The sequence below is a fragment of the Canis lupus genome, chromosome 13 (assembly GCF_048164855.1).
Source record: "Canis lupus baileyi chromosome 13, mCanLup2.hap1, whole genome shotgun sequence".
NCBI lineage: Eukaryota > Metazoa > Chordata > Mammalia > Carnivora > Canidae > Canis > Canis lupus.
The window spans coordinates 54,581,321-54,722,920 of record NC_132850.1 but is presented as its reverse complement, the minus strand read 5'-3'; the positions used below and the strand labels follow the sequence as shown (position 1 = coordinate 54,722,920).

Genomic DNA, 141,600 nt, shown 5'->3' with positions numbered 1-141,600 from the left:
CAATGCTCTTGGAATTGTACAAATCAGTGCCCCACAACCTGCCCCTGAGGAGGATCTGAGTTAGTGGGTCCTATAGGAGTTTGCAATTTGGCACATGGTAGGAGCTCTTGGCTCCAGGGCTGGAGATCTGGCTGCTGCCATTGTTTTTCCTTTCACCCTCAAGAGAGGAGAGGCCTCCAGAAAACAAAAGACCTCACAAGGCAAACAGCTTACAATGAGCCTGGCCAAAGAGGGGAGGCAGCATCTCTGCCCAGGCAGAGACACCTGAGAATCAGCACAGCAGGCCCCTCCCCTCAAAAGAACTGCTGGAAGAAGAGGGAAACAGCAAGTTTACTGACCAAACAGACTGGAAAGCTCCAGGACTGAGAGAAAATAGTATATAGAACTCAAGGTTTTTTCCTTACGATTCCTTTATCTTTAAGATTAAAATTTTCCAATATTCTTTCTTTTTTTCCTAACTATAGTATTTATCAACTCACTGTTTTTAGTTTTTTTTTCTTTTTTGACCTTCATATTTTATAATTATATGTTATAGATATATTCTTCATTTTTGGCTTCCTTTCACTGTATTCAATTAATTTTTGTATATATATAATTTTTGTTGTTGTAGTTTGATAACTTAGTTTTGGAATTTAGTACTTTCTAACATACAGACCGAAATACACTCAGAACCAACTGGATCACTGCTTTGGTCCACTCTGTGAAATTATATTCTCTTTCCCCTACCATTTACCTCCCCCAACTTTTTAATTTGTTTTTCATTTTTGTTTTCTTTTTTTCTTTTATTTTCTGGTCACTGACCTCTTCGTAATTATCTAGTGTGTATTTTGCTTGTGTTGTGATTGATATTTTTGAATCTCCTCACTCATACAGCCTTTTTACTTGGACAAAGTTACTTGAAGGAAGAATTCACCACAAAAGAAAGAACGAGAGGTAATACTCTCTGCCACAGATCTAATGAATATGGATTTAAGTAAGATGTCAGAGATAGAATTCAGGATTATTATAAAATTACTAGTGGGACCTGAAAAAAGCATAAAAGACTCTAGAGGTTCTCTTACTGGACAATGAGATCTAATTAGTCTGAACTTAAAAAAGACACTAACTGGAATGCAGTCTAAACTGGATGCTCTAACAGCTCTGGTAAATGAGGCAGAAAACAGTAAATGACATAGAAGACAAGTTGATGGAAAGGAAGGAAAATGAGGAAAAGAGATAAAAACAACTAAGAGATCACAAGGAGAGACTCCAATAATTAAGTGACAGTTTGAAAAAGAATAACATCTGTATTATTGAGATTCCAGAAGATGTGGAGAGAGAAGATCAGAAGGTACATTTGAAAAAATCATAGCTGAGAACTTCCCATTTCTTGGGAAGGAAACAGGCATTCATATCCAAAAAACAGAGAAGGCCCTCCTCCCCAAATCAACAAAAGCTGATCAACACCCTGACATATAACAGAGAAACTTGCAAATTTCAGAAATAAAGAGAAAATCCTAAGAGCAGCTCAAGACAAGAGATTCCTAACATATATGAGGAGAAATATCAGATAAACAGCAGACCAACCCACAGAGACCTGGCAGGTCAGAAAGGGCTGGCATGATGTATCAGGGTACTAAATGAGAAAAACGTACAGTCAAGAATACTTTATCCAGCAAGGTTGTCATTCAGAAAAGAAGGAAATAAAAGAGCTTCCAAGATAGACAGAAACTGAAAGAATATGTGACCATCAAACCAGCCCTGCAAGAAATATTAAGGGGGATCCTGTATGCAAAGAGGGAGCCCAAAGAAGCAATCTGCAGAAACAAGGACTATACAGGTATTAGTATGACACCAAATTCATGTATTTCAATAGTTACTCTGAATGTGAATGGGCTAAATGATTCAATCAAAAGACATAGGGTATCAAACTGGATAAAACAGCGAGACCCATCTGTATGTTGTCTACAAGAGACTCTTTTAAGACCTAAGGACACCTTCAGACTGAAAATGAGGGTGTGGAGAACTATTTGCCATGCAAATGGACCTCAAAAGAAAGCTGGGGTAGCAATCCTTAAATCAGATAAATTCGATTTTAAATCAAAGACTGTACTAAGAGATGAAGAGGGACACTATATCATATATAAAGGGTCTATCCAACAAGAAGATCTAACAATTATGAATATTTATGTCCCTAATGTGGGAGCAGCCAATTAAATCAACCAATCAATAGCCAAAGTAAAGAAACACATAGATAATAATTCATTTATAGTAGGAAACTTCAACACAGCACTCTCAGCAAAGGACAGATCACCAAAGAAATAAGGGCTTTGAATGCCACACTGGATCGAATGAATTTCACAAATATATACAGAACATTCCATCCTAATGCAACAGAACACATTCTTCTCAAGTGCACATGGAATTTTCTCTGAATAGACCACATATTGGGTCACAAATCAGGTCTCAACCAATACCAAAAGATTGGGATTATTCCCTGCATATTTTCAGACCCCAATGCTTTATTTTTTTTAAAGATTTCGTTTATTTATTCATGAGAGAGGCAGAGACACAGGCAGAGGGAGAAGCAGGCTGCCCCCACAATGTTTTAAAACTAGAATTCAATCACAAAAAGAAATCTGGAAGGAACTCAAACAATTGGAGGGTAAAGAGCATCCAACTAAAAAATGAATCAGTCAACTAGGAAATTAGAGAATTAAAAAGATTCATGCAAACTAACAAACATGAAAGTACAACTGTTCAAAATCTTTGGGATACAGTAAAGGTGGTCCTAAGAGAGAAGTACATTTCAATACAAGCCTCTACTCAGCCATTAGAAACGACAAATACCCACCATTTGCTTCAACCTGGATGGAACTGGAGGGTATTATGCTGAATGAAATAAGTCAATCAGAGAAGGACAAACATTATATGTTCTCATTCATTTGGGGAATATAAATAATAGTGAAAGGGAATAGAAGGGAAGGGAGAAGAAATGGGTAGGAAATATCAGAAAGGGAGACAGAACGTAAAGACTGCTAACTCTGGGAAACGAACTAGGGGTGGTAGAAGGGGAGGAGGGCGGGGGGTGGGGGTGAATGGGTGACGGGCACTGAGAGGGGCACTTGACGGGATGAGCACTGGGTGTTATTCTATATGTTGGCAAATTGAACACCAATAAAAAATAAATTTATTATTAAAAAAATTGGAAAAATCTCAAATACACAAGCTGACCTTACACCTAAAGGAACTAGAGAGAACAAACAGCAAATAAAGCCTAAATGAAGCAGGAGAAGACAAATAATAAAGATTAGGGCAGAACTCAATGAAATAGAGACCAGAACAGATCAACAAAACCAGGAGCTGGTTCTTTGAAAGAATTAATAAGATAGATAAACCTCTAGCCTGACTTATTAAAAAGAAAAAAGACATTAATAAAATCATGAATGAAAGAAGGGAGATCACAACCAATACCAAGGAAATACAAATGATTTTAAGAGTGTATTATGAACAACTATATGCCAAAAATTAGGCAACCTGGAAGAAATAGATGCATTCCTGGAAGCCTACAAATTACCAAAAACTGAAACTGAAAGAAATAGAAAACCTGAACAGACCAATAAGCAAGGAAATTGAAGCAGCCATCAAAAATCTCCCATGAAACAAAAGTCCAGGGCCAGATGGCTTTCAGAGGAATTCTACCAACATTTAAAGAAGAAATAATACCTATTCTACTAAAGCTGTTTCAAAGGATAGAAATGGAAAGAAAACTTCCAAACTTCTTCTATGAGGCCAGCTTCCCTGGATCCCAAAACCAGACAAAGACCCCACCAACAAGGAGAATTACAGAGCAATATCCCTGATGAATGTGGAGGCAAAAATTCACATCAAGATACTAGCCAATAGGGCCCAACAGCACATTAAAAGGATTATTCACCACAACCAAGTGGGATTTATCTCTGCAATGCAACAACATTCATAAATCAACCAGAATAATAGATCATATTAATAAAAGAAAAGAACCATATGATCCTCTCAATAGATGCAGAGAAAGCATTTGGCAAAATACAGCCATCCTTTCCTGATTAAAACTCTTCAAAGTGTAGGGATATCTTAATATCATAAAAGCCATCAATGGAAAGCCCACAACAAATATCATTCTCAATGGGAAAAAACGAATAGCTTTTCCCCTAAGATCAGGAACATGTCCACTGTCATCACTGTTAATCAGTATAGTACTAGAAATCCCAGGCTCAGCAATCAGACGACAAAAAAGAAATAAAAGGCATTCAAATTGGCAAAGAACTCAAAATGTCACTTTTCACAGACGACGTGATACTGAATATAGAAAACCAAAATCCTCCACCCCAAAATTGCTAGAACTCATATAGCAGTTGTGCAATGTGGCAGGATACAAAAATCAATGTATAGAAATCGGTTGCAGTTCTATACATTAAAAAAGAGACTGATGAAAGAGAAATTAAGGAATTGATCCCATTTACAATTGCATCAAAAACCATAAGATACCTAGGAATAAACCTAAGAGAAGAGATAAAGGATCTGTACTCTAAAAACTACAGAACACATATGAAAGAAATTGAGGAAGATGCAAAGAAATGGAAAAACATTCCATGTTCATTGATTGAAAGAATAAATTTTGTGAAAATGTCTATGCTACCCAGAGCAATTTACACATTCAATGCAATCCCCATGAAAATACCATGGACTTTCTTCACAGAGCTGCAACAAATAATCCTAAGATTTGTATGGAACCAGAAAAGACCCCAAATAGTCAGAGGAATGTTGAAAGAAAAAAAGAAGCTTGGGGCATCACAATGCCTGACTTCAAGCTGTACTACAAAGCTGTGATCATCAAGACAGTGTGGTACTGGCACAAAAATAGACACATAGATCAGTGGAACAGAATAGGGAACCCAGAAATGGACCCTCAACTCTATGATCAACTCTTCTTCGACAAAGCAGGAAAGAATATCAAATGGAAAAAGACAGACAGTCTCTTCAACAAATGGTGAAATAAAAATGGAACTGGACCATTTTCTTACACCACACACAAAGATAAACTCAAAATGTTTGAAAGAGGTAAATGTGAGATAAGAATCCATCAAAATCCTAGAGGAGAACACAGGTAACAGCCTTTCTGAACTTGGCCACAGTAACTTCTTGCAAGATACATCTATAAAGGCAAGATAAACAAAAGTAATAATGAACTATAGGGACTTCATCAAGATAAAAAGCTTCTGCACAGCAAAGGAAACAGTCAACAAAACTAAAAGACAACCTACAGAATGGGAAAAGATATTTGCAAATGACATATCAGATAAAGCGCTAGTATCCAAGATCAATAAAGAACTTACCAAACTCAACGCTGAAAAAAACAAATAATCCAGCCAAGAAATAGGCAGAAGACATGAACAGACATTTCTCCAAAGAAGACATACACATGGCCAACAAGCACATGAAAAAATGCTCCACATCACTTGTCATCAGGGAAATATAAATCAAAACCACAATGAAATACCACCTCACACCAGTGAGAATTGGCTAAAATTAACAAGATAGGAAATAACAAATGTTGGTGAGGATGTGGAGAAAGGGGAACATTTTTGCACCATTGGTGGGAAAGCAAGCTGGTGTAGCCACTCTGGAAAACAGTGTAGAGGTTCCCAAAGAAGTTAAAAATAGAGCTACCCTATGACCCAGCAATTGCACTACTGGGTATTTACCCCAAAGATACAGATGTAGTGAGACTAGAGGACACCTGCACCCCAACATTCATAGTAGCAATGTCCACAACAGTCAATTGTGGAAGGAGCCACGATGTCCTTTGATAGACTAATGGATAAATGTGTGGTGTATATATACAATGGAGTATTACTCAGCCATCAGAAAGGATGAATACCCACCATTGACATCGATGTGGATGGAACTGGAGGGTATTTTGTTGAGTGAAATAAGTCAATCAGAGAGACACAATTATCTTATGGTATTACTCACATATGGAATATAAGAAATACTGAAAGGGACCATAAGTGAAGTGGGGGAAACTGAGTAGGAAAAAATTAGAGAGAAAGACAAACCATGAGAGACTCCTAACTCAGAAACAAACAAACCGTTGCAGAGGGGGAGGTGGGTGGGGGATGGGATGACTGGGTGATGGGCACTAAGGAAGGCACATGATGAGATGAGCACTGGGTGTTATACTGTATGTTGGCAAATTGAATTTAGATAAAATTTAAAAAGCAAAACAATTAATAGAATTTTTTAGACTAATTTACTATTTATAAATGAGAAATGATTTTAACATTATATTTAGTATGACTGGTACAGAAACAAACTATAATATAATCTTCATAAATAAGTCTTAAAATACTAACACATTTTATAATCAACCAAATAAAATCAATGAGATGATGAAAAAGCTTAAGTACTGTAGCCATAACATATAGTTTAAACCATCTGAAATTATTGCTTTTATAAGTCTGAATGGTTGAATATCAACAATTTCATATGGTTCATCTTATTATCATTAACGTAGTATTAAAGCTATACATAAAAATACTATTAAAAGGGGTTTTGAATCAGGAAAGTTTGCAAAATACTCAAATAGACAAGTTTGTTCTTCAAAAAAGAAAAGGGAGACAAATTCTGATGCTACTGTAATAAACTTGTATCTCTAAATATTCAACAAAATATGCAGAATGACTTATTTTATTAGCAGAGAACCCAAGACTTCATATTCTTAGACTGTATAATTTTCAGATTTCATTCCCCATCACTTCCCACTCAAATGTTTTGTAATAAACCCAAAGCATAGTTACTAAGTTCTGGAATCTTCTAAATTCTCCTCGCTTAGAGTAATCTGCCCCTCAACCTGCAGAACTCTTTCTCATTTTTTGAAACACATTTCAAATAGCACTTTCTTTTTCCAACGTACCATAGGTGATGTAATTACCTCCTCTTCAGTGATTCAACAACACTGTGTATTTAATTTCTTAGCCTTATCACATGTCATTGTTATCTTGGGTTTTATGTCTGACTTGTTCACAAAGCTATATTTCCTCTAGACAAGTAGTACTCTGTGTTCTTCCCCTTGGCTCTTCTGCATCAGGCCAGGTAAATAAAGACACAATCATTTATCAATAAAATTGAATCTCATCTTTTTATCACCCTTTGTTTAGCAGAGTCAAAGATAAATTTAAAAATTCAGGTATTGGGGCATCTGGATGGCTCAGTCGGTTGAGCATCTGCCTTAGGCTCAGGTCATGATCCTGGAGTCCCCAGACTGAGCCCTGCATTGGGCTTCCCGCTCAACAGGGAGTCTGCTTCTTTCTCTGCCTTTCCCCACCCGCCCTTCCCATTCATGTTCTCTCTCTAGCTCTCTCGCTCTCTCTCTCTCAAATGAATAAATAAAATCTTTAAAAAAATAAAAGTTCAAGTATCAAGCAGAGAAGTAGCTTATTGAGAGTATTGAGAAACATGGGAAGGAAAAACATGCATAACCAATGAAGGCAGCAAATGAGCTTTGTTTTAAAATGGTGAAGCTTCAGGTACCATATGTTGTGTATTTACACCTAGTCTGTGCATGCAAGCAGGTCAGTGAGTCAACAATTTGCTAAGCACCTTCTCAGTAAAAGTTGTTCTGGGGCAATTAATGATCTTTTGTGCAATTTTAATTCTCATGAGTCGGAGATTAAATTGCTCATTCTCAAATAACTGGCTTATATTTATGAAATGATTTGCACAAATGATTGGAGAAAATTCAATAAAGAGAAAGAGAAAAGGACTGTGTTTTTGTAACATCTACTATATGTCAGGCATTGTTCCATAGGTTCATGAATTCAGTCCTCTGAGAACTGAGACCACAGATGCTGGTAATGGACAGAGCCAGAATAGAAACAGAAGATTCTCACTCTGAGGTATTTGCTCTTTCTCCCATATAGGCTGCCTTGTAATTCCCAATTGTTAGACTTCAATAACGTACTGTGACATAATAGAAAATATATATTGGTCTCTGCCTCCAGTTCCTGGCACAGAGTTCCTTAAACTTTTGTAATTTCCTAAGCAATAAGAGCACTAGGAACATTTTTGGTTCTAATATTTGGTCTTTGACCCTATTCCTGATACAGCTCCTACAACTTCTAATGGGGCCACTCTGGGTGAACTTCTCGATGGTTCTTGGATGAGGGATGGTCACCAGAAAGAACAAGCTATGTATGATAAAAAGCTCAGAATCTTTGGCCCCACCTCCCATTCTCTTGAGAGAGAAGGGTTGAAAATGGAGTTAAAGATCCATCGTGCATATATGATAAAGTCTCCATAAAAATTCTAGTAGTATGAGGTTAAGAGAGGTTCCAGATTGATGAAATGGTGGTGTGGGGACAGTGAAACACAGAGAGGGCATAGAAGCTCTGCACTCATCCCCAAATATTTCACCTTTCATTTGTCTGTTCATCTGTATTCTTTTTCATGTCCTTTAACAAACTGATCAACCTTAATATTTCCTTGACTTCTTTGGGCCACTCTAGTAAATTAATTGAACCTTAGGAGGGGGTCATGGGAAACTCCTATTTGGAACTAAATTGGACAGAAGTTATGGGTAACCTGGGGCTCTACCACTTGTGATGGGCACCAGAAATGGGGTAAAAGCAATTTTGTGGGACTGAGCCCCTAAACTATTGGATCTGACACTATCTCCAGGTAGATAGTGTTGAATTGAGTCACACTATAGGAGACCCATCTGGTATCCAACTTTCTTGTTCCTTCCTTTTAAGTGCTTTTTGTTCTTGTCTCTCTCATGTTTTTAGTTGGGAGCTCATGATGGCCTCTGTACCCTGTTACTCTGGGGCAGAGACACTGCCTATCAAGGTCACTTTTTTTCTTTTCTTTTTTTTTTTTGTAGCCATTGTCAGGTGGAAAAATAAGTGGCCAGAGGCTTACCTGCCTCTTGTCTGCTTGATCTACAGTTTAATTTGCTGCCCACCCTTTGTCCTGCTCTTATCTGATATCCAAGTGAGGCCTTAAAGTCTTCACTGGTTGTAATAACTAGGGACATGGAGACAGAGAAAGATACAGAGAGAGAGAGAGAGAGAGAGAATTGCTTGGAGGGGGAAATCTTCCACACATTTGGTGACCAAAAGTAAAGTGTTCTGTGTAAAGGTAAAGGACACACAACTGCTGGAAAACTGAGTTTTTCCTTTTTATATACTTTTACTGATTCTCCTCTTTATCAAGGATTAAGTCCCATGTTTTGTATTGCTATAAATCTAGGAATACCCTTAATTGTCTCATACAATAAAGAAATCATTTTTTACAGTAATGATCTGTTAATTTGACTTGGATTTAAACTTTTCTTTAATGATGTAACAAATTTGCAATATCCAGGATTTGACCTATACAGCAAGCTTACTAGCTTCTCCAGGAAGTAAGGCATTTATGAAACAGTAAGTCTCACTAGTTCCAAATTGGCTTCAAGTCTTGGGTCTATTTAAACAGCCAAACTGGAAGAAACATATCCAAAGGTAATAAAAAATCGATAGGATACCCAAAGACTTGTATCTCTGATGTAGAAACAATTGCTTAGTATTTTCTACATAGTATTTTTTTTATCTCATAATGTCTTAGGTATTTTATTTTATTTGTTAAAGATCTATTTATGTACTTTAGAGAGAGAGAGAAAGAGAGCTGGGAAGAAGGGGAGAGGGAGAGGGAGAGAGAGAATCCTCAAGCAGACTCCCCACTGAGTGCAGAGCTTGGCACAGGGCTCAATCCCAGGACCCTGAGATCATGACCTGAGCTGAAACCAAGAGTTGTCCAATTAAAGGACTGAAACTCCCAGGCACTCCTTAGCATTTTAAATACAGCCTAGGTTTTAGGAATTAAAAGTCACCTAGTTCCATCATCTGTCCAATAAACAGAGAATCCTTTGAAACCGTGTACCCAGATATAATTTTAAGTGTTGATTTAAATTACATTTATTATAAGGTTATTTAAATTTGTGTTAAAAGTATTCATTCTCTCAGAATATTGAGTATGATGACTATGCTATAGGCCATGTTCTAGGCCATAAGATCAAAATGATGAACAGGACAGAATATATTCATTCTTTCATGAAGCTGATGCTCTCAGTTAAGACTGAGAGGGAAATGGCAATAAAAACCAAGACAAGTTAAAGATAAGATAATGATTTTAGATCACAATAAAGATTATAAATAAAATAAAATGGTGTCATTAGACAAGGAATAATGGAGTGGGAAGGTTTGACTGATAAGGGAAGGCCCCTGTGAGAGGGTCAAATAGCTGGGTCCGAATGGCCAGACAGAGTTGGTCAGGCCCAGATCTAGGTGAACGTATATAATGCTTATATCTTCCATGGAATTTAAACTTCAAGCAAATTTGTAAAAACATACAAATACAACTATATATTCAATACATTCAAATTCACAAATCTAACTCAGTGTCCTGTTGAAACTGTGTGACAGGCCATTGTGTGACTGTTTACACTTGTTTTGATACAGGTCCTTCTGAGTTCTGCTTGCCTATGATGACAGGGACGTGTGATGCTTAATTCTGCCAACACTTTTGTCTATTCATACGATTGTGAAACATCTGTTCCAAAAGAACATGGTGATCATATCTGGGTTTTACTTAGTGTCAGATATAGAAAAGTCAGACACCTATTAAGCTCACCTGTGTTCGTATCTTGTTTCCTAGGACAGTTACAAATATTCTGGGTAGTGTGTGATGACTCGAATATAAACATAAATGCACAGCTCTTCTTTTTATAGGTGAAATAAAACCAGAGTTTTCCCCTGTCTGTGTAGAAAGCATCCTCCAGGCTGGAAGGGTAAAGACGGACTTCTCATCAGCCATGACCTGTTGCTCATGACCATTTTTGCCTTGAGCATGTGCAAGACTGTCAGCTAAAATTTTTAAAGCAAATAATGCAAAAAATATTCTGTTTAATGGGAGTGAATAACTTATTTTCAATATATAAATCCTCAACCTTTTGATATGGTATTTTCAGAAGAATTTAATGGATAAAAAAATAGTGAAAATGTCATTTGTTGAAGTTTTCTTTTTAATTACCCATTCCACTTCAGATATTGGAAGTGAATTATGATGTGGATCTGTTTTAAAAAATAATTCTGATTAAATCAAAGCATGTCTCCAATAAAAACATATAAAAATAAATAAAAAATAATCAAAACATGTTCTTCCCTGCTCCCATCAAACAAATGAAAACAAAACCAGATCCATAAGACATATCTATTTAAATAGTCAATGAAATATTAGCTAACTCTAGCTGCCCACATATCATAGACCAACCCTATTTCTATCCCACATCTGACAGAAGCTAACTCCATTCCATTCCACTTTCTTCCCCAGGTGGCATAGAAGTTCTGCTGTGGCTTCCAGCTCAAACTACTTGGCTTGCATGCAGTCTTTAAGCTAAGCTGTCTATTTCTAACTGACTGTGAGAATGAAAGCCCAGAGAATTTCAAAATATTAACTAAATGCACAACTAGTTAAGGACAGAATTGAGGCAAAGTCATTTTCAAGCCTCTTGGCAGGATGCCTGGTTTGCTCAGTTAAGTGTAGGCCTTTGGCTCAGGTCATGGTCTCTCATGGTCCTGGGATCGAGCCCTCTGGCTGCTTGCTCAGCAAGAAGTCTGCTTCTCCTTCTTCCTCTGCCCCTCAGGTCATGTTCTCTCTCTCTCTCTCTCTCTCTCTCTCGTAAATAAATAAAATCTTTAAAATAAATAAATAAATACATAAATACATACCTCCAAGAACACAATGATCATTCTACTATATCACATTACTTCTCTAAAAGGATAAAAGGAGACTGCATTGATTAAACAAAATATATACAGGTAATTGGTAAAATAAAGTTATGTATTTGTTTATACCCCTCTTGTTCCAAAAGAAAAGAAAAACTTTAAGGCAATTGAGCATGGAAAGAAAAACCACAGCTAAAACTAGGCCAATAAACAGAATAAGTCAAAAGGAAAATGAAGGTAAGAAGATATGATTAAGCCAGAAATGAGATTATTATAATGCAAGCTATAAGAATCTAGACAGTTTTTAGAGATGAGCCAAAATTTGGCTGTAAGTTTTCTAGAAGCCAATACGAAGAAGGAAATAATATAGTTACTTGACTTACAGTCCTATTAAAATAAAGATAAATCAGTTATTCATGAAATCTACAAATGAGAAAAAGCGAAAATTATTTTCTTTTATTACTTAGGAGTTTACCTAGAATATGAATGAAGCTTTTGGATGGATGTCACTAGTCTCATTTGATAGATATTCCATTGAGGATTATGATGGGACTGAATGCCTAAGAAGGTTTATTCGTACCCTACAGGCTTAACTCATCACTTTGGTTGGAGGTGGTTTGGAACAGAACTTCTCTTACTGACTTCATAGGATTAATGGAAATAAAAGTTTCTGTCATCAAATGCTGGCTGTACATAAGTAGGCGTATGCCCTGCAAGTCTTCTTAAAACCTTTCAAATTGCCAAAGTGCATGGTAAATTACAAATTAAGGGATTCTGCTTTAAAAATTCACATAAGCTTATCAAAGACCTAATCTAATTCTATAGAATAAAATTTGGAAAATCTTATACTGAAAATCCTAAATATTTTGTACCTCTTATCAAAATCTTGACATCTCAACTGGTGAATTTACCTTGTGTAAATGTGGCAAAATAAATGAAATACCGTGAGAAGCACTGTGATTTTACAACAAGTGATTGGTGACTGGATGTGATAAGTTTTAACCAGGAGGCAGGAGTAAAAAGTGGAGTTGAAGTTTTCACTAGAGAAATAGGAGTCTCTCATATTAATAGGAGAGGAAAATTAAAATCATTGTGTGCAGTATCCTTTGCTGCAATATGTAATATACACAATTTTGTTAGATGTTTTCTTGGGGTGCAAAATAAAATGGATAATTTCCCAAGGCTTTCTTTAACTCTTGAAGATTTGATTGAAATCCTCCTTTATCATGTTTTCTCCTCATAGCACCATCTATCCATAGTAAAATTTAATTCCTATGATTTCTGAAAGTATATTATTTATAAAACTCTTCTGAAAAATGTTTGCTTTGTCTCTGAATCTAAAGAGCAGACTCTGTAGGGCACCTGGGTGGCTTAGTTGGTTGAAGTCTGACTGTGATCAGGTCATGATCTTGGGATCCTGGGATGGAGCCCTCCCTTAGGCTCTGAGCTCACCAAAGGGTCTGCTAGTCACTCTGCCTCTATCCTTCCCCTTGCTCATGTACTCTCTCTCTCTCTCTTTCTCTCTCTCTCTCTTTCAAGTAAATAAGTAAAATCTTTTTAAAAAAAAAGAAGAGCAGGCTTTGTATCTTCCAGAGAGCACAATAAATTTTCTTACTCATGGCAGTCACTATGAAGTTATGTGCATTTAATGCACATAATTTAATGATATTTGCATGACTGATTTGATTACATAGAAGGTTTTTTTAATAATACTCAAAGACAAATAATAGATTATAGACTGCAAATGACTTTGAGGACTGAAATAGGTATGATATTTTTCTATGTAAAAATTAGGAATATGCTTGTAATTATAATTATTGTCAATCTTTTAACCAAAAAATGTGTAAAAGTCATTCCTGACAATATGGGCTAATTCATAACAATAATTGCTAGTATGTGTAGAATTTAACACGTAGCAGACACGTTATCTCATTTAATTCTTGTGACAAATTTATGAGTTGCCACTATATTATTATACAGACGTAGAAAAGCTACCTTGTGGAATTTGAGTGACTTCTCATGGTTACTAATGTAGAGTCTGCATTCAAGTCTCAAGCATGGTTTCAAATACTGTCTCAGACCACTCAGGCTGCTGTAACAAAAATGTCATAAACTGGGTAGCTTATAAACAATAAACATTTACTTCTCGTAATCCTGGAGGCTAAGAATTCCAAGATCGTTGAACTGGTGGATTCAATGTCTGATAAGAGCCTTGCTTCCTCTTGGATCCTCACAGCGCAGAAAGGACCAGAGAGCATTGTTGGATCTCAGTAGAGGACTAACCCATTCCAGAGGCTCTGAGCTTTGGCCTAATCACTTCCTAAAGGTCCAAGTCCTAATATCAACACTTAGGGTGTTAGGATTTCAACACATGAATTTGGAAGAGAAATAATTGATTGCAGACACTATGTTCTTTCTAATCTGTTATGTTGCCTTCCAATAATAAAGTAACTTTGTCACTAAGTGAATTTGTTATCTTGATATTTGTCCAAACTAAGTTGACAAAGTATAACTAGGCTAATGAAGTATAATAATAGCAAATAGGAGAAGCACAAGATATAAGAGGAAGGAATTCCATAAAAACAAACAAAAATAATGGCAACTCTAGATTTTTTTTTTAAAGATTTTATTTATTTATTCATGAGAGACAGAGAGAGAGAGGCAGAGACACAGGCAGAGGGAGAAGCAGGCTCCATGTAGGGACCCTGATGTTGGATTCGATCCCAGGTCTCCAGGATCATACCTGGACTGAAGGCAGCGCTAAACCGCTGAGCCACCCGGGCTGCCCTAGATTTTTTTTTTTTTTTTTTTAAGTCAAATTATCATTCTAACTTGAAAGAACTGTGGTTTATTTTAAGCAAAAGATTTTGGTCATCTCAGGCAAGAAAAGGCTACAATAAAAGAGCCATGGGCTCTGAAAACTATAGCTGCTACCACCAATCAAGAGGCAGATGTTATTTTTTAAATATTTTATTAAAATTCAATTTACTAACATATAACACCCAGTACACATCCCATCAAGTGCCCTCCTTATTTTTTTACAAATATGTATTTATGTGTTTATGTATTTATTTGAGAGAGAGAAAGAGAGAGAGAGAGAGAGAAAGCACTAGGGGGTTGGGAGAGAATCATAAGCAGACTCCATGCTGAGTGTGGAGCTTGATGTGGGGTTCAATTTGGGGCTCTATCTCACGACCCCGACATCATGACCTGAGCTGAAACCAAGAGTCACACGCTTAACTGACTAAGCCACCCAGGCGTCCCTGGGGCAGATGTTATTTTACAGAAGAAAAAGAACCATTGCTCTCTGATTGATTTTTTTTTTTTTTTGATGGAGGGAGGTATTTCATTGATTGTTAAATCCATTTCACACCTCAGTAGCAATTTCTCAGCAACTCTGTAAATACACTTAATGCCAATAGATTCCAGCTTTCTTTTAGATGCCTGCCTTGGTGCTTAGTCTGAGAAGCATGTTGTTAAGGTGAAGGTTGGTGTTTGCGTTGTATACAGTGAACACTTAGAATTGTCATAGTAAGGGAGGAAAAAGTTTTCCTTGACCCTCTTAGGGTCCCTGGTTGGGTCTGAAAATTAAACTGACCGGCAGACCAATGAGAGGAAAGTTTACAAATTTTATTGAATTTGTACATGGGAACGAGGGCATTCATAAGAGAATGAAGACCCGGACTGACCAAAGCAAGAGGGTTTTATACCTTTTAAATAAATAGGTAAGTAAGTAAGTAAGTAAATAAATAAATAAATACATAAATAAATACATGAATAAATAAGTGAAGAATTGGCAAGACAAAGAGATTTAGACAAAAGGGTATGGTGAAGTAACTAGAAAAATAGTTTAACAATTTGTCTGCAGATTACCCGGGTAACTTCTCTGAGCTGGTAAGAGTGTATTTCCAGTAAAATGTGAAATTTTTTCTTGCCTTTAAGCAGAAAAGGGGGAGCCTTTTTTGCATTTACTGCTTCTTTATTGCCTTCAGCTTAAAATAACTTTTAAGTCAAAGAAGTATATTTTGGGATGATGTATTCTGGTTTCATTCACTAATGACTGCTTGATCACTTTGGTTGTTCTTTGTATTTTTATCTAACTGGCTATTTAACACACACGCACGTACACACACACACACATACACACACACAATCTTACTTAGCAATTCTTTTGAAAACCCCGTTTTTTTCTGCAGGAGAAAGGGTATATCAAATATAAAGACCGCAGGGGAAGAATAGCATTTTTGAATATTTTATTCAAACAAAAATATACGTATTGTAACAACATGCTAATACACAAATCAACAAGTCAAAAATGAAAGTCACTGGAGCTCCACTTCCCAGAAATAACCAATCATCAACTTGAATCTTACCCTCCCTGAATTTTCCCCTGTCCAGAAAAACAATAGATTTTTAAATTTTTTTTTTACTTTTTTAAGATTTTCTTTAAATTTATTTGAACGAGAGAGAGTGAGTGAAAGAGAGAGCATGAATGGGGGAAGCAGCAGAGGGAGAGGGAGAAACAGACACCCTATTGATCAGGGAGCCCAGACTTGGGGCTCAATCCCAGGGTTCTGGGATCATGACCTGAGCACATGCTTAACCAACTGAACTACTGAGGCACCAACAATTGACAATTTAATACTTATAATTTTAATTTATATCATTTTAGGCAAAGCTTTCTTTACTTCTCTTGAAAACTATATGTATGTCTATGAAAATGTCTATTGCACAATTCTTCAACCTCAGCCAAGACACATTCATATCCTAAGCAAACCAGTATTTCTTGCTTAACCAGTTATGTTCATCCTATTGAAGACACTGATTCTCAAAGAAGATCTCTTCAAGGTTGGCTGCAGCCCTTGTACCATGAGAAGGGACAGAAATTCTACTCCCTTATTTTCAGACTGCTCTACTTTTTTCCCTAAAAATTCCATTCCTCCTCACTGTTGCTATTACCTGCTGCCTCTCACATCCTCCTCCTTGTTTTCTCACTGATTTTACCTACCTGCTTATTGTCTTTCTCTTCAAAAGTTCTCCTTTGTTAGTTCTTAGAATTTTCAGTATAGGTATAGATGATCCTACCAACAGCCTGGCCATTTAGTTCACTGAACTTTCCTCCTCCCCTAAGGCTTCTGACCTCCAGGGTCTCTCAGCCAGTCACTCCTCACCGATCACCCAGACCCACACCACCAGTGCAGGAGCCATTAGCCATGTGGCTACTAAACCCCTGAGATGTGGTTGGTCCAAACAGAGATGGAAAGTGTACATCAGATTCCAAAGACCCAGCACTGAAAGAAGAATGGAAAATGTTCCCCCTTATACCTAATTTGATTGCAAGTCAAAATAATACTTTATTTTGTTAAATAATATCTATTATTACAATTAATTTCACCTGTCTCCACCTTTTTTTTCCAGCCACAAGAAATGTTGTACTTGTCTGATACTAGTGCCACACTGCTGGACTCACTTTAAATCATAACCATGAACTTCAAGTGAACTCTTTATATTGCCATGCAGTTATATGATACAATCCCAGGCCATTCATTCTATTAATTTTCACACCTTCTTGTCTCCCCCCACTCCTTTATCTACTCTCAGCTGATGATCCTGATTTCATTTTCACTGAAACATTTGAAACAGTCCGAGGAATATTTCCATTTTCAATGTATTGTCACCTCCTAGCATCAACCCCAAATATCCTGTGCTCCAGCCCTTTACCATAAATGAACTATCATACAAAGCTCTCTACTTGTGTATGTATATCATAATCCACCCTGACATAAGAGCTTTGCTCCAACAATTATGCCCTCGTTCTCCCACATATTTGCACTTTCACTCTTAAGTGCATCGTATCTATAAGCACACAAGCATGCTATTATATTTGAAACTCATGAAAATTTTTTTTGACCACATTTTGGATGTCAGCACTATTTTATTTTTCCATTTAGTGGTAAAAGCCCTCAAGAGAGTTGTTTATATGCACTGTCTCAAACTTCTTGAATTCTCCTTTCGGCCACTGGAATACCCACCCGCCACTTCTCTAACACTGCCACAGTGCCTAGAGCAATGTCAAATTTCAGGCCTTATCTTGCTTGAACCATCAGCAGCATTTAACATTGTTGATTACTCTATCACCACCTATGATTCACCTTCTTCATTTGGAGACAAGAATACCTCACTCTCTTGGTTTTTCTCCTGTCTCACTCTCACTGGTCATTCTACATGGTCTTCCTTTTTCCCATAGCTTTTAAGATTGGAGATCAGGGGTCAATTCTTAGTCATGCCCTCTTCTCTAGCTATACTCCCTGAGTTGGTGATTCACTCATTCTAATGGACTTAAATACAATCCATTTACCACCAATTCCCAACTGTCTGTCTCCAGCCTAGACCTCTTTTCTGAACTCCAGACTCATATCTCCAAAGCCTATTGAACATCTCTATTCCGATGGCTAATAGACATTGCAAACTCAACAGGTCTACAACTGACCTAATCTTTCCCATTCTATAAAATCAACTCTACTAAAAGTCTTCTTTATCTTATTTGATAGTAATTCCATTCTTCTGATTGCTCAGGTCAAAACTCCTGGAGTCATCCTTGACTTCTATCTCTTTCTCACAACCCCCATGTAATCCACAAGAAAATCCTTTCGGAAAAAAAAAAAAAAAAAAGAAAAAGAAAAAAAAAGAAAGAAAGAAAAGAAAAAAAGAAAATCCTTTTGGCTCTACCTTTAAAAATGTAAGAATCCAACAGCCTCCTACAGCCTTCTCCAGCACCCCTTCACTTGCTCCACCCACTTACCACACACATGCTCTTCCCAATACCTCAAGCAAGAATACATGTAAATTGGATCATGTCATTCTTTAAACAAACTTGAAAAAAACTCTCCATTTTATTAAAATAAAAGACGAAACTCTCACTGGTTTATAAGCCCAGTATTATATGTCCTCCCATTACCCTTCTGACCTATCCTCTCTTTTTCTCACCACAGTCTACCTACTCTGGCTTATTTGCTCCTCCTCAAAAACTAGTAGCTTCCACCCAGGACCTTAACTTTAGCCCTGCAGAGTGCCTGGAATGTTCTCCTCTAGAGTAATTTCTTTATTGTTTTCAAGATTGTTCAAATTTGACCTTCCCAAGTATGTCCATACTGCCTACTCCGCTTATTACAATTGACACCATCTCCTCAAACTGAGAATTCTTGATCTCTCCTGCCATGTTTTATTTCTTTTCTTTTTTTTTTCCATAGCACATTTCATCTTCCACCTCATTAGGTAACTTACTTAGTGATTAGTGATTAGTTTTATTGTCATCTATTGTAAGATACATTAAGCACACAACTTATAACCTTCCTTTAGAATAGTCCTCCAAGGTATGGAAATAATGACAAATATTTTTGTTCTAAGTAGTTGGAAGGCAGAGACATTTCTCTCAAATGTTCTATTGCACAAAAAGATAAGGGATTCGAGTCAAGAAAACAGAAAAAAAAAACTACATAAAATTGCAGCTAGAATGTTTGTATAATTGGACCCTGTCCAGGCTACCTTGACCCACAGGGTTATGTACTATACAGACACATAATTTTGCAACTTCCTGGCCCTACAAGTTAAGCATTAGTGGAGTCCTTCCCCCTCCATTGACCAATAACAGGAACATTTTCAATACTGTGCAGAAAACCACAAAGGTGTATAAACAGAGGCATGGCTGCAGTTGAGTGACAAACAGAAACCTCCCACAAACTGAGCCAATAGCAGACTATGGCAGAGAAATGGAATAAGAAACTCATTAGCAGATTCTCAAAAGCCTTTCATTTTCAGAGAGCTAAGCATACCAGTGAGGGAGGGGCTTTAAAAAAAAAAAAAGATTTTGTTTATTTATTTGACACAGAGAGAGCACAAGCAGGGGGTATGGTTGGCAGAGGGGGAGGGAGAAGTAGGCTCCTCTCTCCCCTCTGAGCAGAGAGCAGATGCTGGGCTCCATTCCAGATCCCTGGGATCACGACCTGAGCTGAAGTCAGATGCTTGACCGACTGAGCCACCCAGATACCCCTAGGGATGTACTTCTTAAATACATGAATAATTGGAATAGACCCATAGTACATTTGATATGTTTGTTAATGATGATGTCACAGATATGTAACATTTTCTTGTGTATACTACTCCTATATAAATTATAAAGCAGTTGTTTCCTATATTTAAAGATCTAGGGATGAACATTTCATTCAATCAGTACATGGAAACATAAGTCAGAAGAATTCCATTTGGATAACAAGTTTAACGTCTTATTAGACAAACTAAGGCAACAAGAAATAGAATAAAGAAATACACCGTATGCTCTTCACTGTTGTACTGATCCAAGAAATTTGGTTTCTAGTACCTTTACTAGGAAAGCATAAAATAAACATAACACAAGCAAATTGTTGACTTATTTAAAAGGAACAACCAGAAATTAGCATGTCTATATATTGTCTTAACCGCACTTTTCATAACCACCCAAATAATTGAGAGCCATGAATCCTAACCCTTCTTCTACAGCTAATTATTTTAGTGCTTTAAGTTGATTAATCTGAGTCTAAAGCATCACAAGTTTGTCTCTCAAACTGACCGTGTTTTTCTCCTAAAACATATTTGAGTTACTAGCTTTTAATAGAAAATGGGACAGCAGTAAGCCTACTAATTTTATTTTAGTTAGTCCTTCCAGAAAAGGTGCCAATTTAAAGAATCCCTTAGATGAATAACCATTGGACTACATTTTCATGTACAGAACAATGAAACAATCCATTGGCTAAAAAAAATAAGCAGGGAAATCAGAAAAGAATGCTCTTTTTTACAGAAGAATGCAAAAAAGCCCCACAGAAATAATGATAGGAAGAAAATATCATTATTTTGGAAACATCATAGCAATAATGAATTCAGACAAGATGTGTTGATTTATGCTGAAACTCATTGCATGAAATGCTGAAAAGGAGATATTTTAATCTCAAAGAATCACTCCTAGGATTACTTACTAATTACAAAAGGGAACAAGTACCTTTATAAGAACAAATCTGACGGCACCTTAGCCACGAGATCAAACATGCTGCCACCAATAATAGGAGAAACTGAGATCATGTACTTCTTGATGTGATGCTTTGTGAAGAACACACATCTTTCTGGTACTCCAGAGACCTTAAACATTTGACTTGAACTTGATCAGGAAGAAGAAACTATACAACCAAGAATTGAAAGGTATTATGCAAAACATCTGACATTGATTCTTCAAAAACATCAATGTAACAAGAAGACAAAAATAAATTGAAGGTTAGGAAACCATTCTGGATTAATGGTGTGACTAAATAGACAGGATAACGGAATGCAATCCATGATCCTTGACAAGATTCTGGATTGGGGAAATAAAACATTATAAATAAAGTGTTCTCTGTTTGGGGAAGAAGTTGGAGATTCTGAATGTGGAATATATAATGAATAATGGTGCTGTATTGGAGTAAAGCTTCCTGACTGAGATTTTTATATTATATTTCTTCAGGAGGATGTCCTATCTTTTTTTGTTTTTTTTTTTAAGAGATAAGAGAATGGGGGAACCTGGGTGGCTCAGTCAGCTAAGCATCTGCCTTTGACTCCGGTCATGATCCCAGGGTCCTGGGATGGAGCCTCACAGAGGGCTCCTTGATCAGCGGGGAACCCGCCTCTCTCTCTCTTCCTCTGCCTGCAGCTCCCTCTACCTGTGTGTGCTCTCTCTCTCTTAAAAAAAGAGAGAGAGAGAGAGAGAGAGAGAGAGAGAGATAAAAGGATGATACATTTAGAAGTGAAGATAAAGCAAATATGGGAAAATGTTTATAATTAGTGAGTTATAGTAAAAAATATTTAGATATTCATTGCACAATTCTTTTAACTTTAAGTCTGCACTTTAATTATTTTTTAAGATTATTTATTTATTTGAGAGAGAGAGCATGCACACACATGCAAGAGGCAGTAGGAGAGGGAGAGAGAATCCAAGCAGACTCCCTGCTCAGCACCAAGGCCAACATGAGGCCCACGTGGGGTTCCATCTGTCCACTCTAAGATCACAACCTGAGCTGACACTGAGAGTGGGACCCTTAACCGATGGAGACACCCACATCCCAGTCTGCACTTTTAAAAATGAAAGGTTGGAAAAAATTGCAATAATTTTCTTCTGTGTGTCATGAGGAAAGTACAAGGCTAGGAGAAACTTTATATTCATTCGCAAATATTTATTGACTGCCTCCTATCTGCCAGACATTCTTCCAGAGAATCAAACAGGCAAAGAGCCCTCCTTTTGCAGAATTTCTGTTCTCTAACCTCATGTCTGAGCTTCCTCCCCTGTTACATGGGTGAGGGTGGGAGATGGCAATGAAGTGAGACATGGTGATGTCCATCGTAAGGCCCCTTTCTACACTAACTGCTATCATTTTTGATGCATGAATTTATTTGTGTTGAGTAGATATGATAGAGTGGCTAAACACTTAGTGTTTTAGAAAAGATTATATTGTACTGAATACAAAAACACTAACCAACAAGGCTTACACACAGGGTATAACAGAAAATAGCAGTATCACTTCTGCTTTTGGTATTATTGCAAACCAAAGCAAGACATCATCAAAGTATTTATTGAAAACATGCTAAGTTTTGGGTTTGCTTTAGTTTCTCTTTCCAAAATTATTAAGAAAAAAAATATCTATTTCCAATAAAAGATAAAGTATTCTTTACCTTCTCTTCTTTTGCAGATCCTATAGTCTTTCAAATCTGTCTAAAAAGAACAAAAATGCTTCACTATTAATGGTTATGCATTGTCCCAAACATAGTGTAAAATACAGAGTTTTAATTCAAAGCTAAATTCAAAAGTCGTAGCCAAAGATGATCCTTTAAAATACCTTTAGAGGGCAGCCCGGGTGGCTTAGGGGTTTAGCACCACCTTTGGTCCAGGGCAGGATCCTGGAGACCTGGGATCGAGTCCCACGTCGGGCTCCCTGCATGGAGCCTTGCTTCTCCCTCTGCCTGTGTCTCTGCCTCTCTCTCTCTGTATCTCTAATAAATAAATAAAAATCTTAAAAAAACTATTTAAAAAATAAAATAAAAGACCTTTAGATATGTGCCAGTTCAATAGGATCAACATTTTTATGAAAAACATAGGAGATTTAAAAAAATAGAATAAATAGGAAATACTTGAATAAGACACATTCATGTGGCATATTATTGGTACTAGGTCCTAATATACTTCTTTAGACACTGCATAAAATTCTTAATGTTATGTTCTGAATTCAAATTTGAGGTCAGATGAAAGGTTTTTTCCACCTCCTCTCCATTCTCTTTTATTTTACCTTTTGCATTTATTAGTAATGAGTGACTTTCTGCTGTTGACGCTACTTGTGCTATGACAATTCAGAACACTGTAGATCCTCACTGCATTTGGTTTGCCATGTGCTTACTCACCTTTGTATGTGTGCATGTAATGGGGTGTTGTTGGAAGGGATCAGGAAATCAGTCTTTTACCAAATGCACTTGTTATGCAAATCAACTGCAAGAAGCCCAGAAAGTAGGAGGAAAGAAAGTGGGAGTTTCTGTATTTTTAATGAGATCCCCCAGAGAGTTAAGAAAGTTCAGAAGAAATAGGAGATAATGGTGGAAAGGACAGTTGACTTTAATTTCAATCAAACAGGGAAGACAGGGCAAATGGGTGGGAGATTTTCTCATTGGACATTTCTCATGGAATTTAAGTCTACTAAAAGTTGTTAATAGAATGGAGGAGAGGGTGAAGTATTTGTAACCGAAAGAGAGGAGAAAAGAAAGCAGCCTTGAAAAGTTCATCTTAAAGCGGAAGAGAGGTGAGGATCAATGCACTGATGATGAGTGCAAGCAGGAGCAAATACTTTCATCATTTTTAAATGTCCCAGAAAAGACAGAGAAGTTTGAGCAAACACGAAATAAGAAAATGCTTTTCTTTTCTTTTTTGTTAAGTAAAAATAGGGAAGAAATTGAGAGATCTCCTTTCTTTCTGTTTCACTCTATTTTTCTTTCTCTCTGATGGATGAAGACGCTGTGGGGAAGTAACCCAAGGTATAGGCTCCAGAAAGAGGAAGTGAAGCAGAAGTGAAAACAAGAAGAAGAAGTAAATATGAAAACATGAATACACTTTAAGAAAATTGCTAGTTATTTCTGAGCCTTGGTTAAATCATGAAGAAAATAATATATAGCTTTAGAAGACTTTCTTTTGATCCCCCTCCCCCATCTCTGCCCAGAAACTCCTCTCCTTTCCCTCTTTATTACTCTTGCTCCACCTGGCCTGTTCTTTCTGGACTAGCTCCACTTCCCACCAGGCTGTTCCCAACTTGTGTCAGCTAATGACTGCCCTGAGAAGTTCAAACAGTGGATAACTGGTAATTAAGCCAACTTAGCATTCTAACCCATTACCTGGTTCATCCAAGGGTTCCCCAGCCTCTGTGGAAAAATGGTAGGATGAAGAAACAAGGAAGACAGGAAAGGGAAGAAAAGGTGAAGAGGTAAGTCAGCTGCCATTCCTCTCAAGAACCACTGAATTTAAAAATTCTCTGAGGTTCTAATGGAATCCCCAAAGACCCCTTTCATGGAGAAATCCATACATCATGAGATTGACCCTCTTCCTAATATCTTTCATTTGTTGAGAACATCATCCCATGACTTTCATTTTACATCACTTGAAATTTCTTAGTTTGCTTCCATATAACACTAGTCTTAACTTATAGTACTGAGTTTCCAAGGAAATATATGTAAAATGTATCTGACCATGTTAATGGTTAAAACACTATTATGGTAACTAAAAAGACTGGAAGTAGTGAGCCATGCAGTTCCTCAGTTGTGTCAAGAGGTGGTGCCATTTATACACAATTATGCATATTTCTCAGTTTATTATTTAATATAATAAATTCTAATAATTTCTCAAAAATGTTAATAAGAAGAAATAATTGACCTCTGTGCTTTATTAAATTTGTATGCTTCCCGCAATCATTACCTCTTGAGGAAGTTTTATGTTTTATGCTGTCATTTTCATTGATTACTATTTCTGTTTAAAACATCTTCACTTGTTATTAAGAAAGTAACTTCAACCGGGAGAAGACATCTTTATCCCCCAAAATTCAGTTCAACTGCATTTTGATTGAAAGCAGGATAAAGAGAGAGGTAGATAGAAGAGTGAAGGAGACTCTCTTCCAAGCGTATCACATGAGTGTCAACTAGGCTCCTCAGGGGTGATTCTAAAATCACAGATTTGTTGGGATTCTCTCTTTAATTCTGAGAAAACGATTTCCAAATTATATTTTTTCATTTCACTCTATGATGGCTTCTCCTCAGTCCGTAAATACCCATAGCTGTTTCTAGCAGCATTTTTGGTTTGCTGATCATGCTTTATGAGGCAAAACATAGCAACACAAACATTTAAATTACCCCCATGTTTTACGACCTCAACTGCTGTATTTTATATAAAGGCCACAAAATGAATATGGTTATCGATGAAAATCGGATATACCCCAAGGACTCTGCACGCTGAACTTGAGAATGGAGCAGACTGAGAAACCAAAAGCATCTGCTGAGAAAGGTGGGTAAGGAGTCAACTGCTCAGAGCAGTTTCTACGTTCATTCCCACAGGCTAGACATCAGCCAAAGGGAAGGGGGATTATGTTTTTCATTTGGGAAATCTGATTTCCGCTATTACTTGGATATGAGTAGCATAGTTTCTGTTACATAGGAAAGAAGTAATTTGTATGAGGGAGACCAATGAAAATTGTTTTAAAATATTTACTATATGCTAGAATCTATTTTTTGGTTTTATTTTGTTTCTTTTTGTTGTTGTTGTGGTTGTTTTTTGGGGTTATTTCGGTTTGGTTTGGTTTGGGTTTCTATTGATCATGTGCCTACAAGTTTTATTTTTAAAATACAGTAAAAAGTGTTTGATATTCCTCGAAATGCCTCTATGAGGATCAGTATTCAATACAAAGGCCACTTCCAAAAACTGTGTAGTGTTTACTTCGGTCAGGGAAGTAAGACATTTCCCTAGCTTTGCGGGCTCATGTGCCGTTTATTAAGTCAATTTTAACCTTCCTCATGGTAATATTTTACCTTGTTTCTTCACTGTTCGTGTACAATAATAAATTATTTACGAAACTCTTTTAAAACCTTAGCAAATGATTAAGAATATTCCAGTAACACCAAAGCAATTGTCAAGGAGTAGTATTAAACAAGCTGATTTTCAACAAATAAGCCTGAAACTTATTTTTCAAGGTAATACTTGCAAGCGGCAATACTTTTTGGTTTGCCAGTTACTGATTCCTAGATTACTCTTCCCCTTCTAACAGCATTGAGCCCTCTACTAGGAGGGGTGCCAATGCCCAGAAACAGAGTTGTCCCTCTGTAAGAGTCAATTCTTCGTGTTTGTAACTAATGGCTAAGTAATACACGAAAGAGTGTTGCTAAATTTATTTTGCTAGGAAATATTAATAACAATAAACTTTTCTTATTTTTTTTTTTGCCCTGGGACTGTGCCAGTTACTTTACATAAACATTACCTAATTTTGTATAAAAACAACAGTATGTGGGACTATTGTAAAAGTTTTGTCTAAACTCAAGCTAATCAGATTAATACAAAATTTCCTGTTTAGTGGATAGTCTATAAAATAATCATAATATAATCTGTGCTTTGCAAATGAAATGGGGTATCTTAGAAAATGTTTTAATAGGTACCTTTTATATATCATAATGGAAGCTCAGCTAATTGGTTGGGACCTATGAAGTATTAAATCATGATTTAATGATAAGCCACACTTGAAACCTTTTAGAAATAAATTAATGCTGATCAGCTGACAGAAATAATACTTCTTGAATTGAAGTAAAAAATATAAAAGTCAATTTTTTAAATTATGAACATTTTTTTAAAGATTTTATTTATTTATTTATTTATTCATGAGAGACACAGAAAGAGAGAGAGAGAGAGAGAGGAGCAGGCTCCATGCAGGGAACCCAATGCGGGACTCGATCCTGGGACTCCAGGACCACATCCCGGGCGGAAGTCAGGCGCCAGACCCCTGAGCCACCCGGGGATCCCAATTCTGAGCATTTTGAGGCCATTAAGAACTAGTTTCTTAAATTAAAATTGTAGACAATGTTAAAAAATATTTTAACCATTTGCCCCGTCACTAGTAAATTAGCAGAATAACAAAAATAGCTAAGACAAATTGAGAACTTATTATGGTTCATATGACATGCCAAGCCATCCCAGGTATTATCTTATTTAAAACTCCCAACAAACTCTTGAGGCAAAAGACTGTTCTCCCACAGAGAAGAGGAACCAAGTATTAGAAAGATTGAGAAACTTGGCACAGTGTCTGAACAATAGCACAGGTTATAAGAGGCAAGACCTAGAATCAGGAGGCTGATATTTCCATTTCAAAGACTGTCTCATCCTCTGAGATGTTTGCAGCCTTCCTTCAGCAAAGAAACTCTCCATGTCTTCTACAGAAAGATAAAAATGAATTAAACCAACAGAAAATTTGGAATATGTTCTACACTGCCAGAAAAAAAAAATAGGGCCACCTTTTACCAGTCCTTATCAATCAATACAAATAAACAAGAGTTGAATGATCACTGGTAGTATTGAAAGAATTAATTCACTGTCTAAAGAGATTGACAATAGACTCCTCACCTGATGGTGCAACTTTAAATATTCCAGACTAGATTAACCAATTGAAGTAAAATAATTGTGTTTCAAAGCCAGCGAAACTCCAGAAGTTCAGTCCCACAATACATTACTGTAGGACTAAAATTAATTGAAGACAAGATTGCTTTTTAGCCCCACTTACGACCCTCAGAAGAATCAGCCTGATTTTGTTCATGACATCTAAGGGACTCTGTGATTCTTCAGTGAGAAATTTAATTAAATTAATTGATTAATTACTTAATTTTTAAGACTTTATTTGAGAAAGAGAGAGCACACGTGCGTGTGGATGAGGGAGGGCAGAGGGAGGGAGAGAATCAAACTCCCTGCTGAAGAGGAAGCCCCACCCAATCCCAAGACCCTGGGATCTTGACCTGAGCTGAAGGCAGACACTTAACCAACTAGCCACTCAGGTGCCCCAAGAAACTGTATTTCAAAAGTAAGAGCCATTTTTTTTTTGAAGATTATGAGTTGCAAGCCACCCATTCTATCAGACCCATGCCATCAACACTTCTACCTCTTGATTCCTAAAGAAATCATTTAACCAAGATGGATTTTGAATATCTATGTATTATGCATAAAAAGGATAACCTGCTTGAACTTCTTTGAGTTATATTTCTCACAGATGGCATTACTTTTGTTTGTTTAATTATTTTGTTAAAACTTAAGGACTCTTGGAAAAGATAAAGCTATGCCTTTCAAAGAAGCCGCTGCCATCTCCCACTGAACGGAAGAAGTTTGACCATGACTTTGCCATCTCTACTTCCTTTCATGGGGTCCACAATATTGTTCACAACCAGAGCAAAATTCGCAAGCTGATCTGGTCGGTGATAGTCTTGGGCTCAGTCTCACTCGTCGTATGGCAGATCTACAGTCGCTTGGTCAACTACTTCACATGGCCCACCACAACATCTATAGAGGTTCAGTACGTGGAAAAGATCGAGTTCCCAGCTGTGACATTTTGTAATTTAAACAGGTAAAAATTCCTGTTTCAGTAGTCATAAGTCTCTATAACTTTGCTAGCATGACTTTATATCACTGAGATAGTTTCACTCTATGATATTGAATGTATATGAAACCATAAAGTTCTTAAATTATACCTAAAATCCTAAATTTAGGAGGGCAAAGAAGCTTATTTGATTTCTTCTTTAATTTTCTTTCTTTCTTTTTTTTCTTTGTTTCTTTGTTTCTTTCTTTCTTTCTTTCTTTCTTTCTTTCTTTCTTTCTTTCTTTCCCCAATTGCTTACTAGACATCACACCAAATCCTGTGCTTCGGTAAATGTAAAGGTCCTGATCCTTGTGTTTAGAGTGTGTTAATTAGCAAAAATGAAAGAAACATAAGCAACCACAATGCAATATGTATGGCGCTTGTGCAGTACAATAAAGTATGCACACGGGATATGCTAGCACAGGGGGCAGGTGACAGTCTATATCTGGTGTCACAGGAGTCAGAGTATCAAGGATAACTAGGCAGTTTCCAGGTGGGAATGAGGAAGAATCTGAAGAGGGAACCACTGTGCAGAAGTAGTTTGGAGACAGGAAACGTTCTGATGTGTCCGTGATGAGACCTTTAATGTAACAGAGGCAGGCCAGCTTCATGGGTGTGTGACCTGTGCAGTCACAGAGGGCTCTGAGCTCAGAAGAGCCTCACCCTTGGTTTAATGCTCTGCTGTTTTTGAGTCTTTAACTACAAGTCCCTCCAGAAAACAGCAATTCAACAACTACCCCAAGTCCTGTAGGAGGGCAGCTATCCCCCACGAGGCCTTCCAGGGAAAACCCTGTATTTGCCCATTGATGAGCCTGAAAGATCACATATAGGATTTATCTGGGGGGTGGCAAGGCTGATTTCCTTAAGGTCTACCACTGATCCACTACTTGATCCTGGACAACTCGCTTAATCTTAGCTCAATTCTTACATGCATAAATTATAATGTATATATATAATATATATGTAATATATATATTAAAACATAGTTGCTGTTATGTTAGATGAGATAACATATACACCATTTTGTCTTGTTCCTGGGGTCTTCCTTGGATAGGTGTTCCATACATATTAGATATTATAGCATGTTTGTGTGACTGTTACATAAGTGTCTAGGTGTGTGTGTGTATCAAGGTCCCAAAAGTAAAAGCAAATCAACCCCACTCCCCAAAGATTTTCTATACTATTGCCCATGTTAAATGGCCTGCATTCTAATATAAGCAAAGGTTGGTTGAAGATATCTTATTAAAATAAAATGTATATACTATTTTGAAAATGGCAGTCTGAGGAACTTCACAGATCTCTTCAGAGAAAACAATCATAACTAGTAAAAAAGCAATCATTGAGGGTTAAAGCTTCAAAATATAAAGAACTCCTACACCTCAATAGCAGACAAGCAAACAAAAATAACTCAATTTAAAAATGTACTAAGGATTTGAAGAGACATGTCTTCAAAGAAGACATACAAATGGGCAACAGGTATATGAAAAACTGTCAAATGTCACTAAACATCAGAGAAATGCAAATGAACACCACAATTAGATATCACTTCACACCTGTCAGGATGGCTATTATTAAAAAAATTAAAAATAAATTAAAAGAGTAATAAGTAAATAATTTAAAACAACAACAAAGATAGCAAGTATTGGTGAGGATGTGAAGAAATTGGAATTTTCATACACTGTAGGTAGGAATGCTCAAGGGAACATGCATTATGGAAAACAGTGCAGGGGCTTCTCAAAAAATTAAAAATAGATTTACCATATAATCCAGCAATTTCACTTCTAAGTGTGTATCCAAAAGAATTTAAAACAAGATCTCAAAGAGATCATCATTGTACTGGGGAAAAACTCCGTATTTGCCCATGGATGAGCCTGAAAGATCGCATGTAGGATTTATCTGGGAGGTGGCGAGGGTGATTTCCTTAAGATCTACCACTGATCCACTACTTGATCATGGACAACCTCATTTAATCTTTAGCTTCAATTCTTGTATGTATAAATTATAATGTCATAATATTATAACATGGTTGCTGTTACGTTAGATGAAATAATATATACACCATTTTGTCTTGTTCCTGGGGTCAACAATTCTGTATTGTACACTTAGATTTGTTTGGAGAGTAGATCTCATGTTAAGTGTTCTTATCACATAAAATCAAATTTTTAAAAAACTGGTAGAAAAAAAGAGAAAATCATTGTATCTACTACCTAATACCTAAATATAATAAAACATACCTAAATACAGTTTTCTAAAGCAACCAATAAAATATCAGGAAATTGTCCTCAGAGAATATAGCAAATGAAGAAACACTAAAAAAAAAAAAAAAAAAAAAAAAAAAAATTCCACTAAATCCCAATAAGAACAGTGTAGAACTTGCTTCACAAACCACTTAGTTCTTCTCTCTTTCTGTCTTAGCATGATAGAAGCTACATTCTAGGTGGGTTTGACCAAAAAGAAGGGCTCTTTCTCCTCCCCCTTTCCAGTAAAGGGCTACATTATGCCCAGGAAATTCAGGCAGCCGACATTCCATCCAATTCAACCTCATACTGCAAAGGCTAAATTCCAGACTAGAAGAGGTAAAAGATGGGTTCCCTTCCTCTATGTCACCTCCTCTTACAGGGTGGAAGCTCTACCCCAGGCATGGCGGGCTGTAATGCTTAATTACCTTCACCTCAACGTGGAGCTTCCACACTGAGAGAGAGGCATGGTCAGAAGACTAAAACCACTGTCCTGTCCAGAATGCTGCTGGTAAATATTTTGCCCAATGGGAGGGGCAGGCCATAAGAACAAAGAACTCTGACGTTCTCCCTAATGGAACTCTTCTTGTAACAGAGTGTGGTGAAATTCAACTTTTCTTTTAACAGAGTATATGGCTCAAGCCTAAGGATGCCCTCAAAACAGAATCGATTTTGGTGGTAAACGATTAAGTGGAGGTTAGCAGGTTCATGAGACCAACAAGCTAAATTGTAGGCCAGCTATTTTTTCAGTAAGAATAAAAAACAAGAGGGGCACCTGGGTGGCTCAGTCAGTTAAGCATCTGACTCGGGTTGTGGCTCAGGTCATGACCTCAGGGTTGTGGGATAGAGCCCCATGTGGGAATCTGCTTGCCCTTATTCCTCTGCTCCTCCCTTTGCTCATGCTTTCTCTCACTCTCTCTCTCCATCTATCTCTAAAGTGAATAAATAGTCTTAAAAAAAAAAAAAAAAAAGAATGCAGAAAAGAGATATACAAGAAGAATTCTCCCAGGGTCAGAAGAACTCTCAAAGACTGGCCTCAAAATTTACTCCTTTAAAGGGGCATGAATTCAATTAAATTAAACTGTGGAGAAATCTATGCCTCACAGTATTATTAAAAACAATGGAGGGCAGCCTGGTGGCTCAGCGGTTTAGCGCTGCCTTCAGCCCGGGGCATGATCCTGGAGGCCCGGGATCGAGTCCCACGTCGGGCTCCCTGCATGGGGCCTGCTTCTCCCTCTGCCTGTCTCTGCCTGTCTCTGCCTGTGTCTCTCTCCCTGTGTCTCTCATGAATAAATAAATAAAATCTTTTAAAATAAATAAATAAAAACAATGGAGATTAAGATAAGGAAAAGACAAGCCACAAAATGAGAGAACTATTTGCAAAAGACATATCTGATAAAGGACAGTTAGCCAAACATAGAGAACTGTTAAAAATAAGAAAACAACTTGATTAAAAAATGAGTCCAAACATCAACAAACACCCCACCAAAAAGAAATGTACAGGTGGCAATGGGGCACATAAAAAGATGCTCCACTCCACATTATATGTCATCAGAGAAATGTAAATTAATATAACAATGAGATACCACACCACACACGTATTACAATGACCAAAATCTAAAACAGACCTCAAATCTTGGTGAGACTGTGGAGCTACAGGAACTCCCATTCATTGCTCTCATTATTGAATTTAAAACACAGTATGTTACTGGAGATAAAGAGGTCAGTTTATACTGATAAAAGGGGTGATCTATCAGGAAGATATGATTCAGCATATATAGTTGCATGCTTCAGTACCCTACTTTTGGTAATTAGTAGAACAACTGAGCAGAGGCTCAACAAGAAAACAGAAGCCTGAGCAGACTTGAACAGCCATATAAACCAGAAACTAGACCTAAAAGACATCTGTAGACTATTCTATGCTGTAGCCGCAGAATCCATACTCTTCTCAAGTGCACATGAAACATTTTCTAGGCTAGGTCATATGCGAGGCCATAAAATAAGCTTCAATGAATTAAAAAGATTTGAAATCATTCAGAATATGTCCATCAACAATAGAATGAAATTAGAAATCATTAATAGGAAGAAATTCAGGATAGTCACAAATATATGGATATTAAACACCACACACCTAAAAAGCTGATAAGTCAAAGAAGAAATGAGATGATATTAGATAATACTCAGAGATAAATGAAAAATAAGGATACAACATAGAAAAACTCATGAGATTCTGGGGCTCCTGGATGGCTCAGTCAGTTGAGGATCTGACTCTTGATTTCAGCTCAGGTCATGATTCCGGGTCATGGGATGGAGCCCTATGTCAGACCCCAAGCTCAATACAGAGTCTACTTGTCCCTCTCCCTCTACTCCTCCCCCTGTTTGTGCTGTCTCTCTTTCTCTCTCTCCTCAAATAAATAAATAAATTTTTTTTTTTTAATTTTTAGAAATTTTTTTATTTATTCATGATAGTCACACAGAGAGAGAGAGAGGGGGTGGGGGCAGAGACACAGGCAGAGGGAGAAGCAGGCCCCATGCACCGGGAGCCCGATGTGGGATTCGATCCCGGGTCTCCAGGATCGCCCCTGGGCCAAAGGCAGGCGCTAAACCACTGCGCCACCCAGGGATCCCGAATAAATAAAATCTTAAAAAAAAAATTATGGGATGCTACTGAAACCACACTGCCAGAAAAATTTGAGATCACCTAATTTAGAAATAAGGAAAAATCTTGGGAAGCCTGGGTGTCTCAGTGGTTGAGCGTCTGCCTTTGGCTCAGGGCATGATCCTGGATTTCTGTGATCAAGTTCCATGTTGGGCTCCCTGCATGGAGCCTGTTTCTCCCTCTGCCTGTGTCTCTGCCTCTCTCTGTGTCTCTCATGAATAACTTAATAAAATCTTAAACAAAGAGAAAGATCTCAGAGAAAATATTTAATACTCTGTGATTTAAGTATTTTCATAACTTTTAGTATAAAAATTTAATTCATTTTACGTAGCTCAAATTGCAAATCAATGATTTAGGCTCTTGTGTTAGATGGTGCTATCTCAAAAAACTGCTAGTGTATTCTAGTTCAGTTAGATATAGGAAATACCCAGACCAAAAACAAAATTCAATATTTTAGAAACTATAATTACTGAATAAGGAAATTCTTAATTGTAAGGGAATTATTCTTTCTTATGTGACAAAGAACTTAGGTGACATCTATACTGTAGAGGTTACAGAATTTTCATCTCCCAAAGTCTAATTTTATAGGTATATAATTTGAATCACAATACATGGGCATCTAACCCAATATAGTCCACCAGATTATTGGCAGGTCAGGAAAAAACTGAAGCTGTCTACTGTTTGGTTCTCAAAGCCACTGGTCTTCAAATGTTTTGGTTCTTGGGCCACATAATGGAAACTTGAAAAACTATTCTTCTTGCATATTTTAAATTGATATCTAATTTTAAACCATAACTGTAAATAAGTTTATTTCTTATTTTAGGAGATTAAAAATGTAAATTTTATGAGATGGAGTAGGAGAAGAATCATTGATGATAAGAAAACATATTTTAATTGATTCCATGAAGTTTTAAGAATTTTATTGCGTAAACCACATTGATATAAATCACATAAATAGTTATCTGTGGACTTTACTTGATTTTCCCAATAATCTAGAAGTCACACAGAATAACCTAGTTACATTTAAAATAACAAATCATACTGCTTTGTACTACTACAGCTTTTCTCAACTCACAAGATCCCAGCAAGGGCTCAAGCACCTTGGGTCTAACGCCAACCTTCACCTTAATCAGAAATATGTGCATGATAAAGCAAGACAAAATTTAAGGAGCCTTGATAAATTAATTCTTAGAGTCTTTTCTGAAGCAAGATACAATTTAATTGTGCGAATCGGTCTATCAGAAGCCCTGAGTTTGTCACACACCAGTATGCATTATATGCTATGATTTGTGATGGGTGACAGGCAAAAAGTCTTTCATAAATGAGAGAAGAACCATGGTGAATGCAGGCTGTTTTTAAACTTCAGGTGAAAGTTGAAGATCTGGAAATTTATTCCCTTAAAATTGACTGTTCATGAGTACCTTCAGGTCCATGCACATCGTTTGAAGACCAAGCTAAGCTAAACTCATCACCTCCAATTTACATGAGAGAAAATAAGGCTTACCATTGCAATTTTCCAGACCTCTGCAAAAGATGGCTGCTGTTGGATCCTACTGTCTGTAGTCTTGCTAAACTACCTTATCAGCAGGAATGGATACCTGCGGTCAAGAAATTTTGCCAAGGGATCTCAAATTATTAGAAAAGGTTTACTTTTAATCATGGGACTTATGCAGTATATATGACAGCCTAGAGTACATAATTTTTGTACCATTCCCCTCTTTTATACAAAAAAATATATTTTCAGTTACAATTATGAAATTAAATATATGGCAACAATAGCCTATTTGTATTTGTTCTAAAAATGTTTTTAATTAGGCAAATATAACACAAAAATGGGAGGGGGGAGCAATGCATTGATAATTTTTAACATTAATGTATTTTTGAAATAAAAAGAAAAGGTTTGTATTTTGCATCTGTTGCAGTTATGAATAATAATAGCATTGTAGCTTCCAGTTTTTCAGCCTTTTGCAAATTTGCCAATGGTTTCATCAAAATTAACCTTCTTAATATATTCATGTTCAATAGAGCTAGATTTGTAGATACAGTTTGATTCACAGTTGATTGAAAAATACTTATTAATTTTAGTTTTGAAAATTTCTTTCACACTAGGCAAAGATTATACAAAGAAGACAAACTCATCAGGATGCACTTGGCAGAGATTTATAAAAATTACACTTCATGATAAATTCCAGGAATTGCAGTACTGCTTATGGTTTTGTTCCTGTGGGATCCATTCTAGAGACTTTCAGATGTTCCTGTGTCAAACATTCTCACTAAACTATCTTCATAAAATTAATCACAGATTTCCCTTATATTTGGTAAAAACTTCTGAAATTTGTTTCCTTCTACTAAATGCAGGAATAAAATAAATAAAAAATAAAAACAGAGATAATGACTGGATGTAGTGAATATGGATACTATTTGAGCAATTGTATTAGAATGAGTAACTCGAGTTCCGTTCCTTTATCATCACAGTAGTCACTGTGCTTTTTTGTTTATTCCAAATCTACTATTTAAATGCAAAAACAATATGAGGTAAGAGATTTTATTTTTTTGTTTTTTGTTTTTTAAGATTCCATTTATTTATTCATGAGAGACTCAGAGAGACAGAGAGAGAGGCACAGGGAGAAGCAGGCTCTCTTTAGGGAGTCTGATGCAGGACTTGATCCCGAAACCTTGGCATCACGCCCTGAGCCAAAGGCAGGTGCTTAACCCCTGAGCCAACCAGGCGTCCCAGTAAGGGATTTTAACTAAAAGATAAAATCATGACTCTTACACAAGTATAAAATGAACACCTGTCAAAGATTTTATTTTAGTAGAGAACTGTGAAATATTAAAATTGGCTCCCAGGAGAATCCAAACAGAAGATATTCTCACCTATTTTTCCTTCCCATAAAATGATCTGCAAAATATACATTTCTTGTTAATACATGGTAGACTTAAATCTGTCTTGGTGGGATTCAATGAGGGCCTGAGTCAGGCATCAACTTGGACATCAGATGAAATGTGTGCATTTGGGTCACAAAACCTGGGGATGTGTAGTTAGAGGCATTAGTACATGCAAGGACAGATTCATTAACCAGCTATTATATTAACTTGTTTAAACAAATCAATGGATTTTTATTCCTGTTTTCTTTTGCCAGCCTCTTACCAGTGTATGTTAAATAAAAGAGCAAGGCAAACTCTAATTATGCAAGATTTCTGAAAGAATAGACTTGGGAAGATTTAGAAATTTGAATTAAAGTCAAAAATACACTCAGATCAAGACGCTTTGGTTTTATGATGAACAATACGTCTCACAATTTTTTTTTACTTCCTTTGTTCCAAATATTGTTAGACCTTATTCATTAAGTTTAGCTCATCTGCCTAACTCACCTTCATGGTCTCAACTATTATTATTATAATTAAAAAACCTTTTTTGAGAATATTTTAAAATGCCCTCCCTTTTACCCTTTTTAGCTATTGTATTTATACCTCTTACATGTGGGAGAATTCCTTCATTTCTTTCCATAGGCGCTTTTGAAAAGAATCCAGTGAACATTGAATCTCTTTGGGTAGAAACTCCAAAGTTGCAGGGCTTGGGAGCAGGTCCCTTGTATGTCATCATTCACAGAAACAGAGAGCTGAAGGAAGTTCAGTTAGGCCTAACACTGTGATCCTCCCCCAAATCACTTGCAGATGTGGACTGTTAACTCCCCAAATTTTGACCAAGAGAAGCAAGGTTGTTGGATATACTCCTGTTAGGTATAATACCACCATGGATTTCCTTTTCTCTAAGAAAAGGGGAAGTCAAAGGAGGATATGTGTAGGATTCTAGAACCTTAAGGCCATCTAGGTTCAAAGCTGGTTATGTAAGATATTGTATTAGGACCTGACCATGAAAACCTCTAAAAGAATGTATGATATTGGTTTGGGTTTGTTTTTTTATTTTCCATGTAGGGCACTCTACCTTGACTGAGAAAGGGTTTAATGTGGCTTGTATGAGAAAGCAAAATTATATAAAAGATAATAGAAAGTGAAGAAAGTACTTACTGTAGTTAGGGCAAGTAGATTCCTTCTGCTTTAATTGCCGGGAAAATACTTTGATAATAAAAGAGGCATTAATTTCATGAATATTTACCTAACTCTCACTAAATTCCAAGAACTCTTCTAAATGTTTTAGGAAAAATAACTTAATCCACAAAATAACATTTTGAGGTAAGTTTTTTTTTTTTTTTTTTTTTTAACATACCATGATTTTACAAGGGAGGAAGCTGAGTCACAGTGAGATGAAGAAATTAGCCAAGTCATACCATGAAATGCCTACAACAATCAGGGCTTGATCGGAGAAAAAGAAGCACTGTGAGTGACACAGAGAAAGGACTTTTTTATAAGGATTAAGCCCACTGCATGTAGGGGCTGGGTAAGCTGTCTTTCTGAGTCTCTTGCCTCCATTTCTGGTGCTGGGCTTGAAGTCAGCAAGATCAACAGTCAGAAAGGAACACTGATCTGAAGCAAAGGGAAGAAATACCAACTAGAAGGGTACGGCTCTCTTTTTCACTACCCCTGATCTCGATGGTGCAGGCGTCTTGCAGGATGAGCTGGCACCTTCTCCAGGTTGCACTCCCATTTGACCCAGGATTTGAAGAAGCTGAAGGAGGCAGGAAGGAGGAGCTACAGTCCTGGCTGTTGGCCCATATCAACAAGTTGAGTCAGGAGATGTACCGCAAATGGGTATGAGGCCCAAGTTCCTACTCTACGATGAACTTGAGATTGTAACTAGATACATCCTATGGAGATGTTGGAAGATAGTTCTAACATAGTCATACGGGTGCAGGGCAAAGCCACAATGAAGAGCTGGGATTTGAACCCAGGAAATCTGGCCCCTGAGTCTCTATTCTTAGCAGCTTCACATTCCTACCTCTCTCTTCATGCGGGGTCTTCAAGATCCATTAGGATGCATCCAGATCAAGGTTTGGAAGTGTTCTAGATAAATGAAACTACATGCACAAATACAAAGCAAATGCAGGAAATGACAAAGACCTCTTAGGAATTCCATTTTGCTTGAACGTATTATGAACGAAGGAGAGCGTAGCAGATAAGCTGGAGAAGCTGATAGGATCGGGATATTTGGTGTCTGTCCTCTAGATAACAGAAATTTTTTGCTATTCTGAATATTGCCTTTATTTTTACTCATAGGTTCCGAACAGAGGCTGCAGCCAAATTTGGTGTTATTTTTTTCTTATGGAATATCGTGTACAAAGTCGTCCATCTTCAGGAAATCAGGTCCAATTACTCTGGCTTTAAAGATGCTACTGATTTTCTTGAAAGTCATCAAAACTTCAGCATTACAGAGTTTGTTAAAAAAAATGGTTTTTACCTCAACAATAGAACTCTGTTGGAATGTAACTTTTTTGGAAAGCCATGTGGTCCACAGGTAACACTTTGATGTTTCTGCAAAGATCATCAACATAAGAAACTACTGCAACTGTACTGTTTCATACTGAGATAAAGTTTACTTTCATAGGGAATCAATCTAAATTTACTCAAAGATTATATTTCATTAGCTCAGCCTTATGACATCAGGGGGCGTGGAATATACATGAGACATATTTCTTTTTCCAAGTGGTTGGATAAGAAAAAATAGAGAACAGAAATTTTGATTACCTTTACTTCAGGACAATCTCAAAAAAAAAAAAATTTAACCCAAGGGAATATTTTAATATTTCCCATTCTTTGATAACATATGCCAAGACAGCATTTTTATTATCATGAAGGAGCCAACATTCAAGGTTTGTTTTTCTTTTTGCTTGGAGGCAGTAGAAAATGAGCAGGTGCTGGCATTTGACTATGTAACTATATATATACACACACTTATATTTCCTTATATATATATTTACTTATATATATATTTACTTATATATATATTTACTTATATACTTATATATTTACTTATATATTATATTTACTTATATATGTATTTTATTTTATTTATTTATAAATATATTATAAATATATTATAAACTATATATATTTCTCTAATCACTCATAACATCCTGTTTTTATACTTAGTGTAATTTACATTTAAGATAGTGTTGGGTATACCTGGAAACTATTAGCAAAGGGTATGTAGGCACTTCAACACCCTGTTTCTTGTATCAGCAATTCTGTAGCCCGTGTTGTTAGGTGATCCCAAGCAAACTTCACGAATTCATGATTCTGGGACACAATTCCTTATCCTTCTGGTAGCCTTCCTTAGTGCACAGAAAACAGAAAAAAAAAAATGCTTGACAGACCTCTGACAGAGATGAAGCCCTGTTCCAAACTCTTAACTTAGAGAAGTTCTTCTATGTTGCTTGTTATTTACCAACCAACATGTTTATTTTTTGTTTTTTTAAGATTTTATTTATTTATTCATGAAAGGCACAGAGAGACACAGGTAGAGGGAGGAGCAGACTCCCTGCGGGGAGCCTGAAGCCTGCTGTGGGACTCCATCCTGGAACTCCGGGCTCATGCCCTGAGCCAAAGGCAGAAGCTCAACCACTGAGCCCACCGAGGCGTCCCTCAACCAACTTGTCACCAAAAAATTTTGTATTAGACATGTATCAGATGGGAATTTTTCAGTTGCAAATTACAGAAACCCACCTCTGGAAGCTAAAGAGTAAAAAGAATGCATTAGTGTAATGAACAGAGAACTCTTGAGAGTAAGACTGGCTTTAGAAAAGCTTCAACCAAGGATCTTTGACAACCTCATTAACATTCTCTCTCTTGACTCACATTGATTTTTTCCTGTGTGAATTCTCCTCCCAGAGCCATGATGCCTGCTGACAAGCCTCGCCTCTTATTATCATAGGTTAACACTCCAGTATCCTCTCAATAATCCCATGCAAAACTGATTAGGTTTACTTAAGACACATGTCAATTCCTAAACCAATCACTGAGGTGAGAGTGGGGTATTCAGATTGACCCAGTTTTTATCTTATGCTCACCTCTGTAGTATCCGCGTTTGGAGGAAAAAGATCACCAAAAAAGCAGAACAATGTGATTGGCTGTCCCAACATGGTGGGGGGGAGGGGGTAAACTCCTCAAGAGAGGATGTGAGAGCCTTCTCCATAGGTAAGAACACGTTTCCATGAATCCTTACTAAACATAAAACAAATAACTTTTTAAAACATTTTCATTTACATAAAAAAGTCTCCATTAGATAATCACAAATTAATTAACAAGTGCATATTACAAAAAAACTATTAATGAACACAATCCAGAATCACTGTTATCTATTCTTCTGATATTTCTGCATTCTCATTAGACAGATGTCTATCTAAAAAAAAAAAAAGAGCAATCTAAACTTCAAAAATGACCAAAATATCTAACTAATTGCATTTAGTTTGGTTCATTTTCTTTTCTTTTCTTTTTTTTTTTTTTGGTTCATTTTCATATTGGAGGACTTCGCACATGTATTCACTGAATATGGAAATTGTTTTACTTTTAATCATGGTGAAAATATTCAAGCAAAGGAAAAAGTGAGTGTCTCTGGAAGAGGCTTAAGCTTGCTCTTCAATGTCAATCAGGTACTGAATTTTCTTAAACCTAGTCAGGGGTCAAGACAAACAAGTATGTGCAGATGTTTCAAGAGATTTGATCAAAATATTTTGCCCTATCAAACTGTTCTCACAGTTGGTATTATTTCAGTTTTTGTTAATGTAGTCTGGAGCCCCTTAGATGCAAACATTGACTTTACAGATTAAAAACATCAAAATTTAGAGGCATAACCTGGACGTTTTCAACTATACTATTAGCTGTCATTTTTGTGACTCCAGAAATGTTTATGCCACAAAATCATGAAACCAGAGGTTTCCAAATTCCAATGTATGTAGTTGATTTAAAATGACTTTATCTATTTTAAGAATATGTTAGAAAGATTTTTATGTAAAAAAGGCAATATGTTTTAGAGAAGAGTCATACATGCACACTTGACAAGCCATGGAATCTATAGTCTGAAGGATGATTTAAAAAATATTTGTTATAAAGAATGTTGTATAAATTGATTTTGTTTAAGCCTAGCTTCTGCAAATTTGTACTTGGTCCAAGAAGTCTTAAGTATTAGGCCTGAGAGGCAGATGTCCAGACACCAGAGGAATACAGCAGTTGTCATCTTCAAGGGTACCTGGTATAGCTCCCTACCAAGGTTATTTCTCATGTTCTATCTTATACAACTGTTTCTAGTATTATACATTTAGAGATATATGCTTCATTATTTTGGTTTTATAAATGAAGATTCTGAAATGCTGACAAATTAAGCATCCAAAATCATACAATTAATGCACAGGGGAGAAATAAACCTAGTTACCCCAAATTCCATTGAACTATCCTACCTCCCAATCCAAGTGAATGGGGCTGTTGGCTACTTCCAAAGAATTTTTTTTTTTTTTTTTTTTTTTTTTTTTTTTTTTTAGAATTTTTCTTTAAGGCATGTTTCATAATTTCCTCTTGTACCCCATTCATTACTTTTGCTCAAACACAGTACTGCACAGTGTAATGCATGTATATATATTTGATTTTATATATAAATATATATTTTTTTACCGGAACATATGTTTGATTAATATTTCCAGGTCATTTAAATATTAGTCTTATAGTCTGTTCAAATATTATATCATGAATTTTACAAACTGGAATTTCCCAAATATTTTTAGAATGTAATAAAAACCTGCAAATGCAAAATAATATTCCATAAGTAAATGGCTCTTAAATACTTGTCCAGACTAGCCGGTTGAGTGTTTCTTAAAGAGTCATAACAGACTCAGGAGAAATAGGTTCCTGAGTTACAAATGGAATATTAAGCATGTTTATTAAATGTAATTACATATGCAGTTGACCCATTTGAAGGAAAAATCATCATATTCCCAAGCCCGTTCTTTCCCCTTATTTTCTGAAATTACAACTATAGACAGTCCTCAACTTAACAATGTCTCCATTTACAATGTATCGACTTTACAATGATGTAAAACTGATCTGTATGCAGTCAAAGTCATACTTCAAGTTTTGAATTTGCATCTTTTCTTGGGCCAGTGATATGTGGTATCACACTCTTTCATGATGTTGGGCAGCAGGAGTTCCCAGCCAGCCAGGCAATCACCAGGGTAAATAACTGATACACTTACAATCATACTGCCCCCATACAGCCATTCTGGTTCTCACTTTCAGTTCCATTTTCAATAAATTACATGAGATATTCAACATTTTATTATAAAATACGCTTTGTGTTAGATAATTTTGCCCAAGTGTGTGCTAAAGTGAATGTTCTAAGCATGTTTAAGGTAGGCTAGGCTAAGCTATGATGTTAAGTTAGGCATATCAGATGCATTTTTGATTTATGATATTTTCATCTTACAATGGGTTATCCAGATGCAACCTCCTTGTAATTCAAGGAATATATAACAAAGTTCAGTTTAATTTTTTTCAACTGGCATAGAATTTATAGAAGAGCACTGTTAAAGACATAGTGTAAGTCTTCATCTTAGGGGGAAATGAATTTCAATTTTAAATAAGGCCAGATTTTAATCGCAAGGAGAAGAAAGGAGCCAAATGATTTTCTAAAACAAATGAAGCAAAAAGAACAACCAAGAAAGAAGCAACTAAAAGGCAACAAGGTAAGGAGAGGGCCCCTAGGAAAACAGACCATTAACAGTTATGGCAAGTACTACAGTATTCATCCAAGGCGAAAATAATCTATGGAAACTGTTGACACCTTGAACATGTGATTCAACCGTGAAAAGTATGTCTTAGCTGTTTAATTTTCAGTTTTTATATAAAAAGAAATTGAACCGTGATATGAAATATTTGATTTTAAGTCAGTTAAATGCCATCACAAGGTAATAAAACTAAATCTTAAATTTGTGTAGAATTGATATCAATTTGTATTTTGGGAAAATTTTTGTTTGTTTGTTTGTTTCAGGGGGAATTCACTGATGACCCAGCCCTTGGCTTTGTTGATGCTGGAATCATCTTTGTTATCCATTCACCAAAGAAGGTGCCACAGATTGATGGTTTAGGCTTGTCGTCACCTGTGGGAATGCACGCACGGGTAACAATCCGCCAAGTCAAGGTAAATAATATGTGCAAGGTGTAGTGTGAGGGAATCAGGTAGGTTAATAACTGTATATACACAAAAATAATATTTCCACTAGAAACCCCTTTCTGCCATGCCTTTAGAAGACCTATGGAAATTCTATAGTTAGTTGCATATCACATTCTTTCTCATTACTAGGAGGTCCATATGTAGTAAAATCAGTGAATTCACACATACAATGTAAGTGAAAGCTGGGAAACCTGACAAATTCAAAGTAACTTTAAATTGCATTAGAAATGGAAGGGGTCAGTAAATACGAAGAGACCCCTAAGTTGTTGAGCCATGCATTTTCCCAATGAGATGTCCTGGGAAGAAGAAAAATAAGTGGGAAGAAGAGGAATCTTAGAATCAGGCATGTCTGGCAGATTTCCATTTGCCAGCCATTTGCCTGCAATCTCCTTAATTAACTTCCTGAAATTCCATCTCCTCCCTCTGATAAAGATAATATCTCTTTTTCCTAGTTATTGTAATAACTATGATGTTTAAGTGAAATAACATAAAGCACTTACCAGGGTGTCTAGGTGGCTCAGTTGGTTAAACATCTAACTCTTGATATCAGCCCAAGTCATGATCTCAGGGTCCTGAGATCAAGCGCCATGTTGGGCTCTGCACTCAGCAAGGAGTCTGCTTGGGGTTCTCTCTCTCCCTCTCCCTCTGCCCCTTCCCCTGTGTGGTCTCTCTCAAATGGATAAATAAAATCTTTATTTTTTAAAAAAGATTTTATTTATTTAATAGAGAAAGAGAGAGAAAGATAGCACAAGCAAGAGGAGTGGCAGTGGGAGAGGAAGAAGGAGATTCCCCACTGAGTAGGGAACCCAGTGCAGGGCTCAATTCCAGGACCTCAGGATCATGACCTGAGCCAATCATGCTTAACTGACGTACCCCCCAAGAGACCTCAAATGGATAAATAAAATCATTTTAAAATAAAATAAAAAAAAACACTTCATATTGTCTGGCACATAATAAGTGCTCAATAAAATATTTTTGGTGTTTAATTTTGGTTGCTGTTTTGTGGGTGGACTGATGAATATGTCAACATTATTTCCATAAATTATACTATTTTTTTCTTACATGAGTTAATTTTTAGAGCAGTCTGAATTTATTGATTCACTTTACGTACAGAACATTTAGGATATGTGTTAAAGGCACTGCTATATTTACCTTCAGGGATTTTCAGATTAATAGATTAAGTAACATGGGAAAATGTAGACAAAAAAAGAAAGAAAGAAAGAAAGAAAGAAAGAAAGAAAGAAAGAAAGAAAGAACTCTGAGAGAAAAGTAAAAAATGTATATTAGCTTCTCTTCTTGGGATGCAAAGGTGTGGATTGACTCAGATAAACCTCCTGAACTAGGTGTTTATTTTCTCTTAAGACAGTTCATCAAGAACACCCTTGGGGAGAATGCAACCCTAACATCAAGCTACAGAATTTTAGTACTTACAGCACTTCTGGTTGCTTGAAGGAATGCAAAGCTCAGCACATACAAGAACAATGTGGATGCGTACCTTATCTGCTTCCTGGTAAATAAAGAATGACAAATTTCCTCTTATTTAATTATTTTTTTAATTAATTGGAATCATGGGAAATAACATCATGAAATTGTTTTCCATTCTTATGAAAGCTATGCCAGAAAGTCATCTACTTGACAAATACAACCTCAACAGACAGATATTAAATCATGGAGTCATAGGAGAGATTTCCGGAGAAGAAAATTGAGCCAGTCTCCAATTCTTATTTTCAGGCTGTAAAATTGGGTGCTCTTCAATATCTCAAACTAATCATCACAATTTTCTCAATTCAAAAGAAAAATTAGATTGTCTATATAAATCTTAGTCAACCCTGAATATTTCATTTTGGGAAATTCTTTTATCTGTGGTCAGAAAAACAACCCCAGGCTCCCTTTGCATACAATTTGAAACATTTCCAGGGCCATGGATATGGGAAGCAGGCACTGACCGAGGCGTGGAGCAGGATGGATAAGAAATAGACTCTGACTTAGGCTCCTCATCTCAACTACACAGTTTCTCCTCTCCATGACCTTAAACTAAACCTCTTTGTAGTTTCTGTATTTAAAATGGGGAGAAGGATCCCTGGGTGGCTCAGCACCTGCCTTTGGCCCAGGGCATGATCCTGGAGTCCTGGGATCGAGTCCCACGTCAGGCTCCCTGCATGGAGCCTGCTTCTCCCTCCTCCTGTGTCTCTGCCTCTCTCTCTCTCTCTCTCTCTCTCTCATAAATAAACGAATAAATAAATCTTTAAAAAATAAAAAAAAACTAAATGGGGAGAATACTGACAGTGTCCTACCTTATAGGATTGTCATAAGGATGAAAGGAGTATGTAAGTGGTTTAAAACATACGTGATACAGAATACATTCTACATAAGCATCGATTATTTTTATTCAGATTTGCCTCATCCCTTTTCTCCAGTAAATTTATAAGGAAATGTAGAGTGCATTAAGGAGATACCAGTTTGGCTCTTTAAATTTTTCCTCCCCATGTATATTTTCTTTAGATATTAGCATGTTTTTATAGGTTTTGTTTTGTTTTGCGAAAGAGCGGATGGATGGATGGATGGATGGATGGACGGATGGATGAAAGGTATTTTCGTCCTTACATCACTTATTTCATAAAATGTAAAGTCTCTATGTTTACACTTATTATTTTTAAGGAAATGGGATAGAGTGTGACCTACAAAAGTTTTACAACTGTGTTTCTCCTACACTTGGTAAGTGATTTAATGTAATTCTTTATTCTCAGAAGTTACATGGCAGTTACATGTTCAGAGTTATACAAGTCATTAAATCATACTATGGCTTAGTCCAGAAATGAAATAGAATAGAGACTATAAAAGAGGGAGTTTTTTAGTGTTTTTAAAATTAAGAACAAAAAACAATTAAGAACAGTAGCTTTTAGAGACATAGACAGTAAAACAAAACAAAACCCTCTGATTTAAAGATACATCTGAATTAAAGATTTTCTGTGACAAAGTAACAGCAAGAGGGTTTTGATTTTTATTTCTATTTTATTGTGTTTTGAATTTTATATTTTGTATAATCAAAATAGCTTTTTTTTTCTTATTGTGTAAAGCATGCTTCTTGTGACTAGTTCAAACATTTCAGAACAGAGAAGAATCTTGTGGAAATCAGTAGAAGTTGCAACACTCTGAGAATTACTGTCATTATTTAGGTGACCATTCTTTTGTTTATTCATTTCATTATACATATATTATATATAAATGCATATATTAAAAATAATGCAAATGAGATCAAACCATACATGCCGCATTTACTGGGGACAACTTCTTAAGCAACATCTTTTTTGCTTTCATATTGTTTATCTTAACACCAAACCAATGTTAACACTCTAGCATATTTTACCTTTATTTTTTTCCACATATGTAGCTTCATATTTATAACACCAAATCATTGGGGTTTTTTTATTAAAATAGAATAATATTATATACTCTTCTATAAAACTTGTGGAAATTCTCTCCCATTGTGGAAATACCTCCAGGAAACCAGGAATAGAATTAAGTTTCTTTTCTATTGTTGTGAAGTATTTCATGGAACGGGTATGGGTAGAAAGGATCTTATATATATATATATATATATATATATATATATATATATATATATATATTTAGTAGCTTTCAAGCTGCATATGCAGAAGTTAGATTAGTGACCAGTGGGATTAGGAGTTACATTATCAAATTTCTTATCATTGGCCTATCCCTGATGGGGGCTAGAGAGAAAGTTTGGAGATACAAATTGTGCATGCAGTTTCTTCAGGGAGTGTTGTAGGATAATGGAATACCCAGACAGGTGTGTGTTCGTGACAGTATGTGCTTGTGAGTGGATGTTTTTGTGTGAGTAGAGGGAAGGAGTGGTGCTTTTAACCAATAAATAAAGCACTAGAGGATGCATGCAAAAGTCATGCCCTGAAGGAGTATCAAATTTAGATTCTGGAAAATAAGCCCAAAGTTGATCATTAATCAGGAGTTCTTGGTGAACAAAGAGTTCACAAGAACAAAGAGTTTCAATGGCAGAACCACAGGGAAATCAGGAACCTGAATATCCACCAAGTGTGAGGAGCAGTGAGATTGGGCACTGGGATGTGCTCCGAAGGAACCCTGGAGAAAGTATCACCTCCTGTTGGGGACTTTTCCAGTACACATTTGCATAGTATATACTTTTGCTGATTGCTCTGCTGAGATCAAGAGAAGACAGAGGACAGAGAACCCTGTGGCTGATTTAGAACTAGGTCCACAGATTCAAGAGAATCTCAACACCCAGCCACATATCTCACACTGTTAGAATTTGAGATAAACCCAAGGATAAGTTTACTTTAAACCTGAGTCATTGGCTCTCGGGATTATGTTTGAAATTTGTTCTCAAAGCAGCACAACATCACACAAACAACTTTCCATCTTTCTCCTGTCTGAATGAGTACTATTTTATGGAAATAAGTCCAGAGACTTTTTGGAAAGATTTCTGATTTCTAACAATGATCAGAATCCAGTGACTCAATGAATTTAAAAGGTAACAGCTCCTATGTTTCATATTGTCTTCTTTGCTACATTTATATTAAAATATAAATTAAAAAAATAAAATAAAATATAAATAAAATATAAACACCATTTGTTAAGAAAGTAATGATAGAACTCGTTAACCATTTTTTTAGCATTGAAAGTGAAATGATATAGTTTTTAAAAACTCTGTCCTCCTAGCTGTAAAGCAGTCCTCTTCTCTGAGTAGCCTGTCCTGTTTTTCATTTCAGATCTCATTGAATTGAAGGGATTATGTACAATGGGAACACATAATTCTAGCTGCCCTGTTTCTTGTGAAGAAACAGAATATCCTGCTACTATATCTTATTCTACTTTTCCAAGCCAAAATGCTTTGAAATATCTTTCGAAGAAGTTAAATCAAAGTCAGGAATATATCAGGTAATCTTTTCAGTCTTATAAATTATTTGTAATTAAAATGAATATTTTATATACTCAAAACTTTTAAAGGCCAAGAAAACAAAATCCTGATCAGTCCAAGGAGGCAATGGCTTATGCCACTAAATTTTTTTTTTAATTTTTATTTATTTATGATAGCCACACAGAGAGAGAGAGAGGCAGAGACATAGGCAGAGGGAGAAGCAGGCTCCATGCACTGGGAGCCCGATGTGGGATTCGATCCCAGGTCTCCAGGATCGCACCCTGGGCCAAAGGCAGGTGCCAAACCGCTGCGCCACCCAGGGATCCCTGCCACTAAATTAATAATGGAAATTTAGCATGTCTTTCAATCCTTCAATTCAATTGTGTGAAAGGTAAACTGAAGCCTGCTTGAGTAACTTGCTCAATTTGTTGACCAACTGGGGAAAAAGTTCTGGCTAATAGTAGTTGATGCTTTAAAATACAAAAACTACTGACTTGCATAGCAGATAGTTTGAATGTTTTAATAACTGTAAGGTTGATGAAGCACAAATTATTATTATCACTTTATAGGCAAGGAAACTGTATCTCAAGTAACTGTCCTGCAAATGTAGTCAGTGGTGCAGAAAGAACTTACGTCCGAGACCAATGGCACTGGGTCCCACATATTTTTCCAGGAAGATATATATACTTCCAAGTTTGACTAACCGAGAATTGTATTAGGTCTCTTTCTGCTACACCATGCTGCCTCTTCAAAATTATGAGTCAAACTTCATAGAGAACTCTTTGTTTTAAAATAAGGGAGCAACCTTAGCACTTTTCTTTGTTTTTTGCTTATATTTTTAAGCTGAGCACCTGAAACAGCAACATCGTACACGGGTGTTTGTACTTTTATGTGATATAAATGAATATGTATTAACTACTTAAAAACTGATTTACTTTTGCACAGCCAGGTATCTAACTTTGAAAGCACATTTTGATTTCACTTTTAGCCTGGTATTCATTGTCATGAAATAAAGTAGTCTCCCCATGTAAATGCCCAGATAGTAAAGTGATCTTTAAAAGTCAGGAAGAAAAAGTACTTTCCTCAAGACAGGGTTGATAGGTATGATTTCAAACACTTAGCAGGTAAAAAGATGAAAGACAAGAACACTTGCAATTATTTCTTTGTTAACACTCTTTATCTGGTACAGATGTCTCTTTGTATTCCATTTTAATATGGGAAAGTGATTTACTCATGGTATTATTTCTGTTATACATAAATATGACTGAGAAGTACCGTTTGTGTGCATTTTGGCTGATAGAGATCTCCTGAATCTCATCATTACGTAATATGCAGAGAACGTAGGCATGATTTTGGAGACAGACTGGCGAATCAGAAAAGAACCCATGTATAAAGGAGATGATCTTAGAGAACATTGGTTTCTTTTCCTCCTAAAACTTAGATTATTATAAACGTCTCTCCCGTAGATCTTATCACATGATTGGCATGTGAGAACCTTACACAGTTGTGAATAGTAGAGGCTAACTATGAGGAATAAGGCAAGTAGCTGACCTGATGCAGCAGGATGCGGGGGTGTTCCAATCATAGATGGAACTGGTGGTTGGAAGTCACACATATAATTAAGAAACTGGTTTGGGCCCAGGTACCAGAAATCAAAGAGTAGTAAATCAAAAAAACAAACACAGTCTGTCATGAGAGCAGATGTGAAATCTTAGCAGCAGTAAGACTTGAGGCAAAGCAACCCCTAACTGAATCATGAAGAGTGTCGGTGTTTTTTCCAGGCACACAAACCAACCTCAGACCAATCCAGGTCAGTCTAGGGCCTCAGTTGCTGAACCACATTACAAAGATGATAGCAAGCTTAGCTTGACTGAGGCAGGCAGTATGGAAGTGAATATAAGGATGAATTTTGGCTGAATCTTGGCCAATTTAATTTGTAAAACAAGTGAAATTTTTAAATTGTTCTGTTTTGACCTAATAATTTTGCAAGCAAAAATTGCATGAAATCGTTTTATCCCAAACTAATCCATTCCCCTTAATATAGCACTCATACTCAAGTAACTGGAAGTATTTATCGTTTTGTAAATGCAATAAACAATTTTTCCTTGATCTCCTTGGCATTTTAAAATCCAAATATTTTATAATTGTGCCTCTCCTGACACAAACAAATATTCTTGGGCTTAAATCCTAAACAATTTCACTACAACATGAGGCATAGATTCAGTGAAACCTAAATTACTAGGCAAGTCGCCTGCCTGAGAGAAGGTGATTGGAAGTGGTTATGAGGTTTGTGCTTGGGAAATTAAACACTATTATCAGGGTACATGCAGATTAGGAGCACGATGGAGGACAAAAAGATTGCGGTATTACTAAATTACTGGACTTCCAAGACAACTTTATTATTTCCTTCACTTTGGCAACTGTTTTATTATTTGTAAATATGACAGTACCCCCTAATTATCTACTTAAACATAGTACATTCTCCTGTTACCCTGGGTTAAGCCAATAGAGATTAAGTAAACATATTAATGATATATTCTGAATTAAGTGTATTTGGAAGTATTGATTTCTAAAACTGAACAATTAGGAGAGTGATTTACAGCCATGTTCCTAAGATATATTAGAGGACACCATGTAGTTCTAGGAAACATTGCTAATAGGATGCATTCTGAATGACAACTATTGTTGCCATCTGAAAATCATCAGGTGGTTGGTTTCCACCTCAGTTTATACAGCAGATTACTGTTTAGCCCTTCATTCATTGCTTTCATCTTCAATTTGTTCCTGTATTTTTTTCATTTTACAAATATATAGTGGACACCTATTTTGTGTCAAGATTTGGGGTGTTGTAGGTGTTAAGGGTTCCTCAATGAGCAAAAGACAAAAACCCTGTCTTGTGGCACTTATTTCCATTGTGAAAATGAACAATAAATATGTATAGTCACGTCAGTGCTAAGCGCTGTGGATAGAAAGGAATTGAAAAAGGGGCTGAGGAAGCTAAAGTCAGGGAGGACTGTTCTCAGGGTTGAGGACTGCAATCAAGTCCTAGGAAGCTGATAATCGAAGTCCTGGGAAGTCGAAGACCTAAAGCAGTGGCTCTCAAATGTTTTGATCTCAAGGTCCCTTTGCATTCTTTAAAGTTACTGAAGAGTTTAATGAGTTTTTCTTTATGTGAGTTGTATCAATAGTTGTCACAATAGAAATTTAAACTATGAAAATGTTATATATTCATTTATTTAAAATGACAATAGTAAATGTACTATATGGCAATATAGATAAAAGCTTTTTACAAAGAGTATTTTCTGAAACAAAAAATAATTCAGGAAGAGGAGTGGTATTACTTTAGAATACTGTAAAATTTCTTCAGTTTCTGGCTTAACAAAAGACACCTGGATTCTCATTTTTGCATTTAATCTGTTGATTTATGTTATTGTGGTTAATGAATATAAAGAAAATCTTGGGTCAAACAGATATGTAGTTGGGAAAGAGATATATTTTAATAGCCTGTGTAGATATGTGACACTTTTCTTTGATAACACATCAAAACTCAGTAAGTGTAATTTCTTAAATGTTAATTGTAAATTGAATCTTGTGGTTGCCCCATGAGGAGTGGGACTAACTCTTGATTCAAAATTTGATTTGGATGTTGGGGCCTATGATGCCACAGATGCAGCAAGGGGGTATGAAAAAAATTCATTGGTCATGTAATGAGCCTCTGGGATCTCCCAAGCCAATTCTCTCTTGACTTGGAAGGATAAGGAGAGGCAACTGGCTTTGCCTTTCATTGTGGTCATGGTGTAGGACTTGGATGAGAGGTCTCATCCCAGGGTTTGAGCTTACCCAGGTGCCAGTGGAGAAAGTACATGGACTTTCTTATCAGCTTATCTCTTATGGGTCAAGAAGAGGGAAGGGTGGCATTTGAAAGCTGCCATTTGAAAATAATGAAATGTCAAAACATATCAATGAAGTTTTCATACTTAAATATATTAAAATCTATTGATTTTGTACTTTCAATGGATCTTTCATTCATGAATGATTTTGAACATTTTTTGTGATCATTAGAAAAATTCTAAGTTGTGCAGATCTTCCAAATATTGATCCATTTTCTTATATAATATACATTTAGTTTTAATATCATTATTTATCAGAAGAGCCTTTAAAAGTTGGGAGTTATCAAGCTCATCATAGTAGACAGAAATTTTCCAAAATTATAACTGCAACATAAAAGCTAAGCTTGAAATTTATTATTAGCTACAAATCATATCAGTTATTTCTCTTGAAGCAACAAGTCATTTTCTTCATTTTTGTGACAATATTTGTCAAATATCATAGCCTAAACAACTATAGTTTTCCAGTCATCCTTTCAAGTAAAAATGATGTTCCATGTAAACATGGTTACGGTAACTTTATTTAAATAACAATGACAGTGAAAATGTCACATAATATGTTTGTATATTATGAAAATAATTTTTATTTTTGTGGACCCCCAATAAATATTGGTGCTCAATATTGAGCACCCTTAAGCATCTGTGACCACACTTTTAAAACTGCTGATGTAAAGGAGATATAAGAACTAGCCTCAGTAAATGGTGGGAGAACATCCCAGAAGGAGGGGAAATCAAATGCGGAGAGAGATCTTAAGCCAACAGCATGCTTCATGAATGGATAGAAAAGAATGGAGATTGGTGTGACGGGAAACACTGTAAGCAATGGCTAAAAGTGGTAGGGAATGAATTCAAAGTGAGGTAGGTGGCAGAGGTAAGGTGATGGAGTTTTAGTTAGAGTATACTAGGACATATCTGGGGAGTTTTGAGCAAAAGAATGATACGATTTGCAAGTTGCAGAAGTATTATTTTAGTAATTGTGTGATGAAAAGAAGATATGTATATATTGCAGAGAAATACATTAAAATTGAAAGTGGAAAGATCAATCAAAAAACTATTGAAAAAATTGAGGTGAGGGATAAGAGTTTAGGCAAAGGTAATAGCAGTGAATAGGGTGAGAGGTGGTTGGATTTTGTATATATTTTTAAAAGAAAACTAATATTTATGCATGAACTTGGCTATATAGTGTTATTACATTATAAATAAAGAAATATCAAGAGCTTGGCTTGAATATGTTCAATTTGAAATACCTATTGAATATTCAAGTAAAAATAAGACAAGACAATTGGATATATTATGGAAATTCAAAGTAAGGTCTAAGCTGGAGACAGAGAGTGAGAGGGTATCCAAGACTATCTGAAGAGTTATTTTAAAATAGCTTTTATTCACTCTAGTCTCATTTAAAAATTTCTAGAAAATATTAAGAAAGCAGAGTCTCTGCTTAATATATTATTGATATAAAGTAAAAGACTACCATTTACTGAACATCTGGTATATACCAGATTCTGTGCCATTCTTTACACACATTATTTAATTTCTCCTCATACAACACTAAAATCCCCCCTTTAAAATCCCTACTACAGATGAGGAAACCAAGAGTCAGGAAGGCCATGCTGTTTCTCCAGGATCAAACCAGGACACAGATTTGAATTCAAATTAGACACTCATTTACTTACATAAATGTATGTAAATATTCCAATCTACTTAATAGATATTTACATTTAATGGCTTTTTCCAATTTTCTCAGGAATAGGGCATAGAAAAATGATTGGATCTTGGAAAAAATTCTTCTCTCTAAATACCAACATGACAAGTGTAACTTCCAAATGGAGCTTTGTGACCATAATGCTGTGTTTCATTCAACATTACATGACATTTGAATTAAAAATGAATATTACTTTAATCAAATAAGAATTAAAAGTAGTGCTGACAATCTTGAGCTAGATTAACTCTATTTTTATCCTCAGGGAGAATCTCGTGAACATTGAAATAAACTATAGTGACTTAAACTATAAGATAACTCAGCAGCAAAAAGCAGTGAGTGTGTCTGAGTTACTTGGTAAGTGTTCTTTAGTCATTTCTCAATTTTTAAGACATCTCCTATCAGGCTTTTTTGTCCTTTTGTACTTAAGCTTTTAGCTTATCAATGAAGAAGAAGAGATAGTAGTTACCTTTCTTTTTTATTATTTTTAAATTTTATTTAAATTCAATTACTTAACATATAATCTATTATTGGATTCAGAAGTAGAGGTCAGTGGTTCATCAGTCTCTTATAATATCCAGTGCTCCTTACATCACATGCTCTCCTTAATGTTCATCACCCAGTTACCCTGTTCCCCCAAACCCCTCCCCTCTAGCGACACTCAGTTTGTTTCCTAAGATTAAAAGTTTCTTATGGCTTGACTCTCACTTTGATTTCTTCTTGTTTTATTTTTTCCTCTCTTCCCCTATGATCCTCTATTTTGTTTCCTGAATTCCACATATGAGTGAGATTATATGGTAATTTTCTTTCTCTGATTGACCTATTTCACTTAGCATAATATCCTCTAGTTCCTTCCACGTCTTGGCAAGATTTCTTTTTTTTTTTTTTTCTGATGGCTGAATAGAATATGATATATATATATATATATATATATATATATATATATCACATCTTTATCCATTCATCCGTCGATGGAAATCTGGACTCCTGTAGTTTGGCTACTGTGGACATTTGTGCTATAAATATTAGTGCTTGTCTTTCATCTGTCATTTAAATCTGACATTAAAAAAAAAGAAATCTGACACTTTCCCACTCCTCAGACACACCTCCAGTAAACCTCACACCCGTTTTCACAAAGAAGAGGCTGACATTCATATCCACACCCAGCATCTTACTTTCCCTTCAGACACCACCCCCTTCCCCAGCAAATGACTACTGTTGAGTGTTTCAACAATCCTACCTCTGAGTAGAGTATCAGGCTTCTCAGACCTCCACCCAGACTGGGTTGAAGAGACTGAGCAAGCAAAATTCAACCTTTAAGTTACAACAATTGTCCGCTCACATCCTTAACAAATTATTTGTTGATTTCCTAGATCTCATTTAAAATTTAGAGGAAGTCATATAGGAGACGATAGTCAGACACAGGCAAAATGACAGCAGTCACACACTGGCAGTTGAGCCCTGAATGAGGAGGAAATATATAAATTCTTCAAAGCTCTAGGGGCAATTGACACTTGATTACCATGCTTTACAAAAATAGCATGATCCTAAAATGGCCCAGGGAAATGAGAATAAGATTCATAATGTAATCTATTTAAGAAGTTAGTGCTCCAATAGTCAAATTCATAGAGACAAAGAGTTAGATGGTGGTTGCAAGGGGCTAGGGAGAGTGGGGGATTGGGGAGATTTTTTTAATGGGGTGTGGAGTTTCAGTTGGGAAAGATGAAGGAGTTCTGGAAATGGATGGTGGGGATGGTTGTTAAGGTGAAGTGTGAAGGTACTTAATACCACAGAACCATACACTTAAAATCTATTAAAATGGTAAATTTTATGTCACATTTTACAACAAAAAAAGCACAAAGAAAAAAGATAAATATAGGTTTTTAAAATTTCTTAAACATAAAAATTTTAATTCAATATGTGTTAATATGTTGTTGGATGAAATATTACAAATGCTTAAAAAGAAATAGTTTTCCAAATTGCTTGGAATTTGTTGCTGGAAAACATCATCACTCAAGAAAGCCATCTGAAGGTTACATTTCTGTTCTGCATTCAACACATGGAAATGGATTTATAATTGTCTAGGATGTTTTAATAATTTGCCTGGATTTCATGTCTTCCTAAATCTTTGAGTTATATTTTTGGAAAGGTTTTATAATTGCTTTCTCGTTCTCCCTCTCTCTCTCCCCTGTCTCTTATTTAAGGCACTGGTTGGTTAATTCTTTCTCTATAACTTTTTCCTTTTGGGGATGATTTATATAAATATTATTTTAAGATATTATTAGTTGCCCATTACTTTATTCATACCAAACTTTTAAAATAATACAATTAACTTATCTTATGTAATATCAGTTACAATTGACTTATTAGCTTCAAATAACTTAAATTCTAGTAATGTTTAATTTGCTTTTTATTACAAAAATGATTCATTCAATTTTTGAGTTTTTGATTTTATTGCAGCAGATGTTGGCGGCCAGCTGGGCCTATTTTGTGGGGCCAGTATGATTACAATTATAGAAATTATTGAATATATATTCACCAATTTCTACTGGATATGCATTTTGTTCTTGCTGAAGATACCCAAAATGACACAGGGGGCTCCTCCACCTGGGCATCATCTGGAGAAGAGAAATCACATAGAAGAATGCTAATGTTCATGAGGGACAAAAGCTTTTGGTCTTCTTTTCATAATACCTTCAGATTTATTCATGACTAATTCATTGTTATATAACTTTAGCATATATATATATGTATATATATATATATTAGGTACTGTCATGTTTTTTCACTATTGAATTCCCAGCACCTGTAACAGTAGAGATTGTGTAGTAGGCATTTTATAATTTTTTTTTTTTAATGAATGAGTGTGTAATGCAAAAAAGACATGCTTTATGACTGGATATGCAAATTGGACCTGGTAAATGAACTCTATGAAGAGACAAGATAATTATTTATTGAGAAACGAATATATGTAATTTGTGCTTTCCAACATTTCAAATAATCTTTATTTTCACTAAAATTCAACATAATTTTATTTTGTCTGGAGACTTCTACTGTCTATATAACTTTTGGAGAGGCAGGGATCTCTATTTCCTACTCAGGTGAATACCTAAAATAAATCTATTTAAAAACAAAGTTAAATTTATGGTATACTGGGAGCACATAGTATTTTGTCATTTCCTCCAAGTATCTCCATCTACTTATTTAATCTAGAGAGAAAATTCAAGATTTGCAGTGTTCCCATCTCCCTTTTGGAAAATCAACCTGATTTAGCCTCTCAGAATATTCAGTTGATGCTGAATTATTCAAAGGTCATGTCAAATACATTTAAGAAATAATTATCGAGTCATAAAATTCTCCCCCAAATTCATTCTAGTATTACTGGATCTTCTTTCCTCTCTGGCCACATGATAATAATTTTTGAAAAATCTTAAGGTGTTGTTTTCAAGTTTAATTATAAGCAAGTGTGAATGCCCTGGAAATGAAGCCAGTGCAATCAGACAGGACTCAGGCAAATGAGAAATATGTATACCTCATCACTTGGAAATCCCAACCATGATAAATACTTCATAGAAATTCTCTCAGAGACATGTGACAGACTAGTTTCCTCATCTACATAGCAGTCAGTGTCTCCCCACTGTCAGCTGTGTGAGGACATGCTATGGAAGATAAAGTAGCAGAGAGACACTATGGATTAAATGTGATCACTCTCAAATATTAGTACACTGATAAATCTTAAAAATTGTTAGGTAGAAAAAAGCTTAAAGGGCACCTGGGTGGCTCAGTAGTTAGGCGTCTGTCTTTAGCTCAAGTCATGATCTCAGGGTCCTGGGATCGAGCCCCCAGTTGGGCTCCCTGCTCAGGAAGGAGTCTACTCCTCACTCTCCCTCTGTCCCTCCCCTCAGCTCATGCTCTCTCACTGGCTCTTTCTGTGTCTTAAATGAATAAGTAAAAAAAAATTTTTTAAAAAGAATAAAGTTCCCTTTAAAAAAAAAGAAAAAAGCTTAAATGCATAGAACACTCCCAAAGGCTATCATGCAATAGTTCATGTAAATCAAATATACATGTATACAGAACATATATATGTCTTAAGAGAACATGTACTTAAAAAGTAAACAAAAATATAGCATTAAATATTTACATAAAAAACACATTAGAAAGATTGCCTGTAGTGGAAGGGGGAATGAGAGATGGGGAAATAGAACAAAATGAAATAAACAAGGTAAATTAACAGAAAATATAAGACAGATGAAAGTGCAATGTGAAAATTCACCCATTTCTCTGTCTTGTGGACCAAAAAAATTAGAATAAAATATTTGGCTGCAAAGCCATGTGTTTTGTTTTGTTTTGATATTTGTGAAAAATCATTTGTTGTGTTAATATTAGTATGACTGAATCTCAGGCTTAATACAAGGCAGCTTCTCACTTATAATTCTTCTCTGCTTATCCAAATTTGTTTAGCAAAACCTAGGAGATAATATTCTTATTCTTTTTTCAACATGTTGAAAATATTATTTAAATAATTTGTATTATGAGTGAGTCATGGAAGAAGGATTTCATAAGTATTGTTGCATGCCTAACATAAAATGAGAAAGTAGCAGAATATAATTGGGATGCCTCCTATTTTTTGGACTTGATGAATCCTGAATTATAAGAAATTCTAAGTATTACACATGACTTTCACTAACTTATCTTCCTATGCTTTAAAAATCACAAGTATATATTGTTTAAAAACAATTAAATAAGGATTGTTATAATGAAAAAGGTAATTGATTAAGAACAGAGATTCTTAGAATGTAAGCTCCACTTCTCTTAATTAATACCCAAAATCCAAGACTCTAGACCCGGGAACAATGCCAGTCAAGAGAATTGGGCAATGCAGAGCAATATAAGGAGTAGCTTTTGAATCCTTAAATCAATAGATCAGAATTACTTTGGGAAAACAATAAATATTATGGATTTCGTGAGATTTTGATGCCTAACAGTTGTCATCATGACCTTGGTTTAGAGTAGCAAAAGCTCTAAAATAGATTGCCAGAGACCAATCTTATTCATAGACTTTGCATGATACAGCTTTGGAAAGTTGGAAAAATTGATTGAAAGAAAGAAGTTGAATGAAAGGGGAAATGATGGAAAATAGGAGACTGCTGTTTCTGTTAATCACTTTTGTAAAAGTGAAATTACTGATGAGGAAAGGGAAAGAAAATGAAACACAAAACAAGGTAAAATCGAGACTGGTATACAAAACAAACAAACAAAATGGGCCTTATTTTTTGCCCAAAGTTCTAGTGGGAACTTGCGAAGATACAGTGCTCCCTCATGAGGCTACATTATGACTATTACAAATTCACCATCTTCATACCATTCGGTAACAGATCAGAGGAGAGCTGGACCACTTGGCTGAAAAGTACCATCAATTCCATATGAATCTTTGCTATCTTCATTTTTTTGCTTAAATGATCAAGGGGAAAATAACTGAGTAGAAAACACAATGGAACGGAGGAGACTATTTGGGATGAGCATTAATCTTTGGTTAGTTGCCATGGTCAGCATCTGAACAATTTCCTAGAATTTTAAATATACAAGTATTACTTCTTTGGGAATGGATGAAGGTGGGGATACAAACAGTCCGTGCTTTGAAAGACAAAGTTACAGCTCTGTCACCTACAGAAAAAAAATGGAGTGATTCTGAAGCATTTGAAATATGGGTATGAGCAACCCTAGGCTTGTAACACGATAACCGATAATGAACCATCCTCCAGTGATACAACCCTGGGGTAAATAATAGTGGAAGTCAATAAAGGTTTGGGCCCCTTACATAGCCCTCCTGTTAAGAGGGGACAGGGTCATATGTTGAAGCTGTGAAGGTGAATACCCAAAAACCTGAAAGAACCACTCGGAGTGTGCATCGGAGCCACAGGGGATGACATTAGTGCTAACAAGAAGCTGCAGATTGGAGAGCAAAAAAGAAAAAAAAAAAAAAAAAAAACATTTTGTGTGCCCTTACCTATACTTGAACCCATAAGGGAATGCACTTAATATATAAAATACACAGTTTTCCTATTACTGGCTTATAGCCTAAATAAGTCAGTTTCACCTTTTGCTCAATTTTAATTCATCATGCTAAATAAGAACTTTAGGATTACCCAATTTTTACCCACAGTTAATATTTTAATTTTAAATAAAGCACAGATGATTTTGGAAGTATTGTCAAATGGGTGTTTGAAGACTCATCTTCCTGACAGAGGTCTAGTATTGCACCTCAGCACAAAAGAGTAGAAATTTAGGCCTGCAAATCACTGACTGCAGCAACTACAGACCATCCTTAACATTGTCTGTTACCAGGCTTTGGTGGAGACAGATCCTGCCACTGAGACATCAAATAATTCTAAACCCTAGTACAGTTGCAATTCTGTCCAATGAAGACAGAACAACTCACTGATAAAATGGAAATGGTGCACACAAAAGCACGTTTGATGGCAGCAATGAAGGAAGGGAAGCGTGGGAGTATGTTGCATCTAAGAATAGGTCGTAACTGTGCGTTTTAGGGCCAATGACAAAAATCCCCCAAATAGTGATCTCTTATTGCTGAATGTTTCAGATATCATTGTTTCCTCTCTGTTTTAGCAGCCTGATACACTGACGGAAAACTCTTTACTGATAGATATGAGTCAGTTTGGAAATCAACCCCATTCACCCTATGAACGGTGAATCTTTGGTTGAAGAAGGCAGGGTAAGTCCATAAAATGGACATAACAGGAGGCATTATAATTAGAAATACTGAAGCGTGAGGGGATTCCTGGGTGGCTCAGTGGTTTAGCACCTGCCTTTGGCCCAGGGTGTGATCCTGGAGACCCTGGATTGAGTCCTGTGTCAGGCTCCCTGCATGGGACCTGCTTCTCCCTCTGCCTGTCTCTCTGCCTCTCTCTCTCCCTCTCTCATGAATATGTAAAATCTTTAAAAAAAAAAAAGAAATACTAAAGCTTGGGACTCTCATCCCCAGAATAATATTTAAATATTTATAAATTAATGGATTGGTTCATAGCCAAGCTGTATAGCCAATCAAATAGGCCCTCAATGAACCAATCCATTCTCAAGGACAAGAGCTGGTAGGTAGATTACCAGTAACCCCAGACAGAACCCTTACCAGTAATACCAGGTGACTTCAAATGGGTTCTGATCAGAACAGGCATGATTCCTACTTTGGGCTTTATTACCCTTGACTGAAGCCAATCCCCTCAAGGCTTTGAAACAACAGATTGTGTTCCTGTTTGATTCTACCAACTACATTTCATAGATCAAGGAGACACATCACTGCTATCAATGTACCAAGATGAGGTGAGAAATTTAGTTAATCTCCTGCCACCCTCAAACTGGCATCAAAACAACTTACTAAAAATGAGGAGAGTGTGATAGCGGTGCAAAAGCCAATCTGACTTATGGGTAAATGCACACCTTATCAGAATGTGAGGGATAGTGGAGGAGGAACACCTCTGGAAAGGATTCTTTTGAAAGAATATGGGGATTAGAATGAATGTTGGAGGACGATGCAAGCATATCTATTTTCTTATCTCAAAAATAATTTCCTTATTTCACTGGATCTAGCTGTACCAGGTAGAGGATTGTACTTGTATGTGCTGGAAGAGGGAAGAGCCACTATGCAAACAATTGATACCATAATGCCAATTACTCTGAAAGTATGAATTTTCCTACAGGGACAAATGGACCCATTCCACATTATGCGGCTCACCTGGGACTACCTGGAAGTGCTGGCCCACTGCCTGTAGTAGCGATAATTCCATAATCTTTACATTCCTAATGGTACATTTTTCTTGGAAATGGACAAAAGGGAACACTATTGGAAGGCTATTTCTTCTACTCGCCTGTGAGGGGATATTATGGGGGAATCTGAAACTCTCACCTAGAGAGGCCAAGTCTGTGTTAAGACAGGTAAAAAAAAAAATGGATAGGTAGAAACCGTGCAAGATGGGAAAACAGCACATAAATGACAAGTAACATTGGGAAAGATTATCACCATTTTATTCCTGAGAGGCAGCTTCAAAACAAGGGTCCTATGCTCATTTGCTTTCCTCTGAGAGAGAAAAGTGGCCTGGTGCCAAACTATAAAGTTGACCCAATAATGCTATTTGAGGTACTTGAAGAGAAAGATATGAACTGGGGTCCCTTGGAGGCCTGCCTGTTTTTCGAGCAAGTTGGAATTATCCAAGTTTGGGTTTTGTGTTTTGAGTCATGTTTATCCTATTCATACTTTTGTATAGCCATAAATCAGTAATGATTCACCCAAAGAATCTTCAGGAAGGACTGAAACTGGAAGCAGAGTATTTTGAATTCCCATTCTCTAGGGGCACTATTCATGGAGGTGCATAAAATACAGCAGGTAGAAAGTAGCAACAGCACTTACGGAGTTTAGCCAGCGTTGTCTCACTCACCTGAGACTAGGTGCCTGAGAAACAGGATTTGGTGTGTGGAGCCAAGTGATTTAGGTGTTACCAGAGGCTGCCTGGCCTGGAGAGGTAATGTATAGAAACGAAAGACTACAGAGATTTCTAAACCGATGGAGCATAATACTGGCTAACCATTCTGAGAAAGGGCTTGTATCCTTAATCAGGAAGGATTTAGCTATAAGGAAACCTCGTGTATTAAAAGTTCAGTGGCATGAAAAGAAATGAGCTATCAAGCCATCAAAAGGCATGACGGAAACTCAAGTGCATATTGTTAAGTAAAAGGAGCCAGTCTGAAAAGACAACATACTGTGTGTGACTCCAACCATATGACCTTCTGGAAAAGGCAAAACCCTGAAAACAGTAAAAAGAAAAATCAGTGGTTGACAGGGGCTCCAGGAGAGAGAGAGGGAGAGAGAGAGAGAGAGAGAGAGAGAGAGAGAGAGAGAAGTAGGTGATGCCTGAGAGATTTTCAAGGCAATGGAACTATTTTGTGTGATACTGTGCTGATGGGCATATGTTATTAGACATTTGTCAAAATCCATAGCATGTGTCAAACAAAGAGTGAACCCCAAAGTAAACTCCAGACTTTAGTTAATAATAATACATTGGTATTGGGTCATCCATTGTAACAAATGTACCAGATTAACGCAAAGTATCAACAATAGGGGGAAGGGGAAGTGCTGGGAGGAGGTGTATAGGGGAATTTTGTACTTCCCACTCAATTTTTCTGGATACATAAAACAGCTAAGAATAAATAAATAAAGTGTATTATTTTTTTAAGGGGCCATGGCTAGGGGTGCTGGACTCAGGCTAGAGGAATGTATTTGTGGAAACACTATATATAGACTAAAATGAGATGTGTTTCTGGTAAGTAAGAATGCATGATATATCATTGCTACTTTCTGGCCTTAATGCCATGAATCAACCAAGAACTTTCCCTATGGTGCATCCAAATGCATCCAGATGTCAGGTTGGTCAGCAGGCAGAGGGTCAGCCCTTCAAAGTGTTACCTGGAATCCTGTGTTGTTGAAAAGTACTTCTTAAATTTTGCTCCCCTTATCCCAGATGGGGCCTGAAGTTTAGTGAGCAGTGGCCTCTGGTATCTGTGTTTGTAATAGGAAATGCATTTTTATACAGGAAATCTTTGGGGGAAGATTTGAAGAATAACATGGTAATCTTGAGGGAGATATGGTAAAGAAAGCCAATTTTTAATCTCTCACCACAGCTATATGCTATGATAAAAGATTTAGAGTTTTAATTATGGATTTAAAGGTACATGAAACTTGACAGGCAATGATCCCAGGATGAGGCTGTATTTTCAGAAGTTAACTGAAAACTCCCCAGTGATGTCATATTCATGGAAATTGAGTATTAAATGCCATTTAAATGTTTCATATGCTGACAAATCACAGTAAACCATTCAGTTCAATATGAATTCTGTTGGTGACCTGGATGTGTTGAATAAATTAGTACACTCTTCTAAGGCACTGGCATAATTTCTCTCTCTATTAGAAGTAAATTAAAATCACCTTCAGATTATTTTCTTTATTCTCCTGAACCAAAAGGAGATTTCCTACAACAAAATGCACTAAATCGGGGTGCCTGAGTGGCTCAGGCTGTTAGGCATCTGCCTTTGGCTCAGATAATGGTCCCAGGAGTTTGGGATCAAGACCCACATTGGGCTCCCTGCTGGCAGCCTGCTTTTCCTTCTCTCCTTGCCACTCCCTCTACACGGTCTCTCTATGTGTGTCAAATAAATAAATAAAATCTTCAAAAAATGCACGAAATCATTTGTTTTGAAAGACAGAGAAAAAAGTACATGATGATATATGTACATATATATACATATATTCTAATACTATGATTATATGCATAAATATACTAATACGTGGTTAAGTTTCAGAATGCTTACTGAAAGAAAATAGTTCAGAGAAGGTGAGAAAAAATAACTTTGCATTGTTGGTGATATCAAAACAGAGCTGAATCCTGTGGATCAGATTGGTAGAACTTGGGTAACAGAGAGAAGGCAAGGCCTTCAGCATAGAGGCTTGGAACAAAAGCTTACAGCTGCAGATTTTTACAGTGTGTTTGCCAAATATCAAGATTAGTTTAGAGAGAGTGGAAGGCAAATCAAGTTCAACTGGAGATCGTTTTGAATAAAAAGAGTGGTTGGAGTGGTTAGATTATAGGGCTCCTTGAATTCTTATCTAAGGTCATTGATCTTCACCCTATAGAAATTGAGAAAGAGCCACTATTGTTTCTCAAATGGAATGGTTAGATTGTGGTTGGAGACAGAATGAGCAGAAAAGAATTGAAATCTCCATGCACTGCCAACAGTACTGTTAACAGATAAAATTCTGGAGATCAATATGCAAGTACTTAGGCAGATTAAATATACACATAATTATGACCCAACAATTTTACTCTTAGAGACATAAATATGTATTATATATAACAGTGGGAGTTGGGGATATTTTGGAAGTCCATTAGTAAAGAAATATTATTTTGTGGGCTCATATTCATGACCCCCAATAAACCATCCTTCAAAGTAGTCATACCCATGGGTAGTCTTCTCCCACACCGGGCTTACTATATGATTTGCTTTGACTGAGTCAAAGTGTAATATAAATAGAAGTCTTTTAAAACCTTGTATGTTGGGGCTTGTCCCTTTGGAACACTGAGAGTCCAGCTGCCATGTGTAGGACACACAGAGAGAAAAAAGTCATAGAGGAGGACCAAGATACCTAATAAATGAATAAACTCTTCTTAGATAGTGTCCAGCTAAGAGCCACATGGAGTAGGAGAAGCACAAAGATTAATATGTTGTTTTAAGCCCTAAAGTTTAAAAAAAGAGGATTAAATTTATGTAGATACGTGTGAATAATCAGAGAACAAGAGAGAAGAAAGAAAGTGAGAGAGACAAAGGAAGGGAAGAAGAAAGAAGGAAGTAAGGAAGGAGGAATGAAAGGGAGGAAGGAGGAAAACTAGATGGCTACCTCTACTACATGGGAACTGCATGATTGTTATCATTCAGGATTCTTTAAAAGCTGTCTACAGCACTCATTTTTTAAACATGATTTAGAGAAGGAAAGGACACGAAGTTGCATGCTGCACGGTGGGACACATGGTCTCATAAATATGATGCAGACAACTGTAGAAGAAATCCATCTCTGTGATCTGGGCATGCTGGAGACAAAGAACTGAATGTAAAATACTTCTACTACACAGAGTATGACTCTCCACAGGTCAGAGGTTGTCAGAAAATCTAAATGACAAGGAAGAAAAAATAATAAGAAGAAAAAAATAAATAAGTAAAAGACAAGGAAGAGAAATCCAATTCAGGATACATACTAGTAGTAAATGCTCAACTGCAAATAAAAATTATGAAAGAAATAGAAATAAAAATTAGAGAAAAATGTCCATATTAACAGAGTACTCATATCTCTATTACGTAGTATGTTCTAAAGAGTTTGTAAAAACAAACATTCCACTCATTGGGGCCTTGTCATACCCCCGAGAAGGAATAAGAATGATCTGGAAATACATGCAAATGTACTCAGCTTCACTAATCCTCACAGAGACACAGACAATTAATGAGGGCCTTAGAGATTTAATAAATATAAAAATACTAACAACACTACTTGAAGTTACCAACAGTACAGGAACACAGACCTATTTTTAAACTACTAATTCATCTCATTATGAAGGTAATTTGGAAACACATTAAGCATTGTCAAGAAATTTCTCTTCTTGAAATTTATTCTCTGAAACTAAGAAGAAATGGGCACCAAAATTTATGATTAAGGAGGCTTATGGTAGCATTATTTGTAATGGTTAAAAAAATGGAAGCAAATTTAATTTTAAAAAATTTGTTAAATTAAACTAATGATTATCCAGAGATATTTTGGAATGATATTGGAAAATTCTCACAGATTATAAATGGTATATATAATATTATTCAAATTTTATGGAAGACTATATAAAATTTGATTATATGTGAGGCTTAATTAGAAGACAAATTTCAATATTTGTTAAAACATATAAAATATGGAGAATAGAAAACAGGAACTGAATGGTAGTTTAGGCATACAAGCTAGAGAAGCCTCCAGAACAAATATACAGTATGCTATATATTGATTAAATATAAGAAAAATCATCAAAAAATTAATAAAATTAAAAGTATTATCACATTAATTACCTAATTAAAAGATTAATCAACTGTGGCCGATTAGATTTTTATCTTAAGAAGGCAAGAGTAGTTTAATATGTAGTAATTCATTGATACGGTATAAGATTTCAAAGCATATAAACAGCTTATTATCTTAATCAATGCTAAACAAGTTATTTGATAAATGTCAGCATCTTTGCCTGGATATACAAAGGGCTTAAAAAAACTAAGAAGGAAATTTTCATAACATTGTAGAAAAAAACAAACTTGAGCTGCTGGCCAGGGTTACACTTCTTGCTGAAAGTCCAGAAGCTTTGCCATTAAAATTGGGACATAACAGAGAAGCACATTAATGTTTCACCATGTGTGGGAAGTCCTGACTAATTCAGTGAGTCACTAAAAAGATAATTATTAGATATAGCGATTGAAAACAGGAAAAAAACAATATTATTTGTAAAGGTAATGGTTACCTAGAAAAAAATAATCTAGTGCAAATTATGAAAACTAACATACAGAATGTACAGAAACTAACTTCAAAAATATTCAGGATTTTTATGATGAAAGTTATGAAAATATATTGAAAGATGTAAAATAAACTCATATTGAATGAGACAAAGGAATTGAAAAATGCGTTTTGCTAAATTATTAAATAGGTTTATTATTCTAATCAGTAGCCTATTGGGCTCATGGTTTTGTTTTGTTTTGTTTAGAAACTTAATAATACTAAGATTGATCTTTATTTAATAATATAAACATAGTTATATTTCAGAGGAAAAAAAAGCAGTAAGTTTTGAGGTAAGGGATAGTGAATATTTCTTACCAGATGTTTAAAAGTATTTTAAGAATTTACATAGAGAGGGGGCACCTGGGTTGCTCAGTGGTTGAGCATCTGCCTTTGGCTCAGGTCATGATTCCAGGGTCCTGCAATCGAGTCCCACAACAGGCTCCTCCCTCTGTCTAAGTCTCTGCTTCTTTGTCTCTCTTGAATAAATAATAAGATAAAATATTTTTTTAAAAAGAATTTGTGGAAAGAACACCATAGTACTGTTGGAGAGATGACCAGCAGGTACATGGCACAGCTGGATAACCCTAAAACAAAACCCAGTAAAAGTTCAGTACCTAATAAATCAGCGTTACAACACATTAGGGGAAAGAAGCATATTTGAATTTGCAGCCAGCTAATTGGATTTTACAATTTCAATTCTTATTTCTTATATACCTTCATAAACTCAATATCAATCAAGATGAATACAAGAGGGAAAACCATAAAATGTAAAAGACTACAAGTATACACTCTTCAGATGGTTAAAAACTTCCTACATGTAGAGGCAAAGAAACATCATAGAGGTAAAAATGGTATATTTAACAACATAAAAATCCTGTATATGAGATATATGATGAAGTGTATTCAACAACAACCAAGCAACTGAGAAAAATATTTGCCACAACTATGACGAAGAAGCCAATGCTTTATAAGCAAGGACATCATTGTAGCATTATTCACAATAATGTAAAAGTTGGAATTCCAATACCCAGCAAGTGACGAACTATGAATAAATTATGGATCAGCTATATAATGAAAAAATAACTAGTCATTAAAAACCATGACCAGATATGCTATATGTTGGCAAATTGAACTCCAATAATAAACAAATAAATACATTAATTAATTAATTAAAAATAAAAACCATGACCAGGAGCTAGGGGACAGGTAGTTGCCAAAAGCATGCAGTTTCCATGCCGAGGGTAGCAGTGCATGCTGGGTATCTTAAAAATCTCTTACACTGGATCAAGGGATAATTATGAACTGTGTCAGACACCCTGGCATATACATTCTTTCTCATACTTAAGGAAACTAGAAAGACCTAGAAGGCCTGGTTGCTCCAGGTACACTATCCTTCTGATTTCTGGAATGCATGTCACTTGAACCTGCCATAGGTCAAGCACTGGGGTGTTCTTCCTTCAAAAATTTGCAATGATTACCTCATACCATTCAAGTATTTGCTCATGTGCCTCTCACTGAGGCCAATCTCAACTCCCATTTTCAAATTGCAAACAGCCCCAGCCCCTGTACTCCTGATCTCCTTTATTCTGTTATTTTTTTTTTTTTTACCCATTAAACATATCACCTTCTATTCTTTAGTATACTTTTGTATTAGTAAATGCTCTACTTCTTGTCTGTCACCTTTTCCCAGAATGTAGTCTCCCAGGGTACAAGGAACGTTGCCCGTTTTCCATTGATCTATCCCTTCCTCTTAGACTATAGTCTGGCTTATTGTGGGAGCTCAGTTAACATGTGCTGAGTGAGGGAGCAGGTAGTGTAGTAGGGAAACCCACATACACCAGAAAAAATGGGCCGGATCTCACTACTCACTCTGTCTCCAGTGTCTTAGTGCTGAGGCCTGGCTCTGCTAATCCAGTTGAGAAAAATCATAGTCCATCCATTAGATGAAATTTTATGTAAACATTATATATCCACTTTATGAAAAATGTTAAAGACAAGGAAAAATGCTTGCATATTTTACATTGAGTAAAAAGGGTAGGTACAAAATTATGTAATTCTTTAAAAAAAAGATTTAATTTATTTATTCATGAGAGACAGAGAGAGAGACAGAGAGAGAGAGGCAGAGACACAGGCAGAGGGAGAAGCAGGCTCCATGCAGGGAGCCCGATGTGGGACTCGATCCCAGGACCCCAGGATCGGCCCTGGGCTGAAGGCAGCGCTAAACTACTGAGCCACCCTGTACAACGCTCCCCCTGTAATTCTTTTTTTTTTTTTTTTATGATAGTCACACAGAGGGAGAGAGAGAGAGAGAGAGGCAGAGACACAGGCAGAGGGAGAAGCAGGCTCCATGCACCGGGAGCCCGACATGGGATTCGATCCCGGGTCTCCAGGATCGTGCCCTGGGCCAAAGGCAGGCGCTAAACCGCTGCGCCACCTAGGGATCCCCCCTGTAATTCTTAATACAAAAAATATAAACAGAAAAATACTACTAATATATATATATAGCGAGCGTATTTTCTGAGAAATAAATTTTTTTATTAAACTAAGTAGAGCATAACACAGTAAGCTGTTTTTAAGTATTTAAATTACTTTTTACAGTTAAAGGAATCTCCTAGCCAAAAATATGGAATAGTTTTGCTCCAGGTACCTGTTGGTTAATTTGATTTCATTTTAGATCTAGTACTTAGACTCTAGATTCTTCCTTTCTCTCCCTAAGTAGTTGATCCATTAATAATTATTTCTACTGACATTACTCTGGGAGGAAGAGCTGTCTCTTCTCCCTCATTTATTTGATTTTTTCAGTCATTTATTTATATGAATATGGATTCAGGAAGTTTGTTCTTATAGCCTTGGTTATAATCTAATATCATTATTTACTTTGCTGCTCAAGTCAGAGTCATAATATGAATCACTAAAGAAATCAGGTCCTTTCTTCACTTGGAACCTGCTCAACACCAGAAGAATGAGTAAGGATTTCATATTTCAGTGTCATAGAGATATTTGTTTTTAGTCAAGTTTGGCCACATAAATAACTTATGCCTGGGAAATGGTACTTTTTTGTTATGGAAATATATTACTCCATGTTAGTGATATTAAATTAATGTTGATACTTTTGTTTTTGTTGCTATTTAGCTTTATTCATTCTTTAATTTAATAAGGAGTAACGTTTCAAAAATGATTTTTAACAATTTGATGATTTTTGAATTATTAACATAATATAGTAGAAAACAATTGAAAAATCTACTTAAATTGTGTCATTAAAATGTGGATGAAGATATATAATCCCATGTAAACAATGTGTAATTCCTAAGTAAATTTCTGCATAAGAACCAGGAGGACAATATGCTTCATCTTCACACTTAAAGTAGTTGTTGTTTACGGCAAACACCTGAAAAAAATTGCCAGGGGAAAAAAGACAAGTGCATTGGCAAACCCAGTTCATCACATTTAAAAATTTTTGAGAAAAACCATGGGTGATTAAATTTCTGAGATAACCTAATAGATGTTTTAGTTCTAGAATGAAGGTCAGCATAATTTTGATTTTTTTTTGACAAAGAAAATGTTGAATACAATAAAATATTTTAAGTATACAAAATATTAATTAAAGTGCTAATCCATTAGCAAATTGTCTGTTGGGAGCTCATATATTTAAAAGTTTTAGGAACTTGTTAAGACTTTGCCTTTTTGTCCTTTGCTCTCTATGTTAAATATAGATTTATGGGAGTGCCTGGTTGGCTCAGTCAGTTAAACAACTGCCTTTGGCTTGGGTCAAGATCTCAGGATCCTGGGATCAAGCCCCTCCTGGGGCTTCCTGCTGTGCAGGGAGTCTGCTTCTCCCTCTACCTCTCTTTCTGGCCCTTCTCCCCCACTCAGGTACACATGCACTCTCTCAAATAAATAAACAAAATCTTTTAAAAAATAAAATAAAATTCAAATCTTTGTGTCTGTGATTCAATTTCTTTAGTACATACAATTACAATTTTAAATCTAGCGGGAGGTGGGTGGAGGGATGGAGTAACTGGATGATGGGCATTAAGGAGGGCATGTGATATGATGAGCACTTATATGCAAGTGATGAATTATGGAAAACTATATCTATAACTAATAATGTATATATATTAGCTAATTGAATTTAAATGTAAAAAACAAAGCAAATAAAAATGTGATTAATAACATCTTATAAATTTTTTAAGATACATATATTCACATATGTACACACTTGCACTAGTGGGGAAAGTGGAAGGTATTTATAGGGAAATCTAGGTGAATTTAAATGAATAACAACAGATTGTAGAATCTGTATGTGGAGAAAAGGCTGTAATAAATAAATCCACAATCACTCAAAGAACAAAGTGCTAAGTGGAAAACACAGATGTTTTAGAAATTATGCAAATATCATACTTCCTTCCCAGTGGATTCTCCAGTATTTGGAAGAAGGACACACAACAATCCGGAACTCCTACTGTGCGGCAAAGCTCTCGCCTGGCTGTGGGGACTAGACTGGATACGCAGCCTTGGACCTGCATTCTCTCAGTCTATTTGACAAGAAAGCAAGTCAACAAAATTTTAGCAAATGGAAGAATGGCCATGGATTATGCCCAAGTACGATGGAAGCAAAGCCCTAAATTAGGGTATGGGAAATCAGGACAATTTCTTCTGTATTTCTGAGACACTTTGCTAGAGGACATAAGGAGGAAAATAAATATGAGTTATTTTTTTTTATAAATATGAGTTCTTTGGGTCAGCAACCCCTACAAATAAAACAAAAAATGCTCCTAGATGTAAGCAAGGTGCATGAGAGTGAGTTGGATGCGTTCACAGAGCATTCACTCAACATCCAAGGAGCCCGCACTCCTAGAAAGTGCCTTAATGGGGAATACAGTAAATGACTTTCTATCCCTACCTGTACGGCCCATCAGAGCGTAGTACTGGCATAAAACACTCCTACAACCTGAAAAGTCTTGGGCAAATCTGGTTTGCAGGCAAAACATAAGCCTATTGTCCTTAAATGGGCCATGGTGCTCTTCCAACCAATCTCCTGCTGCAAAGCAGATGATCCTCTTGGTCTATATGTGTGATCATTGTCTTGTGACCTACTCTGAGTTTCATCATGTGTCCCTTCTCTGGACCTGCTTTTGCCCTTTGCCAGTGTCCCCAGTGCCTCCAAATCCTGCCATTCAGTGTTAGTCTGAAGATTTGAGGCTAAAACCACCTGTCATATCTCCCTACACTCCATGCTCACTTGTCCAACGAGAACTCTATCACCTGACAGATAATAATCTAATGTTAAAACTCCCATCAGAAGCTGACCTCTCGCCAACTGCTCTGCTTCTCTATAATTTGGCAGTCACCAGAGCATGCTGGTTGGCAGCCTGGGTTCTGGCGTCTAGTTGCCATGTGTAATTATTTGCTCTTCCACTCACTTTGCTTGACTTCTGGCAAGTTATGCAAACTTGATGTGCTGCATTTCCTTTTAAGTAGAATGGAGGTACAGCAGTGTGAAGAGCAAGAGGCAAGAATGAGCCCAGGGCAGCCAAAATGCCATGTGCCACTGCCTCCCCATGTCCAGTGCCAAGGTTCTGCTGCCACTGTCACCAATCTCAGCCCGAAGGCTGAAGGGGATGCTAAAGGACATAAAGTCAGAGTGAAGGATGAGAGATCTGCAAGGTTGCCTTATCCTGCACCTCCAAAGCCCAAGCCCAAGCCTAAAAACCCCCTGCAAAGAAAGGAGAGAAGGTGCTCAAGGGGAAAAAAGGTGAAAGTTGATGCTGGCAAGAGGAAATAACCCTACAGAAAATGAGGGTGGCCAAACAGACCAGACACAGAAAGCTAAGCGCGCAGGCCGTGCCACGTAAAATGTATGCACTTTTGATAACGGTGTACCTCTGGTGACTGTATAGTTTGAAATACTGTTTTTTATCAAATTATATAAAAATGTGGGATTGTTTTAAGCTATGTGGGAATTTTTTTTTTTTTTTTTTTTTTTAGCACACAGAGCATTTCATTGCTGTTTTGGAGGAAAGGCATATGTCACTAATACCATATCCCCCAAGCTAGATTGATATGGGGGGAAACTCCTTTTCCCTTCTAGTTTTGAGAAACTTCCTTTGGGTTTCCAGGAGGAGGGATTCCTTAATATTGACACACATTAGCCACGTTGGCATAAACGTATTATAGTGTGAAAAACCAAAATTCATTATTTATGTTCTCTTCTTCTTCTCTGCCTTCACCACAGACTTGACTCCCTTAAACCCAGAGGCCTGATGGAACCTGACCCCCAGACATGGTTCCCAGTATGTCAGGCAATCTGGACTTTGCAGTGTCACCACAGAGATGTCATTCCCTCAAAGGATTTCCTTTTTTAGCTTGTGGATCTTCAAATTGATGATTCTGCTACTTTCATTTCCCCAAAGGCAGGGTTGTCTTGTGGAAAGTTGTTCAACAACATGCTAAATGTGAAACTGTGAACCCTCATTCTGATGTTCAAAGCATCCGATGAAGACTTCACTGGGCTTTCTAGTGGCTCACTGATTTCGGTAGCCCACTGAAGAAGGGAGTGCGAAAGTTGTTGTATACTGTTAAGGATTGTCTGCTCGTGTCCTGCCTGAAGTACCATGATTGTTTACAAGTATCTTTAATAAAGCTGGATACCATTTGAAAAAAATGAAATAAAATACACTGGAGGTGAGAATAACAGTATTGACCAATGGGTTACTGTAAGGATCAGCACATGTGTAATGTTCAAAATACTGTTGGGCTCATAAGGGAACCAGTGACAGGCATGGTAGGTGGTATTACCCCTCACTGTCATCAGTAGCATAGGTTTTTAAATTTTTTTTTATTTTTAGAGATTTTAATTAATTTATTTATTTATGAGAAACAGAGAGAGAGAGAGGCACAGACATAGGCAGAGGGAGAAGAAGGCTCCTCGTGGGGAGCCTGATGTGGGACTCGATCCCAGGACCCTAAGATCACAACCTGAGCCAAAGGGAGATGCTCAACCACAGAGCCCCCCAGGTGTCCCAAGGTTTGTATCTTTTATTCCAGTTTTAACACTATTTTTAAAAGAACTTTTAAAAGAGATTAACATTTTAACAGATGCAATGAGTTATCTATAAGAGCTGCGAATCTCTAAAAATTTATAAATCAGGAACAACTTTTTAGCATGAGAGAGAAGAGCATGTGGTCAGTATGATAGGCACATTTTATCCCACTAATGTCTGAAGAGCTCCTACATTTCAGGGATATTTTATTGAGCCCAAGTGAAGTAAAAATTGCTTCCACAAGTGTGCAAAATGGTTAGTAGTTATCTGTTGCATAATTCATTTTCAGTTAGTACTTTGGTAATATTCTTGTCAAGTGTAAAAATAGGCTCAGTCGACAGGGAAAGAGCAACTTTTAACAGGAATATAAATGAAAAGGGAAATGGAATGTGGGTGGTTACTCAATGAGAAACTAGGTCTTCATAGTCTTAGCTTTGTCAGAAGACAATAGGTGCTGCTTGGTGCTTTATAATTTCTTCTTGCAAACCTTGCAAGAGAATTGTCAAGTGAAAATGCAACATTCTTTATAATTTTTATAATATTAGAACATTAAGTTGCTTCTGTTAGCAACTTATGAAAAGGTCCAATTTCTCTTTCCTTAAATATTTTTCTAAGAATCTCTCAGCTAGAGCTCATTTTCCTTTATTACTCTTATCACCATTTATATTATGTTATAATACGTGGAGTGTTAAAGTTCAAAGGCTCTATTCAAAACTGAATATTATAAATTAAATTAAAAAACATAAGCATGTATATACTTTTTTTTCTTTATCCCATGACCCCTTTCGCTTTCAACAATTCAGCAATTTTTTTTGTTTTGTTTTCATAAATAACAAGGTATTATTCAATGTGCTGGCAAGGAAGAAACAAAACAACCAAATATTTCAGGTGAATATTCACTTTGTACAGAAGATCCATCAATATCCTGTGTAGTTAGACCTGAATTGTGCAATAATGGCCATCAGCTTCTAGTAACCACTGAGTGCTTGAAAAGTGGCTGGTGTTAAGTTAATTAAACGAGGAGGCCATAGACTGATGTGGCTAGAATGCCATAGAAGCTTGCATGAACGACCCAAAATTCTAATCCTTTAAATGCCTCTAGGTTATGAAATTGAAACCCAAAGACAACCAATCACAAACAGCTATGTAGGCTTTAAACTATACCCAATCAATAATTTCCTTACTTTGCCTCCACTGTCTCTCTAGAAAAGCCTCCTATCAGTGGAGAGCTCCTAACCACTCTCAGAATGGTGCTACCCATTTGGAATAGATTTTTGTTTAAATAAATTCTCAAAATATTTAATAAACCTTAGTTTACCTTTTAACACTAGTCTGAATTGAGATGTATTGCACATATAAAATACACACTGGATTTCAAAGTTTTAGGTTGAGATAAGGCATATCATATATGGATTACGTGTATAGATTGGGTTAAATAAAACATATTATTCAAATCACTTGCACCTGTTTCTTTCTACTTTTTAAAGTGTGGTCACCAGACATTTTCTTTCTTTTTTTTTTAATTTTTATTTATTTATGATAGTCACAGAGAGAGAGAGAGAGAGAGAGAGAGAGAGAGAGGCAGAGAAAGAAGCAGGCTCCATGCACCGGGAGCCCGACGTGGGATTCGATCCTGGGTCTCCGGGATCGCGCCCTGAGCCAAAGGCAGGCGCCAAACCGCTGCGCCACCCAGGGATCCCCACCAGACATTTTCTAATTTAAAATTTCACATATCTAATGCGACTCAAATTTACATCTGACCTTATATTTATTTTTGACTATGCTGATAGAGACCAACTCTTGCAATTTCTAAACAAACTTTAAAAATATGGTGCTTTGGATGCCTAGTTTTGGGACTTGAGGCTGAACTTTTGGTGCCTGTAGCAGGAGGAGCCTGAGAGGACAAAGCTAAGATTTCAGAGTGATTTTCATCTTGATTTACACATTTAAAAGTCTTCCCAATGCATCAAAATGGGCCTTCTGATTTTCTGTTAGACCCTGAGCTGTTCCTCCCAGCTAGGAGCTGCCCCAGCCATCCAGACCAAATCAAAGAACACCTTAGCCAAACCCAACATAAGGAATATAGTGGTGGATGGTGTTTGCATTCCATTTTTTGCAGTCATGCACATCATATATGGATCTGATGCCACCTAATTTGGCTAGAGTGGTACTTTTCAGTTTGTTGCGTTGGACCAATGTTCCAAAGGATGTTGCTGATTATAACATCTTTGGCACAGTTATACAAGAAGTGAAAACAAGCAATGTGGCTAGACAGGCTGCCTTTGGAGCTGGCTCCCCTGACAAGACTCCTGCTCTCTGCCAACCAAGCCCACATAGCTGTTGGCTTGATCATTTCTGGGCAGTGTGATGTGGTCATGGTAGGTGGTGTAGAGTTAATATGCGACATCCCTATTTATCATTCAAGGAAAATGGTACTTGAGTTCAGTAAGACCAAGACTTTGGGTCAGTGACTGTCTTTAATCTCGAAATTCAGACTGAATTTCCTGTCTATGGCTTGAGCTCCCCACAGTGGCTGAGTTTTCCACTAGTGAGACCCGGGGCCACTCTACAGACCAACTCGTGTTGCCTTGACTGTTTCTCGACTGGACCAGGATAAGTACATGCTCACGCAGGCTGGCCAAGAAGGCACAGGGTGAAGGATTCCTGTCTGGTATTGCACCCTTCAAAGTACCAGGAAAAGATACAGTTACCAAAGATAATGGTATTGGTCCTTCCTCCTGGGAACAGATGGTCAAACTAAAACCTGCATTCCTCAAGCCCTCTGGCACTGGGACAACTGCAAATTCTGCTTTCTTATCTGATGGTCCACCTGCAATGCTGATTGCGGCAGAGGAAAAAGCTCTGGCCATGGGTTGTAAGCTGAAGGTGTATCTGAGGGATTTTGTGTATGCGTCTCAGAATCGAAAAGATCAACTTTTACTTGGGCCAACATATGCTGCTCCAAAAGTTCTGGAAAGGGTAGGATTAAGGATGAATGATATTGATGCCTTTGAATTTCATGAAGCATTCTCAGGTCTGATTTTGGCTAATTTTAAAGCCATGGATTCTAACTGCTCTGCACAAAACTACATTGGTAGAAAAACCAAGGTTGGATCACCTCTTCTGGAAAAGTTTAACAACTGGAGTGGATCGCTGTCCCTGGGATACCCATCTGGAGTTACCGGCTGCCAGGTGGCCATGGCAGCTGCCAAAAGATTATAGAAGGAGGGGGGCCAGTATGGCTTGGCGGCTGCCTGTGTAGCTGGTGGGCAGGGCCACGGCAGGATTGTGAAAGCTTATCCAAAATAATAGATGAAGAAGAGGTGACCAGGAGTTTCTGTGCAGCTCTCGCACTAGGCAATGCCATTCCGATGCATTACTAAATGACATCCATAGTTCCTTGTTCCTCTTAGGAAAACACGATTTGTGGCCTTCTGCTAAAATACTTCACAACGAAGCCTTGCTAGTGTTCTGAGGTTGCCGAATCACAGCTTACTGCTTGATAGTCAGGGATTTCTTAGTCACCGGAATCACACAGTGATAACGTTTAAGAAATTGTTTTTGGTCTCTATTTTCATTAAATAATAAGAGTGGTTGCAATTTGGGAAACCGGCCAGCTGAGGTTTGGAATCATCTTTGTACCACTTGCAAATTATCCTCTTTCCTGTTTGTGACCTGAGGATAAGTGTTTTCTATAAAACGCAAAGCACTGGGCCTAAAGAAACTTAATTATGGAAAGATAATTCAGAATTTAAATGTCACTGAAAACTTGTAAACATTTCGATATATAAGTGCACTGTTAACCTTAATAAAGTAAGGAAGTATCCAAAAAATGGTGCCTTGGTGGAAGAAATAGTTATACTAATGCATCAAGGAATTATGAACACCCTGTTATCTTACAGCCTGCTGTATGTTTAAAATTGAGGTTATAAAATCATTAAACATATATGTTTCAAAAATATCAATGCACGTACACACTGGCACAGTGCTTTTAAAAGGTTTTGATTCCAAACACACTTAACTCCCAAATCTTTCCTGTCTCAAACTCTCTAGGTTACTGGCTTCTATCTGTAAGACACTAGGCTTTCTTGTCAGATCCTAAATTTGATTTCTACATACTTCCCGACACTGATATTTTCTCCAGACCCTGTCTTCACCTGGTCCCAGATTCCAGGAAACAAACCCCTCATTCCTAGAGAAGCACCATAATCACTCCCATTCAGAATGCCAATTGCCCAAGAGCTGGCTCAGCCTTGCCTCTCACTGTAATGATTTTTCCACAAAAATAACCCAAATCCCTTTGGTTATGTTTGAACTACAATACCAGATTTTAGTGCTGTGGTTGCCCAGAACTTTATAATTGTATAGTATTCATGAGTGTATATAAATTATATTGAACCTTATTCATGTGACTCAGGAAACCACAATAGGGAAAGTATTTAAGAATTTTTTTAACTTATTTTTTTAAGTTGACAAAACTATATCTCCCCAGCTTTATTGAGATATAAATGATAAATTAAAATTGTACACATTTAAGGCATGCAACATGACTTTTTGATGTATGTATGCATAGATTATGAAATGATTACCACAATCAAGCTAATTAACATACCTATCACTTCTAATATTTACCTTGTGTGTGTGTGTGTGTGTGTGTGTGTGTAGCAACCCTTAAGATCTTGGCAAATTTCATGTATACAATACATCATTATTGTTATTATGCTGTGCCTTAGGTCTCTAGAATTTATTCATCTTACCTTTGTGGGTTTTTTTAGTTTTTATTTATTTTAGAGAGAGAGAGAGAGACAGAGAAAGAGAGTGAGCAGGGATGGGGGGTAGAGAGAGAGTGAGAATCTCAAGCAGACTCCCTCCTGAGCTCAGTTACCAACACTGAGCTTGATCCCTCCAGATCCAGAGACCATAACCTAAACCAAAAATCAAAAGTGAGATGCTTAACCAACTGAGCCACCCAGGTGTCCCAACTTTATATCTATAAACATCTCCCCATTTCCTCCAGTCCCTGTTCCCTGGTAACCAACCTTCTACTCCCTGTTTCTAGGAGTTCACCTTCCTTAGATTCTGTATGTAAGCTGAATAATGCATTATTTGCCTTTCTGTGTCTGGCTTATTTCACTTATCATAATGACCTTAATGCCTTCAAAGTCTATGCATGTTGTCACAAATGGTAGATTTCTCTTTTTTAAAGACTGATAATATTCCACTTTATATGCATGTATCGCATTTTATTTATCCATTCGTCCACTGAGGGTCACAGATTGTTTCCATGTTTCAGTTATAGAGTTCTCCTTTTTTTAGGGGAAGTGCTTCTTAAGACAAAATGAGCAATAAATTTCACTAGTAATAATTTAAAAAATCTTACATGTAAAACTGGTAGTTCCTGTCTTTAACTTTTAAGGGGTAATTTTCTATTCAAAGAATCACTGCTTGAAATAGAGGTACATTTACTCTCCTTATTTTTCAGAGAATCAAAAACACAACTCTTAATTTAAAAATGTAAACTTATGTAACATAATTAGGTAAATAACATGAGGCCAATTTTTAACAGATGCACATACGTTAATATTTTTATACACTGATCAGGATCTAGTCATTCTGATTTTAGCTTGCAGCCAAAAGTCCACACCAGGCTTATGCCTTGGATTTGTTTTAATTACCTTTAAAATCTCTCAGTGAGAGGCACCTGTGTACCTCAGTAGTTGAATATCTGCCTTTGGCTCAGGTCATGATCCCAGGGTCCTAGGATCGAGTCCGTATTGGGCTCCCTGCAGGGAGCCTACTTCTCCCTCTGCCTATGTCTCTGCCTCTCTCTGTGTGTCTCTCATGAATAAATAAAATCTTTAAAAAACAAAAAATAAAATCTCTCAGCTGGTTTACTCAATATTCCTTAACTATTAAAGTGAGTACAGTTAAGGACAGATTGTCTACGTATTTTCAAAAGGACCAGGCCAAAGTCACAGCATCACTGCACTGGAATTTTTACCAAAGAAATAGTGGAATTTTAGAGTAATAATTAACTTTAGATATCATCTTATCCAACTTCTTTTTTTGGAGATTAGGAAAATGATTCCTAAGAAGGTAAATGATTTTTCAAGACCACAGGCCTCACCTTGCAAGAACTAGACTCAAATTCTTAACTTTCTGTCCAGTATTTTTTGTTGTTGTTGTTTGTTTTAAATCTACCCTAGAGGCTATATCCTCTCTCCATTTGGTAGAGGTAGCAAGGAAGAATCACTTAAATATACCCTTAATTAATACAAAAGTAGTTTTCTAATTTTCTCCCTGTAAGTAAATAGCACTTTCTTATTTGTAGTTGTATTTAACATGAGACAAATACAGCTTAGTTTGTCTATAATAATTCTGTACAAAATTATAGCTTCTGTCATAATTGTCTGTTTTAATAAATTTGGACAGCTTCCTACAGAATTAGCAGGAAATACTTGGGTGAAATTTTAGAACAAGATATGTGTGAATAGGTTCCATGCTACACAAATGGTTATGATGAAATAGAAATAATTATTTTTATGACATTCTTTAAACCTGGGAGAGGACGGATGGGTGGAAGGGATGGATTCAAGGCTGTACACAGGAAGTGACAGTCAGGTGGGAGCCAAGGCAGTGGACTGCACTTTTGAGAGATACCCTGTGTCCCTCCCATTTTTCCAGACTTCTATTCTAAATAGCATTCTCTGCTGCCCTCTAGAGTTTCTAAGAGTCATTAGTGAGGACCCCAAAAAGAAACCTATTTAGGGGTAAGCAGATAAATGACTTTTCCCCTTTAAGAATTCTGCACTCATTCACAATCTGGGTTTTGTTTTTGCTTTTTCCCCCCATACCACCAAGTAATTCTCAGGGAATCAACTGAGTGTCTTACACAATTCAACTCAACTCTGACACTATCTACTCAGAGACAGCATCAGAATCCACAGGACAAGGGCTCAGTCCTACAAGACTGTCCCCAGAGAAATATTTCCTTACTAGATTATCAGTTTATTATAAAAGGAGATTAACTCAGGAACAGTCAAATGAAAGAGATAAATAGGGCAAGATGGTGGAGGGGGAAGGGCAGAGCTTCCATGCCCTCTCCCAGGGCACCACTAACCCTTTATCTTCACGCGTTCACCAACTCAGGAGCTCTCTGAACCCTGTCCTTTCGGGGTTTTATGGAGGCTTCATTACATAGGCATGATTGATTAAATCATTGGCCATTTGGCAATTCGATTCAACCTCCAGCCCTTCTGTCTTCCCTGGAGTTTGGAGCACAGGTGTGGTACTGAAAGTAGAACCCTTTAAGCAGTGGTTGGTTCCACTGGCAACTGGTCTTCATCTGTGGCTGTGATCTAAAAGTCACCTCATTAATGTAGAAAAGACACCTTCTTCAGTCTCATCACATAGGAAATTCAGAGATGAAATATATATTCTTATTATCGATTTCAATATCTCATACTTCAATGACAAAGAAAACATAACATGTCATTTGATGAATCATTTCATATATCTAAATGAAATAAAGAATTAGTTCTGAAAGATATTTGTGTGTGTATAAAAATTGGCACTCTACTGTGAAAGTTTTAAAACATGTATTTACATCTTCAATTCAAAGCATGTACTTCTATCTTCAATCAAGCATTCCGCTTTAATTTTTTTGAGGTGGTTTTCATTGGATTTGTTTCACTGAACTTTGATCGGTCCTCAATAAAACTTCGATCCTGCCACCACATTAAAGCAGACCCATACACTCCTGTATGAGAGCTTCCCCAGTTCCAATCTTGATTCTTCTCTATCTAAATCAGCCCCTACACCAATGACATTATGGTTTCCCTCAAGTACAAATTGAATAATGGCATTTTTTGAAGTCTTTTTTGGCTTCCTTTTTTGTCCAGTCCTCATTTGTCATGCCCTTGTATTCTGGTTTTTGACCCCACCACTCAAAGAGACTGCTCCCTCCCTTCCTTCACTCGACAAATACTGAATGTCCATTTTGTGGTGGGCTCAAATAATAAATCTAAGAAAGGAGGAACTATTTTAGCCTTCAAAAAACTTGAAGCCTAATATAGAAACAGACATATAAACAATGTGCTAACCATGGTAAGTACTGTGAAGTACTAAGCTAAGGAAGAACTAAATTTGTCTAGGAAATCTCCAATGGCAGAACTGAGTGCCAAGAAAATTAGGAATTTGCTGGAAGAGTATGGGTACAAGACATTCCAGAAAGAGCTAAGTAGAAAATTACAAAGGCAAAGACTAACAGATAAATCTGGTAACGGTGATAATTGTGTATGCTTTCCTAGGGTGTCTAGACAATGACTAACAAGTGATCTAGGCAAGAGAGTAATTTTGATTTGAGAAAGACTGCTCTGGCAGCCTCTGGGAGTGACGAATGGAGAGGGGAAAGACAGGAAGTAGAAAGACATATAAAGAAGATCTTGTATTTGTCCGGGTTAGAGATGATGAATGCCTGAAGTAGGATGGTGTAGGTAGAATAGATTTTTAAAATATTCAAGATCAAAAAAACTGGAATTTAAGTGTTTCAAACGCAGGGAAGATTGTTCACTGATGCATCCCCAATACCAAGAACAGCGCCTGTCACAAGTAGATGCTCTGAAAATGCATGTTGGGTTCTGGAAAGATGGCAGCTTGCTGTAGTTTTTGATTCTTCCTGAATGTCCCTTCAAAACAGGCATATCAATTAAAATTACAAAGTCAAAAACTCACAGATGCCTATACCAAAACACAAACACTTAATTGCAACCCAAATGTACCCCAAACCTACAGGTTGGGAACCAATGATAGCTAAAACCATCAGATGGTGTTATTATCTATGAGGCAAGAAATAGGAGGAAGGACCTGGTGCTCCAACTCAGAGAATCTGGATATCACAAATACATACTTATTGGAAAGCCCAGTTGACCCACCTGAGGCTATAGCAACCAAAACAGAACAGCAATCTACAGAAACCAATTACTGAGTTGAGTATAAGGAGACCAGGGGAAGGTCTGATGATGATGGGGTGGGACGGGAATCTATGAAACTAAAAATAACCTACAAATTCTCCTTCCCAGGACAAATACCAGTACAGAAAAGAAAGCACTAGAGACAGAATCCATATTGAGCAGGACAAAACAGTTGGGGCAAAGGAAAGAGAAGATACAGAAAACTTAAAACACATGATTAAACAAGTCCTGGAACAAAAGGAAAATACCAAGTAAAATTGGAGAATTAAAAAATAATAATAATGAAAAATATTAATAGCTAAAATATGATATATCAGAATACTTGGTCCAAATGTTTTTATCAGAGGATATTTTATAGCATTTGATTTTGAAGGCAAACATATAACTCAAAAAAGTGGTACCAAAAAAAAACCCTGAATTAAATAAAACAGAAGAAATTAGTGATTAAAAAAGAAATTTAAAAGTTGGAAAATAGTAAAACTCACCAATCCAAAAGCCAGTTGTATGAAACAGAAAAAAGTCACTAATTAACAGGCCTAAAGTGAAGAGAACAAACACTCTTCGAGGCAAAACAATCTTCAAAAGTGAGAAAAAACTTCAATATCATAAGTTTACTTTGTATGTCTATAAAATACTTTTAAAAATCTGAATGAAATGGATGGGTTTTTCTTTTATAAAAAAACTAATAGTAAGTCTAATAAGTTAAAAACTTAAAGAGATCAGTTCCCAGAAAAGCGACAGAGAGAATTGTGGAGTAGAGAGCTATTCCATAGGAAAAAAACAAACAAACAAACAAACAAAAAAACCAAAGGCGCTAAATCTGAAGATGTTCACAGGAAGTTGTTTCTCAGGTAATGAAAATGTTAGTTAAACTATTCCAGAAAAAATTAAGCAAACTTTCATATTTGTTATATGGGGAAATCTATGATCTGTTCTCCAAACCTGACCAAGACAGCATCAAAACATACAAAACTACAGACTGTTCTTGCTTATAAAAACGACGTAACAATCAAAGTGAAATGTTAGCAAACTAAATACAGTGGCATAGTAAAAAATAAAACATACTTTTTTTAAACAACACTTTTATTTTTTAAAGATTTTGTTTATTTATTCATGAGAGACACGGGAGGAGAGAGAGAGAGAGAGGGGCAGAGACCCAAGCCGAGGGAGAAGCAGGCTCCATGCAGGGAGCCCGACGTGGGCCTCGATCCCGGGTCCCCAGGATCACACCCTGGGCTGAAGGCGGCGCTAAACCGCTGAGCCACTGGAACTGCCCAAACACACTTATTTAGGTTATTAGGATGTTGGTAAAATAAACCATATAAAGTGGCAAGAATAAAATCTCGCACAAAGTAAATGTGCAACCACTGTGAGTCATGACTCTTAGTAGTCACAGATTTGACAAGTGAGTTTATTAAAGATGAGGAAGAATCAAGGAATATCAATGCTTAACCAGCCACTAGAAAACAAAGTTGGAAAATTCGTATTTCCTAACCTCAAAAGTCACTACAAAGCTACAGTAAACAGGTCTGTGTGGTACTGGCATAAGGATAGACATAAATCGATGAGAGAGAATTGAGAGTCTGAAAATGAACCCTTACATTTATGGTCAATTTACTTTCAAGAGGGATACCAAGACAATCCAATGAGGAAAGAATGTTCTTCCTGACAAATGACGCTGGGAAAGGTGGACTTCCACAAGCAGAAGAAAGAAGTTGGTCCCCTAGGGCCACTATATACAAAAACCGACACAGGATGTACCAAATACCTAAATGTAAGGAGCTAAAACTATAAAGCTTTTGGTAGAAAACACAGTTATAAATCTTCGTGACCTTGGATCAGGCAATGGTTTCTTAAAGATATCCAAAGCATAAGCTACCAAAGAAAAACAGAGAAATTTAACTAGGTCAAAATTTAAAAATTTGAGCTTTAGGATACCGGGTGGTTCAGTGGTTGAGCATCTGCCTTCTGCTCGGGTCGTGATCCCGGGGTCCCAGGATCGAGTCCTGCACACAGCTCCCTTCGAGGAGCCTGCTTCTCCCTCTGCCTATGTCTCTGCCTCTCTCTGTGTGTCTCTCATGAATAAATAAGTAAAATCTTAAAAAAATAATAATAAAAAATAAAATACAATCGAAATAAACAAACAAAACTTGAGCTTCAAAGTGCACTACCAAGAAAGTGAAAAAACCCACATCTTAGGTGAAAATATTTGCAAATCATGATCTGTTAGGTCTAGTGTACAGAATATAAAAACACCTTCAACTCTACAATTAAAAAAAATAACTCAATGTATAAAGGGGCAAATAATTTTTTCCCCCAACTTCTCAATAGCCAAATATCTTTTATTGGTACTATTATCAAGCTTATAATTTGCAGAATAGACACAAGAATAGGAAAAATTCCACAAAATAGTGAGAGAAAACAATATGTCAGGACCCTCCCACCCATTCATTCCCTGTGAAAAAATCCACAGGGAGAAAATGATCCCTCCTGCACTACAGATGATGATGTCAAGGTCTCTCCAGGCCTTCTGATTTGGGCCCCTGCCAAGTTCCTCGCCCATGGGTGCCATCCATGCTTTCCTGCCTGACCGCAGTCATGATAAACTGTCACACCTCAACAAAGCCCAGCGCACTTCAGCTCCACTTTCCCCACCATCACCACCGCTCCTGTGCTCTGTGGGCCCCTCTTGCATCAGCCTCCTGTCCTGGGCACCCAGCAGCTGTGAAAGCTGTGGGAGGCCCACTACGGTGCCAGGGTCAGAGATGTGCCCAGCTGTGGTAGGAATGCGGGGATGGAGTGAGTTGGGAAGCACATCTGGGCATCCCAGCCAGCATCTGGGCACTCCCCCTCCAGCTCTGGATCAGCCCCTTGGCTCCACGCCTTCAGGGAAGAGGGTAGTGGGCAGGAGATCAACAGGGACCCCAGTGAGTGGTCTGGTGTCATCCCCCACTCACCCAAGGGGCAAATAACTTGAACAGGAGTTTCTCCAAATCAGGTCTACTGATTTGGTCTACTCCAAAATGACTACTGAGCACATGAAAAGACAGTCAACGTAATTAGTCATTAGGGATTCACCAACCCAAACCACGACGGATGGCACTTCTCGCCCACCAGAATGCCTTAGACCAAAAAGATGGGCAATAGCAAGTGCTGCGGAAGACGTAGAGAAATCTCAACCTTCATACACTGCTGGTGGGAAAGAAAGTTGGTGTAGGCATTTTGGAAAACATTTAGCAGTTCCTCACAGAGTTAAACCTAGAGTTCCATATGGCACAGAAATTAACTTTCTAGATATACACACAAGAGAACTGAAGACATATGTGCACAAAAGCCTGTACACATATGGTCACAACAATATTATTCATATTAACCAAAGGTGGAAACAACTCAAGCGTCCATCAGCTTATGAATGGATAAAGAAAATGTGGTCTAGCCAGACAACCGAATCTTATTCAACCATAATAAGTAAGGAAATACTGATCTGTTACAACATAGGCAAACCTCAAAAACATTACTCTAAGTGAAAGAAGCCAGACCCCAAAGGCCACCTATGGTAGGATTCGGCTTATATGAAACACCCAGAATGAGTCAATCCTTAGAAACAGAAAGTAGATCAGTGTTGCCGGGAGCTCGAGGAAGCGGTTAATTGGGATTGACTACTAATGGTTATGGGATGTCTTTGAGGGGTAATGAAAGTATTCTGAAATTAGATAGTTGTACAGCTTTGCGGATATACCAAAAACACTGAATTGTACATTTATAAAAATGGAATTTCATAGTATGTAGGTTATAGCTCAACAAAATAAATGAAATCCAGCAGACCACAAAAAGCTGGAAAAAGGATTAAAAGAGAATTGTCAAAAATTTAGTGAATTTTTAATAACTCTAGAATCCAGGTGGTAGGTGAATGGTTGTACCCTCTACAAGACCTTTCACCTTTTCTTTATGTTTTAAAATTCTTACCAGAAAATGTTTGTGAAGTAATTGAACAGAAATAATAATAATAATAATAATTAATAATAATAATAATAATAATATAGAATGAAAATAAACTTGAAGTTGTTCAACAGGGTCAGTGCCACAGAGAGACTTCAAGGAATTTAAAATTAGGAAGAGAACTTTTTGCAAAGCAGACTCAATGCACAGACTCCGTGCTATGCATGAGGATTAGACAGGGGAGAGGCTGGAGACCCTGAGCACAGGCTGCTGAACTTGGCCTGGAGCCTTGTTTCCATGGTATTAATTCATCTTCAAACGAGACCCCCATAAAACGGTCCCCGATCTGGCTGCTGACTCCTTATTCCCATCCTACCTTCATCCACTCCTTTCTCATTTTCTAAGTTATTCTTTCAGTATCTTAACGATGTTGTTTTTTAAAAGATTTTGTTTATTTATTCATGAGAGACACAGAGAGAGGCAGAGACATAGAGGGAGAAGCAAGGTCTTTACAGGGAGCCCCATGTGGGACTCGATCCTAGGACCCCGGGATCACGACCTGAGCCAAAAGCAGACGCTCAACCACTGAGCCACCAGGTGCCCCATTAGCTATGCTTTTTATCACTACAAATATCATGTATTTTAATGACTTGCTTATGTGTCTTTCACTCCTAAAAGACAGGTCCTCAAGGGCTGATGTCATTTCCTCTTGATCTGTGAATCTGTCCCTCCAGGTCTAGTCTTGCTTCTGCCACCTTGTTGGTACTAAAGAAAAACAGTGTTTGAGGATAAGCCTATCCAAGAGGAGCCAATCAACGGTATTAACAAGAGTGAATCAAAATTAATTTAAAGTGCAGAATCAAAAAAAATAATACTAAAGTGCAGAATCGGGGAGATTATGCAATGTGCTTCTAAAAATGACAGTAATAATATGGCCAATAATAACATTAATATTATTTTTGTTGAAATACAAACTGATGACAAGTGGAAAAAATAATTTATTGAAGACTCTCTTACACATGAACGTGGAACATTTATACATATACAGATGTGCTGATACGAAATGCTAAATTTAAAGACATTTTTACACAAAAGTAGTTGCACTATATTTTATAAAGGTAGGTATAAATAAATTATCAAATATATTTAAGAGCGATAGGCCAATTATTCCAATAGGAATGCAGTCTACATCAAAATTAAAGTAACTTTTCTGAACATGATGGCCTGGTTATAATCACATTCTTCCAAGCAAAGAAAAAGAAGCTCATTACTGGAAATAAAAAGCCAGAAATGGCTCTTTCAGGAGTATCCCAGCAGTGTCTTCAATTTTATTCTTGGATGTGGTCAGAGCGCCTAACATTTATCCCAAGCTAATGTAATAGCTCAGTGTGAAACAGTACAGCTTTTTATAACAGCTGCATGTGGTTAATAAGATTTAATACAAACAACAGAATTGTAGAGGATATTATAATGCCACATAATTTGAGTGAGCCACCAAAGATTTTAGTAACAGAAATATGCACCCTACATTTTTGAAGGAAAACTAGCACAATTCAAAATAGTCACTATTTTCTTAGTATGGTATATTCATTCTTATTTTGGGAATCTGAAAATAAATTGCATTTTTTCCTAAAACAGAATTCACTCCTGTAGAAAACGATTTCTATAATGAAGTACACCAACACGATATAAATTTTGTTACGTGTCATTATAGTCATTAAAATATACATGTACATATACATCGAACACTAAACAGACTTGGTAAGCCATGATATGATATATACACACAGGACCAAATACTGTTCTGTGTCATTTAATTAAATTCAACAAATACTTATTGGGTGCCTACCACTTGCAGATTACCATGCTTGGCAACGCTTGTGGTAGATCTTAAGACGCATGAAGCTCACATCATTCACATCTAAAGCCAAATTTCAGGTAACATACGAAACCTTGAAAATAATCAGAAGAAGTGCTAAGGTTGAGTAATGAATCATGAAAGCTATACCTAGGAGAAAGGCTTGGGGTAACCGCGAAGGACAAAGCGAAATCTATCCACAGGGACTAATTGCTCCCAGGCTTGGTGTGTGACAGGGGACAACTGGAGCCCATTCTGCAGTCCTCTTCGTCCCACAGTCTAACATTCAATTATCATCCTGTGTTGTTTCCTTTGAAGAGTGGAATAAACAGGGATTCATTTTCAGGGGTAATAAAGTTTGTAATATCCCCCCAAATATTCTCTCTTTTTTTTCTTTTTACACAAAAATGTGATCGGCATTCATATCTGTTTTTCTGTCTTCCCACCATAATTCTGGGTGAAACAGGGCCACCCATCTAAAATGAGCAACACTTGAGGTAGAGTTTAACTTATTCAAAGAACATCTGTAAGCATGCCAACCCCACAAGTAAATTATTTAAAAAGAGCAGAAGGAAGATAAAGATAAATATTTTAAAACTTGGCATTCCATTCCTTTTAGGACTTATGCTGTACCGGCATTTTCAGGGCATGTATACATACGGAAAAAAGAAATATAATCAGTTAGTCTCACCCCTCTAAGGAACCAGCACATCAATAGGGGGACACAGTATCAAACTGGCTCCTGAAGCAGAGCACTGTGCTTGGGATCCCAGTGGGCATAACCTTGGTGTGGACAAGCCAGTGCGAGTGGGGATCCGATGCAGAGGACCAGTGTCTGAGGTCTACTCTAGCACATGCGTCCCAGCTGGAGCATGACCATGGCATTAGCACGAACCGGAAGCTCCCCTATGCAATCCTTTAGGTTCAGGAACATTCTAAGTCACTCCTTTCTAGGAAAAATGCACGAGGGACTAGGGCATCTAAAAATTGCCAAACATCCCACAGGGAGCTCACGTGGCCCTTCGGAGGATCTGAAGCTCCATGATTAAGAAACTTCTCATAAATTGTGGTCCTGACTCTGCCCAGATGGTGATCTCGGAACAGCTTAAGGAGCTAAGGGAAGAGGCCGCGGAGGCCCTCACAGCCCTCTCGCCTCAGCTGTGTTCAAGCCAGATCATGGAGGAAGAGCAAACAACAGGTCTTCTCCATCTGGTGCTTTTGGCTTTAATTTCATTAGAGGACAAAAGCTGGCAACCATAAAGTATCCCCTAAGAACTTTTTTTTTTTTTTTTTTTTTTTTTTTTTTTTTTAATTTTTTATTTATTTATGATAGTCACAGAGAGAGAGAGAGAGAGAGAGAGAGAGAGACATAGGCAGAAGGAGAAGCAGGCTCCATGCACCGGGAGCCCGATGTGGGATTCGATCCCGGGTCTCCAGGATCACGCCCTGGGCCAAAGGCAGGCGCCAAACCGCTGCGCCACCCAGGGATCCCCCCTAAGAACTTTTTATTGTTCTAACTGGCTCATTAATGTTTCAGTATTTCCGCTGCTTTACTGGAGAGTTCATGTTTGTAAGCAAGAATTCTTTTCAAATGAAACATATTTTCAGCGATCATAATTTAGCTTTATTTATTTGTTTATTTATTTATTTATCTTTAGCTCTCTCTATTCATATTCTGTCTTTAAAAAAGAGGAATTACATGCTGATTAGTCATACCTCTGTTCCCGTATTTTTTCTGGATAGAAACCAAACTTGCATCGGTTCTTTTTTGCCCTTCATGGACACGGGGCCTCTATGCTCCAAATGGAACTGCGGATCTGAATTTTCTGGTGTCATAAGACATCTGAAAAACAGGGGACAGAGAACAGGGAGAGACGTATGGAATATGTCCATATGGAATATGGACATATGGAATATGGACATATGGAGAAAGTGACATGAGCATGAAATTAGAGCTCAACACAATAATGATCGACCCACAGTAAAGTTGTATTTAAAGGTAATGCAAGGTTTTAGTAAGAACGGTCATACAGGGAATTCCTAAGGTGATCTGAAATCATTAAAAGTGGGAATAATGGTCCATTCTTCTCAAATAAGAAAGAAACAATCCTAAGAGCATAAGTGATGGCTGTTTAAAAACACTGAGAGTTAAACCACACGTAACGACACATTTTTCTTGCAAATCAGACATGTTTTCTTACCTGTATGTATATTCAGATACATTTATTTTTCCTTTTTCTCCAGTGGTTTCCGTTCTGCTTGTGAGGTTAACGGTATTTCCAAAAAGGCAATACCGAGGCATCCTCTGCCCTATGACACCAGTAACTACCTCTCCAGTGTGTATCCCTATTGTTATCTGCAGAAATCAAAACTTTGTTTCAGTAAGTTCGATCACCAAAATAATTATTTTTGATTACTTTATATTACAGAATGTAGAGTCACCATATAAAAATCATAAGGATTCGCTAAAAGAACTCCAAGTGTATTGCAGCATACTTATAAAATAGAACTCCAAGTATATTTGTGAAAATAAAAAAAAAAACCCTCACAAAATCTGTTTTCCAAGGAAACATTTTTCTCAGTCTGAAGATCTCAAAGATGTGGATCTGGCAACTTAAATGAGACACAGGGAACAGATTTTAAAAAATAAATCAGAAAGGACAGGAAGTTTTATCTCATCCTCATGACTTCAGTATATAGAACAGAGAGGTTAATTTCAAACAGGTGGACAGATTTCCCATTTCTATGAAAAAAAATGTAAAACAATGGGTTTGAAAAAGATTATTGTCTTTGCCCTCAAGGTGTCTTTCCTTATACATAATTAGTGATTGCTGGGTAGAAAATGTGAGTCAGTTGTCCACAGAGGTCTCCTACTACTATTATAATATCTGTTTTATTTACTAACCTGAACAGATTCGCCATCTACTTGAACCTGGCCAGCAATTTCCATCATGTCCAAGGCCAGGTGGCAAATGGATCGTGCATGGTGGATGCATGGCTCTGGTAAACCACTCACTGTCATGTACTTGTCACCAACTGTCTCCACCTAACACAGCACATACAATTTACGTGTTCATTGTTTAGAATAAACATTGCCATTTCATTTGCTACCCATATATATAAATAAAATATTCTTGCAAAGCTACAAGTAGCTTTCAACTTTCCTTCTCTGAATTCTTTTAAAATTCTAACACATTCAACTCCAACAAGGTGAAATCTTGTGATTATTTGAAATTTACACACATGGCACTTGAGGTCTTTGATTACAGGCAGGTACAGACACAGCATTATTTTCTCCCTAGTAACGCCTGGTTTCTCACCTCAGATACCCTTATCATTCAATAGAACAATTGATTATCAAAATCTCCCTAAAATAATGATGATTTACGGCACAAGAGCCACTGCCCAAAGTCCAGTGATTTGTCATGCTCATTAACCATTTATATTTTGATGTGCTCACAAAGCATTATATTGTATCTCAGAAGACCACTATAAATAGTCCTTGCGGCACGCCTGTTACTCCAGATGCCTGGAGATGGTGTAGTTAACATTCTTGCTTTTATGAAGCAAGAATGCTCTGACTCCATTTTTCCAATGTAATATTTGTTTTTTAATTGAAACAAAGAGCAGAAATGCCTTATAAATGTTTATCTTCAAGTCAGTGTTATCTAAAAGCAAATCTGAGTCCCCAGCACCCTTCTCATGCTCTCTGACTTTTTACTATGCAAAGCATTTATATATTTCGGTAAAACTGTCTTCTGCAGAGCACTAAAATGAATACTATGTTTATATTATGTGTGATAAACAACGGGTGCAAATTCATTAATGTAAGTGCAAATAACATTTGCTGAACATCTCATTTTAACTAGGGAATCATTGGTTCTCTTTCTTTTGGTTACAAGCAAGGGAAAGTTTTATAACAAGAGCTAATTACTTAAGCAAATGATAAACAGTGACTGCGTGGAGGCTGTAGGGCTACCATCAGAGAACGGACCCTCTGAGCCTAGGATCTCAAAATTCAGACTCTGAAGAGCACCGCCTTAGGGTATGACCTGGACTTGCCTTATAAACGAATGGATTTTTCCGAGAGTCGGTCAGTGTGTCAAATCTGGTGTAGAGGTCATTGAGGAGGTTTACAATCTTCATGGCCCCTTCTCCGGATGCATGCTTGCTGCAGAAAGCATTGAAGCCCACAATGCCACTGAAGAGGATGGTCACATTGTCGTATCTTTTGGCAGGCACGGGGCGTTTGTGTCTCAGCTCATTGGCAACAGATGGAGGGAGGACAGAATAAAGCAACCTATTCGGTGGGAAGGGGGAAAAGCCACAGTAAGAAATGCTGGGCATCGCCTCAGGGCTCCTACTGCCCACTTCACAGAGCTTTGAAGTGATACACACTTCAAAAACCTGGTTTTCGTACAGGACACCCATTATTACCCATATGTGTGAGGCAGGTATCAAAAATACCATCATTTATTTGTTTTAATGACATACAACATCTCCAAATCCAAACCAAGCCAAACGGAAATAAGCCAAACAAACAAATAGGCATTGGGGGAAGCCTGGCAATTGGAAGTCAAAGTCTTTCATCTGTGGTCCGGATTCTGACCCACTATTATGGCCTCACAGTAGGAAAGCTGTCATCATTAGCACCTAAAACACTGTCTGCGTAGCCTAATATCAGGACCTTGTTTATCTCTTAGGAGTAAGAAGACTACCTGAATTTGTGTAAATTATATTAAAAGAAGTAGATTTTTCTCTAGTCTCATTCAACCTCATTCTTCCATGGAAGAAATTGATAAAACGGACGAAGACTGGGCTAGGCAAGGAAAGAGTGTATTTCTATAGACACTACAGAGATTACTCTGATGGCTTCAGGGATTACACTGAGGGGCAAGGGTGCTAAGCACAACAGGAAGGGGATGATGGCCGAGGAACTGACAAGCGAGAAGCAGAAATGAGGCCGATCGATGTCTCTTGGGGTGAGGACCCAGGGGAACAAGTGATGCCTCTCTGCCTTTTTCTTCCCCACAGCCACGGTGTATACCCGCAAAGTTTAACCTTGCAGGCTTCATACAATGTGTTATTTTCAGGGATGAAGTTGTACCACCTACCAGTAAAACATAGCATTTGAATTGTTTTTCAAGCAGAGGGAGGAATTTGAGTTGGCTGCCCTCTACGCTTTCTGAAATCTGCAAAATGCCTGGATAGATTAAGGGGTCCATTTAGGGCCACAAGGAAAGGGATGAGAGCAGCTAAACATAGCTTTGAGCTTCTTTATACAAAAGTCAAGACAAGTGAATTAAGAAGCTATGGATAAAGATAGGCATTAAACGGCCTTTTCTATGTCATCCCCATTGTTAATAAATAGTTAACTGATGTGTTTTTTTAAAGGTTTATTTATGTATTTGAGAGCGCGAGAGAGACCACACACCCTTCACATCTTCCCTTTCCATGAGGAAAACGTATAGGAAGAACTTCCTATGACTCAACCGAGTAAAAGGTGAGGGGCAGAAGGAGAAAGAGAGTCTTTGAAGCAGATTCCATGCTGAGCACAGAGCCTGATGCAGGGCTCCCTCTCATGAACCTGAGATCACAACCTGAGCCGAAACCATGAGTCCCAACACTTAACTGCCTGCACCAACCAGGTGTCTCAGATTTTGCTATTTGTGTTAACCTGGGTCATTATAGATGTAATTGTGATTACAGATGACATCAAAATTGTCCGGTTCATATCTGTCAAGCCCTAGAATAATAATAATCCAATTCCGAGATATCTTTTAAAAGGCAATGGCCAATGTAACCCTGAGAATCCAGCCAGCCCCAGCACACGGCCTTCATATGAAGGAGGGAAGGAATGGATTGTTCAACTTTAAAGACGCTGATTTTCAGAGAGAGATATTTCAGCATCTGTTCATTCAACTTGGTTTGTAAAAACAGAAGACAGATTTCCACTATCATTAAGACGGATTTATTTCTGTACGCATGATTTCTTTTTAAGGGATGTAGATTTTATTGACTACTCCAGAGCTTCTACAGGCCCCATGCCTTTTTAGTCTGCTTATCAGACTTAACTACAGTGGACACACACCACACGATGCCCTTCCTTCACCACAAGGTTACATTCTTACGTGTCTGTCTTTTTCTTTTCATCTTCCAAGGCTCTTAACGTGAGCTGCAGCCGGTCTGTGAGGATTTCCAGTTCTTGAGTCAGTTTGTATTCCTCTCTGAATTGCTCTCCCAAAAGAACGAGGTCACGCGTGGCATCGTGCAGGGGGATGTCGCTCAGATACAGACCTCTCCTTGTCAGATCATCCAGATTCATCACACTGTTACACAGGGAAGTGAGGCAAAAATCAGTGCCAGCTTGTCTACACGATAATCCCGAGCCCAGTAACTGTCAAGGAGTAGAAGCCTGTCATCTCCTACCATTCAGTTCCTACCATTCAATAGGTCAGGCTAAAGACAAGAAAATTTGGAGAGTCACATGAAAAATATTACTTTATTCTTTTATGTATTTAAAAATCTATCAAATAGCATTGAATTCGACATAGGTATTGCCTATGCCATCAAAAATCACACTTTTTGATGCCATCATCCTAAACTGAAAGATAAGATAGAAACCTGTCCTGTGCAACCTGGTCTGTAACACAAGGCTGTTATACACTGCTATCACATTTTCCCCTCATTATAAAGAGATGAAGAACAAAAAAATTTTTTTTACCCTCTGTAACAGGGATAATAGTGCTTCTTTTGAGAAACCAGTTCATTTTTGCCTTGTGGATTCTTTGACTTTTGTAACTGGTTACTTTCCCCTTTTAGACTAAAAGTGTACAATCAGATTTATGACCTTTCTTTCACATGTATTTTATGTATTTATGACTTTTTTTAAGAATAAGATTTTATTTATTTGAAAGAGATCCTGAGAGGGCACAGCAGGGGGAGGGGCAAAGGGAAAGGGAGAAGCAGGCTGCCCGCTGCAAGAAGCCCAAAGCAGGGCTCCATCCCAGGACCCAGGGATCATGACCTGAGCTGAAGGCAGACACTTAATCAACTGAGCCACCCAGGCGCCTTGTATTTTTGACTTTTTGATGTGTATTTTATTTGCTACTCTTCCTTCTGGTTCTAATTTCTTCTACTACTCTTGTTTTCATTAAAACTTTTCTCATTTTTCTTTTAAAGATTTTATTTATTTATTCATGAGAGACACAGAGAGAGAGGCAGAGACACAGGCAGAAGGAGAAGCAGGGAGCCCGATGTGGGACTTGATCCCGGGTCTCCAGGATCACACCCTGAGCCAAAGGCAGATGCTCAACCGCTGAGCCACCCAGGTGTTCCACTTTTCTCATTTTTGAAACATTATTTAAACTTGCTAGATTTTATGTGCCTCTATAACCTATTTTTTTTACCTAAATTATTTTTAGAATAGCACACTAATATTTATTGATTCAGCAATAATCTGGTAAGTGATTGCTTTTTAAGTTTACCTTTTGGTTAAAATGTCCTAAGGTTACGCTATTGGTTTGGATTCTTTAAATACAAGGTAATTACTTCTGGGCATGCACCATAAGAATTTCTCTAAAATGACATAATGAGTTGTGACTTCACAGAAGAGTTTTGGATTGATAAAATGTCTCCTTGTTATACGTTCTCAGGAGAAATGTCCACAAATCAGAGCAAAAATTAGCATATCAATACTGAAAAATAAAATAATCAAAGAGTTTACTAATGAACCACTATGGTCTCTTTAGATTTTGTTAAAATGCGTATGTACGTTACAGCTCACTTTCAGAATAGACCCATTTGAAAAGAGGCCAAGTCCTCCGCCACATGGTACACAAGACCTGCCCTTGAGCAGAGAAAAAAAAGATTATGAGCCAAAAATGAAAGTGGCTAAAAATACTGACACTGAGTTAGGAAATAATCAAATTATGTCTCACTTTTTAAAAATGTTACTTATGATTTTAATGAACTATTAACATTTTTTTCTAAAGTTAACTACTCATTTTGAAATTATTTACATTACAGGTAAAACTGCTTTTAGGAGATGTCATTTTCATGTGAGTACAAATCTTTCTATGCACATGAACAGGTACCATAGGATAAACTGTGAGTGTGTTACTACGTGACCAATTTCCACATATGGCAATGAACAAAAAGACTCCAAATTTTCTGCTTCTGCTTCCAAAGAGACCTTATTTCTGTGAATAGAAGTTGTCACTACTGAAAAGCTGTCATTCCACTAAAGCTCAACTTGAAATGAGACAGAAGAAACAAACACTTATGACAGCACATGAAGATATAGTCAGATCAGTACAAGTGATGAATTAGAAAATATAGTTTGTTTATATTCTCTAATTTTGTCTCTTCTATTTTCATGATACATATTCTCAGAAAAAAATTGTCTTATAGTTTTTAATAGTGCATTAAAAGAAGTTGTTACAAGGTTATGTTTTTCAGAAATTTTAAGCCACTATCTTTATTTTTCTATTTTTTTTTTTAAGATTCTATTCATGAGGGACACACAGAGAGAGGCAGAGACACAGAGGGACAAGCAGGCTCCCTGCGGGGTCCTGAGGTGGGACTCGATCCCAGGGTCCTGGGATCACACCCTGAGCTGAAGGCAGAGGCTCAACCATTGAGCCACCCAGGTGCTTCGAGGCATTATCTTTTTTTTTTTAATTTTTATTTATTTATGATAGTCACACAGAGAGAGAGAGAGGCAAAGACACAGGCAGAGGGAGAAGCAGGCTCCATGCACCGGGAGCCCGACGTGGGATTCGATCCCGGGTCTCCAGGATCGCGCCCTGGGCCAAAGGCAGGCACCAAATCGCTGAGCCACCCAGGGATCCCATCGAGGCATTATCTTTAAAGGAAAACTGATCATGGTTCATGGTGGACTTTAAATTTTTAGCCAAAAGCTCACCAAAACATGCTTTATGGAGTATGTTACTAAATATGTTACTAAATAACATGCATGGCTTTCAGTTATACAAAGTTATAAATATACAAAATATCACCTAACAAGTTCCAGTTGTCTTTTTCTATATTTCTAAGTAAATTTAGATATAATTTTGTTATTCTGAGTTCCCCTGTACTGAGTTTTCCTTCAGTAAAGTGTTCTGTCAAATTAGAAAAAACAGCATCCTCCAGTTTTACTTCCCTCTGATGTTTATTATAAATAACATAATCTACATAAATTTCAATGTAATAATATGTATTGAACGGTGAATCCAGATTAAAATAGCTAAATATGTGCAATATAAAATAGTTCAAATCCACAAATAATTTTAAAAACTAATTTCTCGGTACCAAATATCTATGTATCCATGACATCATAGTAGATGCTCTACGGAATTGCTTTGCTATGTGACACCTCTTTGGAAGGTATCAAACTATAGAATTAGCTACCTGCAGATTAGATTTTTCCATGATTTAACGGTATAAACACTCGCAAACTGATTCAGACAGGACAAATCAAGCAGAATACCTGATTTCTTCTGAGCTTATTACAAATGCCAAATGAAATTATCCTTGTTATAGAGAAGTGTATAGACAAGGGCTGTAAAATCTAATTATGCTTAGAACATGTAGACATGATTAAATAGAATGTTATTGAATTTCTCTGTGAGCTGAGGGTACTTATAACCATTGTAATTAATCTAAAAATGATTACCTTGGTGAACACAGAAAAAGGATGCTATCTGCTTCAGGTAAGTAGATCATCTGACCCTTGAGACGTAAGCAGCTGATCTCAGTTCCAGTCAGCTCATCCTCACATTCTAATTTCTCTACGTCCAACAATCCTTCCTTGAAAAGGCAAGACATAACCGTTAACTAGTACCTTTCTCCCTACCTAGCAATTCAACAAAAAAACAAGGACACACGGGCTTCCTTTTCCACCAAACCGTAAGGGAGAATAAATGCAACAAGAAGATCAGGAAAAGCATTTCACCAAAATGCTAACGGGTCATAAGCAAAGTAGCTTCTGAACCCAGAAAGACGAGAGCCACACTACTGTTTGCGTATTGGTTTAAAGCCTCCAGGAATCTTATTTCTGATTTTCTAGTATGGCTGGAATATCTAATACTAATTTCTATGGAAAAATAAACCAAGCATCTCCATTCCCCACACCTGCATTCACAGAACAATGGGGAGTGGCTTCAAACACTAATGTATGTGTTGGTAAGACCTTTGCGAGGGCTGCAAGGACAACAGGTGTACTGTAGGACACTTCTGCTGTCTCAGTCAAAAGAACAGTAAGTCTGAGGTCTGGGGACCACCTAAGTAATCAACTAAATGAATATTTTATCACTTTTATTCTCCCACAAAAATGACATTCAGAACAACAGTTTAAGGAAGAATTAAATTAGGGATCTGGTTGAAGTTAAAAAAAAAATTCCTTATCTGTTCTGATTTCTAAAATAGCAGATGGTAGCTTTAGGGAGTAAAAGATGTTTGTTTTATTATGTGAAACTGAGCCGTCCCAGTAAGACAGTCTCAAAACTTATTTTTGTTAATTATGATCAGTTGCTAGGAGTTCCACCGCCCCTCAGGCAAATAAGAAACTACTAGCATTGCCTTTGAAATAGGGCTCCCTCTGAGGTTTCAGTTGGGATCTGTCTACACCTTCTCCATGTCATAGAATGGTGGACTAGCTAACTTTCCCACAGGGATGCTTCTAAGTAACCTTCCTTATTCACATTGAAAGGAATAATAGCTAGATTACCTTGCTTCTCAATACGAAAACCGTATTGATGTGTGAAAGGATCCCATGGAAACTAATGTCGATATGAGGACGGACGAGAGAGAAGACAGACAATAGGCTGCAGTTCCCAGGCTGGAGCTACAATGCCAATGAAAGGAGAGAACATGTGATTAGCCAAAATAATTCTTAGGATTTGAGATTAGATTCAGCCGACTCAAGAAGACTTAAAAATAGAAAAGTGTCATCATTTGGTAGGGCAATTGCCTCAACCATGGACTCCTACTTGACCCATGTCGCTCAGCGATGGAATGGGTGTCCCATGCTGCATGAACATAAAACCTAATATGGTCTCAGAGTATTCACACATTCAAGTATAAGCTAATGTAAGTAAGGGAAGCATTTTCAAAGAAGAAAGAATAGAAATTGATCCTTTTTTAAAAAGATTTATTTATTTATTCATGATAGAGAGAGAGAGAGAGAGGAGAGAGAGAGAGAGACAGAGAATGGCAGAGACACAGGCAGAGGGAGAAAGAGGCTCCATGCAGGGAGCCCGATGCGGGACTCGATCCCAGGACTCCAGGACCGTGCCTGGGGCCAAAGGCAGGTGCCAAACCGCCAAGCCACCCAGGGATCCCCAGAAATTGATCTTTTAAAAATGTAGTATGAGGTATCTCAAATGCCTGTGGCTTAAAATGAGATTTAAATAGCAAAACCACCAGCAAACACTCATAGTTTGTTAAGAGACGACTAATAATAATAACAGGTAATAGTTAATAATTGCTTAGACACTGGACTGAATATTCTTTATGCACTCTGTATGCTCACACTGAAATACAGGGAAAATAGGCCAAGAAAGATGAAGTAATGTGCTCATGGTCATACAATGAGAGAGAGGCAGAGCCAGCAGAGGAGGCACGCTGTACCCTACCCTGCTTCTGGATGTAGAGGTTTACAACAGAGCCCATCCGGGCAAATGCTCAATGAATAAGTCTCTTTAACTACAAGTGGAAAGTATCTCAAAATGTGTTGAGTACTAGTTCAAAAGTTAGCAGGCAAGGGGAGAAGTAAAAAGGATTTTCCAAATGGGTTTGGATAATGCAAGTCAAATGTAGATTCTCATCATCAGCCCAAATGTTGTCCTTTGATGCTTTGTCTGCTCAACCCCCTGAGAATCTATCATTTACCTCTTTAGCGTTTGTGAAATTCCCTTCTTTTCCCTGAAAATGTCTATGGCTGACTTTGGAAGCTATTCCAATCAGCATAGAATGAATGAATGAATGAATGAATAAGTGAAAGATGCTTATTACTAGAAAATCACCCATGTTTTCATTTAAAAAAAAAAACCAGCATTCCCACTTAGTTTTCCATCCTGTAAGTGACTAAAACAAACAAACAAACAAACAAACAAAAACAAATAAATAAATAGCCAGCCGTCCTAGGGAAAGTTGTAGTATGTTCAAATATATGTAACTCACTTTTGAAGAATTCATGTGATATATATGATGCACATTACCTAATACACAGTCAATGTGTTGAATGAATAAATGGCCATTTTTTTGGTAACAATATTCCCCCATGGCCTTTAGTTTCAGGCCTCAAGAAAGTGCGAGGTCATTTTACCTGGGGAAGCACTCTGTATATGGCGTTGCCACACTGAGTAACCACTAGGTCCCGGTCAAATATTATGTGAAAAGGAAAAGCTTTGCAGAAGGTATATGGGCTGATGCGTGATTCCTGGGTACCATTTTCTTCAAATCTATCAAGATCTTCATAAAAATCTTCTTCTTTTGACTCTTTTTCCTCAATTAGAAATTGAGTATGATCACATTCTTCATTTCTTTGCTGAATAACCTGGATTTCAAAAGGGGAGATGGTGTTGATTGTTTGCATTTCAGTTTGATTAAGATATCTAAATACCTAAGAAACTGGGTATGAGAATTGCGTTTAGAGGGTTAATTTAAAAATAGGAATATATGCAAATACTATGCATGCCTTGGACATTGTCTTATGCAATTTGAAGACTGAATAATTATTTATAATAAAATTGCAAACCTAGTATCAGTCCCTTAGTAGCCCAGATGGCCTCTTGGGTAGAATTAGAAAAGTACCCTCTTGTCCAGGTAGGCTTAGCCTACTCAGCCAGGTACACTTGTGCAGTGAGTGATCTATAAAGCATACAAAGTGGCTTTATTTAATATGATAAAAAATGATATTCACAAACAGAGGGAAATGAAATAATAGAGACATATATTTTAAAATACATTCAATATCAGGCTGCCTAGATGGCTCAATTGGTTTAAGTGCCTGACTCCTGATTTAGGCTCAAGTAATCATCTCTGGGTCATGAAATCAAGCCTTATGTTGGGCTCCAAGCTCAGTGAGGAGTCTGCTTGAGAGGCTCTCTTCTTCGCCTTCTGCCCCCCCCCCCACTAAACAAATAAATAAAATCTTAAAAAAAAAAATACATGCACTGTCATTTTTATCCATCAAATGGCAATTTTAAAAAATACCAAATTGGGTAAAACACAGAAAAAGAGTCATCTCAAATACTACTAGTGTGAGGGGATCTTGATTAAACTTGCTGATTGTTAGGTTATTAGATTGATAATATACAAGTAACCTTTAAAAAGTTATATATACTCTGGTTTAATTAAAAATCTAGGAACTCATCTAAGGAAGTTATCATAATACTGGGCAAAGCTCTATAATTTAAAGAAATAACTACATTTCTAAAATACTCTAAATAATATATATAATAAATATAGAATAATACAAATAAATATTTATTACATACATATAAGTAAAACATTTCTAAAATATTATTCATAGGCAAATACATTACTAAGATATAGAAAAGATGTTTTTTCTTTTGAGTTCAAGAAACTACAAGCAACACATCCTCTTAGAAAGGGAAGTACTATATCTCAACTGTGGCCAAATCCAAATGGAAGTAGTTGGGGCAATAGTTCCTCAGTTAAAGCTAAATGAAAGCAGAATATTGCTCTTTCTCACTTTTTTTGTTTGTTCAGGAGTTCACTGCAGCACACTTTGAGACTGCGGAACAAATCACAGTTAACACGGATGCTATTGTATATATTCTTTCAAAAACGGTTTCCTGATGGAATTAGGGTATTACTACCATCAGTGTCATACTAATCTACTACACTGGCTAAATAGTAGTATTCTTATTTATGATTTAAACATTGTGCCCCACTAAGGCTGATTTCTCTAAAGTTTCATCAACAAAATAAGGTCAACCTTAAAATTCAAGCCTAATTTTGATGTTCTGCTCTGATTTTAGCTATAGGAACTGAATTATATGCAACTTCAATTTACTATTTAATTCCTCAATTCTGCTCTTTTGCTTTGATTAAAATGTCAAAATGAACTGCTCTCTGATCATATTTTTAATCTCTTCTTGGTATATTACTTCTTTACATGGTATAATATTCCTTAAGTAGTTAAATCGTCTGGTAGCTCTGGACCTGTTAAACTTACAGATCCAACTTAAGAATACTTAAGGAAATTAAAACAGTATCTTTGACAAGAATTAAATATATAAAACATAACTAAAAATGAAAATATTTCAGAATTCGTAATGGAGTACTTGAATAAATAGAGACCACAAGGCAACTTAAATATTGTATAAAGTAAACCATGTAATTAAGCAAAAACTTGAATTTTATATAGAGTCTGCTAATGGCTGTCAACCTTCCATGACAAATACATTAATAACCATAGCAACTGCAGTATCTAAGTATGCCCTAATTTGAGTTTGTTTCCTAAAGTGTCTATGTATTTGTCTCTTGCTCAACTTGCCTAAATAAAAAAATAAAACCAAGAGTAGATAGACACAGTGTGCAGATAGCCCCTCATAAAGGCTCACTTAGTATAGATGTAGTGTTAGTTTGGTGTCATGATCAAAGATCAGAAATGAAAGGCATAAAATAGTTTGACTATTAAATTCCAGTGAGATTCTTAATCATTGATACATTTTGATTCTTTACCGAAGGTTTTAATTTAACTTTAAAATGTCTCTGGATTTGATAATGTCAAGTTACATAGAATCCCACTTTGTAGTTGTGGAAAAACTAAGGTTGCACCTGGGAATCACCAACAAGTGCCACAGAAAGTATTGACATCAACTCCTGAAAAGAAAGAAAACCACAAAACCTAACATGACATTACTAGATCAAATATATGGGACGCTTTCCCAATATAATCAATTTAAATGTTACAATTTTTATTTGCCATAATGCTGTACTTAAAGTTTGGGCTTTCCTTTGTTTTTCTTAAGAGTTTATTTATTTATTCATGAGAGACACACAGAGAGAGGCAGAGACATAGGCAGAGGGAGAAGCAGGCTCCTTGTGGGGAACCCAATGCAGGACTCGATCCCAGGACCCCGGGATCATGACTTGAGCGAATACAGACGCTGAACCACTGAGCCACCCAGGTGCCCCAAAGTTTGGGCTTTCCATATGTGCTAGAACATAACTTTGATGCCTAAGAAATATGCACAAAGAAAAAAAGCTGAAATAAGATATCCCTCTCACTAATTTTCTCAGACTCAGGGCCGCTGAAAAATGGCTCTTGAGGCCGAACATGCTGAGCGCACAACAAACAGCTGAACAGGAGAGACTACGTGGGTTACAAAGAGTAAAACGATGGTTCTCTTTATTGCCTGGCTGTCGTAAGAGTACTCTGATATCACTCAGAGCTAAGAGCAAGTGTTATCAAGAGCAACACAACTTTTAAAGTATAAAACCTGGTTTCTTTCACCTAGTAATCTAATTAAAAAAAAAAAAAGCAAAACATTTAGGTCACAAAGTGAGAGATTCCAACTATATTTCGGGGACAGGCAAAAAAAAAAATCTACAAAGAAATAATGAACAGCAAAACAATATCTAAGTTTATATTATCTTAGAATCTGACTACCCACATAATGAGGTTTTTTGTATTCTGGAGGCTACAACCTAGCCAGTTACATATCCTTTTGCTCCCCAGTTCTTGTGTGCTCACAGGAGATGCAAACTAGATTTCATGTGACCTTATGGAAAGAGATTATCTGCTGTCACAAGGACAAAATATCCTGTATAATGACTTCCACGGTCAAATATAGAATATTGCTCGTGCAGCACTGTTTTGGTTCAAGTATACCTCTGATGAGGTCCACTAGGAGTGATAATTAAAGGTAAATTCACAGAGTATCATGTTTAATATTCTATATATCTGATGTGTTCAGAAGGGTCTCCATCACCAGCCATTACCTTCATGTCTATTTCGGTGCCATGTATTTGTTGAGCAACAGTTTTGATGATTCCGATGACAATATCCTGAAGTCCCTCTCTCTCGGAGTAGTAGTGCAGAATGAGTCCTTTGCCCTTTTCTGCATCCGTGCACCTAAACGAAGGAGCACGCATGCCTGGGTAGATGGTAGCAAGGTGATCATGTAGAGCATCAAGGTTCTGCAATAAAGGGGAGATGGGATGAATAAATGATGCTTCCACAATGGCAGCTAACATTGAGAAAACAAGGTAGGGAAGCAGGGCTCAAATCTGTGGTTAGTTGGCAGAATGACTGAGTGAGGACTCACATAGCACAATCTTCCCTTGTGCACCAAGACAACTGAAGGTAAGGACCATAGAGAACTTAAAGCTAAAGTAGTATAATTAAGAAAAAATATTTTAAAAATATAAAAAGAAAAAAGAGAGTGGGTGGTTGCGTTGACCGGGTGACGGGCACTGAGGGGGGCACTTGATGGGATGAGCTCTGGGTGTTATGATTTATGCTGGCAAATTGAACTCCAATAAAAAAATTTTAAAAAAGAAAAAAAGAAAAATAATCTGAGGCTATTAACAGTTAATATATTTTAAAGAAGGATAAATAAACAAGCGGGTTGTAAAAAGAATGACTGAAGCAAGAAAAACATAATTATGGGCTAAAGCAAAGATATGCATATTTATAGGAGTTTGGAGAAGGTATATATGCATGTTATGTTAGAAAAATATGAATGCCTAAAGTGATCACAATTTACCCTATATAAATTGTTAGGACTGTTACTGTTTACAGTCCTAACAATTATTAATTCAAAACATTGTATCAGTGATAAACATACGAAAACATAAGCATATTATTTTGTGAGGTAATGTTTTAGGACTGAAAACCTTTTTATAAATTAAAGTAGCAGGATTGTTTCATATTTATTAGTAGCCGCCAATCAAGATACAGCTTCACAGCTGACATGTGAAATAATTATCTTTTGGAACCAAATCTTGGAAAACTAATAAATTTACCAATAAATACTTTCTGTACTTGTAGTTTTGTCATTAACGTAGAACATACCAAACTTCCCAGCATCCTGCATTACTCACTAATACACAAAACTTATTTGTATAAAGATGACCAGGAGAAATGGTGCAAACGATGTGTTTCATTTGGTCCAACATGGTTTTTCAAATAATAGCTCATAATGTGTTAGCGGGTGTGTGTTACACATATGCGTAGGATACACACGGCATAGCACGGTATATGAATGAAGAGTGAAGTAGCTTTAGAATTAAGCCGACTTTGATTTAAAACATGACATTGTCCTGAGCCCTGTAACAGCATGGAACTGAGCTGTCAACACCTGAATGAGCATGGGAACAATTATCCCCTAGAGACTACATAAAGGAACGTAGTCTTGCTGGCACCTTCATCATAGTCTGGCAAGACCTTAATGGACTTTGATCTAAAAAAAAAAAAAAAAAAAAAAAAAAAGAGAGAGAGAGATAATAAACCTATGTTGTTCAAGGCACTTACATTTGTGGTAATTTGTTATGGTAGCAATAAAAGCTAATACGCCAAGCAAATAGTAATCTATCAAGAACTGGTGATTATCACTAAAAACAAGTGGATAAAATGGTTTTAGAATGCAATAGCATAAAAGAATGCATCAAAAAAAGAAGATGCTGGATATAGGCCAAAACTGAACTATGGCTCTGGTTCCAAATGTCTCAAAGAAGCCAATTTAGGGAAACGGAAGTATCCAGTAAGTTATTAGGAAGTGAGTACAAGGTGACTCCATGGGTGCCCAAATTCAAGAAATGGTCGACCAGGGCACCAATGGCACTGTGGTTTAGTTTTATGTCCCCTCCATTCAATGATTCATTTATTCTATAGCTAAGTCACATGCAATACATATTATGAGCTGTCTGTGGTACAGGCCGGGGACAGGGTAGAGGATCCGACACAAATCTGCATGACATGGAACTTGACTTTAAATAGCTCATAGTTCATACCACAAACAAATGTGTAGAGTGACTTTTGATGAATAAATATGGGAGCCAATAACTCAGACTGAAAGAATAGGGTTCAAAGGCTTCAAAGTGAAAAGAAGCCCTGAAACTAGGTCATGAAAGGTTGACTTATGACTCAAATAAATGTTTCAACAGTCTTCTTAATTGGGTGAATCTGGTTTCTTTGTTAATTGCCTTCATGCCTAGTGATTTTTGTTTTCTTCCTGAAAATTACACCTGTTCTAATCCCATCAGGCCAGCTCTTAACAAAAATTTCAATTCATCCTAATTGCCTCTAGAGGTTGCTATTGCCACATAAAAGGAATCCAATATGGCAGACAGCCAATGAAATGAAGACCTAAAACTATTTTACTTGGTTCAGGGGTAGGAAGTTCTTCCTATAAGTTTTCCTCACGTAAATTCTTCCCTGGAAAGGGAAGACATGAAGACTGTTCCTTTATAACCCGTCCAGATCCCTTGTACAACTACTGGTGTTGGAAAAAAAAAAAAAAATGATAGAAAAATCTGGTGAGAAAAATCACGAAAAAAGTTTTAATACTTATTTCCATTTCTCACAAGTAAGAATTGAGCTTGTTGCAGCATTTAGGAAACGTCCTAATGTAGGTAGTCCCAGGTACTAGGCTGTGGCTGATTTCAAAGAAAAAAAGAAATTGAGTCTAACCATAACTTGAAATACGTATCTTAATTTCTTCCCACTTTTCCTCTACAAAATGTTCAAATATATCATAAATCAATATGCCAACATCACTTCCATTTCCACCTATTTTCATCTCGAATCATATTGTGCCATTAGCACATTTCTATATGTAGCTACACAGATGGCATGAGGCAGTAGTAACTGGTAACATTTACATTAGCAGCATCATTGATGCTAATGTAGGCCAGAGATTGGCCAGGATAGCCCAAGACCACTTTGCCATGAGTCACACAAAGGTAGACACGGTACCTTACATGGGGACCCATTTTAATTTAAATAAAAATAATGATATGAGGTATTACAATTGATAACAAAAATACTGCTTAAATTGATCACTGCAAAGCAAGTGGGATACCAAAACACACCAACTCAGAATGTTTGTCTTTTAAGTTTTTGTGGTAACCAACTCTCCAGGGGCTTACTGTTTTATTGAATTTGAATTAATTAAAAGGACAAGTAAAGTGCTTTCCTGGCATAAAAGATTTAACACCACTTAATGTAATATTGATTTTCTGTAGAGAGCATCTAACATACAAAATACTCTTGGGATTTCTTTAGTTACAGCTTTTCTTACTTGGTTTTATTCTCCTAAAATTAAAGTGATGTCCACAACTTATCTATTATTAGAAATAGACTTCATGATTAAAAATTAAGTTGATTTCATTTGAGCACATTTATATTGCTAAAAGTGTGCTTCTTCATTGTTAGACTGTGCTTGTTTGCAGCAACCTGGAAGACCATAAAAAAAGATTCTCAAAAAGCCAAGGGAAGAAAACTCGGTCCACCTTTTATAATATGATCGACATAAAGCTAATTATTCATCCACATGCGTGTGGCAATGTACCTGGAGAATAAGAATTTCATATTAAAACTGGTATTCTGTTTTATTTCTAAATATACCATGGGAATAGATATACAAAAAAAGACCCGAATGGCCAGTTTACAAAGAAGTATACATACATAAAAGAGACATAAAAAATGTAAACATATAGATTTCAGCACAGTAGATTCCCAGCAAACAATAAAGCAAACCTTAAATATGCTTTGACTTCATTCTTCTTAGCTTTATAAAGTTAGAATACAAGAAAGGGATAGATAGCAGGTCCATTCATCTATTTTCTCTGAAGATGCCAAAAAGGGTAGTCAGGTTTTCATTTCACTTCTTATGTTCTGATATCATTTTACTGCTTTTTCTACAAGTGAAATGAATACACTTTTTCTACTCAGGAATCCTGCTATCCATAACTCCAATGCATCTTGTCACCTAGCATTTATTATTTGCAGAAGAAAAATTAGTGCTGGCATCCTGGGAAACTGTGCTGGAGTTCTGGATTTAGTACAATCCACAGATTCAGGAAACAAATGAGAATTTATTATTCCTTTGAGAAACTTTGAAGTTCCCTATTTTCAAGGATCTTGGAATGGTTCAAACTAAATGCAAGTTGTCTCTGTAATATGCACAGTAAAAATAAGTTCACACATAATTATAGAGGCAGAGTTTCCAGGAATTAACTACCTCATTCCCCTGCTTTCTCAGCATCTGATGAAAAAAATCTCTAAATGATGCACATGTTACATGGGTGGAGTCCTTGACTTGAAAGTTTTAAGAGAGATTTTTTGGTCTCCAAGGACCCTTATCTTACTGAATGGGGAGAAGGGAGTTGCCTGTGTTACTGGAGAACATTACTGAAGTTTAGACTGAGAAGAAATCTTAAAAAATTAGTCATTTCAGGGCACCTGGGTAACTAAGTGGCAAAGCATCTGCCCTTGGCTCAGGTTGTGATCCCAGGGTTCTGGGACCAAGTCCTGCATCGGGCGGGCTCCATGCCCTGTGGGGAGCCTACTTCTCCCTCTGTTTCTGCCTCTCTCTCTCTCTCTCTCTCTCTCTCTCCATCTCTCATGAATAAATAAAATATTTTTAAAAAATCAGTCATTTCAAACCTCTCTTTTATTAGGAAGGAGGATGAGATAAAGCATTTCCTTTCCTTTTATTTCTTATACTTCTGAAAAATACGGCCAACACCGGCATTTGTTTACAAGCAGCATGCAATCTGAAACATATTTTGTCAAGTTTTGTAAGAAGTAAGTCATTTTAGAATTTGAGGATAAAAACTTTTAAACAACTAGGATTAAATAAAGGTGGAAAACCCATATAACGGGAAGCACCAAGGTTGAGGTATGAATAGCATGAGATCAGAACAAGTAAGGTTAATGCTTTAATGATACTCCTGCCTCTTATTCTTGGAGCTACTTTGTAGGAAATAGCCTTTCAACTGAAAAGAGAATCTTTTTAGGAAGAAAAAATATAAATATCTTATTTCAAAAGAAATTGTATTGGTGTCACTAAAATTATTTCACTTAATATTGTTAAAACTACAATATAATTATCAACACCATCTTCTCAAGAAAAATATTTTAATTAAAGAAAAAAGAGGCAAAAAGTCATAGCATTACCTGAGTAAAATATTTTACCTACTATACTGCTTTTAAATGCATGTCTAAAAAATTTATATACTGCAACTGACAATATTTTGTAAAATTGTTAACATATATATCATTTACCCAAGCAGAAAACAATCTTACAATTCTAAAATACTCATCTTCCCTTATAAGTCTTTACTTGTCAATTTTAAAATTGCAGGTTATAGAAACTGGCATTTTGTTTTTTTTTAAGATTTTATTTATTTATTCATGAGAGAGAGAGAGAGAGAGAGGCAGAGACACAGGCAGAGGGAGAAGCAGGCGCCATGCAGGGAGCCCGACGTGGGACTCGATCCTGGGTCTCCAGGATCAGGCTCTGGGCTGAAGGCGGCGCTAAACCGCTGAGCCACCGGGGCTGCCCGAAACTGGCATTTTGGATGTTGAGAAAAAGTTTTCCTTTTGAAGTTCAAAAGTTAAAAATAAAATGAATGGTGCATTTTTGTCTAAGAAATATTATAAATAATTTAGAGAAGTATCAGAATTTCACAGCTGTTCAGGAAAATCTTCATATTTCCCAAAATAACACTTTGCACAAACATTTAAGAATTTTAGATCTGTCATCAATCCCAGAGTGCTCCTGGTGGGCTGGCCAAATCACTGCTGTGCTTTAAAGGCCAAAACCTCGGGTCAACCTGAATTTGAAGAAAATCCCACTGAGGTTTGCACAGAGGTGCTGGTAGAGGGACATTCATGTATGAGAACTGAATGAAGGAGTGAAATCACCACCATATCAAGGTTAGTGGAAGGAACCAGTGTTTCCAAGCAAAAGATAACAGAAAAAGAAAAAAAGGAAAAAAGATAACAGAATATTTGCTTGATATCCAACTGAGATTCCTACGCATATTTAAGCAGGCTCATCACTTAAATTCTAACTAACCTCTAAGATTGTGCATTGCTCACTTAGTTGTCATTATTCAACCTGGTAGCTTCCCATGCTTATTTAATTTTCACTTTACCACTATAAATTATTGAGAGGTAGAGAATATACAATGTAAAGGAATATCACACCCCTGAGAATGAATTGGTAGCTCCACTGTAGATTGACTTGGGTTTCATTCCTCGAGGCTACATATCATTCTTATCAAACCTGATCTGCCCAAAGCTCCTGACTCATCCATAAATACGTATATAAGTGTACGTGGACACACTAACATAGACATAAAAAATGAAGAGGAAAACAATACAGAGTGCTGTCCCAATTATGTGTTACTGCATATCAAAGTGCCCCAGACTTATTGGCTTATAACAGTAAGATATTATTATCTTTTGTGATTCTGTGAATTTTCTGGACTCAGGAAATTCTTGGGTTGGAGTAGACGAAGCTGGGGACGGTGTCATCATAATGCTCTACCGGGCTGTTTTCCCAGGACAGGTCACCCAAAAGGCCGGTAGTAGTTGGCCCTTCAATGGGAGTTCAGCTAGCGCTGCTGTCTGAAAGCTTACACAGGACCTCTCCATGTGGCTTGGGCTTCTCACTTCATGATGCTGGGCTCCTGCAGGGAGCATCCCAAAGGCAACTATTCCAAGATACTCAGGTGGAGACTTGAAGACTTACTATGATCAAGCCAGGGAAGTATCAAAATGTTCCACCTGTTCTATTATGCAGATAATCACAAAAGCCAACGCAGATTCAAGAGAAGGCAATGTCACAATGCAGAGCAGCATAGGAGATACTAATGCAATGATTTTTGGAAGATAAAATCGGCAATAATGCAAACAGGACAATGGAAGTAAGATGATCATGGATTAAGGTGGAAGTACTGTCAAGTTGGCCATTCCTTACTAGCTAGGTTTTTTGCTTTTTTTTAAATGAAGCTTTCAAATCCTATACGTTTTCTGCAGTGTTTTAATCTATACACTAGAAGCTTCAAATAGAAATTTACATAAAAAATAAAAAAATAAAAATAAAATAAAATAAAGAAATTTACTACAGTGACAGCATGAAACCCCACATTTTATTCCTAAATTTACAATTAAGAAAATGACAGAATAGAAGAAAAATTCTTGCTGAAACATGGTCTTATCTGTAAGATGATATATGCAAGTAAAATATACAAAATTCAAAACTAAAAATGTCCTGTTTTTTTCTTCATCTCTTTTTGATAAATCATATTCCATTACAAACCTAACTAAAGGTTTAATTCCAAAGTTTAATATTATATATATATATATATATATATATATATACACACACACATATATATATATATATTTTTTTTTTTTAAGAAAGCAAGAGTGGAGGAAGCTGGGAGGACCACAGGGAGAGGGAGAGGGAGAGAGAGAATCTGAAGCAGGCTCCATGCCCAGCACAGAGACCCACTCGGGGCTTGATGTCATGACTGTGAGATTGAGACCTGAGCTGAAATCAAGAGTTGGACGCTTAACTGACTGAGCCACCCAGGCACCCCAAGGTTTATCTACTTTCATCAGCAGTCTACAAATTGATGGTTTCACAGGAGATTTAAGAAAAACAATCCCAAACTATGTAATGTTTAGAAGCACAATGTTTCTAAGAAGTTTCCTCTAAAAATGTTTCCCATACTTTATTAATACTTAATCTATTTAGTATTTTTAGCTATTTTTTGTTAAAGTCTTGAGGTAGATTAAAAATAAGCATAATGTGAAACTTTTTAAATTGAATTTGGAAGTACAAGAGAGTTTGGATAAGCAGGGCCTTGAATTTAATATTAGTAGCAAAGCCTCTTAAAGGGGAATTGTCCATTATTTAAACTGTTCAAATTGTTAAATTTAGGTCATTAAATTGTTTACATTGACTGATCCAGGGAAAAGAAAAACTTTACATGAGAAATATTTTTCTGAAACTAAACTACAGATAATTTCTATTCAGTGTGTCCTTGAATATTAGATTTCTAAAAATGGAACAGGAATATTATCTCAATAAAATCACGTGGGCCAAATTAAGTGTGTGTGTGTGTATATATATATATATATATATATAATAAAAATATTACTAAATCAATAAAATATCCTGGGCCAAAAATATAATATATACATATTATTATACTAGCCACATATATATACAACATATAATTCAGAATTAGTTAATTCTAACATTCAAAGATTCTCTATAGATTGTCTATTATAGGCTGTGCCTGGTATTCAGAACTTTTGGAAATTATTTCAAGAAAAGCAAAAATGTATGTTTAATAGAAAGCCATTCTTGTATGTATTTATTTATTTATTAATTCATTCATCATTCATTCATTCATTTGAGAAAGAGAAACAGAGCACAAGTATGCGAGGTGGAGGGCAGAAGGAGAGAGAGAGAGAATCCTAAGAGGGCTTCATGTCCCAAATGGAGCCCAACACAGGGCTCGATCTTATGACCTGAGCCAAAATCAAGAGTCGGATGCTTAACCAACTGAGCCACTGAGGCGCCCCCTGAGCCATTCTTAATGATGTATCCAACTGAGAGGCTGAAGAAAGACAACTTCCAAGGAATTTCTCCTTGGAAGCATGATAAGTGGTCAGAGCTGCCCAGCCTAAGGCATAATCAAATGATTTCCCATGTTATAATTCCAGTAGCTACTTTATTGTTGCCTGGAAATTCCAAATGGAGATATTAGAATGATCATTTTGAAAGTTTCTAGATACAAATAATGTAACTTGTATATTCATTAATAAATAGTAATTTGCCATGTCCACATTAGATGGAAATTTCTAGGTGGAAATTGCCTATTATTATACATTTCAAACTGTAATTCATCTCTAAATAAAGTTATATAGTTTCATCAAAAGAATAATAACATGAAAATAAAATAAGTGTTATCTTTAATAAAAGAATTAATCTTGAGCTGTTGGTGTATTTGCTTTTTACTTTTGTACAAACAACAAATCTTCATTCTTCAGTCCTCAAAAATGGTATTTATTCATTCCCATATATGTATCTGTGGAGATACCATCATTAAGAGATTACACATGGTCTCTGGTTCCATGAAGTTTACATTCCAGCCCATTAAACAGGAAATGATAGTACAGTGTGAGAAATATGAGGGCTGGGGAAATAGAGTGTACTGTGAAAAACTGAGAAATGCCAATTTCTCTGACTCAGAAAGGGCAGAGATTGGAGAGGGGAGTGATGTCCTCCTGGAAGGAGTAATTTGACCAACAGGATAAATAGGATTTATTTAGCTGGAAAGCAGCAGTAACAGTGTTCTAGATAAAGGGAAGAACAGGTGCAAAAGTTCAGAGGATAGAGAGAGCAGGATAATAAAGACTGTAAAAGAAGTTCTCTTTGGTCAGACTTTGGTAGAGGAAGAATAAGGATGGATAGGGGATGTTAAGTAGTTTCACTAATTTTAATTACTTTCTACTTTTTCCAGTGAGGAATTGGGAATCATTAAAAGGGTTTAAGCAAGAAAATGTCTAATGAGATATATTTGAACTTTCAGAAAAAAAACAGTAGGGTTATAGAATGGAGAAAAGATTGGAAGAGTCTTGAAGGGAGGCTGGGAAACCATCCAATCTCTAGAGAATGATAGCTCCCACAAAAGTATAGAGAAAATAAAGAAAAGTGATAGAATTCTCAAAATTTAGGAAATAGACTCTAAGGATTGATGCTTGTTTGAAATCAGAATGAAAAAGAAAAGTTTTTAAATTCTCTTTAAAATAAGACCCAGCTTACCTTACTCCTTAATGAAGGATTAAAGTCTACGAAAAATAATGTTTTATTTATTTATATAATGAAAAATGTAAATTTTTATATGGGAATGAGGATCTTAAGACAATTTATGGGGTACTTGGGAGGCCCAGTGGTTGAGTGTCTGTCTTGGTTCAGGGCGGGATCCCAGGGTCCTGGGATCGAGTCCTGCATTGGGTTCCCCACAGGGAGCCTGCTTCTCCCTCTGCCTATGTCTCTGCCTCTCTCTGTGTGTGTCTCTCATGAATAAATAAATAAAATCTTTAAAAAAAAGACAGTTTATGAAAATCAGTCGCTTTATTTTATAATCACTTATACAGAAAAAAATATTCTTTTAATGTCTATGTAAATAGCCTAATCATAAGATAAATGCCTACGGTATTTTAATCCATTCAATTTGCTGGTAAGACATGCAATTTGAAAAACAGGACAAAAAGGAATTGGATAAAAAATAATAATATTGGTGAAAACTTCACAAAATTCTAACTTACTAGTTTCTTCATTGTTCACACTGAAAGAAAAATAAAATCATATGTAATTTAAAGATATATTAACTAAAGTTGCGTATTGACTTTGAGGAAAAAGGACTTAGAGCTACTTAAAGTAATGCTGCCCAATGGAAACAAAAGGCAATAAAAGCCACTAGAGCAAGCCACAAACGCTAGCCACATAAGTAATGCTAAATTTTCTAGTAGTGATGGTTAAAACCGAAAAAAGGAAACAGGTGAAATTAATGTTCATGATACATTTTTATAGAACTCAATATATCAAAAATATTACCATCTCAACAAGTAATTAATATAAAATATCAGTTATTTGTATTCTTCTTGTACTGCTTTTGAAATCTGTTGTGTATTTTACCCATAGCACATCGAATTTCAAATACTTAGTAGCCAAGGGGGCTAGTGGCTATCCTATTGAGGATGGGGCTCAGGAACGTAGAGAAACACGGGGAGGCCGCTTGCTCTCTTCCTGTGCCATTACAAATTTAGCAAAGGGAAACAATGAGTAAAGATTGACAAAAATTTTTGTAAAAACATTTGGATGGTTGTTTTGTTATGTAGACGTGGCCATTGAGAATAAAAGTTAAAATTAATACAGAGGGACTTCAAATCGCAACTTTGCCCATAAAATAATGCAAGTTAATAAAAGTATTAAAAAATGGAGTATGTATTCAAAAATCCAAAACCCCAATAAACTTCAAATATCAAACTTTAATCCATTTAAAATAACTCATTTAAATACAGCCTGTTAAAGCTTAATTTAAAAATCGCCTGGCAGCTCCTTCATTGGGAATTGGCAGCTTTTTTTTTTTTTTTTTTTTTGACACCAGTAGTTCTATAAACCCACGGCAGGGCATTGCAGACCAGTTTCCATCTTGATTTAATGCTGTTTTAAGTTTATAAGAAAAATGTCACTATGTAAACAACAGACATTTTGATTAAACACTATAGTTCTTATTTTGGCTGTTAAATCAATAATGCAGCTGGATTGAAAGTAGTTTACATTCCCTCAAAACTGGGCTTGGGTTCAGCTAGTATTGTGCTGACATCATTTACCAGCAAGATCTGGCCGCTTTAAGCAGCCAGTTTAGAAATGTCCTTTAAAAACAGCCACATAATTTTTCAACCTTCACACATTTCAAGAAGAGGGTCTTACAAATGCCTGTGCTTAAAATAGGGCAGTCAATCCAAAAATAGTCTCTCATCGAATGTGTAATTTACTAGTAAAAAACTTTTAAGGTAATTTAGACAAGAATAGAAGACAAGGGTGTTTGGGGGCCTTATTTCTTTCACTTCACCTGAAAATGCCTTTGGGAGGGCTCTCCGGTTTCCTTTTGTACAGCAGCTTGATTAATATGGAACTGGGAGTGATGCTTCTCGAATTTGTTTTGGTGGCAGAGCACCTGAAAGCCATGGTGCTTTCCCCCAACTTTGAGCCCAGTAGAATCTCAATACTGACATATCATTTAATTACACTATACAAACTAGGAATACCTTAAAAGAGAAAATAGGACCACCTTATATAGCTAAGACATAAACCCACCACTATTAGCACATATAAACCATTAAAAGGGGGGCAGTTAAACATCACAATAGGCCATGTTGAGATGTTCAGAGGATGTTAATTTCCAACTTGGATGTTCAAGGTGGGCAACCAAAAGTTAAGGGAAAAAAAAAAAAGAAACAAAAAATGTTAAAATGTATTCGAGACCACCCTATAACCGTTATTTTATGTGAATTAGAAAAAGTCACTGTAAAAAAGAAAAAGAAAGTAAAAGTCACTGTGATTTCATTTCAGTAGCAAGACACTGTCATCTAGCTGGCTGTGCAAAAGTATTCTAGAGCCTCCGTTTAAGAATTACTAATTCAGAATTTTTAACTACAGAACTTCAAATTGCTTACCTGTAGAAATTCTCTGACATTAGATCCCAGGACACGCAAGATTGTATCATAACCAGACTCTTGGCAAAAGACAAAAAACATCTTCCCGAACATTTGGAGGATTTCCCCAGCATTGAGATCTATTTATAGATTTGAGAGAACAACAACAGAACATATTATAGCTAGAATATTGTTAATGGGAAGAATGAAAATAGGTGCATAATTTAAAAAATTAAAATATCCCCAACTTTTGTGCAAGTGGACATAGATCCACAAGAAAAATTCATAGGGAAATCTGTGAAGACAACACAGTGACATGTCAGCAGCATAGACTGGTACTTATATGCAAAACAATCAGTTTCTCAGCTTTCACAGCAAACTACTTAACTAATTTTGACACCTGTATTTAATGTACTAACTTACTTTTTCTGAAAAACACAGAAAAAATCATCAAGAATGCACATGACCATATTTTCATGAAAAATGGTTTTCTCCATGTAAATATGCATATTTAACAAGTTGGTTACATATAACGTGTACCCCAATATCATGCTTTTTACTTACTGTTCAATTATTAATATTTCCTAAAATCTTTACATGTTTTCTGTAATATCAATTTTAATAACCTCATTAACATAGGGACACAATAATTTATTTAACCAATCCACTCCTCTCAAAAATGTAGACTTTTCCAATTTTTGATAGTACAAGTAATCTTGAGATAAAAATATACATAAATCAAAAATATATATATTCAGAAATCTTAACCTAAGTAGATCTAATAATTCTTTTAAGAAAAATTCCTAAAGGTTTTGTACATTTTTTAAGAGACTTTGACTAATGAAGCAAAATTATTCTCTACAATGTTGTCTTTATTTAGCATCAGATTAACAATATCTGTGATTTCCTCTTTAACTCTACTTTTGACAACACTAGACATTTAGCTTTTAAAAATTCGTACATTTCTATGAAAAAAATTCATATTTGTTTCAGTTTTGATTACTAATGAGGCTAAATATTTTTATTATTAACAATTTACCATTCTTTCTTTGTGATCCTTGTATTCTATAATAGATATTTACTCATCTAATTATACTTGGCAAAGCTAAAAAGCTGCTTTCTGTTCTACCCAAACTGTAGCCTAGCTGCAAATTAAGCACATGAGATTAACTTTGAGAACAACTTTTTTTTTCCATGAAGCTGGTTTTGAACCCTGCCTACTTTGCATGAGCTTTCCCTAATGTATACCTCCATTTCTTGTTCCTTTCACCAATAGTTAACAGAATTCGTGATTGCAAGAGAGATTCAAAAACAATGGTTTCTGCACACTACACTTTCATAATTACCATATTGGACATCACAACTGAAGTTATCATCACATTAAGTGTCAACAATTTTTTCCCACCCTGACACATGGTTTTCTGTGAAGGAATGCTGAGAGCCTCTCCACTCTCTAAAGAGCTTGTAAAGGAAAACTAGGCCTCAGGACAGCCTGAGCCTTCCCTCCACCATCGTGCAGCATGCACCCTGCATAATGATACAATGGGATCTTGGTTTATTATTCCTCTGGGCTTCTCTGTGTAACTTAGCCAAAGAAGGAAAGTCACATTCAACTTACTGAGGACTTTGCTTGCAGCAGCCACCAAATCATAAGTTTTGGAATCATCATATATTATTCTGACAAGAAATTGTCCTTCTTCATCTAACTGTGCCTCTTTTCTGGAAAACAAAAAAACAAGAAACAGGGGGAAAATGCTGAAATAAAAGAATAGCTAGTATGGTTAAAACTACTGTATAAACAATGGTTTTACACCTGAAATGGGATGTTTGTTTAAATCAATGCCATGTGCCTAAAAGTCTAATGATTAAGGAGATTTAAATCATTTCACTTTCCCCTCCTCAAGTTAAAATGATATGTTTAAGCATATTTTAGCAAGACTGCCATTTATAGAGTACTCTAATGCCCAATGCAATGCCTGATATTAAATATAATCAAGAAATAACTTTGGGTTTAACAAATAATCAGCAAACATTGGTTGAGTCCCTATACGTGCCAGTCATTGTTCCGAGCATTAGGGATGGAGCCTTTAGCAAGATAAACAAAAATACTTGACCTCTTCCAACATACACGTTCTAGGAGGGGAGATAGATCGGGAATAAAACTAATAAGTAACATATAATGGTAAGTAGTTTGAAGAAAAATAAAGACAGGTAGTGAGGTAGAGAGCTTGAGTACAAAAGCCAGGAAGCCTCCCTGAGATATGGGCATTGAATAGAATCTAAAGGAAGCTCTGGGAGTGAGCCATGAGCAGTGTGGGGAAGAGGGCTAGGCAGGAGAGGCCTGGGGCCCTGGGGGACCAGCAGAAGTCAGAGCGGAACAGAGAGGGGGCAGCGTAGCCGTAAAGGAATGGGTAAGAGTGGTAACAAGGGTCGGGTGGACTTTAGGATGACTGTGGCATTTACTTGAAAGAGATGGATAGCTTTGGCCTTTGTGATATGAGCAGCGAGAGAGGAACTGACTTGGGTTAAAGGAATCAATCCTGCTGTTGCATTAAGGCTGATCTCGGGCAGAGCAAAGAGACCAGTTAGGAGGCTACCATCAACTCTCAGGTGAGGAAGCCTGGTAACTTGATTCCGAGAGAGAACTGGTCCAAAAGGAATATATTCTGCAGGCAAATTCAACATGATTTGCTGATAGATTGAATACAGGATGTCAGAGAAGGAGAGGACACAGAGTTGGCACTGAGGTTTTGGCCTTAGAAACTGGAAGGATGTTGTCACCAATGGCTGAACTAGGAGAGGCTGTTGGAAGTGGACTGAAGCAGGGGGGTAGGGGTTGGGGGGTGGGTTAGATCAAGGGTTATGTTTTAGGAGCATCTGGGTGACTCAGTTAGGTAAGTGGCCAACTCTTGGGTTCAGCTCAGGTCTTGATCTCAGGGTCGTGAGTTCAGGCCTGCATTGGGCTCCACACCCAGCATGGAGCCTACTTAAAAAAAATGGTTATGTTTTAAACATATTACGTTTGAGTTTCCAAGTGGACTGATTAAACCTCCTAATACATCATTAGCTTATTAAATACAGTAGGTCAAAATATTTACAGTATTCATAAAAGGAAATTATAGTTACCATTTTTAATAGTTGTCATGATCATATAAATATATTAATTTTGATAGGATTTGGATTATTTCTCTCAAACAAGTGTCCAAAGGAGAAATCTATTATTCAAAATATTGCCAGTTGTAGAAAAAAACTGACAAGTTTGCAGAGATCTTTTCCAATGTTAAATTCACAAAAATACATGGAGCTTGGAAATCAATCTGACTCAGTCCAATTCATCTAAATCCCCGTAGGGTGCCAGGAGAATGCAAGACAAACTAGCCACTGTCATCAGGTGAACTTGGAACACAGTAGCTGGAATAGCTACTTATGAAATGCTGCCAAGGCAGGTCATGATCCCTTTCTCTCTCTCTGAAGCTGTGTATCACAGCTGCTGTCCATGGCTGGAATACCAGTGTCTGCTCAAGGGAAAAACTCCAAATGGTGGTATGTAATAGGTCCAGGTGGGATGAGATATTCTTAAAAAAATATCCTGTGTTCTTAAGAACATACTTTGCCTGCAGTTATGCATAACAGTGCATTAAAAAAAAAAAAAAAGCCTGATTATGGTAGGCACAGAGATCTGAATTTCAGAGCCCAGAATTTATCGGTTGAATGAACTTGGACAACTCACACAAAGCCCATGAGAATTAAAGCTCTACTTTTTAAAACCAAGAGCAATAATAAGAGATACAGTGTGCCAAAGTATGTTCTAAGTTGTTGAGGAGTGTGTGTGTGTGTGTGTGTATATATATATATATATATATATATATATATGAATTAATTACTAATGACTAATATATATGATTTAATTATATATATGAATTAATTACTAAGGGCCATAGTGCTTCCCATGTCTATATATTCAAAAAATTAAAGAGCTGTATATATACAGATGTGGAAGTCTCCCTTTTGGTGAACATACACAACTATTAAATGAGGGGAACACATGTTCCAGACCTCAAGCCTTTTTAATACAAGAGGTCAATGAAATATTCCCAAATTATGAAGAAATAATGTACAAACACTGACTTATCTCTTGATAAATGTTGTTATGTGTCTCACACATTCTAATTTCTAATTGTATAAAAATATAAAATATAGGAAGGGAAAACATTTAAAGAATCCTCCACTACCTTGATAACCACTGCTAATACTATAGTCAAGTATATTTAAGTAGTTCATGGTTAAATATACTCGTATGTATGACATACACCAGATTATATTGCCTTAAAAGCCTCCTTTTTTGACTTTAGCATTTGAGGGGGATCTCTTCATGTCAATAAATACATTTCTATACTTTGCATAAAATTGCACTGTTATAAACATATTGAAGGTTTAGTGGATATTTAGATTGCTTTTATTTTTTTCAAGTATAAACAGTGTTGTGATGAGTATCTTTGTAGGTAATAATTGTATTTCTATGTAAAAACAATAAATTCCTAGAAATGGGATTTCTGATTTGAAGGATACGGATAGCCTATTTTTTTTTTCTCATTTTGCCGCTAACATTTTCTTACAAAATAGCATTGGTCAACAATTAGAATTTTGAAGCTTCTAATTTAGGGCATTCTAATAAAATATAGATACATTTTAATTAAATATATAATAAAGTGTAAATTAACTTATGTTCTCACCATACCCTATCCTCTCTCTTCTAACTGGAAGAAATCAAGTGACATAAATTCTTAAAATAAACTCAGTTCCTCAGAAACACTCACCAAACCGTAACAATAGTTAAACGAGTGAAGTAGAGAGTACTCAATCCCTGTGCATAAAATAGAAGAATGGCCATTTCCCTAGAAATCCCCTAACCATGAGTCAATGCATTCCTTCTTTCCTTTCTGCTTTAATAAAATAAGCTCCCTTATCGTTTAAGCTTTACTTCCTGAAATTATCAGCCCAACATGCTCCCTGGAGGGAGGCTGAAATATAAATTAAACAGTAGTACATGGAAGGAAATAATCATCTTCTTTGAAAAATGTCACATTAAATTCTAATGAATTATTTAAAATACTTAGGATTCCTTATTTACATTTATCTTAGAAATATTTCGGAATTTTGAGTGGCCCTTTAATTACCCCCCCCCCCCAACTCACCCTGGAAAGGTGGTAGTTTGCCATCAATATTTGCGTACCTTTTACGCCCCAGGCACTTTTCTAAGTACTTTTAATATATCAGTGAAGGAAATAAAGATCTCTGCCCTCAAAGAGCTTACATTTTAACTAGAAGAAACAATGAGCAATAAATATATAATCAGTTTTATAATCATTCATGAGGCGATGAACGCTACAGAACAAGGTAGATGAGGCTAAGGGATGAGATTAGGGATGTAGGCAGAAGGTGAAGGATGCGATCTTAAATATACGGATTATAGAGACTTCCTTGGAGAAGTTAATTAATTTCCCAGCGAGATTTTAAGGGATACAATTGATCTCCATGACCTAATCTTTCTGGACCCATTTTCCTTTCTTCTGTAAATCATTTGTCTTCTCTTTTCAAGGGAAAAGTGAATTGGAGAGATTACAGACACTTTAGTAGGAGATGGTTTAATACATTCAACTGAGCAGGGTATTTACAGTGCAAAAGGAATAGTATGCTAAAGAATTAATTTCATGAAATATGCTCAATGAAGCTACTAGAAGTGCTTTTTTTCATGTGTCTCAAATCTCAATACAACTCTTCTTATAACTTCTGGACAAATTTCTATTTGTTCAGACTTTATGCTGTCAAATAGTTTGGCCTCCAGGTGGTGCAGAGACATGATAATAATCTTTCAGATAGACCTTCAAGATATATCTGCCACTATTTTTTCGAGGGAAACTTCAGTGAGATCCCTTCTGACATTACATTCTTCTTTTTCTCCATTTGGAGATTTTTTTTTTCACTAGTTACTTAAAACCACAGAGGGTGATCAGCAAAGAAACGCTGGGAAGTAAGCTGATATTCAGATTAAATAAATGATTTATATAATTCAGACAATAGTAGCTTACTTCATAATTCTCCGTAAGCTTGTAGATTTTTCTTTTTTTTTAAGATTGTATTTATTCATTCATGAGAGACAGAGAGAGAGGCAGAGACATAGGCAGAGGGAGAAGCAGTTCCCTGCGGGGAGCCCGATGCGGGACTCGATCCCAGGACCCCGGGGTCACAACCTGAGCCAAAGGCAGACGCTTGACCACTGAGGCACCCTCATGTCCCTCTAGCTTTTTTCTCAAAAGCAAAAGTAAAGGATGCATCAAACGCATAGATATAACATTTCTAACAATATTTAAGGTTTATATTCTTGATAGAGTTTCTTTTGTGCTTAAATTATCGAATTCAGCCAAGTACACTAACCAAATTTTCCAGACTCACTCATCTTTCAGAATATATTTTCTAAGTATTAACTTTGTTTAAATTGTTGTACACACAAAGCAAGTATGTAATTCCCTATTATTAAAATCATATTCCCTATTATTTAAATCATATTTAGTTTACATGTAAAAAAAGCCACAGGTTCCTCTAGGAAACACTTTCAAATTTTCTCAAAAATGAAAGACTTTGGACATACTTTGTTTTCCAATAAATTTCAGATGACAGCAAATATCATATGACACCAGAGGTAAATTGGATTAAAATATATTCAATAGTGCTCAGTCTTCCATCCTTCCCAGATAGTACCCCTTGCAGTAGTCTGTGTTATCTTTACATATACTCAAAAACTGTATTTTGGGTTAAGAATTACATTTTTCTACTTGGTGCATTACTCAATAAAAGAAGTCAGCAGACGGTAAGACATATTGAGAGATTTATTTTTAAAGTGGCTTAAATGACACTGGATGAAGTGGGAAAAGAAGGCACTTTCTTTGGTTAACAAGTAAACCTAGATAGAGAAAAACCCATCTGGTTTCATCTGTATCACAAGTCATAGTGTTTTCCCCCTCACTATGCCAAAGAAGCAGCTAGGCTACTTCCATATGGAGTCGCACTAAGCTTGGGCAAGTTCATCTCTAAGTGTTTCAGTATCTTTATCTGTAAAATAGAGGAACAGCAGTATTACCTGGAGCCATGTTGGTTGGCAGAGTGAGTCTACGTGAAGGGGTCAGAATAGTGTTCCCCACCCACTTACTGCTCAGTACATCCAAATGGCAATAGTCTACTTGTTGAAGAAGATGAAGGAGCCCGATGTGGGACTTGACCCCAGGATCGGGCAAGAGGAGGAAGACAAAATGGCAAGTGGAAGAAGAGAAGGAAAGAAATGGCAATCAAATATTGGGAATTTTTATTCAGCATCAGAAGAGTCAAACTAAAGATGCACTTAATTTGTTGATTAAATGGTAAGTGTTCTATATTCAAATAGCCAAAAACAAATAAAGCCTATCTCCCCTAAGGGCTTCAAGAATACAGACCAAGCTCTCACATTCCATGTATTTGGAGCCACAGTAAGTGTTTAAAAATTAAGTAGGCATACGTGAAAAATTTTCCTAGTAGCAATTCCCTACTTACTTACTTTTAAAGACTGGCTATTTGTTAGAATTTGAATTGATCATTTAATTACACCAATTGCTTTTCCCCAAAAGAGTAGCAGGTATTTATTTATATTGTGGTATTTTGTGGTTTTGGTTTTTGCCTTTTGCTTTTTCAATCACTGATGCCTAACCCAAGAGCTGGAACAGAACATGTGCTCGCTCAATCAATGTATCTATGTTTTTAAAAGAAGTGAATGTATTAATTAAACATATTTCCCTCATGTGTTTCTAAACTGCCTACTAAAAATCGAACAATCCAACATTGTTGTGAAAGTGAGCAGCTTGTTTTCAAACTATTTAATTTTTAAGGATTAGGTACATAATTTGTCACAAATCTCCAGGCTACATTTCTCATAACTCCATACTTAAGGAGATATTTATTCCTTAACTGTGAAATGTGAATGTACTGGAATGCCTGGGTGGCTCAGTGGTTGAGCATCTGCCTTCGGCCCAGGTCATGATCCTGGATCCTGAAGATTGAGTCCCGCAGGGAGCCTGCTTCTCCCTCCGCCTGTGTCTCTACCTCTCTCTGTGTGTCTCGCATGAATAAAAAAATGAAATCTTAAAAAAAAAAAGAAATGTGAATGCACAAAAACTGAATTCATATTCTGACACTGAATCCCTGTCATTACACAATTTTCAAAAGTTTAGTATACTAGAAGGACTTGGCTTTTAGGTAAAGAGGTTTCTTATCGAGGTATGAAAACAGGTGCTTTGTGATGCTAGATCCTGAATATAGGAATCTTAAAAATAAAGTCTCAAAACGGGGTCTGATCTCAGAAAGAAAAAGTCGGCACACGTCAAAAAATCAACCTGACCAATTATCTTTAAAAACCATGTTTAATTAAAAGACAGAATGGTCTATTTTAGTGTACTGTAGGGACATCATAAATGCTGAGTTGTGCCCAACCAGTACTAAAATTAAAGCCCCCACTTATAAACCACAGATAACTATATATAATATTAAAACGTTAAAAATTCCTATTTTTTTCTGTGTGGTTGTGAAGTATTAATGACATCTCAATCGTCAGTAGTGGATTCCCACTAAAGTCTGAATCTGCAAAGGAGAAACTCTGCTTTGAGGCAGCTGTGGAGGGGAGAGAGGAGAGGAGACAGGCCTTTGAAACGCAGCGACAGCTTCCTGCTTGGAGTCTCCTTGGGTTCCTACAGTCCCTCCTTAAGTCAATGTGTTCACTCATCCAAGTACTGTAAACAGTAACAGTAAATGCTGTCAAGAGTGACACAGATTGAGGCAAAGTGACATCACTCTTGATTTATAATGATTTTTTTTTCCCTTTGTACAGGTTGCCACAAGAGTCTCATCAGTAACTGCCCAAATTCTGAGGACACATCCATAAACATCTCACACGGACCATTTCAGTAGCTTCATCAGACAAATGCACTCACTTAGACCTTTGTGGGTGCACTTCATCATGAACTCACCTTGTGAGTGTGCTGAGTCACAGCTCTTCTAAAAATAAATAGGTTGCTCAAAATTTCTGGGGCTCTGGTTTTCTTTAGTAGATGTCTTAGTTGGTGAATATAAAACTACCTCTAAAAATGTCATAGCCCAAATCACCTGTATCAGTGCTTGAAAAGTCCAGGAAAACAAAAACAAAAAATGAGTAGTAACAATGCACACCCACGTTGCCCCAGGTCCACGCTAACCTGGCCGCCTTCGGAAGGAAGGTCATAAGTCCTTCTCTTTGAGGAAAAGCACATAATATGATCATTCGAAATCCCCACTATTCAAATCCCTACTGTGATGATTAACAGCTGAGTGATTTGAGACAAGGTTTTAAAATCTTGAAGCCTCGGTTCCCTCACTTATAGAATGAGGACAATGAACAACCCTATTTTCAATGGTGGCTGTGAGGACTGGGGAGACATGGGTACAGAGCACTTAGGACTGGGACTGAGCAACCTTAAGGTCAGCGTGCAGCAGAGATGAGCTGTAACATTCAAACTGAATGACATGATGAGCATTCTCATCTGGTTTTTACATTTAATTTCAATATTACAAACACTTATCCACAGTTTATAACACTGACTTTAAGCAGCACCATATCGACTCGACTTTTGGACACTTGCTAAGGGATTTGATCTTGTCCTGAATCCAATCCAGTAACTGGCTTTTGGTACATGCAATTGGTAATCCAACAGTAGGGTTTTTTAATCCTTTTATATATCCGTACACATACGGAGATGACGTAAATGAACTGGGGCTCCTCTAAAAGGAGATGCTATAACACAGTGCTCTATCTTCTGCCTCTGGTGATTAAAAAAAAAAAGAGAGAGAGAGAGAGAGGCCATCTCAACAGAGCTTATAATGTGTTATATAGTGGTCGTAAATGTCATCATTCTTTTACCTGGGATAGAAACTTTTTTAACCTCAATATCTTTTGACATAAAAAAAGGTGCTCCCCTTCACTAGACACATGTCATGTCAAATGATGACATTTTTTTTTCTGTCCTGGTTACAGAAAAAAAAAATCTGTGAATATGCATGTGTTCTACTCTCTGGAAATTAAAAATGTGAAGGATTTTACACACACACACACACACACACACACACGGGAAAAAGAGAAGAAAAAGACAACAATCTAGCAGACCCTTTCCTAGGTAATTGTTACAAAGGCTAGAATCTACTAAGACAAAACACACATTAATCAATAGTAGAAAAACATAATTATAAACTATGGACTTTGAAGAAAAATCAGTTTTGGAGGTTTTCTTCCCTGAAGAAGTCACATTTGTTTTGCCATCTCGAAGCTGAGACCCGTTTCCATTTCTGGGTAAGGGATGGGGAGAATGGAGAGAAGGAGAATGCTAAGCACAGGTGTTATCCTGACACATAAAATTTGAAGCCTTCGGGGACTGAGCATGGCCCACGAGGCTGGAGTGCAAAGAGAAAGCAGCGCAGGTGGACTGAAAGGGTCCCAGGCTGTTTGAGTGAATCTGAAAACTGATCCCAAGGAATTTCAGTAAAGTAACAATTTAATATTTCATGATTCGACAATGAATGGCAAGTGGATCAGAGTATGAGATGGTGGGGCCTCTGGGTGGTTCAGTGGTTTTGAGTGTCTGCTTTTGGCTCAGGTCGTGATCCCGGGGTCCTGGGATCGAGTCCCATGTTGGGATCCCTGCATGGAGCCTGCTTCTCCCTCTGCCTGTGTCTCTGCCTCTCTCTCTCTCTGTGTCTCTCAGGAATAAAATCTTAAAAAAAAAAAAAAAAAGAATATGAATTGGATCCAAAGTCACGGTATCAAAGAGGTACAAAAAATACTACAGAATATTTGCCTTTTACCTGGGATAGAAACTTCTTTAACCTCAATATCTTTTGACATAAAAAAAAAAAAGGTGCTCCTTTTCACTAGACACAAAAACATCATTTTCCCACTGTTAATGAATGAAGAGGCAAAGAAACAGATGGAAAAGCTGCTAGTACTCATGTCTTCTAAGTTGTCACCTTCTGAACTGGGCCAGTTATACAGATTTCTCCAAGTGTGTTTTCCCGTTAATGTCTTCACACTATCGGCCCATAACTATTGCTTTCCAACACACTGAGGAGAAACATGTGCTCAAGCCCCTCATCCAGCAGAGAGGTGAGAGAGTCAGAAGGACATTTTTCCTTGTGAACAGTAGCAACGTCTAGTGAACATCTGCCACAGATATGTTGAGGAGGTCAAAGGGGAGAATACAGATTTTCGAATTTCTCCTCTGGCTCTGATTTTAATGTGCAAAGCTCCTTTGCTGAAATGGCTAATTAAATAATATGTTTCTATGATTTTTGCTTCATTCTCAAAAAATGCAGAAAGTATTTGCAAGTACAAAGACCTAGCTTAGTTTCAGGGGGATACTTCAAAACATCAAAGAAAAACCTTGAGGTAGAGCTGTGACCTGGTCTATCACCTACACATCATGCTGCTCACCAGACTTGGTTCCAGTTCCAGGACAGCCTATGTGAAGACCTCCCTGGGAGCCATGTGAAGGGGTTTGCATACAGACACCTACTTCCACCTGCAGGAATAATTTCAAATGCTGGTGAGCTTATCAGCTAACATGCTGTGCCTGCCTCTATCTGTCAGGCTAACTGGCAGGTCTTTCTACAGGAAAAGGTCTCAATCCTAACAATTATCTAATTTACCTAATTTTTATCTTACATATTATTTTTTTTTATTTTTGCTGAAGAAGTTTCTGGGTATGACAATGAATACTGTTTCATTTTTTTCAAGATTTTATTTATTTATGAGAGACACAGAGAAAGCACATACACAAGTGATGATGGAGGGACAAAGGGAGCAGCAGACTCTCCACCAAGCAGGCAGCCCAAGGTGGGGCTCGATCCCAGGACCCTGGGATCATGACCTGAACGGAAGGCAGATGCTAAACCTACTGAGCCACCTAGGTGTCCAATACGGTTTCATTTTTATTTTTATTTTTTTCGGTTTCATTTTTGTATGTCTATTACATTAGCTCCTACTTCTATCTTAAGCATTTAACCTGGCACCAGAAGAGAAGGGTTGGAGTCCTGACCTTTCAGTTTCCTGGATATAATCCCCTAGGACAGTCATTTAATCTCTTGGAAACTCAGCTTTATCACTAAAAACAACAAACATTGTGTTCAGTTACGTGTGGAATCTACCAACGACAAGCTCAGAGAAATGAGTAGAGTGGTGGTACCAGGGGGTGGGGGTAGGAGGAAATGGGGAGCTGTTGTGCAAAGGGTAAGACAGCCAGTTAGAAGATTAACAAATTGAGTATAACTAATAACAATGTATCATATACTTGAACGATGCTAAGAGAGTAGATCTTAAATGTGCTTACCCCCCCACACACACAAAAATGCTAACTATGTGTTAGAAGTGGTAGCCAATACTATGGTGGCAACTATTAGGACAGCTTAATAAATGCATCTGATCAACACATTGTACCCCTTAAACTTACACAATGCTATGTGCCTATTATATCTCAATAAAGAAGAAAAAAAAATTGAGCTGGAAGGGCCTTTTCAATTTCAAATGGGTATTGTTGCACTCAACTGAAATTGCACAGAGGAAAGGATTTTTAAAATTTTAAATAGTTTTTATAATATAGTGTACCAGTAACCTATAAAAATCTACTTGAACAAGTGTATGGAAAAGTATAGAAATTTAATTCTATAACCTCATGAATATGAAAATCTGATGAAAATATGGCCAACCATGGTGCATTACTTTGTTTTAATTTGTTTTGATAAAATGAATATGAGGAGCATATGCTACATTTTCAAATAATAAACAGAGATTAGGGGATGGGGGGGGGCTAGAAAAATGTAAGATTGATTCCAAAGCAGAACCAGCATCAGGAGAGTAACAATCTTCCCATAATCTGCAGAATGGAGAGGGAGGAACAAGTCAGACACAGAGAAGCCAGCCACAGTGCTGTCAGATTAGCACAAAGGAAAGTGCTAGGAGCCAGAACGGAAGAAGACGAGAATCTAAGGGGCACTTCAAATTCAAAGAACTGGTACTAGTTGCATAGAACGGACCAAAGAGAAAAAAAGGTGAAAATGAAAAGGAAGTTACTACTTCTTGTAGAGTGATGGGAGGACATTTAGTCTATGTAGACTTGAATGAGCTACTGCTGCTTTCGTACCTCTTAGGTGAGCTGGGGAAGAGAAAAGTCAAAAAAAAAAAAATTGGGATCTAGGGTAAAATTAAGAATAGCTACCATTTATTAAGAGTTTCTTTAAAAAACCTGTGTTAAGCATTTTCAGACATTTTCCAACGTATTACGACAACTCTACACAATAGGTATTATGTATTCCTTACACAGGGAGGCTTAGAAAGCTTAGGCAACTTGGGGAAGTCACACAGCCAGCTTATAGCAAAGCATTCGCCTTTTTGAACCATTAATGAACGATTAATTTGTGACTAGCAAATTCAACTAGATGTATTTACTTCAAAACTGGATGATCAGCATATTTCTATGCTTGAGTTACAGGCAGAAATGTTTTCATGTATGAGCTACAGGGAGAAAAATCAAGGAACAATAGGACTAAAAAAAATCCTGATAACTCTGGTAAGAGTTAGTAGCATGATAAGATTTTATTTGGAGGCAAGGAGTATATATTACTTTTCTACCCTCCGATGCCTAAAGCACTACACTACGCTCATTAAAAATAAGCTTCTAGGGACATCTGGGTGGCTCAGTCCGTTAACTCTCTGCTCTGGCTTTTCCCTACTCCTGATGTTCCCCTGCTTGTGCTAGCACACTCTCTTTCCCTCTGTCAAACAAATAAATAAAATATAATAATAACAATAATAATCATAAGCTTAACCAGAGTATGAAAAAAGGACTAAATCAATGAGTGAAAAAATATGCTACCCTACTAAATAAATATGAATTCTTTATTCAAGGAAGACGATTGAATAACCTTCTAGAGGAATTTGCTCCAACATGTATCAACTAACAGTGGGATTATATCATTTTCAAATCACATACTAATATTTTGATCCAAGTATTTATCTCATACCTTTTAGTAAGACAGAGAAGGGCTAAGCCATGTACTGTATAGCACTAGGGAGTGTTAAATCTATTTTTAATCTATTCCTTGGCCTGTTCAACTCTAGGCAAAATAATTAGGTTTTAGAGAAATATTTTGTCTCTTTGTTTTTGATACAATTTTAACCATCTGAGGTTTTAGTTTTTTGAATCCATCTTTATGTTTTCGTGAAGTTAAACCAATCTAAAATTAAACCCATTAACTTGATGCAATGATTAGTTTCACCAAGGATGACAGAAGAATAATAGAAATGATTAAATAGCAGTTAGGTGCTTTTCTAATACGTAGATCCTGACTTCATGTTTTCTCTAAAATGATGATTGGTTTTGATCATCACCTTGGGACCATGGTGATGATCCCAAGAAAGGACTGTACTATCTGAAAATTGAAAAGAAGCCAACAAAACCAAGATTTAAAGTAGATTCAGAGGTCTCTTTTGCTTGTTCATATGTATTTATGGCCTAGATCAGAGGTTAGCAAACTACAGCCCATGGGTTAGATCCAGCCCACTGGCGGGATTGTTTGGTCTGAGAGCAAAGAATCATTTTCATTTTAGATAGTTACATTTTAAGTTATGAGTGACTCTCCACAATATCCTCAATATTGACTTTCAGCCTGCAACACCTGGATTATTTACTATCTAGCCCTTTAAGAGAATGTTTGCAGAGCCTCAGTCTAGACGATTTTTTTTTCTTAAAAAGGAATTTAAGGCTTGTGTGAAATGGTTATATGATTGGTAAGAGTGTAAGTGGATACAAAGTTTACAATGAAGCATTTTTGGCTCCTACCACTCAGAATTTTCTGTCTGGAATCTGTTACTTACGGTTTTATTTGTCATTAAATGTTTGGCATCCTTTCTCAGGAAGAATGGATGGCCATTTCCTACTAAACCGAAAAAAGCATTATATAAAGTTTTATAAACATCAATTTATATAGTTTCTCACAGACGTTTGATACTCACTAAAACTTCTGCACCCTTGCCCCTGCACCCCGCCCCCCAAATCACACATTTGTTTTTTCATAAAAAGTTAAAACAGAAAGTATACTGTATGTTGAACCATCGGTTGCAGTGACTTTCCCTGGAGCAGAGGATGAAGTCGAGAGGAGGTATCAGAATCTTCCAAGGAACATTTTAAAATGAAGCTCCTCCAAATTCTCCTCTCCTTCCCACAGCCAGTGAGAACTGCTTGGCTGTGCTAAGCAAATGATCCTCCAGGGAGTGCGAAGTAACCCCTCCAGGGTTCTGACTGGGTTTGGAAACTAATGAATTGCATTCATCCCTCTCAACACAGAAAACTGAACAATGACCTCTATTCCAGATACTAAGTGGTGCCCAAGACAATATGGGCTCCGCCAAAAAGGATGCTCAGACAAAAAAGGATCAAAGTTAACACCTGCATTACAACACTAGTTTAACTAATGGTATTCCTTCTGCAGGGCTACATAATTGTTTCAGGGGTACCTTTAAAATAGACCCATATGATTTGTTTCCTTTACCAGAAAAAACGATTTTGAATGATTTGAGCTATTAACACTTTAACAGATTAAGGACACTGTTCAGAAAAAAAAAAAAAAAAGAACACTGTTCAGAAATAAAGATAAAATTAATGAGTTAAAAGATATGGGTGTTTAATTAAAAATTAATATATTGTTTTTAAAAATACAACGTAACAATATTCTTAGCTTACTTCAACAGAATTAAGTTCTCATACCACTGGAATTTGAATATTTTTAGATAGTCTGACCTTCTCTGGGGAAAATATGGCCAATACAAACAGATCACTTGATAATTTAATTTTTGAAGATTTCTGATACATTTCTCTGTAAAGTATAATTTTTCATCTTTCTATTTAACTGGTTTAAGATGGTAATGCGCAGGACATTCACTCTACATCTGGTCAAAACATGTATTTAGCCATCATAGGTATCTTTTGTTGTGCTCTCAAAATTTTAAACATATTGTCATAGCATATTCACCCAGAAATTTGAGGATTTCTACATTACGGATGAGAAAACATGTGGGGGGTATGCATGATGCTTTCATAAATTCTCAAAGTGGCTTAAGAATAATCCTATACTTAAAATACACTGTCTAAAATCATGCTTTTGATGCCCGCCTTCTCTGTAACTCTAACAAGCAAAATACAAATTATGAAGGTATTAATAGATTCAAGCCCTAAAGTAAGTTTTAGCGCCTCAACACTCATTTGATTCAATCCATAATTTCCAAATCCCTTCTTCTCTTTATAATATGTAGATATGCCCTGTGGGTAACATAAATCGCTCCTGGAACATGAAATCATGCTCAGCCATACCGACCCTAGGAAGGGAAAAGTCACATCCTAAGTGCTTAATATTTAACCCAGGCCATCTCCATGGAAACAGATGTTTAAAAGAAATCATTATCCTGGAACTGCAGAATAAGACCTGTTAGAATTGATTGCTAATAACTGCAATATATTTGGGGGGAAAAATAGCATGAAAACATCACCCACTTGTTACAACAAAATGGAATCGGTGAGGTCAGGAAATGAAAGTAAAAGATACCAATGTGCTCTCCTCTGCCCACCCAGGTCATCCCTCTAAGTCCCTCTACCCCCGTTTCAGTGTGACAGCTTGTTGTTCCAGCCTGAAAACCCATATATGTCGTTCTGGTGCAGCTAGCTGGTTGTGCTCACGTTAAATGCAAATTTCAGCATAGTAACAGGGAAGAAAAAGGGAATTTTGTTCCATCGAAATGTTCAACGCGCCGGCAGAGAGGACCCATCCATCACTGCAGCGGCCTTAAGGTCTCAAGTGACTGTGCTTATCTCCCCCTCCGTGCGAAGAGCGGGGCCCCAGCGCCGGGTTGGAGCTAGGATGCTCCCGGGCGAGGCAGCCTTCGCCCCAGGGGAAGCCAAAAAAAGGGGGGGAGGGGATAGGTTTTGAGAAAATGAAAGGGAAAAAAAGACAATAAACATTCCCATTTTACTATTTCAGATGAGTAAATGCACTTGATCCAGTTGCTCAAGAATTCCCCTCCCGAGCAGTGAGCCTGGGCACACGGACAGGCTCCGGGCTCCACTGTTTTCCGTGTCCCGAGGTGCGAGGTGACCGAGGAGCCGAGGCTTCCTGCCGCTCTCAGGCTCCGGCTCTTTGAACGTCGCGGAGGCCTCCGCGGTCCCCCGGGCCCCTCCGCGTGGGAGCCGCCGGGGCGGGCAGAGCGTTCCCACGCCCGGGCCGGGGCGCCAGGCCGCCGTGACCCCCGGGGATCCTGCCCCTGCCGTTCGCCCCGGCGGCCCCGCCCCGGCCCCCGCCCCCGCCCCCCGCCCCCCGGGCCCGCTCCGGAGCGTGGGAGCGCAGCTGGGGCGCGGCGGGGGGAGGCATCTCCGGGGATGCGCGCGCGGGCAGGGCGCCCCGGCAGGAAGCGGGGGAAGCGGCGCGGCGCGGGGGGCAGCGCCGGGGCCGCCCCGGGACCCCGCACCCCCGCGTGGACACACGCACACGTGCACACACGCGCACACGCGCACTCACATGCACACACGCGCTCACATGCACACAGGCGCGCACACACACGTATGCACACACAGGCGCGCACACACGCACATGCACACACACACGCGCGCGCGCGCACACTTACTTGATGTCTTCCCACACCTCGGGGCCGTAGTTGCGGATCACCAGCAGCTCCAGCGCGTGATTCACGAATCCGTACTGCAGGGACAGGGGACACCCGGGCGTCAGGGGCCGGCGGGCTGCAGCATCCCCGCCCCTGCCCCCTGGCTCCGCTCCGTCCAGAGGGGCCTCGGGGCGCCCCCCCGCACCCCGGTAAAGGACTGAGCCTCCCGGTCGCCGTCCGCCCCCTCGCCGGGCCGCCGCCTTCCCCTCCGCTCACCTGTCGCCGCGCCCGGGAAAGTGGGGCGCCCCCGCCCCCCGCCCCCCTCGCCTCCCACACCCCCGCGCGCCCCCGCCGCACGTCCCCTTCCCGAGCCCGGGCGCTCGCGGGTCGGTGCAGGGCGCGGCCCCCCCAGCCCGCCGGGACTCGGGCAGAACGGCTGGCGGCGCGGCCGGGGCCTCGGGCGGGGGCTCACCATGGTGCGTGCGCCCGAGCCGGGAGGCGGCCCCCACGCGAGCGCGGCCGAGGGACCGGGCGGTGGCTGCGGCGGCGACAGCGCCTGGGGCCCGGGGGCGGGGGCGGGGAGCGGCGCGGCGGCCCGGCCCCTGATTGCCACCTCGGCTCAGCCAATGAGGGCTCGCGCCGCCGGAGGCTGGTCGCGGCCTCGGGATTTTGAACCGGGGAATTCGGGTGCTCGCGGCGCCGCGGCGCTCCGGGCCTCCCCGCCCCCGCCCCGGGGCCGGGCTTGCACCTGAGGCCAGTGCGGGGCCCACCCCGAGCGCGGTCCTAACCCTCCTGCGGGAGGGAGACCGCAGCTGTCGCGGCCCTAACCCAATGCGCTGCGGCCGGGGGGCTGGCTGCAGGGGGAGCCGGAGCTGCGAGGAGTGTGCGCGCGTGTGTGCGCGTGTGTGCATGTGCGTGTGTGTGCATATGTGCGCGCGCGTGTTGCAACCGGACAAGTCCTAAAAAGGCGCACGCCCTCGTGGCCCGCATCCTCCTGCTCCTCCTCGTCGCCTTCCTCCGTGGCTTGACCCCTCAACAGCTCCGGGAACCTGCAAGCTTGACACTTAGGCCCCGCACTTCGGGACTGCGCGAGGGAGGCCCCTGAATCGGTGGCTACCGAGCCTCCTGCCCACCCCGACTGTCCCCGTCGCTGCACTTCCCTGCGAGGTCCACCTGGAGCCTGCTCGCCTGACCCCGCCCCATAGCCGCGAGCCGTGACTCCAGGGGGGCTTGCACCTGTCCAGAAGGGACGCGGGCCCCCCCTTCCCCGAGGTAACAGCCGAACTGGGAGGCACCCAGCTCAAAATGAGCAACCTTTTAACTAACCTGCCTCCCAGCCTGCATCCTCCGGGCACTTCCGTTAGTGCTCTGAGCCCCACCACCTGGAGAAGGTGAGGGGAACTGGAACTTTCTGTGGATTAAAACTCTGCCCTGAGGGACATGATTGACGAAGGTTAGGTCAAAAGTGAGGAAGGAAAAGCAAGTATTGCTTCTAAGTCTCAAGTGGGCTGAGAAGCCCGGATTCTCTTCTATAATATGAATAGTTTACTGGGACAACAATTGGCAGAGAAAATGTCAAAGCCAGAAAACTGTACTGAGGTCTATGCTGAGGCCTAATTGTTAAAGAAATAATGGTCTAGAAAATAAAACAACACATAACTTCTAAAAACACTAATTCTGGCAATGACAAAATGATCGAATAAATTAGATCCGTACAAAGGAACGCTTTATACAATGTATGAAAGGCTAAACCATTATATAGTATTAACTATTAATTTTTAACCATTAAAATAGCCTGTTGCTCTATGCAGCTCTGTAAAGATAGATACATAACGGTACAGAAAAATTTGTTATTAAATAAGCAAATGGCACATGAATGTAATTATCCTTGATTTTTTAATGGTTTTTTTTTAATGGTTTTTAATGGTTTCATAGGATAAAATGCTATTTGGATGCTGACAAGACACACACACATTGCTGTAAGCATGAACTTTGGGGAGATGCACAGGAAGTCTCGATATGCCTATTGTCTCTAATTCGAACCGGTGGCTGGAGAGACCGAGACTTTTACATTTTGATTTATGACCTTCCATACCTTTCGATATTTTTCTATGAGGATGTGACAATTCTCTGACTTGTTAAAAAGAACGTTTATCATATCTCAACCTATCTTCTTTTGACCAGCAGTAGATACTTGCGGTGCCTCAGTCTAGGGTGCACTACCTTGGACTTTTCCTAGGAAAAGATAAGGAGAGGAAACAGCTCTCTGATGATGAAAAATGAGAAAAGTTTACCTGGAGAGAGATATGAGAGGAAGTGGAGGATGAGCGACCCTGTCAAATTCTGTTCTCTCTCTCTCTCCAAAATTCAAAATGCCCCCATCATTGCTCTTTCTGTCTGGTAACTTTGTGCACTGGTTCCCCTTCCGTCCAACACTTCTATTTACGGTTGTAAGTATATTTTATTGTTCTGTTTTCTAATTGTCCCCTATTCACTCGGAGTCCAAAAGATGACCTCTTCACTCCATCTTTGCCAGCTTTTGTTTGGCCCAGAAGATGCTACTACAAAGGATACAGATGTTTAGGGAGACAGGGGGTGCCCGCCAGCCAGGGAGTATCCCAAAAGGGGGTCACTCTGTTTCTGCAACCCCCTACCCATTGTTGCTACTGCTGTTCCTTGACCAAGTCGCATAGGAATACAGTCACAAGGAGTCTATGCAGGATTCTTAGCAGCACTGTATTACCCTGGTAGCTACCAGGGGCAGGCCAGCTCCAGATGACCCCCCATTTTAAAGTGGTGTTCTTTTAAATTTTTATTTTATTCATTTTTTTCAGTAAACTCCACCCCCAACATGAGCTCAAACTCACAACCCTGAGATTAAGAGTCTCATGCTTTTGAAAAAATTAATTAAAAAAAAAAAGAGTCTCATGCTTTGCTGACTGAGCCAGCCCGGTGCCCCTGGTATGCAGGCTTTTTCGAGCCTAAGGCAGTTGAGACCCTACAAGCTCAAGAGAAATTTTCCCCTTCCCTTAACTACATAGAAGAATCTAAACTGAGAGTCTTTTTTTCAGAATAAGGGTCACCAACAGAGATAAATTGTATCTGAGTGACCCATCTGTATGGCAGGACAGACACATAGTTATGAAATATCTGCCCTTCTTCTTGTCCTGCGAATTGCATTTCTTCTGTTAAAAAACAAACTTAAACCAAGTAAATTCGAAGATCTAATTGACTTTATTAAATAATTCATGAATCAAGCAGCACCCAATCTAATAAGCAGAGAGGCTGTCCGAGAAATGTTCAAAATGGAAGGTTTTTATAGAAAAACGGTGGGGCGGGGGGGAGGGCAAGAAGGTTATCATTAGCGAAAGAACCAATTGTTCCAGGTGAGGGTGGTTTCTGGGGGTTTGGGGGGAGGGAACCAAGATGTCTCGTGTCTATCACCTCATCTTTCTTTGGGAGAGAGAGAGGACCCAGGTGACATCTTCAGTGGTACAGATGGAAAAATTCTACATTTCTGGAATATACTATAGCTGCAATTACATTATGTTTTGAGCACCAGTTTGGGGACTCCAGGTAAGTAACACCATTTGGGGCCTGTGCCCATCTTTTAAGACTTTCCTCTGAAGTCTCAGACCCCTACGCCCTTCTCCTTGGCTCAGGATGCCACATGTACCTCATTTTGCCTGATAGTCTTTGTAATTTCTCTGTCGGTGTGGATTGCCTGTACATACACAATCGAATTGTATTATCTCCTGTTAATCTGTCAATCCAGGTAGAAGAACATTTGAAGGAGACAGGAATTCTTGCTCTGGGACAGGTGGCATGATGGGAAGGATACTTGGGCTCACCAGACACTGCTTGCCCTGGACCATAGGCTGCAGCTGAGAGGTCCTGGGAAATCTGACGGTCAGCTGGCAGAGGGTGAGATTTCTTACCAAGTCAGCCTCCCAGAATCCATCTGCAGAGTCCGGGGGAGCAAGAGTGGTGAGGATCCTTTTTGTCTCTTCCTACATTTAGATTAGCAGGAGGACATATGGGTGGAAGTCCCTCCCTGGGCTTAGCAACTCTTTGGTTACTGATCCCTTTCCGCCCAGAGATCATCTTTGTTTTCTTTTGTCTGAGTCTTTCATGTTGTTTGTCAAAAAGACTGGAATATGCATGTGAGGTAAAGGCTGTTGCCAATGGACACCATGGAAGCCAAGGCTGCAGAATCGGTGGGCAGGATCGAGCTGTTAGAGCAAGTGCCACTGAACTCAGAGATTCCCATGATAGGATATGTTGGTCACAGATGGGTTCCATGGACACTAGGCCATCTACCACCTTCAAGAAAACTTCCATGCCATCAGTTACGCTTTAAAACAGTCCCCAGCCCCATGGCACATCTCTTCTAGATATTAGTGTGGCTCCAAGAGACCCAGGTCTTAGATCAAGCTGTTAATGTGCATATTCCAGATATGAGTTTTTCTTTCATCCTGTTCTATGTCCTAAGAATTTGGTTTTTTGACCAGTGAGAATATTCTCTTTGGTCTCCACCATTCCAAGGGTGCCCTTACCAGGGTGCACTTTGATGGCCTGTTGAATGGATTGGGGTTTTGAGTCTCTCTGTCCTGCCTTGCCAGCTTTTCGGGAAGTTTTTCGTGAGAGATACAAACCCAAAGGAACCTTTGTCATCTCAACCTTCACTGTTTGTTTGTCCTGGAAAGTTTCACCTCAATAGCTCCAGCCTGATGTCACAGATTAATGGGCCTGTGACTGGAGACGTCTCATGTTTCCACCGGAGACCAGAGACACACACCAGCCTTACTACCTATGCAATGAAAGCCTTTGCTTTCTTGGACTAATTTCAAAAGTAAACTTTTGGATCGTGGGGGTTGCATCATGTAGGTCCTCTCTGGGCACTTCTTGTGGCTTTTGTTAAAAGACTAAAAAGTTTATTGGTTTCAGTTGCTATTACTAGATCTTACTTATAAACGGTCACATAGCAGATCCTTTAAATCGGTTACATTAATATATATATGTATTTACATACAGCCAGCAGAAGGTGAGATTTCTTACCACGTCAGCCTCCTGGAATCTGCAGAGTCCAATGAAGCAAGAGTGTATGTGTATATATACATATATATGTACATGTATAAAATATATATTTTATGTATAAAATATATATGTATAATATACATATGTATATGTATAAAATACATACATATATATTTATATAAATAAAATTATAATATTTTATTAAAATAGTATTAAATTATCAATTAATATTATATTAAATTAAAATATTAAATTATGGGATCCCTGGGTGGCGCAGCGGTTTGGCGCCTGCCTTTGGCCCAGGGCGCGATCCTGGAGACCCGGGATCGAATCCCACGTCGGGGTCCCGGTGCATGGAGCCTGCTTCTCCCTCTGCCTATGTCTCTGCCTCTCTCTCTCTCTCTCTGTGACTATCATAAATAAATAAAAATTTAAAAAAATTTTAAAAATATTAAATTAATAATTCAAATATTATTAAATTATTAATTAATGTTAGGTTATAATATTTTATTAAATATTATAAAATATTTTATTTATATGAAATATATAAGTATTTTTATATATGAAATACTTATATATAAATTTTATATATTATATATAATATTACATATTTTATATATATAAAAAAAGAACTCTCAATTGTCTTATTAGTAGCCTTTAAGGACTAGCCTTTAAGGACTCCCTTGACAAAATAAAAAGCAGAAATTAGACTTAAGACAAAAATAAATGTCCACATCCAATGCAAAACCCCCTTCTTAAAATCCAGCCTCATTTCCCTACAAGGTTTACAGAGATCACTCAGGCCTAATCGCTAGGTACAAAGTATACATGTTGCTGATGTAAATACCGAAAGCCAGGAATGACTTTAACAAAAGCACCCAGGTTGGCAATAGGGCTTGCTTTGTGGTGACCTGCCAGGGCTCTTGTAATCAGGCTCTGCCAATTTCAGACGTTATTAGTACGCAATATCCTTTACAGGTGTTTCCTAGACCCCTACTACAAAAGAACTGGTGTCCCCTGGACAGCAGCAGATCTTTTAAATTATAAAGGCCTTTTACCTCTACTTTCAAAAGATTCTACCAAATTTAGAAAGACTATCTGGCTATATTCATAACCTTCCTTCACAGAGGATAGAAGGCCAAAATTTTTCATAGGCCCTCTACAAATGATCAGTGAAAGGCCAATATTCAGGAGCTGATGGAAACCAAGGTTGAATAGTGTACCCAGGGAAAAAAAGGCTTTTGTTAAAATGCATTACACAGACTTTACAAAGACGTAGATCTTTTGGTTCCTCTCTTATTTAAAAATTATCCCTGATATAAAGAAAATAATTTAGTTAAAAAGGCTAGCCTGTCCTTTGATATTTAGGCTGTAATCCAGTTATTTGGGATAGAAACAACTGTTTCTGTCTTACAAATTTCTGCAAAACCTGAAATGCAACTCTAGAGGCAAGTTAAGATCATATATCACTAAACCTCACCTATCCCTATCAAAATGTTTGTAGATATTATAAAAGATCAGGATATTGGTACAAAGTTGTTCTGTACTTAAAAGGTAAACAAGGTAAATTTTAAATAGCAATTACCTTGAAAACTCTAGGGAAAAAATTTTATTACATTCTTTCTCTGTCCCTTTAAATGACAAA

The 141,600-nt window shown here is 37.4% G+C and overlaps 2 protein-coding genes and 1 pseudogene across 2 annotated transcripts; 2 read left to right on the top strand and 1 right to left on the bottom strand.

Moving 5' to 3' along the window:
* Window positions 1-24,947: 24,947 nt before the first annotated feature.
* On the top strand, window positions 24,948-58,273 carry ASIC5 (acid sensing ion channel subunit family member 5). The gene is made up of 10 exons (XM_072771581.1): window positions 24,948-25,368; window positions 28,150-28,456; window positions 38,543-38,780; window positions 40,789-40,914; window positions 43,302-43,451; window positions 44,847-44,994; window positions 46,143-46,199; window positions 48,251-48,419; window positions 54,251-54,342; window positions 56,446-58,273. Exons 1-10 carry the CDS (start codon window positions 25,329-25,331, stop codon window positions 56,634-56,636), a joined length of 1,518 nt encoding a protein of 505 aa, XP_072627682.1. The 5' UTR covers window positions 24,948-25,328; the 3' UTR covers window positions 56,637-58,273.
* A 14,332-nt stretch (window positions 58,274-72,605) lies between these two features.
* On the top strand, window positions 72,606-77,749 carry LOC140602297 (trifunctional enzyme subunit beta, mitochondrial pseudogene; annotated as a pseudogene).
* Window positions 77,750-88,055: 10,306 nt separating this feature from the next.
* On the bottom strand, window positions 88,056-135,486 carry GUCY1B1 (guanylate cyclase 1 soluble subunit beta 1). The gene is made up of 14 exons (XM_072773754.1): window positions 135,391-135,486; window positions 134,940-135,013; window positions 118,785-118,885; window positions 117,188-117,306; window positions 104,914-105,111; window positions 101,264-101,494; window positions 99,665-99,781; window positions 98,612-98,745; window positions 95,067-95,264; window positions 92,998-93,235; window positions 91,841-91,981; window positions 91,137-91,291; window positions 90,652-90,778; window positions 88,056-89,245 (listed from the first exon to the last, which is right to left on the bottom strand). Exons 1-14 carry the CDS (start codon window positions 135,391-135,393, stop codon window positions 89,222-89,224), a joined length of 1,860 nt encoding a protein of 619 aa, XP_072629855.1. The 5' UTR covers window positions 135,394-135,486; the 3' UTR covers window positions 88,056-89,221.
* Between the last annotated feature and the right edge of the window lie 6,114 nt (window positions 135,487-141,600).

What these genes read in the sequence shown, in the direction of transcription:
- ASIC5 (XM_072771581.1), top strand. Translation starts at nt 25,329, where the DNA reads ATGGAGCAGACTGAGAAACCAAAAGCATCTGCTGAGAAAG. An exon ending in TAACAATCCGCCAAGTCAAG is followed by an intron (nt 43,452 to 44,846) that starts GTAAATAATATG and finishes TTTTCTCTTAAG; the next exon opens with ACAGTTCATCAAGAACACCC. An exon ending in GAGTGTGTCTGAGTTACTTG is followed by an intron (nt 54,343 to 56,445) that starts GTAAGTGTTCTT and finishes ATTTTATTGCAG; the next exon opens with CAGATGTTGGCGGCCAGCTG.
- GUCY1B1 (XM_072773754.1), bottom strand. An exon ending in GAGGTGTGGGAAGACATCAA is followed by an intron (nt 118,886 to 134,939) that starts GTAAGTGTGCGC and finishes TTTGTTTTCCAG; the next exon opens with AAAAGAGGCACAGTTAGATG. An exon ending in TATACAGAGTGCTTCCCCAG is followed by an intron (nt 99,782 to 101,263) that starts GTAAAATGACCT and finishes TTGGCATTGTAG; the next exon opens with CTCCAGCCTGGGAACTGCAG.